The 117,264-nt window shown below is 48.9% G+C and overlaps 5 protein-coding genes across 21 annotated transcripts; 3 read left to right on the top strand and 2 right to left on the bottom strand.

Annotated features, from left to right (window-relative positions):
• Positions 1-24,722: 24,722 nt before the first annotated feature.
• MFSD11 (major facilitator superfamily domain containing 11) lies at positions 24,723-43,528 on the bottom strand. Of its 2 annotated transcripts, none has more exons than XM_041409606.1 (15): positions 43,409-43,528; positions 42,356-42,532; positions 41,976-42,147; positions 40,411-40,466; positions 39,317-39,424; positions 38,784-38,863; positions 38,589-38,685; positions 36,862-36,920; positions 34,925-35,066; positions 34,082-34,122; positions 33,253-33,318; positions 31,063-31,188; positions 30,027-30,201; positions 28,897-29,032; positions 24,723-28,391 (listed from the first exon to the last, which is right to left on the bottom strand). In XM_041409606.1, the coding sequence occupies exons 3-15, from the start codon at positions 42,069-42,071 to the stop codon at positions 28,224-28,226; spliced, it is 1,350 nt and encodes a 449-aa protein (XP_041265540.1). In that variant the 5' UTR covers positions 42,072-42,147; positions 42,356-42,532; positions 43,409-43,528; the 3' UTR covers positions 24,723-28,223. The 2 variants fall into 2 exon arrangements, with proteins under 2 accessions (XP_041265540.1, XP_041265539.1); XM_041409605.1 differs by having other exon boundaries at positions 42,338-42,532.
• A 207-nt stretch (positions 43,529-43,735) lies between these two features.
• SRSF2 (serine and arginine rich splicing factor 2) lies at positions 43,736-48,430 on the top strand. 7 transcript variants are annotated; one of them, XR_005953045.1, is made up of 6 exons: positions 43,736-43,886; positions 44,022-44,430; positions 44,967-45,277; positions 45,633-45,736; positions 46,393-46,502; positions 47,013-48,430. XR_005953045.1 is itself a non-coding variant. In XM_041409619.1 (4 exons), the coding sequence occupies exons 2-3, from the start codon at positions 44,069-44,071 to the stop codon at positions 45,268-45,270; spliced, it is 666 nt and encodes a 221-aa protein (XP_041265553.1). In that variant the 5' UTR covers positions 43,736-43,886; positions 44,022-44,068; the 3' UTR covers positions 45,271-45,277; positions 46,393-48,430. The 7 variants fall into 7 exon arrangements, 2 of the variants coding, with proteins under 2 accessions (XP_041265553.1, XP_041265554.1); XR_005953041.1 differs by having other exon boundaries at positions 46,393-48,430; XR_005953044.1 differs by lacking the exon at positions 45,633-45,736.
• Positions 48,255-50,308, bottom strand: METTL23 (methyltransferase like 23). 3 transcript variants are annotated; one of them, XM_041409618.1, is made up of 5 exons: positions 49,800-50,308; positions 49,698-49,720; positions 49,292-49,529; positions 48,875-48,959; positions 48,255-48,584 (listed from the first exon to the last, which is right to left on the bottom strand). In XM_041409618.1, the coding sequence occupies exons 3-5, from the start codon at positions 49,410-49,412 to the stop codon at positions 48,383-48,385; spliced, it is 408 nt and encodes a 135-aa protein (XP_041265552.1). In that variant the 5' UTR covers positions 49,413-49,529; positions 49,698-49,720; positions 49,800-50,308; the 3' UTR covers positions 48,255-48,382. The 3 variants fall into 3 exon arrangements, with proteins under 3 accessions (XP_041265552.1, XP_041265550.1, XP_041265551.1); XM_041409616.1 differs by having other exon boundaries at positions 49,616-49,720; positions 49,800-50,013; XM_041409617.1 differs by having other exon boundaries at positions 49,698-50,013.
• JMJD6 (jumonji domain containing 6, arginine demethylase and lysine hydroxylase) lies at positions 50,228-64,608 on the top strand. Of its 2 annotated transcripts, XM_041409607.1 has the most exons (8): positions 50,228-50,666; positions 51,376-51,764; positions 54,601-54,887; positions 56,148-56,283; positions 56,401-56,539; positions 57,171-57,298; positions 58,081-58,160; positions 58,901-64,608. In XM_041409607.1, exons 1-7 carry the CDS (start codon positions 50,538-50,540, stop codon positions 58,130-58,132), a joined length of 1,260 nt encoding a protein of 419 aa, XP_041265541.1. In that variant the 5' UTR covers positions 50,228-50,537; the 3' UTR covers positions 58,133-58,160; positions 58,901-64,608. The 2 variants fall into 2 exon arrangements, with proteins under 2 accessions (XP_041265541.1, XP_041265542.1); XM_041409608.1 differs by lacking the exon at positions 58,081-58,160 and having other exon boundaries at positions 50,231-50,666.
• A 6,528-nt stretch (positions 64,609-71,136) lies between these two features.
• MXRA7 (matrix remodeling associated 7) lies at positions 71,137-100,501 on the top strand. 7 transcript variants are annotated; one of them, XR_005953040.1, is made up of 7 exons: positions 71,137-71,747; positions 78,770-78,865; positions 81,007-81,067; positions 84,899-84,998; positions 86,912-86,949; positions 87,091-87,171; positions 93,899-95,592. XR_005953040.1 is itself a non-coding variant. In XM_041409610.1 (7 exons), the coding sequence occupies exons 1-6, from the start codon at positions 71,286-71,288 to the stop codon at positions 87,122-87,124; spliced, it is 807 nt and encodes a 268-aa protein (XP_041265544.1). In that variant the 5' UTR covers positions 71,137-71,285; the 3' UTR covers positions 87,125-87,171; positions 93,899-95,592. The 7 variants fall into 7 exon arrangements, 6 of the variants coding, with proteins under 6 accessions (XP_041265544.1, XP_041265545.1, XP_041265548.1 ...); XM_041409610.1 differs by having other exon boundaries at positions 86,896-86,949; XM_041409611.1 differs by having other exon boundaries at positions 86,899-86,949.
• Positions 100,502-117,264: the final 16,763 nt, after the last annotated feature.

Below are 117,264 nucleotides of genomic sequence, written 5' to 3' on the forward strand. Positions count from 1 at the left end.
AAAGGGGGGGTCGGGGCAGGGGGGAAGGGGATGTGGGGGTGGGCAGCCCCCCGAGGTGAGGGGATGGTGTTTTGAGGGGGGGGGAGTGGCCAGGTTTGGGCGGAGAGGGCGGCAGCATCCCCGCGCAGGTGACAGCCCCCGGCGGGGGGACCTCGGGAGGCTGCGATGGCCTTTGGCGGGGGCAGTCCGACCTGAAATGCCACCCAGCACCGTGCCCGGGTGCTGTTTGATTTGGGGGGGTTAGGAGCAGGGCAAACCTCCCCTGGGGGAAAGGCGGGTCTGGAGCCTGACAGCACCAGGCTGCAGCTCTGCGGCTCCATCACTCTGCTTTCTCTCTGGGGGGCACAGTCACAGCCGCGATGTGGCTCCCCAAAGTCCCCGGGTGTTGCAGGGTGCTGCCAAGAGGAGCAGGGCGGTGTCCTTGGGAAGACAAAGGAAGGGCCGTGAGAGCTGAGGCAGGAGAAGCAGCGCTGAGCTCAGCAGAGGTGTTTCCGGCTCTCCTCTGGAAGGTGACAAGCACAAAAAGCCTCCCAAAAGTTGGGACTTAAAGGAGCCAAGTGAGCACAGAGCCCAGAGATGTCCCATTTCCAATCTCAGCCAGGATGGGTGCACCCACTGGGGGTGAGAGAAGGGATGCAGCACCCCAGGGTGAGCACAGAATGGATGGAAGGACAACGCTGTCCCCCCTAGGCCAGGCTACAGGACAGAGTCCCCGTGGTCTGGGGGGCTGTGGTGCCAACAGGGCCCCCTCATGCCATGCTGGCCCCATGGCTGGCTGTCCCTCTTCGCTCTGAATATCACCACAGGTACCATAAAGCACAGGGTGACACTAGGGGACAGCTGTCCTTTGCCTTCCCCACGGTGGGATGCTCTCCTCCCATGGTGTTCCCCAGCCTTTCTCCATCCCATTTTCCCCAAGAGAGAGAAACCTCCCTCCAGCCCTGCCTGCCTGGCCTGGCTTAGTGATCTGCACCTCAAGTGTTGAATTCCAGCACCAGCCACCCACTCCTCTACAAACCAACCCTGATTGTGCACAATCCCAGGGTTTTCCCTTGGGGCCGAGGAGGAGGAAATGCTGCTGTGATACTGCATTTCCATAGGCACCCCAGATGCTCACACTGCTTCCTTCTCCCCAGTGGAAATCAGGGTCAGCAAAGCTCCAGGGAGAATAAAGCTGCAAGAGCACCAGACACGAGTGAGCTCAGGGACAGCAGCTGGAAATTTACCCCAAACCAGAATTTTTCCTCATAAAACAGCAATTTTTTCCAAGCAGAAGTGAGAGGTAAAACCATATTCTTCAGGACTTCTTAAATTCAGGAGGATTTTTGTGTTCATCCACACTTGTGGGTCATCTCTGGATGTTCCCTGTCCCCTGTCCCCTGGCATTGAGGGGAGAAGGGACCAGGGAGGACACGGTGTCCTCGACACTAGTGGTGGGCAGGTGACAGGGAAGGAGCCATTGCCACACCAGGCCTGGGTGGGATCACAGCAGGGTGCAGAGGGATGCACAGAGTGAGGATTTGCAGCAAGTGTGGCTCAGGAGCAGCAGCCAGCACTGCCAAGCCAAACCCTCAGGTCACCTTGGCAAGGACACCCTTCCCTGGAGCCCACCCTGTGGGGACCTTGTGGATACAACCAGGCAGCACCAGGGCATGGACAGACCCCAAACAGCAGCTGGGTGCTCAGTCCCTGCTCTTTTAGGTGCAGCTGAGAGCCCCTGGCCTCCTCTGGAAAAGCTACCTGGTGTTCTTCACCTGGCCATTGGGCAAGGAGGGAGCAGCAGCCTAGGGAAGGTGCTGTGGGGATCCTGCTGCCCTGGATTTCCTGCCTGCTCACTCCATTCCCAGCTCCTGGCAGGAGTTCTTGCTCCTCACCTGAGCTGTAAAACCACCTCAAAATCTGGTGCTGCCCTCCAGAGCTGGCTCCAGCCAGCAGCAGGAGCAGAGCCCTTCACTCCAAGAGCTTCTGTCCAAGACCAGCTCAGCTCCATGGGGCTGGAAACCTTCCTAGTGCACATCAACACTGCACGGAGTGGCTGATGGGGCAACCAGGCCACTGGCCATGTGTGCCAGGGTCCAGCTGTGCCTTCCCGAGAGCCTGGCAGGGACAGGAACATCCCAGCCAGGAGTGCAGAGCAGAGGGGCCAGAGCTCAGTGAGGGGTGAATTCTGTGGGGTGGGACCCTCTGACCTCCACAGGATAACCCCAAGATCCTTCTGTAGATCCCACAAGCTCTGGGTCGTGCCAATCCAGCTCTTCCCAGTGGCAGCAGCTTCCCAGCAGGAAAAGCCTGGGATGTAGCAAAGCACCACACATTAGTTATTTAAGAATTAGGGGTGAGTGACATTGAGGGGAGAAGGGACCAGGAGGAGATGGTGTCCTCCCATTCCTCCTTCCAGAGCTGATCCTGGGCTGGAAAACACTCCCAAAGCATTTGGATGTTTCTTGGGCAGGCAGAAGGCAGCTCAGCCACCTTGGCTTCCTCCAGGTGCCTCCTGCAGCACTGACAGAAAAGGAAAAGGAAAAGGAAAAGGAAAAGGAAAGGAAAGGAAAGGAAAAGAAAAGAAAAGAAAAGAAAAGAAAAGAAAAGAAAAGAAAAGAAAAGAAAAGAAAAGATTATTAAAAAATAAAAAATTAAAATAAAATAAAATAAAATAAAATAAAGAAAAGAAAAGAAAAGAAAAGAAAAGAAAAGAAAAGAAAAGAAAAGAAAAGAAAAGAAAAGAAAAGAAAAGAAAAGAAAAGAAAAGAAAAGATTATTAAAAAATAAAAAAATAAAATAAAATAAAATAAAATAAAATAAAATAAAATATAAAATAAAAATAGAAATCTGCTCTTGTCAATCTCCATGCACATCCTGGCAGGGTGCTGGGTTCAGAAGGGAGCACAGTCAGAGTTACTTCTGCAGCTCCCAATTCCCAGCTGAATCAGCCGTGCAGGATCCATCACCCCAGGGATGGGAATGTGGCATTCCCCACCCCCTAGGGCCCTCATCCCCAAGGAGAAGCGCTGCAGCAGCCAAGTCCTTTCCCTGTGCTGCTGCTTGAAACAAAAGCTTAATTAACTACCAGCTCTCTCTCTGTTTAGAGGGATAAATCTACAATCCAAGGATGGTAATAAAGCAGTGAATTATCTTCTTCGGCAGCTGAGAAGCAATAGCCACAAAAATCAATATGCTGAAGTTATACTGCACACACACACACATTTGTTTGTTATTCTGAATTCAGCAGCAGCAGGGAATGGAGAGAACCCACTCAGCAGCCAGCTGCCCCAAAAGAAACCAGTTTTGCACCAGTTAGAGCCCCTCTTACCCAGAGGCAGACATGGAGCATCCCCAGTGCAGGCTCCAGGCTGCCCCTCCCCAGCTCTGCCTGTAACTGGGGCAGGGCCAAAGTTCCAGATCCAACACCAGAGCATCCTCTGGGAGATGGGACTCACCCTGCATCACTGCCCCAGTGTCCTGGCTTAGGGCAAATTTGGGAGGAAACCTCCAAATGGGGTCCTTGTAGACAGCAAATTCAAGTGGCCCCTCCCAGGTTTGGGAGACATAAACCTCCTTTGAGAGAAGTGGAAAAAGCTGTTTGTTTAGCAATTAAAAACTGTTTATTTAACAAGCAAAGCACTCACAGACATGGAAAATTAATAATATTAAACAATGGAACCTCTCACTGCTCTGAAGAGATGGCAAACTCAGAAAGGCCTCGGGGTGGGGGGTGGCTCAGCTTGCTCAGTCTCTTATCCTCCTGTGCTGGAAACACTGAATTCCGGGTCTCGGGGTGGGGGGTGGCTCAGCTTGCTCAGTCTCTTATCCTCCTGTGCTGAAAACACTGAATTCCAGGTCCTTGTGGGCCACAGGTGTGAGCTCCTCATGGTTTTCTGGGTTTTCAATCCAGAGCAGGGCTGATCAGTTCCAAGAAAAAGAGGAAAACACAGTCCGGGGAACTCTCTGCCTCAGCCAGCTAAAAAATAGCTAAAAGCAAAGGAGAGCTCTGTCCTGCTGTCTGTCCATCTGCAGACAACACAGTCCAGGAGCAGGAATGCAGAGGAGCAAGTGCAGCTTCTGAAAACCACACTTTGTTATTAACTCTGTTATTAAAAATAATTGTGCTTAACAAAGAGTGTTAAACCACTCTTTGTTAATAACTTTGTTAACAAACTCCACACTTGTTCTCACCCCCTTCGTTCTCAGAACCAATCTTAAGGGTGCAGAACTTAATATCCAGCACAAACAGAACAGATAATTGGGGATATGAGCATCATAAAGTCACCCTAGGACACCCAGAGAAGACCTTGGGGATCTTCAGCTGATCCTTGGTGACTGTGCAGCCCCAAGTCCCAAAGCTCCCTAAGCACAGAACGCCAAGGTTTGGGTCACCACAGCTGCAGGAAAGGGGTAATGAATGCAGGGAGGCTCTAACCCACCACAAATAAAGCTTAAAATACATTCCTGCAAAGGTCACAGACACACACACATCAGTGCTCAGCTGGGGACACCTCCAGGGAAGCCACAGTGACAGATTTATCTGGGCTTTGGGTGAGCTGTGCCCATCTGCTGGGGGTCCAAAAGCAGCCCAGGACCATCCAAATCCTCCCCACTCCAGCCCAGGACCCTCCTTCAGTGCTCTCCAAAGCCTGGGGGCTGGATCTGCCCGTGTTTCATCCTGGAGCCTCCTCTCCAGCCTCAAGCTACTGGGTCTTCATGGAAAAACAGTGATCCCAGAGGGGGAGAGTGGCGGCAAGCAGTGCAGCTGTAATGTGCTGTGACAAGCCGCTTCCCTAAGTCCTGCCGGCACACAGCCTTGCCCTTGAGATAAGAGAGATAATTTGATTGCAGGAGCTGCCATGCCCAAATGCTTTGGGCATTTGGATCACTTAGTCACCGTAACTCCTCTGTCCCCCCAGGCGACATTGCTGGGGACAGGGAGCTCTTTTATTGACACAAACAACCCGGCTGGCCCCTGGCTCAGCCTCGATTGCTGCGCTCACGCCTCTGCCCAGCTCTGTGACAACAGGGCAGAAAGGCTCCGAGAGACCTCCTGTGCCACTGAGCATCACCACCCAGGGGCAGAAAAAAAAAAAAAAAAACCCTTAAATTTGCTCATCAGAACACCGGCAAAGAGCAGGGAGGGGATGGCAGTGTCCCAAAGCCACCTCTGCATCCCCACACACGGGATGCTCAGGAGCTCCCTTTCCTGCTGAAAGGGACCAAGAGGAGCCAGCAAAAACCCTGGGCATGGGTGGTCTTGCTGCTGTCAGAGCACTAAATGTGAGGGCAGAAGATCCATCCACCAGCCCAAAGTCCCTGTGACTGCAGCCTGCAGAAGATGCAACATTTTGCTTCAACGCCTGAAATGCAGGAACACTGCTCAGGTAGCAGGCAGCAGGGAGAGGGCACCTGACACTGCCCTGGGAGGATTCACCAATGGTGAGGGTCCCAGAATCTGTTCTCTGGTCCATGGGGCTGCTCTCTGTTCCCCAGGGCTGTTCTCTGGGGCAGTTCTCCAGTTCACAGGGCTGTTCTCTGACCCCTGGAGCTGCTCTTTGGTCCCTGGAGCTGTTCTCTGGTCTCTTGATCTGTTCTTTCATCCCTGGAGCTGTTCTCTGATCCCTGGAGCTGTTCTCCATGTTTTTTTATCCCTGGGGATGTTCTCTGGTCTCTGGCATTTGTTCTCTGCTCCCTGGAGCTGTTTTCTGGGGTTGTTCTCTGTCCCTTTGAGCTGTTTTCTGGAGCTGTTCTCTGCTCCCTGGAGCTGTTCTCTGATCCCTGGAGCTGTTCTCCATGTTTTTTTATCCCTGGGGATGTTCTCTGGTCCCTACAGCTGTTCTTTGGAGCTGTTCTCTGGTCTCTGCATCTGTTCTCTGCTCCCTGGAGCTGTTCTCTGGAGCTGTTCTCTGCTCCCTGGAGCTGTTTTCTGGGGTTGTTCTCTGCTCCCTGGAGCTGTTTTCTGGGGTTGTTCTCTGCTCCCTGGAGCTATCTGCATGGCTGAGGCCTCAGTGGGGTGCACCACCAGGCAGACCCCGATCTCTGTCCCCTCCTGCCCTGGGACAGCAGCCGGCAGCCCAGGGGTGATGTTCAGCACTTCTGCACTGCCTGAAGGCATCCCTGGGGCACATCCAGCAGGGCTGAGGCTGGCTGCAGCCCTCAGCAGTCAGGATGGGCTCTCAGCCCACGGGAGCATCCAGTGGGGAGCAGCAGGAGCATTCCAGCCCTTGGATGCCCAGGGGGCTGCAGCCCCCAGCGCGGGCAGCACAGCCCTGTGCTCAGCTACTGCTGGAGGAGCAGATCCAGGTGTAGAACACGGGATTCTCCAGCTCCCGACAGCACAGGGCTGTCAGCGCTGCCTTGCGGGGGAATTTGGGCAGCTCCTGCTCTTCCAGCCTGTCAGCACTGTGAATCCTTCACTTCCATTAGCTGCTAATTCGCTAATTCAGCAGAGGAGAATAATCGATGTAGGGATCACTCCTCAGCTCCCAATAGGTTTATGTGTTCTGAGAGCAGCGGGGAAGCTGAATTTCCCTTTCTCCTCCTGCTTAAGTAAACTCATGCATTTTTCTCACTATGTTAATTAAACCCAGCCACGACCCCGGCTTCAGCGAGAAGCAAACACAAAAGGTGAAAGGAAAACCTGAACCAGCTTTATCGGTCACAAAGGGCTCCTGGCTCCCCGGCTGCAAAGGGAGACGCTCAGAGGAAACACGAGAAGCAATTAAAAATTGAAGAGAGAGGAAGATGTGTGCAGCAGGGAAGGGAGGTGCACTGGGATCGCTGCAGTGCGTTAAGGGGCAGCTCCTGACCCCCCTGGGGAGCACAATTCCTTCACTGGGCAGCTCTGCCCAGCTCCATCCAGGCAGGGAAGAGGCAGCAAGGAAGGGACAGGGCCAGGGGAAAGGAGGGACAGAGCCCAGGAGAAAGGAGAGCAGCAGGGCAGGGTGGGAAACGCTGAACCACCTCTCCTGAAGAACAGAGAGCATCCTTCCGCCTTTCGGGTGGGGTTATTTCAGGCTAAACACCCCAGAGATCCTCACCGGGAAGGGGACAGGGGAAGAGTCAGCCCCGAGGGCTGGATCTGCCCCTTTGCCAGGCAGATTCTCAGAGCTGCCAGCTCAGGTTTGCCTCCCCCCGTGTCTCTCTGTCACACTCAGCTGAGCACATTTCCCAGCCCGGTGCGGTCCCAGGAGGACAATACATTGCTCGGCCATTGGATTAGCATCGAAAGGACAAGAAAAACCCGCTGGAGGAGCCTCCCAGCCTTGTTAGCACGTTATCCTGAGCTCCTGCAGCAAGTGCTGCCTGCCCGGAGAGTCCAGGAGATCCCCCAGCACCCCACAGGATGAGGATGGATTTTATCCCCTGGGGAACAGGTCGGGGAGAGTCCAGGAGCTCCCCCAGCCACCCCACAGGATGAGGATGGATTTTATTCCCTTCAGAAAAAGCCTGGGAGAGTCCAGGAACTCCCCCAGCATCCCACAGGATGAGGATGGATTTTATCCCCTGGGGAACAGGTCTGGGAGAGTCCAGGAGCTCCCCCAGCATCCCACAGGATGAGGATGGATTTTATCCCCTGCAGAACAAGCCTGGGAGAGTCCAGGAGCTCCCCCAGCATCCCACAGGATGAGGATGGATTTTATCCCCTGGGGAACAAGCCCACCGACCTGGGGGCACCACCCTGCACGTGGTGGAGCTCCAGGTGAAAAGAGCTTCACACGGGGCTGAAGAAGGGGAGAAAGGAGAGCTGAAACCCCCCAACAGGCTCCTGTATCCACAAGGATTTACCCAGTGAGCCAGGGCTCACTTCAGCACCCCAAAATGAGCCCAGCAGGGCACTCACAGCCCCTGCAAGGGGCTGGGGACAGACAGAGCTGCCAGTCACTGCAGTGAGCAGCAGGCGCTGGAGCACGAGGAAGGTTCAGCCAAATTAAGAGGGACAAGATACATCAAGCTTCTGCTGTAATTAAGGGATATCAAGTCAGGGGTGAGAAGAAGTCTCCAGCCTTTTAATTACTGCGGGAGAGTCAAGGCTGCTGCGCAGCACTCACAGCCCTGTTGCTGTGTCAGGAGGCTGAAAGTGGGAGAAGTCTCATTTCGCAGCCCCCTCTCTGCCAAAAGACTCCAAAATGAATCCAGGAAATCCTAAACTGTCCTGAGTTATTCAAATTCATGATGAAACAAATGGAAAGCCCCCAGCTATGGGCTGGGATCATGCAATTAGACTGTTAGAAAATAAACCTATGAAACCCTCAGACATTCAAACCTGAGAGACTTCATGAAGAAAAATGTTCACTTTTCACATACAATGAGTGGAAATAATTTTAGATTTTTATTATTATTATTATTATTATTTTAGAAATGAAATAAGCATATTTCAATCCAGTCAAGAGTGAAATTGAGTTGAACAACAAAGCAATTTCTATTAGTGGAGACCACGGGGAAAAAAAATGGATGAATAGGAAACTCACAAAGAAATGTGTCAGACAATGGTGGAATTAGGAATTAAGAGATTTTGCTTTACTGCTGCTAATATAAGCACATAATGATCTACCTCATCCCTTATGTGCTCCCTTCCTGTAAGAGCACTGTAAAATCACAGCAGTGGAAAAGATTGGGGTTTAATTCTGCCCTCCATCCAGCAGGGGAGGGAATGGGGTGCTGTGCTTTGCGACCCCCATTGGGGTTGATCCCCTCTTCCTACAGAGCACCTCCTCTTCCCATCCCACTCCTCTTCACCTTCTCCACTCACTGCTGGTGCTTTTGGGGACAGGCAGCACCCAGCTGTCCCTTCCTGAGGGTCCCCATCCCAGGACACACAGCAACACCACAGGTTCCCTCCCAGGGTGTCGCTGCTCCTCATCTCATCTCCACTGCCAAGGATTCAGGTCCTTTGGTTAAAAACTTAAAGTTTGAATAGTCTTAAGCATCAAATCTTAAAGCAATTACACTGCCCTAAATCTTTATTGGCTTTAAAGATTAACTTCTCATCTCCAGCAAGACAGCTCCACTTGTTTCTGCTCAGCAGGATCACAATTTGAATATGGAGACAAAGGAATATTGAGCACGCCCTATATTGCTAAATGGAATTTTTTGTGCCTCTTTCCTTCATTTTTCTTTCTTTTCCATAGTTCCTCTCCTACAGACAAGGCAGTGAAGGTGAACTGCTGCAGGAGCCGAGGCTGGAGCTGCCAGGTGCTCTGTCACAGAGGCAGGGAGGAATGCAAAACTCAATTTCCAGCAAGTCCTGCTCCCTTTGAAATCAATTAGGCGGCTCCCGAGCCCTGGGTTGAAAAGAGACGGACGGAGGCAATCAAGGGGAGCAGCACTTGAGTAAAAGAGCAGTAAAAGCACGGAGCAATTCCCTAAAATGCTGCTGATCCATCAGCTGAGAGGCTCTGTGAAGGAAGCCAGGGTTTGAACAGCTGGTTTTGTACCAGCCCTGCTTCCCAGGGCACGGCTGGGACACGCAGCCAAAGCCACCCCAGTGCTGTGGGACAGCTGGGACACAGCATGTGGTGGCTTTTCCCTGGGCTTGGATCTAGCCCAGATGTGTCCATTAGGGACAAGACCTCATTCCCAAAGGGCATCTGAACCCCATTATGGGGTTGCTCCACTCCTTCAGCATCCCCCTGGCACAACAGGCATCCAGAAAGTGGCACCACAAGGAGCACGCGGTGGCATTTGTGTGACCCAGAGGGGCCCTGGCAGGGGCAAAAGCCAACAGAGGACAGTCAGTCCCTCAGGGAAGGATGGTTTGAGGTTTTCCCTCTCCATTTCCTTGCTCAGGAGGGATGAGCACACTGCTGGCAGAGCTTGTTCCCACATTTACCCACATCCAAGCTGTCTCAGAGCCTCTGTTTTCTGAATTTCCAAAAGGAAGAGGAGGAAAACAGAATCAGCAAACTGAGGAGCAGTTAGAGCTGCACTTGGGCTTAAAGAGGATTGATAAGTCTCCTCCACACCAGTAAATAACCAGACTTTGCTCCTTGCCCAGAGGTGGGAACATCCCTTCTCCAAACACCTGCAATAAGACACTTGCAATTACTGCTTTGTCTCCTGGAAACTAGTAAATAATTCAAACAACCCTGCTTTTTTTTTTTTTTTTTTTTTTTTTTTTTTTTTTTCTTTCCCCTTTTGTTTTTCATTTTAATTAATCCACATAGAATTTTGTCCTCCAAACACAATCACAGCAGCCCAGGAACAGCCAGCAGAGGATCTCATTACACAGCTTCCCAGCCAGATCCTGCAGCCATTATTAATAGAGACTTCACCAAGTGAGGAATTAATAAACCCTGATGGCAAGGGGGAAGGGAAGCACTCCTGGTGCACATCAGCCTCTCCTCTCGTCCCTGGGATGGCTGGTTAGAGGTGCCAGGGAGCTGCCACGCTTTAGGGACAGCCAAATCCTGCCTCCTGCAGCCAAGTGCCACCACCCTCTGTCAGGGCTGCTGGCCCAGGAGGAGATGCCAGGTTCAAACCAAGTGAGGGAGTCAGGAAAGCTGGCTCAGCACACACAGGTCACTGCACAGCCACTGGCAGAGTCCAAGGGTGGGTTTGTGCTAATCCTTCCTCTCTCTGCTCGCAGCAGGAGCAGCCATGCCTGGAGCGCTGCCTCGGCACCGGGAATTGCTCTCACCTGGGGGTGGCTTTATGGAGTGCAGACACACAGGACCCCCAAGTCCCTGCCCTGGGAGGAGAGAGCAGGAATGTGCCCCCAGCACCCCAGTGTGGGGTAAAACCCTGTGTCCAGCTGGTTTTGGGGGTTTGGATCCTGCCTCAATGCTCAAACACACATGGAGCCTGTGCTCATGAGTGTCCTCTGGTGAGCATCCATCCATCATCCATCCATCCATCCATCCATCAACCCACCCATCCATCATCCATCCATCCATCCACCCACCCATGCTGGATCTGCTCTCCTTGACCCCTCAGGGAGAAGAAAACACCTCCTCCTTGGAGAACCCCCTGTCCCAATGGGGTTTTCCTGACACAAGGCAGTCTGGATGGAACAACACTGACTGCAGGCACAAACACAAGGGACACCCTTTTCCTGAAGGATGTTCCTGTAGGAAAATGCCAGCATTCCCTGGAGTCACTTGCAGAGGGACCAGGTCCAGCCAAGCAGGCTGGCACCACACCCTTTTTCCTTGTCTGGATTTTCCTCTCCTCGTTCCCCAGCCCCTGGAAGGCTGTGCAGGCTGCAGGAGGGTGTCATTCCCTTCGGCTCCACTGCTTCTCTGCCTTGATCAGCTGCACTTAGATAAACAGCAGTACATCAATAAGCAGTTCTAATTAGAGGTGTTAATAGCACTGGGAGCTGGGGGAAAGCACATGGAGGCAGCAGGGAGAGCAGTTGGCAATGTGAGGAGAGGGAGGGGAGGAGCAGGGAGACCTGGGAGGCTCAGGACTTTCCCTTTCTGCCTTAGGGGGGCTTGGCACACACCCCACGGGTGGGACAATCAAGCTCCAGGAGCTCCATTGAAATTGCCAGGGAAATATCTTCCATCCTGATTATCTTGAATAATTTATGCAGGTGCTGTCATGCATTCATATTTTATTGAAGTCTTGCAAAGCCACGGATGTTCACAACCATTTGCTCCCTTCCAGAAATCTCCGTCAGTGAGGGGTGCTGGAGTGGAAATTACAGCTCAGGGACCTCAGCTCCCCGTGGTGCTGGGGACAGGGCACGGAGCTGATCAGGGCAGCCACATTCCCAGCATCCATCCCCCAGTACCTCCTGGGGAAGCCATTCCAGGGCAGAGGGGACAGGGAACACTGGCACAGCAGCAGGGCTCCCACCATGACCCCACTCCTGCACCCACCACCACACAGCTCTCCCCAGCCCTGATTCCACAGAGCAAAGAGGCTCTGTGGTCCCATGGAGGGACTTGGGAAAGGGTCAGTGCCCACAGCACCATTCCCTGCGCCCAGGAAGATGCCACACAGTGATGGTGAGCAGGACAAATGGGCAGGAGATGCTCCCAGGGTCCCTCTGTCCCCTGATGGGTGGGACACAGCCTGGGAGAGAGGAGCCCCTGGGCTGCCACTGCCTGATGGTGGGCTGGGCATTCCTGCCAGCTCCAGCACTTCCAGTGCTTCCCCAGCAGCTGTCTCCCTGGAAACTGGAAGCAGGAAAGGGCATCACTTCCCTTTGGGAAAGGTGGGTGGACAAGCTGTGCAGCAATTCCTTCCAGGAAGGGGGATGGATGAGAGGCTGTGGCTCCCCTGCTGCCCAGCTCCAGCTGTGTCAGGCAGGATCTTTCCTTCCCAGGGATTCTCCAGCTGTGGAGGGGCAGGAGCCATCCCACACCTCCCCAGTGCTCCTCATCTCCATCTGCTCTGGGGTCAGGAGGGATCAGTGCCTGCATTCAAGGCCACATGGGGGGCTGACAGTCACTGCAGGAAAAGCAAAGGACTTCGTGGAGAGCCAACAGAGCAGGAGGAAGAAGGAGCAGGAGGTGGACAAAGAGGAGGAAAGCAGATGGGAGCAAGGGGAAAATTTGAGGAAACCAAGAAGAGGTGCTCAGAGAGTGCTGGAGGAGGGTGTGGCCTCAGGGAAGCCTGCCAGGACCCAACAGAGCAGAAAGTCAATGATATTAAAGCAAAGACACTGGATATTTTCATTCCCTGCAGCTCCTGCTCCTCAGAGGAGAGTGAGCATGTCTGAAACACAGGCAGAATTCAGCCAGAGGCACTCAGTCTGCTTGTTCAGCCTGTAAAACAAGGGGAGCAGAGCAGGGACACGGCTCAGAGGGGACAGAAAGGGCTGGCATGTGTCCCCAGGCAGCCCCTGTGTCACACACCCCACGCTGTGGTGCTGTTTGCTTTCCCTTTGGGGACACCCAGGAACCCTCTGCTCAATCCCAGCTGCCTGCAGCAGCTCCCATCCATCTCAATTAAAGAACCTTCCCCAAAAATGCACCAGAGGCCCCAGCTCCTGTGAGCAGAGAGGGGGGACACAGACAAACGTCCCCTGCCACACTGGGGTGGCTGCTCTGAGCCTGACCCATCTCACACTGACCACGGGCACGTCCAGCTGCCCACGCAGGGCAGGGCACCAGCAGCACCTCCCAGCCCAGGGGAGGAGCAGGATGTGGATCCAAAGGCAAGCAGGATCCTGGGAGCTCAAGCAGGAGCCTGGGGGCTCAGCCACAGCCCAATTTCCTCCAGGAGCTCGCATCAAGCTCAGTGAGAGCACTGGGATTTATCAGCAGAGCTACTCCTGGGAGCAGCTGTGAGGCTGCAGAACAGGCACCCGCTGCACCAGGGAGCAGCACTGAGAGATTTTTTGGGGGAAAGGTGCTGGTTTAGCTCTGGGTGCTCAGCACAGGGTCACCCTCAGGGCTGCAGAGGAGGCTACAAGCCCTGCTGGTAGCAAGTTGAAAAAACAGGATGTGGGGAGACCACAGCTCAGCTCCAAACACACAAATGAGCCTCTCTTTTTAATCTTTTCCAGGGAAATGGCTTCTCCAGTTTTTGTCTGGAACAGCCAATCAAACCCAAGGAGTTGCATCCAACTGCGAGGGGAAAAATGAAATCCAGGTCTATTAAAAATTATGAAAGACACCTTGACAGTGTCCCTTTAATGTAATTAAAAACCTATTTAAAGGCATGCCAAATGTTTACTAATTAAACAAGCACTTGATTCTGTAGCCATAATGAAAAAAGTAATTGGGATACTTTGAGCAAATCCCAGGTTTTTAAAGAAATAATTACTCTATAGAAAATTAGTTACTAAATTAAACCATTCTTTACCTGCTGTTACTTTGGCTCTTTTTTTCATTTTTGTGCAGTTGAATTCTGAAATTACCTGGGACAGATTTTTATCCTGCATAATGAATATTTCAAAGGACACAGGAAAAAAAGAGGAAAAGTAGGAAATGCTAGCAGGTGCCCAAATGTTGATATGGGGGTGGTGGACAAAGCATGGCTTGGTTGGCACACACTGAAACGTGCCCTCGTGGGGGAGCTGCTCTGCTGGCAGGTGTCCATCCCACCACCCCTCTGCTGCCCCAGCACTGCCACCGAGGCAAACCAGGGCCACCAGCTCGGGTACAAAGGTGGCCCAGCCCCCTGAGCCCCACTGCTGCGCTGTGCATGGAGTGAACCCAGCCCCTGAAGGGAGACAGGTGGTGTTTGCCATCCTTGGAGGTGTCTAAAATCCAACTGGAATAGTCCAGGGACACCTGCTGGTGGTGGCCTTGCTGGAGGAGCGGGCTGGACCAGGCAACAGAATCTGAGAAATATAAAAGCCAAAACCTGAGGCATCAACCTCAGTCCCTCTGTGACGTGCAGCCAGAGGAGCAGGAGGGATGGTGCTGTAGGATCCCACCAGCCCTGCCTCCAAATCCGGGCCCCACGCTCAGCTGCCATCAAGCAGTCAGGCCACACCTTTGTGCCCTCCCTGCAAAGCAGGGTCCCCAGCTGAGATCACGGGTTCCCCCGAGGTGGGACTGTCCCCTGGTGACCACCTAGAGACCTGACACACATCCTGAGGTCTCCCAGATGTGAACAGGCCTGAGGTCAGGGGCCCTGCATGGCCTGGTCTGCTGGACGTGGCCCTGCCCAGGGCAGGAATCAGATGAGCTTTAAAGTCCCTCCAACCCAAATCATTCTGTGATTCAGAGACAGGGGGAGGAAAACCAAGCACTCCCACCTGTGTCCTTCATACCCATCCGTCACAGGAGGTTCTTTCTGTCTCCTCCTCCTCCTGCAGACTCTCTGTGACACAGCCCTGGCCAAGACAAGGCCCTCGTTCCCACACTGGAGCACACAGCACTGAATTTAACGTGGCTCCATGAGCCACCCAGTGTGGGGAATAGTGAGGGGAAGAAGACTTTCAGAAAGCTGTGACAGCAGGCCTCAGAAAGAGGAAGAGCACAGAACTTAGAGTTAGCTGTAGCTGCAAAGTCTGAAAGTAGAAAAGTTACAAGAGTACAGCAAGTAAGGACGTGAAATAATAGTTTGATTTTTAGACTTGGCTAAGATAGACTTTAAGAAAAATATGTTTAGCAAGATAGTAGAAGGGTTTAAGCTTTATAATGAAGTGTTGTATATTGTTAATAGAAAGTATACAAGCAAGCACTGTGTGAAGCAGGTGTACATGTGTTTTTAGGGATTGGCTAGAACAATTATTGTTAGTGCAACAGGCCAGGACCGGGTGATAAATAACATAATATCTATGCATTTACAGAAGGCTAATAATAATCTTTATTAAGAAACCCATGTTTTTATACCCTACTTTACTTGACTGGTCCTTTCATTAAAACAGTATCACCACTGGTTAGTTAAGAAACCACCCTCTGGTAAAAAAATCTCCACAACACATTCCACATGTTCACAATACTAGGTGTAGCAAGACAAGAATTGTCTCTCATTTTCTTTCTCTGATCTTCTCACAGCCTTTCCTAGAACAATGCCTGGGAAAGTTGTCTGCTGCTCTCTGTGACCAGAGAGCTACTACAACAAATTATCTGTAAGCTTTAGCAATGTTATTGGCTAGAAAGCTTTTTAAATGCTCTGTAACAAAGAAATCTTTAGCTGCTGGTAGCATGTGAAGTGTTATCATCTTTCAGTTGTCTCAGCCATGCAGTGAGGCTGATGCTGCAGTGCAGCTCAAGGAATGCACCCCAGCAGTCCTGTCTCATTTGTGCAATCCTCTGACACATACACTTGTTTTCCAGCCAAGGTGTGCTTGCCTCAGCCTGTCAGCTTTACCTGGCTCCTCCTGAGGGCAGGACAGGCTCTGAGCAGGAGCCCACTAATCTGAGGTGACACCAGGCTGAATGCAGAGAGAGGCAGCCAAGGAAGCGGTGACCAAACATCTGTGCAGCAGGCAGCAGGGGCTGGCTCCCGAGGGAGCTGCAGGGGCCTGGGATAGCAGATGGAGAGTCTGATTGCATTTGCTGATAATGGATTAGGAGGCTTTTCTCGGATCTCCACTTTCTCCTGGTTAGCCAGTTCCTTGAGGGGCTCTGCAGGGAGGCGTTACAAGAGATTTATTAACAAGATGAAGTGCAAAGCCAGGAACAGCTACTCCTGCAAAATGCACTTCCCCTCTCGCGTGCACAGGCTGAAAGCCACCCCATGTGAGAGCACTCAGCATCCTTCTCCTCCAGCAGATCTGCTCCTTCCCTCCCAGCTGCTCTTTCAGCACAGCAATGGGAAAATGCTGCTGTCCTTCCTCAGACACCCAGCAGCCTCCAAAAAGCCCTTATGTGCCAACAACAGCAAATATAAGTGATTTAAAAGCAAGGAAAAAGAACCTGTGGGGGAGTGTAGCTTGTCCCCAGCATCCCCTGCACTGTCACAGTCTTTCCCCAGGGCCAAACTTCTCCTGGCTGCTCTTGGCTACAGGGCACAGGCTCCCAGCTCTTCCTTGGGCTCAGGAGGAAACAGGAGCTCCAAAGGTGTCTGTGTGAGGAGAAAGACTGGGTTTAACACCCCCAGGGAGGTGTTGGAGCTGGGTCTGACTGTCAGGCCAGACTCTTGCACAGCTTCTGGAGAGGAACTGGATGCTCCCCACTGTGGTTGTGTTCGAGTGTCCCAGGATGAGGGAAGAGAGGAGAATCTTGACTCCATGTTTCAGAAGACTGATTTATTATATTATGATATTATACTATATTAAAATGCTATACTAAAACTATACTAAAAAGAATAGAGAGAAAGGATCCATCAGAAAGCTAGAAAGAAATGGAATGAATAACAAAAACCCGTGGCAGCCAGAGAGTCCCACACAGCTGGACCCTGACTGACCATCAAGCAAAAACAACTCACATGGACCAATCAAAGGTGCACCTGTTGGTAAACAATGTCCAGACCACATTCTACAGCCATCAGATAGTTAATTGTTTACATTTCTTTTCTGAGGCTTCTCAGCTAGAATAAGAGAAAAATCCTAGCAAAGGATTTTCATAAAATATCACAGTGACACCCCACTTACCTACAGCCTCCAGAAATAGCTGAGAGCTTCCAGCAGCATCGCCTGCTCCCAGCTGTGCTTCAGGGCACGGACACACAGTCCCCTCCTGGGTGCAAGGCAGATTATTTGGGCTGCCTGGAGCCAGGGGTCACACCTGGAAGTCCTACCTGGCCCCAGTGTGTCCATCTGCAGCCTGGGGCTGGGCTGTTCCTGCAGGAATTGCTCCCAGCCCAGGGAAGGTACTGAAACTGAAGGACATGCTGCTGGCCAGCAAGTCTGAGTAACCCATTTTTACCTGTTTTCCCCTGGATCTGATCCTCCAAGCACTGATCCACCTCACACTGCCCCAGACATGGCTGTTCTAGCAACAATCCCACCCTGCAGGTGAGGAAGCCAAAACCTGTCCTAAGGCACCTAAGGCCAGGAAAGGAGCCAGGATTAGAAATGCAAAGCTCAGCTCCCCAGACTGACTCACCTGGACCACACAGGGACAGGGCCCGAGGTGACACTGCTGAACCTTTGGGACAGAGGTGACCACAGCTCCCTGCCAAGCAGGAGCTACAGGGGAAGGAAGGGTGAGGGAAGGAGAGATAAACTGAAGGAGGAGGCAGACAAGAAGCAAGGAAAATACAGGAGAGAGAGAAAAACAGGTGAGCACAGGGGTACAGGAACAGGAGCCTCCTGCTGTGTGGTTATGTTTCACTACAAGTGAAATAAATTAGCTTTTTCTGAGAAGAAGGATACAGAGCACACCATGTGTGGGAGCCTGACAGCACCTCAGAACCTCTCTATTCTGAGAGATTCAAGTGCTAGGTCTGATCAGAGCAGTTGTGCTGCCTTTTAGCAGCTCCCTGAGAATCAACCCCTCGTCCTGGAACCTGATCTCCCTGAGGAGTGGTGTTGGACTGTCTGGTCCCTGAATGCCACTGCAAAACCCCAGCACAGGCAATCCCCAGGGACAGAGCCCAACAAGCCCTGGATCTCCACCTGCTCATGGGATATCTGCAACAAACGAGGCTGCAGATGGAGGAGTTACACCAGGCTGCACAGGAGCTCTTCCTGTGTCTGTCAGACCCAAGGATGAAAAATGAATTCAGCAACTCAGCCACAATTCATCTCAGCTGGCTGAGGGCTGCCTTTGCAGCCTGGATCCAGGCACCACTTAGCCCAGCCAATTTCCTGTGCTGATGCCTCACCCCAGACCCCAGCAGGACAGAGCCATTAATTACAGAGGCTGGAATTGTCTTTCCTGGAGATAAGGGGGAACCAAATGCGGCTTCAGGAGCTCTACGTGCCCAACAGGGGAATGAACTCTGCCAGCAATGCTGCTAAAGCCAGTCTTGCTGGGATGACACCAGTGCTGTGTGCTCAGCCAGCCCAGCCATGGGTCTGGCTTGGATGGAATACAATTCCTTGGGGAACAGAGATGCTGCCATGCTCAGGGTTTAATTGCCAGGAGAGGGCTAAAATACACACCCCCAGCACATCTTGCATTTCCAACCTAACACATCCTCAAATGCCCAATCAGAGCATTATTGTGTCCGCTGATCCCCTTCCAGCCAGCCATTAACTCCTTCCCAAAGCCACAACATCTCCCCATCCTTTCTCTGCTCTTCTTATACTTTCCCTCTCCAAACATGTCCTCCCACAGCTGGGAGGATTTGCTCCAGAATCCAGCAGAGAGCAGGTCAGCCCCACAGCTCTTCCAGCTCCCCCTTGGTGTCCCCCCCGAGCTGACCCCAAATCCAGGACCTGCAGTCTCCACAACCCTTCAGACAGGGACAGCAGCTCCTGCTGGCTCTCAGCTGGAGCAAGGAGCTACCTTCACACACCTGGATGCTGCTGCAGCTGCATTTGCTCCTCACAGGGCTCCAGCTCCTCTCCCAGCCCAGCAGCAATTCCTGCTCTGTGTCCTGCCACAGCAGAACAGGACTGTTCACACTCAGAGCCTCAAAGCAAACAACATCACTTCATTCCTTTCCTTTTGCTCTGCACAAAACACACTACAGAGAGCTCAATTACAAACTAAACCCATCTTCCACTTCTGCTGTGCCACACCAAACAACGTATTAATGAAAAACAATTATAATTATTGACACAGAGGTAACTTTAGAAACTCCACCAGAGCAGCTCATGTTTGGGAGCAGCTGTGTCCACAAACCATCCCGTTCTGGGCACTTGAGGAGGATGCAGGACACCCTTTGCACACACCCAGGACAACCACAACCTGTCTTCACTCAGCCTCTTCCTGTTTTCCAGTACTGAGGAATTGGCTCACATCCCTCAGCACAAGGTCTAAGAGCCCTTCTGCTATTTCTGTGGTCATTAATTATGACAACTGGGTCTCTATCAGGGTTTTACAAGCTGGAAGGTACAACAGCTAATTAACAGTGTGCTCTTGGTCCCCACAACCTCCCAGCTGAGCCACAGCTCTGCCAAAAGACTTGCTGGGGAGAAGGAAGGGGGAGACAGGAAAAAAATATAAAGAAAGACAGAAAATAATCTTGGCTCCCAGCCCAAACCTTTCTCTTTTTAAGATGCATTTCAAGAATGTGCTGGCTGGTAACCTCCCTGAGTTACAAGGGAGGCTGCTTGTCAAGAGCTGACCCGAGCTGGATTTAACTGGGAGCCAGCTGGAACGAGATCCAAAGGGCACCTTGGGGAGGCTCCGTGGAGGGTGGCAGAGGGTGGGATCAGCCACCACCCGAGCAGAGAGCACCCTCTGCAGCCACAGGCACAGCCTGGACCTGCAGTGGGCTCTGGGTTTGGGTTGGAGAGCCCCGGGCTCTTCACAGCTCCAGGCAGCTCCCAGGACAGCGCTGCTGAGAGGGGATTTACAACCTGGATTAGCTGGGAGCAACCAGCTGCTAATCCCAGCTCCTCCTCTGAGGCTGCTGTTTGCCTTAGGCACAACCACTGCCTTTCTGCTTCAAAATTCTCCTTTCTGCAATATTTATTTCCTGCATGAAGTTGTTTTTTTGGGGGGAAAGGAATGTATTAATAGAGGAAAAACAAATCAAATATTCTCCAGCAATACTTTCCAGTAGAAAATATTGACCAGTTTCCACATCTAAGTATTATCGATATCTTAAGCCTTTAATTCCACCAGAAACAAAACAAGTCCATTTGAGAGTTTCAGTCAATGACTTGGGAACATTATCATTCTTGCAAAATGTAGCCCTTCAGGAAAATATTGACCATCAAACTACACTTTCAGCTGTTTAAAACTACCCAGGGCATTCCCACTCCTTTATTCCACAGCCTGAGCGCCTGTCACGGCTTCACACCAGCTGAAAAGAACTTTAATTTTTAATGCAGCAACATGACCTTTCTTTCCCCTGCAAATGAAGTGACACATGTTCACACAGGGGAAAACCACACCACACCACGACACGCTGTGAGTTCAAGAGGCAGTGAAGACACAGAGAGCTCTTTCTGTGCTCTGCACAGGGCTAGCTCACAGGTTCATCCTCACAGACAAGCAGAACCTGAGCTTTGCTGATCCCTCAGTGTTGCTACCTATCAACACTTCATCATTTCAGAACTCCTGGTTACCTGAAAATGAAAAATAATCCTCTTGTTTTCTCTCCTACATATTTTAGCACTCCCCTCTGCTTCTCACCTGCCTTGTTACCAACCTCTCCTGACCACAGGTTGCTGCAGCCTTGGGCTTCCTCACGAACTGAAATCTTTGGCTTTGATCCTGCAGTGAATCCAGACCCACAGTGAGGGTAAGGGTGTTGGAAAGCCAAGAAAGACCATCTATATTTTTTTTTCCCCCACAGTTCAGACTGGGGTGTTTAAAACTGCCCAGTTTATGCCCTCAGAACCCTTTCACCAGTCCAGTCACCAATGCCCAGCAAAACATCCCCTGCCTGGTGAAAGGAAAAGCTCATTGTGGGTAAAAACATGTCTGGTGGTCCATGCCTTGTGCCAGCCCAGGAATGCATCCCTGAGCCTGGAGTTCCATCCACAGCAGACCCACTGGGCTCCCCAAGCACACCTGAGGCAGTGCCACCCTCCCAGGGCACAGGGTACCCCAACAAGCACCTTGACTACCAGCATTACTAACACACCAGCATGTCCCTCAGCACAAAGGTGTTTCATCCAGGAAAGAAGAAGTCTTGAACATTAACTTTTCAGCCGTGAAGCATTTCAAGCCATCCTCCTCTTGCAATCCCCACCACTACTGGTTTGTTTGCTGCACAACATCATAAACATTCTACCAGCTAGCAAACCTAAAATCCAATTGCTTTCTGCATGAAGTAAAGCCCAGTGTGCACAATGCCCTCTCCTTCCCTTGGAGTCATTTTCCTTCGTGTTGTTCTGATGTGCCACCACCCTGACCCACAGGGCTCAGCTCCTGCTCTGACTCTGGCAGTGGTTTGTTTGTTGTACTATTGCATTTGTATTTTTAATTTTCCTAGTACAGAACTGTTATTCCTACTCCCATATCTTTGCCTGAGAACCCTTTAATTTCAAAATTGTAATAATTCAGAGGGAGGGGGTTTACATTTTCCATGTCAAGGGAGGCTCCTGCCTTCCTTGGCAGACACCTGTCTGTTCAAACCAGGACACCTGAGTCTGTGGAGCTGGGAGCATGGGCAGGGACAGTCCCACACTGATCCCAGTGAGCGCCCGTGGGTCTCAGCCCTGTCCCTGTCCCTGCCTCTCCCTGCCAAGGGCAGCGCTTCGTGTCTCACTGACACGTCTGACAATCAGCAGAATTAGGCTCTTGTGAAGTATAATTATTATAATTATTCATAAATGTCATCAAGATGTGCCTGTGACCGCCGCTCTCTTTCACTTGCAGCGGGGTAAGGGTGGCAGATGAACACAAGCTCTGGAACACTCATTTTTCAGGCTCACTCGTTTCCTATTTTCTCCAAAATTTCCAATTGCAGCAGAGGTGCCTGTTAAATCCCTGCCCTGCAGGGAGGAAGAGCAGCCTCTTCCATGGCTGGGTCCCTACACACAGAGAAAACACTGAGATGGGAGCAGCAGCTGAACCTGTTGGGTGTGCCTGTGCCACAAAATACAGTTGTGTATTTTTTACAGATATTTTATAGGAATAAGTATAATGGGAAGAAAGGCAGTTTAAGAAGTTTGGCAAATTTTAAATGAGCATTTGGGTGCGGGAAAAGGCTGAGCACTCCCTGCTGTGCTTTCCTCCATCAGTCACACACTGGGAACAGAGCAGGGACACTCCAGCAGCTTCTGATTTTTTCCACTCCTCTGCTTTCAGCCCACAAAACTCAGCTCAGAGGAGTTTCCAGCTGAGGAATCACCTCCTCAGCACCATCACCAGCTCTAGAACTGTGAAACAAATGCTCTGTCAGTCACAATTTTGTGAGCACAAAACAAATAGTGATGTATGGTGGCAGAGCTCCTTTCAACAGCTGATTACACAGATAATAACTGTTTGGTTTTAGGTGCTTTAGGGTTTTTTTTTTTTTAACACAGATTAATAATCATAAACTCAGCAGGTCAGGCATTACCACAAGATGAGTGGCTCTGACAACAAGCACTGCATTTAGAAAGGATGCTTAATTGAAGCTAATTTCACTAAGTGACCTTAAATAGCAATTTCCTTTTCATATGACAGAATGACTATTTTTTTTTTTTCATTTAAGGCACGAACCTTCTATTTTTTCCTCCCTTCATGATCAACTTTGAAGTGCAAATTCCTGAATGTCCTTTTATCCAAGACTCAAAGGGCTGTGCACAGCAGAAGTTAACCTGCAAGGTTCTTTTCTATTTGTTCACATAAAAGAGTCAGGTATTGAATACAGATTCTTTCCCTCAGAAATCAGAATGCCAAGGCCATCCAAAGATAACACTGGTGAAACCACAGTGGATTTTGGCCCATCTGCAAATTACTAAATCTCGAGGGAATACTGCAGCAGGCAGCATTCATCTCTACTGGCCTCCTCGTTACCCTGAGCATCTTCACCTGTGCAATTGAATTATTTCATGTATTACCCAGGCAAATGTGAGGCAGCAGAGCAGCTCCCTCCATTTCCCTCAGTTGCAGGATGGAGGCTGCACTAAATCCTGACTTTGAGCCTGGACAAAGCCTCCACAGCCATATTTAAATTCAGATAAACAGGACACAAGCACTCCACGACTCTGATAGATTTTCTGAAGTCTTTCAGACCGGACCACTTGAGTTAAAAGGAAAGTAACTGAAACCGTGGGAAAGGATACTGGGAAAGGGAACAAACAAACAACAAAAAAAAAGCCTCAAACCAATATTTAGACACTTCTCAACAGCAGTATGGGTTTCCTTAGGATGGGCTCTCAAACAGGACAAGGGAACAGGCTAAGGCTGAAGCAGCCACTGGTTTCCCTGAGACTCTTCACTGGTGTGTCTAAACCAGAGCGAAGCCTTTCCAAAGGACTACTTAAACCAACCACTTCATTTCCCTAAGCTGGCTCCTACAAAGCACTTCCCAAGCCATCGGTTCAGAATGCGTCTCTAAAACAGTGACAAGAGCAACTTAACGAGCCTATTAACAAAAACAATGTCTGTAATTCGCTTTTATTTGCGTGCCTGTGACCATGAAAGGAAGAGTCAGTACAGTCACTGGAAATCAGAGTTCCATTAGGGATAATCATTGTGTGAGCCTGATCCCAATTACCGCCAATTCCAACCCAAGGACACCTTTTAAAGGTAAAATAGTTGCCATCATTTAGACTTCTGCACAGTTTCAAAATGTAAATAAAAGAGAGAGGAGAGCTTGGAGGAAGACTCAGCAGCTGAGATAACCAACTTAACAGAGGCAGTATGAACTAAATAGAAATCTCAATTTCTAATGCACGAACTCAACTGAACAAAGCAGCCCCTTCATGTGCCCACTAATTCTCACTTCCAGATTTGCTCTTTACTGCATTTTAAGGATGTTTTCCTCACTCTTATTGGTGCTTCTCTGTGGTACTAACTCAACCTCTGAAAATAAATTTATCAAGGCACCATTCTGATTTTATCCATGAAAATCATGAGTCTCAATCTTGCTTTTGAACCAGCACGGTCATATCAGAAGGGCAAGGTCCTTGTAAAGCAGCAAACTTCCCAGTTCAGCTCCATCTCTACATCATCCCATCTTTTATTATTTCTGCCTGCATGTTAGACAGGGATCAAGGAAAACATGGTATTAACTGCTGCTGCCATTTAATTAACATTTGTGGGTCTCCAAGGAAAACAGAGGTGTGGATAAAGCCTTCAAACACACATTTCACCAGGAAAATTAATGGTTGTGATGGTAAGGTCGTGCCTTGACTAACACACTTGCACAGTTTGGGTCCAAGGTGGGAATTGTGGCTCCTGGCATGATGCTGAACATTGCATTTCCTATTTATACCAACAGCAAACAATTCATGTTTGCCCTAAAACACAGAATTTAGTGCTCTGTTCACACACCCCTCTGTGCATTAATTGCTGACACTTAGGCTGGGTCCAAGGAACCACATTCATGAGCTGAAGTAAACTTGTGGAATTCCAAGAAAGTCCAGAGAAATTTTGATTAACTCAGTGGTCCTGAACTTAGGGCCTTGTACAGTTAAATTGTTTTTCCATAAATCACAGCAAATCCCACCAGGAAGTTCTCTCTCCATTTTAAAATGTCACAAACATTCAAAGAACTCACCAGCACAAGATTTCTTGTTTTTCATAACTGTACCACAGGAGGGTTTCTGCTAAGATAGGGACCTTGGTTAAGGATTTTTGGGGATTCTGGTTATTTGGGATGGGTTTTTTATACCCCTTTAAGAGTTTGGCAGTACCTGCAGAAAATTATAAATTTGAATTATTTTAAGAAATTATTTTATAAATGGTTCTCTTCCTTATCTCAACTTGCTAACATAGATTGTACCTAATTAAATTAACACAAAAGTAATTAAATTACACAAAAGTAGAATCACATAATTAATTAGGAAGGAAGTCCAGTTCTGGAAATTCTCAGTCCTTGCATCCATGTATCAAAATGAAAACCAACTGGCAAGAGAAAATATAGGTATGTTTATATGAGATTCATTGAAGACTAATTTGTAGCAGTTTATTTGGCACTCAGTTGTCAAGAAAAGCAGTTTTCATTTCCTGTTTAGCATTTGTTTGAAAAACATGAGGATGTGATATTAAATCAAGACATTAAACCTTAGTAACACCCTAAAAGAACAAGGGGAAAAAAATGAACGAGGACTTTTTAATAAACCAAAGCAACTTCATGTATAATTTTGCTTATAAAGATGAAATCTGTAATATAAAACAAACCCACAGATAAAGCAAAATCCTTCTTTTCAAATCCCTCTTTATTTAACAGTGAGCTCCCAATTCAGATTAACATGAAATTGTTCAAAGGCCACTGAGGTGAAATGAAGGGGCTGCAGCCTCCTGGTAAATGCTGATTAACAGATTAAGAGATGGAATCATAAATGGATGTCAGTGTTACTGTTCTTTATATTGCTACACCAAAAATTTCAACCAAATGAACAGCTGTGTACATTGGAGAGGATTTTTCACCTCTTGGCATATTAAAGAAATATGAGTAAGTGAAAAGCAATCATATGTCATCAGCTGCCTGAATAACTGAGGCCTCTCTCTTCAGATCAAATGTCAAAAGCAATACTTATATAGTTAATTGTAAAAAAGAATAGCTATCCATGATGCAGCTTGGAGAGTGCCATGATTTCTTGAAAATCTTGTCACAGAGCAATAATACTTCCCTTTAATGACCCTATAAATAGTTCTGAGCAGCCTTCTAAGATTATCTGATACTGAGTCAGACCAGAAAAGAGCAAAAGAAAAAAAGTAAAGCATCAGATTCACAGGAGTACTGAAAACCCACAAGTCCTTGTTCATTAGTACCCCTCTGAGTTGGTTTCAAAACGCTTTTTGAAACTACATAAATTTAGCATTTTAAATTTCCAATAAAATAGTTCATATAATTCTTATATGGCAAATGAACGTCACAGAAGTTCATCATTAAAAGGGGTCAATTTAAAAAGCAACCTCATGAGAGCCATAACCTACTTACAATTAAATTACATTGTTTAAAAAGCACTTACAAGTTACTCATCACCACAAGACCCAAGAATAATTTTTTTCCCCAAATACACCGTAAGAAAAAACTTCTCCTTGTGAACTTTCAAGTCTTTCTGCTCTCATTAAGGTGATGGGAAGAACAGAGCCCCAAAAGAGTTTGGAGGAAAAAAATTTCAGTAATTCCCTATCTGGAAAAAAAAAAAAAAAGAAAGCTCTTTATCCCTTTTGGTACTCTGGAGAAAATGCAAATGTGTAGCAACAAGAGAATTTTAATCAGCGGCAGCACCCTTTAATCCACACATTTGTAGTGCTCAGTATATAAAAATCATATGCTTCAAATTGCAGGATAACAGGAGTGGGAGAGAGAGAGGCTTTGCAGTGCTGCTGGTCCCATTAATCACATATTGATTGAACACTGAATGCTTTTTCAGGCTGCCTGACAGATTGGAATGGCTCTGGTAACCCCTCACTCAAATCCATGTTCTGCCTCATTCTCTTTTACATCATTCATTAAATCTCCTGGGAATTCACACACACCTCTCTCTCCTGCTTGTCCTCACAGATTTCTCAGCTTGCTGGATGTTCAGGTGCCCTTTAATCCCCCCATTAACACCTTGCTGATCTCATAGCAAAAACCTGCAGTGAATTTAAAAATCCCTTTCTCTATCCCTGGGAATTTAAAAATCCCTTTCTCTATCCCTGTGAAAAGATGCCCCTCGGCTGTTTGGCTGTGCTCCGGTTGTGACACTGCTCCTGGAGAGCAGAAGTGACAGCAAATGTCACAGGAGATGCCACCCTCCCTCCCCAGGGTTAACCTTGGGAGCTCCTACACGGTTACAGCACGTGGGAGCTACTGACATGTAAAACAGTCTTTTTAATTTGTCTTTAAAGACAAGGCATTAACATTCTGACTGGGCATAAAAGAAGGTTGGTGAACTGTACTTTTCTAAAATTAGCTCCATGGAGTGTCTAAAAACACCTTCTGAGTGTTCCATGCCTGCTCTCTGCCCACCAGACAAACTGCAAGTACTGCAGAGTTTTATGTAAGCAGATGGAGTCAGGGTGAGCTGCAGTCACTGCCTGTCACATCACCTACAACAGTTCTGGATTAAAATTCAGTTACTATGCCTGTAACCTTGCTTTCCCATTTGGTGGAGTAAGATTACACTTCCATATTCCCAAAACAGACTGAAAAAACAACTTAGGACAAGTGTTTCAGGTCATGCAGTAGAATAAACACTGCAATATTCTTCTGACAGTTCACATTCTGAGACTATTTATATTTAAGTTGTCTTAGTGCTCCCATCACAGATTTCCATAATTGATGAAAATGCTATGGAACTCAAAAGAATTATTTGGCATTCTGGGAGGGAAGCTGTGGATTATGATCCCACATGGATTATGGTCCTTCATAAAGCACTACCCTGAGGAAGGTTCAGCATCTTTCCCAACACAGCTCAATTCTGAGATGCTGAGCTCCAGAAGCTGTTTTCCACCATCAATATTTCACAGGCCTTGGGATCCCATCCTTAAGATGGCCAAGGATGATTTCCTCAAATTTTTGTAAAATCTATCATGTCACACTATAACCTGATTGACTTCCTTACAAAGAAAAAAATAAAAAATTAAAAACATCAAACCCAAAAAAGCCCACAACAGAAAAAAACCCAACCAAACAAAAAACCCCCATGGATCTGACAACTTAAGCACATGAAACAGATTAATAAACAAATGGTTGGGAAACAAGGAGCTGAGGGATACAGAATAAGGCAGTATTTCCCATAGAAATACTTCCTCACATCTAATTGTTGAAAAATTCAATGCCAAATTGATTTCTCAGCTGTGCAGACACGATCTGCAATATAATCTACCTTATAAAAATATCACTCATTCAATACAGGAATTCAAATGTCTGCAGAACTAGAATATAGGAAAAATAATTTAAGGGACAAAACCCCAAACTAATTCTGTAGTGCATGGTAGAGTGAAATTAGGCAATTACATTCTGTGAGGGACATCTCAGAAGAGAATAGTTCAATACATGGGTCCCTACGTTTCCTTCCATTCCCAATACCAGATTTTTAACAATACAACACCACGCTCACATGACCAAAGCAAGGAATAAAAGCCTTTCAAATGTGGCATTTTTTCCCCTCCTGTTTCACATTCAGTTGGACAGAAGCATCGGCTTCCTCCACCTCAACCTCTGCAGCAACTTTCACCTTCTGACACTTCCCAAAAGCCATGCCTGTGCTGTTCCTGCTGGCACAGGGATCAGATGCTGCTGTAGTCTGAGCCACGGGCAGCAAGGGCTGCTGCTGCTCCCCACTCCACGGTGAAGAAGGTGATTGTTCCAAAGAAGCCCACCAGCACCATGATCAGGAGCTGCCACTGCAGCAGGAAATAGTTGCTGTAGAAATAGGCAACTGCAGCACAGATGGACTGAGAGGAAAAACAAAGTGAAAAGATTATCAGTGGAGATTTCCAGGCTGGTGCTGCTACAGAAGGATTATCAAAGTGACATAGAGACAGCTTAATATGAAGCTCTCAGAATGCTTTTGTAGTAGACAGAGAATCTTAAGGCTTCATTATACCTCAACATATGTCTCAGCATGTCCCACAACAGATTTAGTTTTTACTTGTTATTTAAACAGCATTCAACTGTAGAAAATTAACACCAAACTCCAAAGTGTTTGTAGCATTGCAAGCTGGTATTTCAAATGGTAAAACCACTACCAATATCTCTGGTATTTCTAACTACTTTGTCTAGAAGCAACACAGACAAATCTTTAAGATCATAGCCCAGGATAGTGTTTCCAGCTTCACAAAACTATTTTACCAAAATTCAGCATGAAATAATTTGCAGCAACATTTTTCTCAGCTCATTAAAAAGCCCAACCCAGTATTTCAGTAACATCCCAACAATCCTACTTCCAAAAGGCAATACCTGAACAAACTTAAAGATGGCAAAGGCAGGAGCACTGTCCTCTGAGTACAGGAATCCCAAAATGCTGAGGAGCTGGGTGTTGAAGCAGCTGTCCCCCAGCCCCAGCAGGAAGCTGCAGAGCATGGCCACCTCTTTGCTGAAGGAGAAAGCAATTCCCATTTAAAAGCCATTCATTTAAACAGCTCACACATCTATAAACTTTGTCTGGCAGACTTATTTGGAAGCTGCAAATGGAAGAAAGTTATCACACTTTTAATTTCCCCAGAAAAGAACTGGAAATGCCTGACTTGGCAAAAGGAGTCATTTCATCAGCTTTAATTTCTTGAATGCCAAGACTTCTGTTACTGTTACCTACAGTCAATTCTGCACTGAATTAGAATCACTAAAATAAGGTTTTAGTGCTTGGAGCCACAAAACCCACACAGCAGTGATTAAAAGCTGAGGCACAGGGTGAGTTCAAAAATCTGCAGGAATGTTAGAGAAAAACCAATTCATTTGGCAGAAAAATACTCCAGCTAAAACCAGTCACCTGCACAGGCACAAATGCTTAGAATTGCAAGTTAGCAGCTGGGTCTGCAAAACTGACAGTAAAGGATTTTCACACAAATTGGTAAAAATACAGCCCAAAAGAAAGTTGTAGTGGTGAGATAAGAAAGCTTTCTGTATTATTTCCCCAAACACTGAGTGCTGTAAGGGACAGGCTGCAGTCATACCAAGTGGAATTTGACAATAAGCACTGGAAGACTTTAAAAACCAGAGCAACAGGGCAAAGCTGGTGCTCCCTGATGTAAAACTGAGCCCAAGACTGTTTTAAAATAAACTGAATTCTTAACACCCACTACAATAGATGCTGGTCTTGCTATTGTGCTACATGTCAGAAACATCAGTTTTCAAGTGACACAACTGCTATTATTCATCCTCAGGCTTTTTATTCTTATGCCACTCAAGTTCCCAAATTGGGTGCACACTGGTGGAATACCTACCTTTAATAAAAACAGAATTCCTGAAAGCTTTTCCAAGGGACTTAGTCACTACACAGAAAAAAACTTCAAGACATTTTCTGTAGAGAAACAAGCTGTTTTATGCACATCCTGACTTACAGCAGCCAAAGGCAAAAAAATCCCACATACCTTGGAATCATATAAGCAACTTGATCTGTTCCTTCCATAGGAGCAATGGGGGCATCATTTGGCATGTTGAAAAAAATTAAATAAAAAGCTATGAAGTGGACAAGGATGCCCAGCATCACCACTGGGTTCCTGCCAGAGCGACTCCTCTTGCTCAGCAAACCAAAGATTCCTCCCCCTGCAGGAGCAGAAAAGAGAAGAGAATTGAATCAGAGTGGAGATTTAAATACTGACAATTTAAATTATAAACATTCCCACAATGAATAACAAAGATTGACTGACATGCAAACAGCCCCAAGGAGTTTGCCAGGGAAATGGGGCAGGAGATTGATCAGATGGGTGCTGATGAACATATTTCACCTTTTGGCAAGTATTTAACCAGCAGCCAGTTTCCTTCAGTATTGCAACATCACTAAGTGAAAATGGACAGCCTTGTGCTCAGCTCTTAATTGAAAAACATGCAGCTCAATGGATTTGAGTGCTAATGAACTGTGGGTTTTTGCTAAACACCTCAGTACTTGAGTCTACAGAAAAAAAAGAAATATTTACTTAATGAATATTACCTGTAGCCAAATTTATTCAAATATCACATCTCATTTAACACAAGCAAACTTTTTAAAGAAAGAAATCCTTAGTGTAAGCATTTATTAAAAAAAATTAAAATTGTATCACTCAAGAAGTAATAAAAATGCAAACATAATACTATTTCAAAATAGCACTTAAAACAGCAAAATGGTTTCAGTTCCCTAATAGCACTGCAGCCCAGTGTTTCTCACATTTGAAGTCTGTGTATTCCTCCACAAAGGAATGCAGAATATTAGAATTGGTCTACATCCACTTTACAGAGTGGGAGGTATAATTCACAGTGCAGTAAGGAAACACAGTGCCAATTATATTGCTACTATTTCATTTTGTGTTCACATAATTATTGCTGGAAGCTTCAAGCACACTACTGAGTTAAACACACACAAAAAAAAAAATTAGTAACTGCATCAGCCTAATCCTTTTTGTTGTCAAAAGGCAGCAAGTTTAGACTCACCCAAGATTTCTCCAACACCAATAAAAATACCAGAGAGACCAATCAGGCTTTTCTCTTCACTGCCAAACCTATTCACAGCACCAATGCACGTTCCATAGACTCCAGAAAAGAATGTTAACACCAACCCTTGGAAGGAAACCAAACAGAACTGATAGATGCACTCTCATAAAAGTCATGAAAAAATCGTTATGTCTAAAAGCTGTTTTGCCCTCAGGTATCTTTCAAATCATATATTTAAATTAGATGTGGGTAATAAAAACAAAGAGGGAATTTTAAACTATGTAATTACTACATTCTTCTATACCAGTTCCTAAAAACCACATTAGGAAAGTGACACTAATTGGTGTCACAGGCACCCAGGTTCAGTGCTGCTAACCCAACACCTAAAGTGTTTATATTCAACAAAATATAAAACATACGTTTATATTTGTTTATAATAAACCTATATATATATTTGTTTATATTTGGTTATATTAAACAAATATAAACCTACAGTTTATATTTCTACTTCTACAAAAACTCTGGAATTTTATCAAATAAAAATGCCATGTGAAACAACACAAAGTAACTGAAGAAATAAGGCACAATTTCATTTAAGGATTTCTCCCCCTTCAAGTTTTGGCATTCCTAAAAGTCCCTGCAGCCCCAAATACCAATAAGGAGCTAAGAATCCTAAAATGAACTTTTTTAGACATATGTAATGAATTTAAGCTGAGAAAGAACAACTGCTATTTGTTTTAAATCCTCTTTCTTTCTATTGCCATTAGTGTGAGGAAAGGTGACACCACTGACCCAGCTAACATGACCATGAGCAACCATTGGTATAAAAATACCAACTCAATTAAAAAGTGCATTTAAAACAACACAAAATGTTATTCCTAAACAGAGAAAAAACAGCTTAACATAAAACTTTCTCATTTATACCCTTTGCTTTTTGGCTACAGGTAAATGCTGTACAGGTACAGCTCACCCTGCCCTGCCTGGATGAACTGCATGGCTCCAATAACAGGGGTGCACTTGGAGCATCTCAATTCCAGTAATATTGGAATAAAAGCCCTTGTTTGCCTTAGGGAATTTTCTGTTTTCCTACAGAAAGCAGCAACACCAACCCAGATCCAGAAGATGGCAGCAGATATTTTTTCCCCAGTCTGGACTGATTTATTTTTATGCCACGTGTAAACCCAAATTTCAGGATATTCAGGCAAAACCTGACTGACTCCCTTCTCTTGTTATCTTGCTCCACATTCCCATCCCCAGAGGAATTCATGTGAATTAATCTGGGTTAACACAACACTGGAGATGATGTGAAGTAATTTGTAACTCAGATTAGTGGCTGGAGCAACCCAGCTCCAGAGCTACTCCTGCTGTTTCTCTGCCAGGAGCTGCTGTAAACTGCAATGTTGATATTTTGTTCACATCTACATTCTTCTTTTCACATAACAATAATTGTTCCTAACAGTGACTCAGAGCATAGGCTCTGGAAGTGCATATATTTTATAAAAAAACCTAATTTGATCATGAACAAAACTACATCTGAAGCCAAATAAGGAGCAAGAAACCCCCCAAAAAACAACTCAAGGATTTTATAGGGTTTTTTTTTGGTGGAAGAATCATTTATATGGCAAAAATACTTTTTTTATTTTACAAGTCTACATTGGTCCAAGGATGCCAGACCAAGTTTAACTAAAAGTTGCTAAAAAGAATGAGAACTCTTGCCACAGCAAATCTTATTGAGAAAAACAGCTGGAAATTACAAAGCTGTTTCCCAATAGAACAAAGACTAAAATGAAGAGCATTGGCAATCTCCCATGTCTTAATGAAGCTATGCTGTACAAACAATCCTTTAATTCAAATGCAATACAACTGCATTAAATGTATGCAATACAGCTGCATTAAAAATCTCCAATCTATTGATAGTGCAAAATCAAATCCCATAAAAGCCAGCTCTGTAAATTTTGCCTCTCACTTTGGGACCCAGAACTTTACTGAACCAGCACCTGCAGGTTTGGATGCACCCCTCCTCCTGTACAGAAACATTCACCAGGACACAGAAACGTCAGGAGTAACCCAAAATTAATTAAAACATCCAAATAATGTTTGCAGAGATATGGATTAAAATTCCAGTCTGGGGTTAAAATTGCAAACAATGCCCTGCCAGTGCTCCATGGTGAAACTCTGCTGGCTTCATACCTGTGTAGGCTGTGGTAACACTGAGAAGCAGCATCTCTTTGGTGAAGCTCAGTGTAATAGATCTCTCTGTAAGAAAATAATAAAGAAAATTAATAAAACTTCTGAGGATACCACTAAGATAATCTACAGTTACTTTTGCTATTTGCTTAAAGCAAAAATTGGTTATTATACAAACTGAGGATTAAAGTTTTATTTACTGTTTATTACAGCAAAGTGCCAAATAAACCAACCCCAATCTGCCATCTAGAAGAAATGTGCCATCCAAAAATTGTATTTTGTAAGAAATGCAGTAGGGGAAATATTAAAGAGGAGATACACAGTTTTCAATTATCAGACAATTTTCTGCTGTCTGTATTTTTGTACTCTCAGTTCATGGCAACTGTCTCCTGAAAGGATAAACAGATTTTCAGTGAAGATCCCCACATCCTCACAACAAACTTAACAGTCTCAGGCAGAACACATCAAGCTTCAAAGGGAACTGCAGATGCTTCAGTTCTAAATTGTTCACTGATATCAACTGGTGACAAAATCAAACAACCTATTTGACTTCTTTTTATCTTCGTATGTTTGTTAATTTTTATGTTTCAGTCTCATTGCCTTTCCCAATGAATAAGCTGCTCCTTTTGTGCTCATCTGTACAAGGACACTGTTGTAAAGCAGTTTGGATCTGAAATCACATCAAAGGAGGAACACTCCAAGTCTCTCCTGGACCACTCAGGTATGTGATTGAAGTGGTTTGTACATGATCACATCATCAGCACAAACACAGAGAGCTGGCAAGGAGATGCCAGGCTCTGCTGAAGCAACTCTTATGTGAAATTGTACTTACTGAAGGCAGCCACTGCTCTCATCATTTTGTTTCGTGCAGACCTGGGTAAACAAATTACTTGGTCAAAATGGAAGAGAATAACCAGACTTTATTGCTGTGCTGCAAGGCACCTTCATTTTTCACACCTTCTGTACATTTTCTAGCCCTGCAATATATACTGGAATATGCCAATATATTTTTTAAAGTTTCTGAGATCTAAAGTAACCACAAAATCTCTTTGCTGCCTGCACTAGTGAATGCTTGCTTAATAGAATCTTTCTTTTGAACATTTTTAGCTTTCAACATTTTTTCCACAGGCCTGCTGACTGATGTTTTTCTAACATTTTCATTGTTCTTTAAATAAAGCAAAAATATTTAAGCTGATGCCTCAGGCAAAATTGCACTCAATCTGTGTAACTGTGCATTTCTAATGTATTTATCAGGGTGGAATATATATTTAGAGAAGATAGGAAAAAAACATGTTCTAATTTTTAAAACAACCTGTAAAAAGGAACATTTTCTGTTTATTCCAGCCTTTCAAATGGGCTGATGAGGGCAAGATAAATAATAACCAGTGCAGAAGAGGTGAAGGGTATCTTTTGCAAGGCACGTGCTTATCAAAGGAAAAACTTCATGTGCAGTACTGAACTTCACCCCTGAGAACATGCCATATCAAGAACATTATTTCTCATATATTCTCCTTGTTAAAATACAGACACTTTTCTGTTAAATCTGTGAATCCACCAGATTGCTGATAACATTCATGTTTCCAGCACAGAGGGGAAGTGAATGCACAATGTTCCTCTGCGGAGCAGGAGCACAAACAAGGAGATGTGACAACATGTTATTGCCATCAACACTTACGAGCTCTCCCCCAGGATTTCATTAGTGGAATCATCATCCCCTGGAGCTTTTGTGTCCTCTTGTTTCCTAATCAGAAAGAACAGAACTGTGCCCACAAGACTGATAACAGTCAGAGCAATGAAGACAGTTCTGCGATCGCTCTCTGTGGAAAAACAAACAAGAGCCATAACCAGATGTGCAGAAGGGATTCAAACCAATCCAGCTACCTTCCAACAACTAACACACACATGCTACAGTGTTTAACACACACTAATTTTCTAGCTTACCTTCCACATGGAGCTGCTGGCAAACTCCTGTCTCAGTTTTATGGCGCTAATAAAATATCAGCAAATTAAAGAGGTCCCTCGCATTCTCTGCCATGCAAAGGCTATGACCAAGGAGCAGCCAATTAAAGGAAGTGCATAAATTATTAGCAGAAGAAAACACATCTTTGAAGACTTATATAATTTAAGATGCCCCAAACCCCTTCAGATTTCTAAGACCCTGAAGATATTACCTATGGTTGTATTTACTTCCCCCTTAGCTCAACAGCAAATGTAAACTTGTCCTAAAAATAACTTGGGTAGGATCACAGATCCAAAAAGAGAAAGTGTGCTTCACAACTTGAAATGACCCTGCTATTTTTATACAGGTAGTAAAATAAGATTTGATTTTTAAATGCTATTTGATTTTTAAATGCTGTTAGGGTTTGATATAAAATTTTCTAATAAAGAGGAATCTCAAGACATTTGAGATGGAAGGATGTGTAACAGCAGAACTGCCTCACAGTTAATTGCTCTATTCTGTGGTTAGCAGAGCAGTGAAGTTTGGAATGCACAGAATTTGAGCCCCCCTCCAGGTTCAAAGTGTCTCCAGTATTTCTAATAACACTTAAATCTTTGTATTACAGGTGAGAGAATGCAGAAAATGACCTTTAAATTTAGCCAGTGTGTCATTACCAAACCTGTTTCTGTGGATAACCTGAAGAGATGGAGCTAACAGAAACAAGAAGTGACTGTTCTCTCTGTTCAGTTATTTCTGAAACCTGATAATTATTGTTTAAAAGTCAACATCTTATTCCTGATTGACCAGAGCAGAATTAAATAATCTGTTAAAAGTTAAAAGAATTGACCATTCTAGTAGATATTCAACATTAGGACTAAATAAGGAAAATTATCAGTAATTATGAAACAGAAAAATCAAACTTATCTGTTTACAGAGCACTGCCTTCCCAGCAGCACTCATTTTTGGTAATTAAAATCTATTTTCACCACTTTTCTTAGTGAATTCCCACCCCCTACTTTGCCTGGCCTAAACAGTTGACAAAAATCTTGGGCTTAAAAACAGAATCTCAACACTGTCTGACTCAAGAACATGAATAAAGTCTACTGTTATCCAGTTCCTGCTCTTTGCCAGTCAAGCACAACATCAAATGGAAAAAAAATACAGCATTAATTACAATCCCATCAGGAAGTTCATCTCATAAACTGTGCCAAGAAAGGAAGAGAGCTCGTTCTCCACTGTCCCAGCAGTGCTGCCTCATCTCAGCCTCTGACTCCAACAATGCTTTGTGCAAGCTTAATTAATGCAGACACAAAGTAAAAACTGAGATGGTTTTTCTTTATTTTCCTTTATTTCACAGCTTTATCAATCTCCAAGATGATTTAAAGAACACTCCACACCAGGAGCTTGCTTTGGAATGGGATAGTGTGTACAGTGTTACACATACACTGAACACTTTCCCCAGGTGTATTTTGGCACAAATGTGTCTGTACAGGGAAAATCCCAGAGTAGCTATTGTGGAAAATCTCCAAGAATCTACAATAAACTGGAAGGGGAAAAAAAAAAAAAAAAGTCTGCTTTTGTATAAGCTTCCTGCCACTTTGGAGTTCATTATTTCATCTGATAATTCATGCTACTGTGTTTAAAGGTTGGACATATAAACAAGCAGTACCTACCTGATATGTGAGTTTTTCCTTGCCAAGCCAAGTATATATACAGATTTCCAAAAATCATGCTGAAAACAAAAAGAGCAAAGGTCAACAATACATTCTATGAAAAAAATAGGGTTATAGCACCACATTAGTACTATTTTATACAACAACAACAAAAAAAAAATCCCAAGGCAGTACAATTGTCAAAGAAATAAAGAAATTAGTCACTCCCCATGTCAACTGCTTCTATGTAAAATTCAAACAAATTTGAAGATTCTGCCCCAAAATGCTGGCTATTCATTTTTATCAATCAAGACAAAGTGGTGGCAAAAATGATGAAATCTGCATCTAAGCTGCTTCTAATTTTGGAAGGGTATAGGTTAGACAGCTGACATATTTCTCAAGGTGATTTTGTAACACTTCCTTTGCAGGGTCATGTGTCTTGTCTGAAGGATTGCTCAGCTCAAGGAAATTCTCTGTCCCTAACTACCATTTCCCAAAATACAGTCATTCTGAATAAATTATTTAAAACAGTTTTAGAGCCAATTTTCCTCTTATTAAGCCACGTATTTTGTACAGTAACCCACTGAAAAACCCAGAATCTGCTTGGTTTGTGGAATTTGCTACTCTGGTAACATACTGAGGGGTTAATTCTGGAACTGAAAACTTTAGGAACACAAAGTTTGACAAATGCATGCTGGTTTAGCCCGATGGATCCCATCCCCACAGCAGCACTAGCAATGCAGGCTCAGCACCCTAAGCATTTCTGCAATTCATTCCCCTGGTTATCCCCCAGATATATATTCTGGGAGAATATTCAGAACTGCTGCATTAGAGGTGGCAAAAGGATCTCTCTTCAGGAACCATCTGTGCACCTCTCCCCCATGAATTTGTTTGATTCTTTTTCAACCCTGCTCAAACCATCCAACTCTACACACTCCCAGGACTGCAAGCTCCAAAAGTTTAATCAGCCACTGCAAAAAGTACTTTATTATCTCAAACCAGTCCCTCCAACTCTCACCCAGTGACCCCAGTTCAGCACAGCAGCATTTGGTGAGCAACAGTTCCACACTCAGCCCCCTGCTGCCCATACTTTGGTATAATCCTCCACAGAAAAGAGTCCCAGCCTTTTCAGTCTCTCCTCAAGCCATTAGCTCTGTCTTCTTGTATAATTTCTTTTTTTTTTTTCTCTGTATCTTAATTGTATTACACTCCCACGAGAGGCATTAACGATCTCTGCACAAAACACTTAATGGCCACAACACAGCACTCCCTGCCTTGCTTTCACTGCCCTTCTTGATGCTGAGCTTTTTGGTGATTTGTTTAGTTGAGCAGCACTCAAAGTTTAACATCAGAAAGACATCAAAAACAAGATTTCTTTTCTGGCTTCTGACTGCCAGGTCCAACTTCAGTATCTTCATCTTGGCAGTGAAAACCAGCTTTTCCCTCAGTAAAGGACACAAACTGGAACAGCCCTCCACAACCAACAAGATTGCTGTTCCATCCCTCAAATGCTCCCCTAAAAGAAATATATCTTTTTAGCAGCTCAAGAGCTGAGATTGCAATACTCAGCTTTCTTTCATTCCCTGTTCTATAATGCACAGCACCAATAAAAACATTGCTCCCATCTCTCCTTCCCACTGATTGCAAGGTCCCAGGGGAGTAATTTTCAATGCAGTCTCCCACTTATAAAAAGATGTAAAAAGCAGAATGTGTACACAACCAAAAAAAAATGAACAAATAAAGCTTACCTGAACTGCAGGAGTGCCCAAAATATTCCACTGTTCCTTCCAATGGTGTTTTCATCAGAATTTTCAGTCAAGCAATTTCCCTGGGCTGTCCAGAGGACTGAAACAGACAGAAGATATTGCTCAGGAAATTAAAATATTTTAAAGGTATACTCAAATCTCATAAAAAACAGTCACCAGAGTAAGAACAATGCTTACCAGCAGCTGCAATGCCAATAAGCACAGAGGCAGTGTAGAAAGCCCACGTAGCTGGCTGGATAAAGACTGCAATGTACAGGCTGGAACAGAAGAATCAGTTCATTGAACACTGACCTAAAGTGGACAATGCTCTTTAACAATCAGATACCTCACTTAGGTGCTCCTAAATCAGCTTCTCTCTCCTAAGGGATGTTGAAAAACAGGTAGTATGTGAAAAATATTTTTATCCTTCTAAGCACAGAGAATTTTTTTTATATTGTTATTAATCTGAGACTATAACCTCAATTCCACAGTCAACCAATTGTGGAAATGCTATAACCTCAATTCCACAGTCAACCAATTCTGGAAATGCTGTGGGAAAAAAGTGCTGTTTCCAGTAGGTTGAAGTACTCTGCAGTTAAACACCTGGAATATCTCTGTGAGAGGCTTTTTTTAGCCAGTACAATTTCATGTATGGCACAGGAGCCTTAGATGTGAAAAAATTAAAGAAATATTTCCAAGAAAGCAGGCAAAACCTCAAAATTATTACTTACCTATAAAACACACCACTGACAACCATGGAGAATTGAGGTCCCACTATTGCAACCAGTGAAGGTGATATAAGATTTGATGCAGACAATACTCCATAAATAATGGACATGCTACAAAAATTAAAAACAAAGAGTATTAAATACTTAAAATAAAATATAGGCTAAAATTTGATTTAAGTGTGATCAGTGGATTTCAAAATATCCACTGAAGTACATACATAATTTAACAGCAAAACTTCATTCTCCTTTCAACATTTCTACTTTCTTCTGTTCCCTTCACCCATGGCACTCCACACGGGAATACAGGACTGAACAGAACTCCCTGGATTGCTGAGTAGAGTCCCAAGCTGCTGCAGGCAATGACATCCTGGAGTTTACAGCATGCATTTGTCAAACTGCCTGAACAGCAGTTGTTGTATTTTGTACCCTGTATGTCTAGAGGAGAATGTTCCAGAACCTCATTTATCTGTCAGTGAGGTTTTCATCTTCTGCCAAATACACCACAGAAATTTTACAGACATATTTTGTGCCATTGGCATTTTTAGTTTAAATTAATACAGTAAACCCTTCAAAGGAGCAATGAGGTTTTCCTACAGGACAGATCAATTTGGAATGCAAAAGGTCCCTGATCATGCCTGGCAAGTTTGACTCTGCCAGTGCAACCAAGAATGGCTTTTTGTGGCTTTGCTTGTCTTTCTGACTGCTCCTTTCACATTTGTGTTGTATTTCCTGAGAGCTGATCCACACCACCTGTCCTATACAAACACAGTGTACAAAAGCAAACAACCAAGGTCTGAGTTAGCAGTTTTATTTATTTTTAAACTTCCACCTTCTTTGCCTCCTAAGGTAAAATGTTGAGAATGTGATGACAGTGGTTTTTCACCCTGCAAAGAAAACATGCAAACCAGATATGTAGTTCAACTGGAAATAATTCAGAGCAGAACTGTGAGAAGCCTGTTTTAAATTGCTTTAAGTGTGTCAATAAATTATGAAGTCAGCAGAACTCTACAATCTCTTGAGACTTCTCTCTGCTGGATGAAACTGTAACTAAGCTCACCCTGCAAGGAGCAAAGTAAGAAGAAAATCTGTGTAATTACCTCGTGTAGCCACTGCCATGAAAGTCTGTGTTGTTTAAATTCGTGATAACAGTTTGCTGTGAGGAGAAGATCATACATTGTAACATGTTAGAATCTATCTTGTATTTTGAGAACACCTGCATCTGTTTGAAGTCAGTTATCAAACATTAGAATTATTCATTAACAGACACTACAAAGCACTTGAAAGAATTTAAAATGTTAATTACAACTCACACCACCTCCACAAGAAAGATGCAGGAGATATTTGGCAAGGAAACATCTATGTTGGAAGAAGAAATCAGTACTTTATTATTACATCATAATTTCATAAGAGAGCTAAAATACTTCACAAAACTTCTGTTTCATTTAAGACCTTTCTTATGCAGATAGGTATGACTATCTTAATTTTAAAAGTGGGGAGAAAAGGAGAAGTTTCAGAATAATCTTAACTTGACCTAACTATGAATCTCTGTTAAGAGTTTCCATTGTTTTCAGCTTCCCATTATTTCCCTGTTCCTTCTTTTTCCCCCTTGAATCAGCTTTAGTGATCATGAGACCACACAGTTAGTTGGACTGGCAGGCAGATCTGATTGAAAGCCACTTGAAAAGACTTTTATGACAATGAATTACATGATTGCATGATCACAAAGTCCAATTCGGTGAGGTGCTGAATTCATTGCAGAATTTCTGAGATCACTGGGCTGCACTTGAGAGCTCACAGAAAGTATCACACTGCACTAGGGCTTATAAAAACTACCCCAAGTAGTTATTTCTGTAATATTTCTGTATTATTCTGTAATATTCTGTCTAAACAATTCTGTAATTTTCTGTAATGCAGTGAAGGACATTTTTCTGTCTGAACCCAGCAAGGATCCTTCTTGCAAGCAAGAAAAGAACCTGTGGGCTCAAAGGGGATGTTGAAATCTATCTGCCCTGCAGGAGCAGAACTAACAATACTGAAAGCAGCTCAGGAAGTTAAAGGGCTAAACCTGGCAGTAACAGCAGCCTAAACATTTAAATAGTAACAGTAAATTTGGATTATGCTGTGCTCAATTTCTGCTCTGCAAAGAGATACTAAATAGCAGCAAATAACTCCTTCAGCTGGAAGGTGACTTGGCAGTTTAGCAATTGTGGAAATCTATTTGTCAGGTGTTATCCTCATACTTCCCCTCAATACCTAGTTCATTAGATTATGAAAATCTAGTTAATAATAGCATGGTTCATAATAACTTAGGCAAATATTTTGAAGGGGACAATATAGAATATGCAAGGCTCAGTGACATTCAATTGTCTAACATCACAAGTGTTAAAGCAGGCACTATTTTAAAGCTCAAACATTTCATAAGATTATTTTTCTACTTTCTAAGTAATCAGGATCAATTTTATATGTAGCTATGCTATCTTAAAGAGATAACCTGCTGAATTATTTGGTTAAACACATTAATCTACTTCAAACGAAACCAAAAGAAGATAAATGTCAAAGTATCTTGCACATTAGGAAACCCCAAATAAAGCAACATTAGAGCACACAAAAGACAAGCTAAGATAAATAACTGAGATAGAAACAATTGGAAAGTCACACCTACCGCGATATTTCCACAGGACTGGAAAGCAGTGAATATAAACATAAATGAGACTCCCAAAATAATGATGTTGAAAAGCTTTTTTCCCTCTGGAGACATTTTGTGTATTTTTTCCCAAGTCCTCAGCTTCAGTCTGGAAAAACTCTTTTTTCTTTTAAAAGTTTCCTTTTAACCTCTGTTTAAAAAAAAAAAAAAAAGCATAAAAGAAAGCAAGCTTCAAAACTAATAATTACTTAGAGCTACTTACTAGCTGCAAGAAAATATCAATTAATTAAAAGTCCTGGTAACCCTTTTAAATAATGTGCAACAAAACTCGAAAAATAAGAAGGTGTGGTACAAAAGGTAAAGCCCAGGATTTCCTCTACCTGTTCCCATGAAGTTACCAGGGCTGACTGCAGTGTGTTACTCCATGGCATCCCTCTCTCCCAGAGGAGCAGCTTTCCCAATATCGAGCAGGTGAATCAGCTCAGCTTCTTGGCATTGTTGAAATCAGAATTGCTGTCCCCGGCCTCTCAATCACCTGACGAAGGAAGGATGAGACGCTCGCACATTTCCATGCCCTGCACAGGAAATAAAGAACATTTCAGTGTCTCGATCAGCTGACCCAGCGCTGAAAGCCCTTGTGCACTATGGGAAATGCAGTTTTAGCAAAGCAACCTTTTCTTATTTAAAGCGGGGAAAATCTCCCAGTCCTTTGGACCAGTTTTTGAGAACTGTAATTTCTCGACACTAAATAACCTGGGGAAAAAAAATTATTATTATTATTATTATTATTATTATTATTATTATTCCCTCTGCTCAGCCCTGGCCAGGCCTCCCCTGGAGCAGTGTCCAGCTCTGGGCTCCTCGGGATGAGACACGGGTCCTGGAGCGGGTCCTGTGGAGGGCCTCAAAGATGGTCTGGGGACTGGGGCATCTCTGTCCTGGGGAAAGGCTGAGGGTGCTGAGCAACAACTTTTGGGATGGGGGGGGAAGCAGCTTTCACGGAATCCTTGGACTGAGAAGTTGCTTGTCACCCTTACACAAGGGCTGTGCAAATCTCCTCCCACAGCACGAACTTGCAGAGCGGGCCGGTGTGAGGATGATTTTAGTATTTCCCTGCTCGGCTCTCACAGGCACCGAGGAGCTGGCGGGGACCGCCTGGGCCGCGGCGCGGATCCACCGCGACACATCCAGAGCTGGCGGGGCCGCGGATGCTTCCCCGGGCACCGCTGCATGCAAGGATGAAGGAGAGCCCGCTCGGGCTGCCCGGTCCCTCACGGCCGCCACAGGCACGCAGCGGAGCGCGGGCAGGCAAGGCACCGAGCTCCCACAGCAGCTGCTCCGGAAGAAGCGCTCGGGCAAAGCCCCGGCCCCATTCCCCTCACGGCTCTCCCCTCCACGTCCGCCATTTTAAACCGTCCCCGCCCGCCCGCGCCACAAACGATTCACTTCACCATCGCTTTTTTCCCCGCGGTCGGAGTTTGTCGCTCATCTTCCTCCCCCACACACACTCCTCTGCCCTAATTTCTTTTCTTTTTATTGCTATTGCTATTTTTGGGATTTTTTTTTTTTTTTACGGTTTTCAACACACATTGTTCAAAAATTTCCCCGCCTCCACCGAGCCCTTCCGGGTCACGGCGGCGGCGTTTTAACAGCCACTTTCCAACCACAGAGCGAATTATTAATTTACAGGGGGACTTCCCGCGCTCCCTCCGGGACCACCTCGGGAAAAAGTAGGAAAAAGGGATCGGGGGTCGCTCCCGCGGCGCCGCGGGCGGGGCGGTGCCGCGTTTCCTTCCGGGGCGCCGCCGGCCATTTTGTGGCGTTAAGCCGCGCGCGCGGGCGGTTCCCTCTCATTTCCTCGTCGCGGCGGGACGGGGCGGCCGCTCCTGGCGCTTCGCTCCGGCCTCGGGCCGCCCCTCGGACCCTGAGGTGGGTGCTGCTCCCTGCGGACCCCGCGGCTTTCCCCTATGCGCTGTAGCTCTCCTCCTTTTCGGACTCGCCCTGCGGCGTGAGGCGCGTCGCCCTCAGGGCCGCGCCGGCTGCTGACCCCCTTGAACCCCTCAGGTTTATTCTCTTCGTCCGCCGCCGCCCCTCAGGGGCTCCTGCTCACCATGAGCTACGGCCGCCCGCCGCCCGATGTGGAGGGCATGACGTCCCTCAAGGTGGACAACCTGACGTACCGCACCTCCCCGGACACCCTCCGGAGGGTCTTTGAGAAATACGGCCGCGTGGGCGACGTCTACATCCCGCGGGACCGCTACACCAAGGAGAGCCGCGGCTTCGCCTTCGTGCGCTTCCACGACAAGCGGGACGCGGAGGACGCGATGGACGCGATGGACGGGGCGGTGCTGGACGGCCGGGAGCTGCGCGTGCAGATGGCCCGCTACGGCCGCCCGCCCGACTCGCACCACAGCCGCCGCGGGCCGCCGCCCCGCCGGTACAGCAGCAGCGGCTACGGCCGCCGCAGCCGCAGGTGAGCGCCGCGGAACGGGCAGCGCAGTTTGGGCAGTAAATGAGATGAACGGTGCGCCTGTGCAATGGGAGCCGTTTGTTTTCATGTTGGTTGCCTAGAGAGGTAGTGAGGTCTGTTGCTGAGTGGTGGGGACACAGAGTTGAGCCATGCGCTCTAGGCCGATCTTCCTTAAGCAGAGGGGTTGGACCGGATGACCCGCTGTTGCCCCTTCCGACCGGACCGATTGTGGGATTCTGTGTCCTTTCCCCAGTGAGTTTCGTGGCGGGGCTGGGAAGAGGAAGTGGGGGTTTGCTAGAGGTTTGCTAGCAGAGGCACGTGGAGTTCCCTCGGAGTGGAAGGGTTTCGCCCTGTAGTAGGTTTAGCCCCCGGCCACTCGCTCTGAACAATGGCGCTCTCGTAACACTCACTTTCTTGCCCACGTGCGTCCTGTTCCGCCTTCCGTGTCCCGCAGCACTCGCGCCAGTCCGTGTGTCACCCGTGAGCAACTTCTAAGCGTCTTTTCTTTTTTTTTTTTTTATCCTCCTGGTGTGTTTTAGCCCTAGAAGACGCCGTCGCAGCCGATCTAGAAGCAGGAGCCGCTCTAGGTCCCGCAGTCGGTCCCGCTACAGTCGATCCAAATCCCGGTCTCGCACACGCTCTCGGTCTCGCTCCACCTCCAAGTCCAGGTCTGCCAGGAGATCCAAGTCAAAGTCCTCATCTGTCTCCAGATCCCGCTCCAGGTCAAGATCCCGGTCCAGATCTAGAAGCCCTCCCCCTGCCTCAAAGAGGGAATCCAACTCTAGATCCAGGTCTAAGAGCCCTCCTAAGTCTCCGGAAGAAGAAGGAGCTGTATCCTCCTAGGAACATGGTAATGTACCTCGGGATCAGCACAGGATGCATGTTACTTTATTAGAGCACTTAGGCGGGGTGTTGGGTAGTGCTTGGAGCATTAATAGCCTGAACCAAGTGAATCCTAGTGGGGCACATTGTTAGTTGTTGGTTTTGGTTTTTTTTTTCTTGAGCAGTGATTTTTTGGTTATTGATTTAGGGAAATAATTACTGAAGGGTTTTCTACGGAGGAATTTTTTTTTTTAAACAGAGAAAATGTTTTATTGCAAGATTAATGCCTTGGTTTTAATAAAATATTGTATGAGACGCAACCTATGATGAAAATGACTATTTCTTACTGTATTTATCCAACATCTGCATTTTCCCCTTTAAAGCTGCGGTCTCCTGTTTGCTAAAAGAATATTGGCCAGTATTGCAGATTTTAACTGATTTGGCTGATCCTCCAGGGACCAGTTTCTGTGGGCGTGTGTTGGAGCAGGTTTGTCTTACACTGTTAAAGATACACTATCCTTTTAGAACGAAGATCGGTTCAGTGGCCGTTGTACTGACTGGAGGTAATAACTGTCCTAGAAAAGTGGTAAATTCCTTGCAACGAGAAAACCACGGAAACTAGTTTTTCCTCAAGTCGACATCTTGAAGAGGCATCTAAGGATACACCGGGTGGGGAAAGGATAGTGTGTCTTTAACCCTTCAAACTGTTTGGTCCTGTTTTTTAAAAGGAAAGGGCCTGAGCTAGCTCTGGATTTAGATAATTGTAGCAAAATTAGTCACATTTTCAGTTCTGATTGCTAATTAGAGCTTAGTTAAGTCTTTATGAAGAATTACTAGTTTTGTAACTTTTATAGAACTCTGAATAATTGAGTGGTGAACAGGCTGAATTGAAGTTAATGGTGGCTTGATCTACAGCCTGGTGCTTATTCTCCTTTGTAACTAAATATTTTGACCAAACATTACATTTGGCCTCTGAAGTAAAGCAACACACACGGGGGGGTGGTGGAACACTGTGGAAATTCCTAAAACTTAATTAAATTAGTCAAAGCCAGTTGAAACACAACTAGAAGTATCCCTGAAGTCATCCACACCCAAAATGGACAAGGTAGAAACCTGGCTGAACTTTTCTCTCTTCAAACCTAGATGCTTCAGCTAAATGAGAACCCAGATAAAGGACGCCTTTGGGGGGAAAAGATCGCTTGAGTCTTCAGCCCGTTGGAGAGACCCTGGCCGAGCAACCAGCTGTTGAAAAGGTTATTTTGTAACATTTTGTCTAACTTTTTACTTGTTTAAGTTGCGCCTCAAGTGGCAGATTTTACATTTTATGTGCCATTTTGTTGCTGTTATTCAAATTTCTTGTAATTTAGTGAAGTGAACGACTACCGATTTCAATATTGGCTTGGATATTTGAGGTAAAACTTCATTTTTGTTTATGTAGTGCTGACTTCTATTGGAAATTAAAATCGATGGTAACTTGCTGCCTCCAGTTTCATACTGAGGAATCATGCAGCCATTATATGCTGATAGCTAACTGTCAAAAAGTACTCTCAATTTTATTTTGATTCCTTAAATAAGTCCACAAAACTTCAACTTGGAACTTACTGTAAATGCTTTTTTTTTTAAAGAAAGAAAAACTTTGACTTAAAATAAGATTCCTCAAATTCAAATTGGTAGAAATCTTTTCAGGTGACAGTTGATATTTGCAAGGATTGTTTTATCAGACTCAATTCTAATCTCTTCTCTTATGTATTTTTGTGCACTAGGCGCAGTTGTGTAGCAGTTGAGTAATGCTGGTTAGCTGTTAAGGTGGCGTGTTGCAGTGCAGAGTGCTTGGCTGTTTCCTGTTGTCTCCTGATTGCTCCTGTGTAACGATGCCTTGTCGTGCAGAAACAAATGGCTGTCCAGTTAATTAAAATGCCTGACAACTGCACTTCCAGTCACCCGGGCCTTGCGTAAAAAAAATGGAGCATACAGTGAGCACATCTAGCTGATGATATACACACCTTATTTTTTCCAGAATGGTAAAACTTACCAACCTACATATATGAACTTACATATGAGAATTGTAATGTTAAGCAAAGAATGGTTCATTCCTTTGTAAGTACTGATTGGTGTATCTTTTGCTTAAGACATTCTGTACTATACCCACTGTCTCTGTAGTTAATATTAAACATTTTTTTCCGTGTTAACTTTTCTCAACTTAATGTCTTGGGTCAGCTTATTTTTAGCTTGAAAAGATTTCTGCAATTATACTGTCAATGTTTAACTTCTATATAGTAACTAAATGCATTCTACTGCTTATAAATTTTATCCACTGGGGTTGCTTTGAAATTACTGTGGGCAAACTTTAATTAGCATTGTTACTAACCCAGTGTTGCGTGGCAGGTGGTAACACAGCAGGCCACGAACACACACCCATCCTGGGCTGGTGTTGTGGGAGGTCCACACTGAGCAGTACTAATAATTGCATTGCTGTGTGCTTGCCCTGGCTCACCAGGCTGCTGCTTGACAGGGGCTGATCTTTACAGTGATGATTTCTCTTGATTTGGTACCAAACGACTTGTAATTCAAACATCCTGTGTCAAGGGTTATTGTAATGCCTTGTGTTATCTTATGCATGTATGTTAAATGGGAATGGAAACATCTGAACACTGGCAGTATGGCTTTGTTGAGGATTAAAAGTACTTTTCTACAAACTGAGGAGTTGGTATGTTCTAGGTTAGCGCAGTCTCCACACACTCATTTACCAACAGAGGGGCTGGCTTTTGTATGTGGAACTTTGGGAAGGATTCTCAGTCCTGGGAAAGGAATCCTATGGGAATGTTTTGGTTTTTTTATTTTAAAAGAGTGCCGTTACCTTTTCATAGCTGAAGCTGTGGATTTAGGTTGGATCTGGTGGATTTCCAGGTTAAACTATGTTGTGTAGTGGCTCACATGATGGAATTGAGGCTCTGAACTATTTCATGGACTTGGGGGAGGAACACAAATTTCTCAAAAGCCATAGCTGGAAAACCAAACAGCTTTATTTTTACACTGCATGTTTTAGGAATTGCTGCTTCCCCAAAATATCCATGAGGTTTGCTGTAACCAGGACTGTTCTCTGCAGCTCTGTGCTACAGTGAACAGCTGAGTATCACGTTGTACTGAAATCTGAAGTGGAATAAAGTGACGTGCCCTCTGACCGTGCTGGTGAGATGATCATCATTTCAACTGTGTGTCTTCCTGGCATAGAGGAGCTGGCCAAGTGCTCTTTGTCTGCACCAAAGGAGTGCAGGGGAACGTGGATGCTCTTCAGCTTCCATTTGTGGAGCAGAGCCTCGATAGACCAGTCAGCACTGAGGGGAGGAAAAGGAGTGCAAACCTAACCAGGGTTATCACTGCTACAGTAACTCAAGCAGGCTGTCACCAAACTAGTACAACACAGCCAGGTTTCTGTCAGTTTTTTACCTAACTGCAAATTGGTGGTCTTCGGATAATTTTCAGATTTTGTTACCGGCCAAATAGCAGCCTGACTCACAATAAAGAGCTTTTCTGAGTCAGAGTGCTGCTGCCACAGAGGAGTTGATGCTCGCCTGCAGCTGAGACAGGAGTTAAAGTTTGACTTTGAAATATGTAAAGATTTTACCTGCGGACTTGGTATGTTGTCCAGAATTGAGCATGTGGGTTCTTCTCCAACAAGAAGTAAATTGTAGTTAAAATGTCTTCAAAGTCTGTAGTTCAGGGAGATAAAGCAGTCTAGGATAGTTTATCCACACCTGGATTCCAGGTGTGGATAAATCTCCTGGTTGTTTGAAATGGTAATTACAAATGAATGCAAGCACGGTGTATCTGTATGAGAGACCCGAGCATGGCATGAAGGCACTCAGTTACTCACTTAATCCACTCCCACTCCCTCAGCCGCATTTATGACAGCTCTAGAGGAGAGTTACCCCAGAGCAACAAGGTCAGTAGCACAGCGTCACCTGATCTGCTGTTCCCAGCAGTACTTGGACACCAACGCCTTGCAGTCACAAACCAAAGCTACCTAAGAGCATTAACGTACCTTTGGGGTCAAAAAAAACATCTGAGCCTAGAATAATGTCTATGGGCGCAAGAGAGAGCAGCTCTGGCGACACGCGGCCCCAGGTGAGGCCGAGGACGGGCACGTGGGGCTGGCGGTTCATGAGGCAGCTGCTGCGGCAGCTCCGCAGGCACTGCGGCAGCTCCTCGCTGTCCGACAGGATCACCCGGGCACCGCACCTGGCGGCCACCACGCCGGGGAGACTCACACCGGCACCGATCTGAAACCACAGCGTGATCGCGGAGACCGCGGGCGGAGCCTGACCCGCGGGTCACGAGAGGGGAACGGGCGGGGAGCGGGCGGTACCTCCAGCACTCGCTTGCCGGGCAGGCTCCGCCTGTGCGCCCACAGGTATTGGGCCAGGACCACGGCGCAGGGCCACACGTACATGCCGTACTGCGAGTCCAGCACCTGCAAGACACGGGGCGAGGCGCTGTGCCGGGGTCCCGGGAGCTCCCGCTGTTCCCCGTGTCCCGGCTGCCCCCGGTACCTCGGGCACGCGCACGGCCAGCGCCGCCGGACCGTCCTCGAAGCGGTACCGCCGCGCCCGCCGCCGCCGCGGCTCCGCCATGGGCCAATCGCGGCCGGACACGTATTGGCGCTAGGCCGCGCCGGCCAATCGGCGCCTCCTCCCGGCGCGACGTCACGCGGAGCGCCGCCGCGGGCGCTGATGGCGATGAGGCGCTCGCCCAGCCGCGGCCTTCCCCCGGGGCCGCGGTTAAGCAGGGCCGCTCCCGCCCGCGCCGCTGCCCCGGCGGGGCGGGGCTGGCGCCTCCGCGGGCTGCTGCCCGGAGAAGGGAGGAAACCGGCCGACACGCGGTCGACCCGCCACTGTCCGGGGAGCAGCAAGCGCGGAGCGCGGGTCCGCCGCGGCAAGGGCAGCGGCGGCGGTGGGCTCCCGGGGCGGCCGCGGAACTCCGCGGCCAAGGGCGCCCGGTGCCCGCGCTGCCTCCGTGCCGCCCGCGCTGCCCTTCCTCAACATGGCGGCGCGGGGGCGCCGCTTCCCCAGCCTCCGCCAATCAGCGCCGAGGCGTGGCGGAAGCCGGGGCACAGCCGGCCAATGGGAGTGCGGCGGGGGCGGGGCCGCGGCGACAGCGGCGGCACGGGGTGAAATTTCTGGAAGGTGCGGCCGGAGCGGGGCCGGGATCGGGATCAGTGGTCGGGATCGCAATCAGAATCCGGGTCGGGCCGGGGGCCGCGGGCGGTGACGGCCCCCAGCGCCGCCGCCATGAACCACAAGAGCAAGAAACGGATCCGTGAGGCGAAGCGCAGCGCCCGGCCCGAGCTGAAGGACTCGCTGGACTGGACCCGTCACAACTACTGCGAGACGTTCCCCCTCAGCCCCACCGCCTGCAAGGTGCGTGGGCGGAGGGGAGAGAGGGGGATGAGGAATGAAAGGGTGGGAATGGGGAATGGAGAGGGGGAAATGGGGAATGGAGCGGGGCGCGACTGAGCGAGTCCTGCGGGGAACGAGGAAGAGACCTGAGGGGGCTGGGGGAGGTGGGGCGGGGGCACGACTGGGGAGCCCTGAGGGGACGGGGGTGCAGGGGGCGACTGACGGGATTGGGAAGGCCTGAGGTGAAGGGGGAGCTGCGGGATGTCTGATGGGAAGCGCGAATGGGCCCTTTCCCGAGGCTGGGGTTGCCTCGGAGCTGGCGGCAGGAGCGCTTTGGTGAGGGACGGGACTTTCTTCCCTCCACGTGGCGAGGCGTGTGGGAAGGTCGGGGCCCGCCGGGATGGAACGGGCGCCCGCATAACTCCCAGGAGCGCTTCCCGGTGTCCCGAGGGAGTGAAAGGCAGCAAGGGACGTGTCAGCAGAAAGGGCAGGGTGGCCTCTCCGCCCGGGGAGCTGCCTCGGTGCGGAGCTGTGCCAAAGGCTGGTGTGTGCAGGGAGCGGGCCAGCAGAAATGGGGCTGCAGCCTCGGGGAGCTTAAAATAACGCAGAGGCAGCTCCACAGGCGCGTGGTGTGTGGAGAAAGGGATACGTGTGAAGCACCCCCTCGAGCAAGCGCAGCCCTGTCAGTCTGTCCTAATGCCTGCCCTGCTTTCCTCCCTTGGTTTCCCAGGATAACGTGGAGAGGGCAGATGCACTCCAGTTAACAGTGGAGGAGTTTGTCGAGCGTTATGAAAAGCCTTACAAGCCCGTGGTGCTGCTGAACGCTCAGGTGGGCTGGTCTGCCCAGGAGAAGTGGACGCTGGAGCGGCTGAAACGCAAGTACAGGAACCAGAAGTTCAAATGTGGGGAGGACAATGATGGATACTCTGTGAAGATGAAGATGAAATATTACATCGAGTACATGGAAACCACGCGTGATGACAGCCCCCTGTACATCTTTGACAGCAGCTATGGAGAGCATCCCAAGCGAAGGAAACTCCTGGAGGACTACAAGGTCCCCAAATTCTTCACTGATGATCTCTTTCAGTATGCAGGGGAGAAACGAAGGCCGCCCTACAGGTAGAGTGACAGCAAGACAAAACTGGGTATTTTGCAGCTCATTGTTCCTAAATACCTGGGGTTGTCTCATAAAAAAGGGGGATATTTTAACGTCATCTCTGAAATGAGTGTACATCTGTAATCCTGTGGGAGAGAAGAGAGATTTATATCATAATTTTTCCTCCTGCCACCAGTGTTGCTACAGGTTTATGGTTTAGGGTTTTTTTTCATTCTGTTAAGTCAGTTTACATCACTTCTTAGTTACATAGTTACTGAGAGCTATAAAGATCAGTTTCTTGCTGTGTGAGCCTTCTTGTGTTCAAATTTTAAATACCTCAGGAGCAGCTCCTGGGTTTTGCACCAGTGGCTTATGTACAGTGTGGAATTTTGTTTAATTATGAGTCACTCCTTTTAAGGTAAAGATCTTAAGCTAGATTAGGATCTAATATGGGCACCAGTTCTTAGCTCCCCTTCAGATGGTTTTGAGAGAGAGCAATATTTCACATCTGTGTAGTCTTTTCAACTCTTTATTTTTGCTTCAGCTTGGAAGAGGGTGAAATGACATTTCATTCATATATTCAAATGGAACAACCTTGTATTTGGACTTCTAGATAAAAAGCCATTTTTATCTATGTTACTCTGACACTTCATAGCACTGTGAGCTCAAATTGAACCCTCCCAAGTAATTAAAGTTGTTACATTATAATTGTCAGACAATGCCTGTTGCTCTTTGAGTGACATGAGGCTGTGATGTGGTTTATTTAAATAAAATTAAGCAATAGCTCATCAGTAATGGCACTTCCCTCTGCATTCTCATGTGTCTGTAGTCCAGTTGTGCTTTTGCAGGAGTGAGGCAAGAACCTGATTCCATTTGAGATCAGTGAAGGAGGTGTTTTTACAGTGCTTTCCATAATTCTCTTCTAAGAACATACAGCACTGTGGTCAAACACAAAACCACACGGGATGTAGTAGAAACTGAATGCATTTAATGACCTGGAGATCATTTACCCGAGTTAGAGGTGAATGAGAGAGTCTGGTTGTGACTCATTTATTTTGCTGTCTGTGTCCCCCACACCCTCCCCACCTACAGGCACATGCTGAGCTCCTTGCCCTTTATCTTGGTATCCAACTCCTTGTGTTTTGTTCTGGAAAATGTGGGTATTTTTCAGGTTGGTGAGGTTTTTTGAGAGCTGAATGATGCACGAGAGCACAGTAATGTCTCCTGGAGTCAGAGGGTTCATCTAGGTACAGAAATGAGTGTGCAGTGCATTTAGAGCATAATTGAAAATCTGACATGAAGTGGTACTAATTGTATGAGGAGGATACGACCTCTGCAGTTTGATCTCTGGATTGAGAGGTGTGTGACAGTGTGTAGACCTTAAAAGAATAATTGGTGCTGTTTAGCACATTTTTATTGTCGTTGTTCCTCTTTAAAATAAAGGCAGTAATTTCTGGAAGCCATTTACTGAAGCAGCTATTTTAATTTGAGGAAGGTGGCTGGGGTTTGTTTTCAGATTGGATTTAGGAGTTGTGAAGTTTTTAATGGTAAATTTGATGTCTTGGGGCAAACTGTGTTTTGTTCATTGTAAATTAAGTACTTGGAGGAAGGTGCTGCTAAATGACAGTGTTGCTAAATAAGGGTTTTAAAACCTGTGTGTGTAGATTCAGGTTATTGTCAGAAAAAGGGTATTGAGCAGTGCATCTGTCTGTATCAGACAAACCTTTGTGTATAATTTCTGATTTCTTAACAAAAGCCTTGACTGTTCTACCTGTAGTGTAATCAGCTTTCTAAGCATAATATGAATCTAAAGAGTGAATTGGCAATAGAAATGACAAACACCTGCTTATTTACAGCTCCTTTGTGAAGCAGGAAGAAATCAGCTTGATGATCAAACTTTACTATCCTACAATTGATGCTGGCCAATGATCCTTCAAAACCAGTTTGATTTACACCTGTACTGGAAAGGGGAGGTGGAGAACTTGCTGTATATCTGAAGCTTTGCATTCCTCTTGCTGGGCATCACCCTCCTGTCACTACACCATGAAGGGATTGTGTTGGTGCTTTAGTGTCTGCACTCTCTTGCTGCTAGTTAAACAATTTTTGTCATTTTTTTCCTCTTGGTGCCTGGTATGAAGTCACCTCACACTGCTTTTTCTGGTGTGGTTGGTCTTACTGCTCTGTTCCAGGGAAAATAAGCAGTTGAAGATGCTGCTGCAGTTAAACATGTACAGCAGATAAAGTTCTCCACTGGGAGAAATAAACCTTGTAAATGGGCAGTGGGAATATAAACCTCAAATCCTGAATGGTCACTGGAGAATAAGCTCCATGTAGTTAAGTGTTGGAATGAAAAGCCTCTTGTGAGTGAACAGAAGGCGAAGAGAGAAGCCAGGGTTGTGTAACTTGCTCTGTTCCTTGTTGTTGCCTTTTGTTCCTCATTGTTCTGCAGTTCTGATGTGTTTGAGCAGCAAATTCTAAAAAACCATAGGAGAATCCCCCTGCCTAGGAACAATCCCAACACAGGCAGTTGGAACTTAATCATGCTCATAAACTTTGAAATAGTGATTTTATTTGAGAACTGTTTTAAACAAAATACAGCTATGACACGTGAAAAGTCATCTTCACTTACTTATCCCACAGTCATTCCTGTCCCAATTCATATAGGATTTTAGGTTAAACTCCTGTTAAATCCTTTTGCTGCAGTGTGAACTTAACAAAATCAAGACTGTAAATGAAGGAACTGTAGTTAATTTAATTTCTAACTGAATGTGCAATGAGCTGCTATAATTGTCTGCCTAACATGAAGAAAGGGAGCTACCTGCCTGCTCTGTGACAAAGCACTTCTCCCCCCCCATGCAGGTGGTTTGTGATGGGCCCACCTCGTTCTGGAACAGGAATTCACATCGATCCCTTGGGAACCAGTGCATGGAATGCCTTAGTGCAGGGACATAAGCGTTGGTGCCTGTTCCCAACCAGCACTCCCAGAGAGCTGATCAAAGTGACACGGGAAGAGGGGGGCAACCAGCAGGACGAGGCCATCACCTGGTTCAATGTCATCTATCCTCGGACACAGCTTCCCACCTGGCCCCCTGAGTTCAAACCCCTGGAAGTCTTACAGAAACCAGGAGAGACAGTCTTTGTGCCAGGTATGTGCAGATTTCTGCAGGAAGGAAATCTGGGAGGAAAAAAAAGCATATTTGTAACATTCCTATTCAGTTTGTAACATTTCAGCTTTCTTATGTGGCCCATTTCTTACAAAACAAATTGAACTCATTTTGAGATTATTCAGTTACTTCCTGAATGTCACAAAATGTGTATGACCTGTGGCATAGGATTGCATGTGATACAGATGGCAAAACAAGTGGGATTTAAATTGCAGCATCACAGGAATGTAATCTGAACTAAATTGCAGTAGTAGAAAGCTGTCAGGGCATAAAATAATGGCATAAAATAATAGAGGTGTTTGAGCCCCAGTAACTCTTAGACAAAAATGTTTCAATTTGTACATGCTGGAGCAAATTCATGGCTGAATTTTGCATGTGAATGTTTCTTAGCTGTGGGAAATGAACTACTTAAAGGCACTGACACCTTCCACCCACCTCTCTGTGCTTATGCTTCATCTTGCATTTGAAATCAAAAGCTAAATAAAGCTTTGCTGAAGATGCCCTTCCCTCTGAGTGGCTGCACACTGTGTGCCCATTGTAAGTGGGGGTGAAGTGGGTTCACTACCAGACCCTGACCCCTGAATCTTGCATCATTTATGTGCAGCACAGCCCATAGTTTCTGTCTGACATTGCTTGTCTCTAACATCCAGCTGACTTGGTGTCTGAAGGGTGCCTTGTGATTGTCTTGGCACTTATTAGTGACTCCTGAGTGTACCTTCTGTTGAGAGTTTGTAGCTGTCGGGTTCCATTAAACTGTTCCCTCAGTCTTTTCTGAGCCTCTAAGTGGGTTGTAAGAACTCCACTATTTTTATCCCCTGTGGAAAAACAATTTTGTGTCTATGTTTAAATGAAAGGTTAGTCTGTAGTCATAAGAACCTTGCAAAATCAGCGTGGAAAGTGCTCTCCAGCTGAACAGAAAGGGCTCTGTGCAGTCTGGGTTACAATGGCTGCTGCTGTTAAATAAACTGTCAGCAGCCAGCCTGGTGCTGTCAGGTCACATCTTCAGTCCTGGGTGTGAGCTGGGTAATTTGGTCAGAGCATGGAGCTGCCTTCTGTAACAAGAACCTGTCAGGCACTGGGGTGAAAGCTGGAATAAGACAGGAAAGATGATGAGTTGGAAAACACTTCTGGGTTTGGGAGATAAGTCCAGTTCCACCTGCACTGTGGGAAAGGTGTTCTTGGCTGTTCTTGAACTTGCTCTCTGCCATGCAGCCACCAATGGTCACTGCTGTTGTGTTTTAGGTGGCTGGTGGCACGTAGTCCTCAATCTTGACACGACTATTGCCATCACACAAAACTTTGCCAGCTGTACCAACTTCCCAGTGGTGTGGCACAAGACAGTGAGAGGGAGACCTAAACTGTCACGGAAATGGTACAGGTAAGAGATTCAGTAGCTTCCTTTGTGTATTCTCCATTGAAAACAAGACCTAAAAATATTCATTAATGTGCAGTGTTACAATTCAAAGGCTAACCCTGAAATTTCATCTGTATTTAGGATCCTAAAGCAGGAGCATCCTGAATTGGCAGCCTTGGCTGATTCAGTTGACCTGCAGGAATCTACTGGTATTGCTTCTGACAGTTCTAGTGATTCTTCCAGTTCATCAAGTTCCAGCTCCTCCGACTCTGATTCAGAGGTAATGCTTTTTACTGCAATAGGTGATCCATATTCTGCATTTACAGTGTTTTTCCATACCTGATCATGTGCTTTCATCCTGAGATTCATGCCATATGGAATAAATTAATGGAAAGCAGTTAAACCAATCTACATGGTGGAGGAGCCTGTGATCTTGGCAGGTTCTGTTTGCTGAAGCTTCCCTTTGCATTGCTAAATGGATTCAATCTGTTTGATCCATGTCTATATTATATATGAATCTGTCACTCATTTAGCTTGTGGAAAATAGCTGCAAAGTGAATGTTCTAAAAATTGGGAGAGGGGGAAAAATATCCAAAACAGGTCAGTTATGGCACAAGACTCTTGCAACGCCTAAATCCTTCAGAAGCCAAAGTCTTCTCTTGGAAGATGGGGTCCTTCTAGGGACCAAAAGAAGCACATTCACTGTCATTCCTCAAGTCACCTTTAGCCAGTGATGAAATCCAAAAACACTTCTGTTACTGACTTTCAAATGCTTAATTTAAAATTTCCTTGATGTGTCTAGCCTAAAACAGCACTCAGGTTGCTGAGCTCAAAGACCTCACGGTGAATTGCCCAGCACAGACAGTTGCTGAGGTTCCTCTGAATTGTGCTTTCATCTTTCCATGCTGCAGTGTGACTCTGGCTCTGAGACAGAGGGGATGATGCACCGCAGGAAAAAGCGGAGGACGTGCGGAATGATGGGGAACGGGGACACAACTTCCCAGGACGACTGCGTGAGCAAAGAGCGCAGCTCCTCCAGGTGACCCCGGGCAGCTGCTGGTTTTAAACAAGCACAGCACAACACAGGGGAAAGCTGGCACACTTCAGATAGGGGATTCCTCAGGAGAGAGGGATGGAGAGCAAGGGACATAAAGCAGTATCTTCCCTCCGTGAATTATTTTAATTGTTCCAAACAGAAAACTAAGATTATTGATGTTTTTTTTTTTTTAATCAGGGGTTTTATTTAATAAACGGTCTTATTACTTTTCCTAGTTGTCTCTTTTAATAGATGAAAGGATTTGATTTTATCTTTGTTTAATGAGAGAGGTGGGATGTTTAAACTGCTCTTCAGAGAGCACAAATGAATAGTGAACAGTTAAAGATGAAAAATGATCAGGCAGCACTCAGATTTCAGTGTCTTGTTCAAACAAAAAACCTTCAAGTAGTTGTATGGTTTCTCTTACTGCTGCCTGGACCATTTCAATTTGTTCCACTGCTTTATCTGTTAAAGGCAAGATTCATCTTAAATTCCAAATGTCTGTGTTTACATTTTAAATAAATAAATAAATACATACATAAATATTGAGCAAGTTTCAGTCAGTGTGGAAGGAGACAACATTAATATTGCAAAATCAAGGATAGATATGCTTAGGATAAAATTGCTGAGGAAAGCAGTTCCCTGGACAGGCCAGCTTAAAAAGAGTGGAACACTGGGAATCTGGGAGTATACTACAGGGAAGAACTTAAACATTCTTTGCTAAATGAAGCATTTTTCTCATATAGCAGAGGCTTGCCAAAAATTCTTAAGCAAATTCCTTGCAGCTTGGTTAACCAGTGCTGCTGGATTGGCTGCCTGCCTGCATTAGAGTGCTGACCAGCTCTTGAGCTCTTGGATGCTCCAGGTTTGCCATGGATGCAAGTGCTGTGGTGGCTTAGTGTGTGGCTTGCTAAAGAAGGTGTGCAGCAGTAATTTACCTGAGGAAGTCCATATTCCAGCATGATTCCTGCCTGACTCCCTAGTGTGAGGACTGCCTGAAGGCCTGTGTGCTCCTGTAGATTGCTCTCTTGTTTCCAGCAGTTGCTCATAACTGAATACAATTGAATTACAAGTACAGAGCATCATTAAAGGTTGGGGAGAACTTTACTGACTGCTTATTTTGCCCTGGGGGTTTCCACAGTTTGCTTGTTATGACATTGTCAAATCTCATTTTGGCAGCCAGTGTGACTTCAGGCAGGGAATGAGCAGCAGGAAGGAACAAACATTTAATGCAGTCCCTGGTTTAAAAAGAAAGCTGCAAAAATGCAGATCACGATGCAGATCTGTTCTTCTGAAAAACCCATGCACTTTTAAATTATTTGCCATTCAAATTTTGAAATGAATACCCTAAATATTGAAAATTAGCACCTTGCTTTCTGGGTTTCACTGTTCTGCCACCCATATGTTGATTGTTTCACTCTGTGAGGGTGGGTGGGCGTTCTATTCCAGTTGTGTGATGGCTTAATTGCTAGAAATGCTTCCAGACATGAAATCTTAACCCTGCTTGTACAATACTGGAGGAAGAATAAGACTGAGATTAATCTGCATGCTGGGATCTTGTGCCCTGATTCAAGGGGAATGCTTAAAGGTACCTTTTTTTGACAGGATTAGGGAATCTTGTGGAGGCCGCAGCTACCCCTGAGGGATAACGCCACCTACCCAGAGGCAGCTGCTGATGGAAGCTCTGTTAGCAGCCAGCCAGCTCTGTTCTACTCCCTTCTGCTTCTATTTCTCACACTCCTTAAGTTTTTGTTACTCTTCCTCGATGCAGACATCTTCGTTACGTGCTGTCCAAGGTTGGTTCCCTGTAGGGGAACGCCCCGGCTGCGTCCTTTGTGCAATGCTTTGTCCCCTCTGCGCCCCGGGTGAGTGCGCTGTACCCCAGCTGTGGGGAAGGACATTTCATGGGTCACAGAACTGGCAAGGAAGGCAACGGTCAGTTTTTAAAGAACTCTTTTTAAAACCAGCAGGTAAATGTAAAAACCTGCCTTGCTTTGACACTGTCATATGTTTACATGTTGTCCTGTACACTTGAGGAAAGGAACACCAGCCCTTTTGGCCTATCGGAGCGACTGGTGGATCTCAAACCAGAATTTTGGGAAGGACAAGGAGGAAGTGAGCTTCTGCAAGAACTGAGCTGTGAAAAAGCGAGTCCTTGGATCTTACCCTGCTGCAGGAGAACATTGCTGTCAGGGCTGGCACTCCCAAGTGTGTGTCTCATAAAATCCTGGAATACAGGCACCTGGAAAGAACCCATCAGGATCACTGAGTTCAACTCCTGGCCCTGCACAGAAACCAAGAACCCCACCCTGTGCCCAAGAGCACTGTTCAAACACTTCATGAACTCAGACAGGCTCAGTGCTGTGACCATTGCCCTGGGGAGCCTGTTCCAGTGCCCAGCCACCCTCAGGGTGAAAAACATTTTTGTGATATCCAACCTAAACCTTTCCTCACTCAGCTCCAGGTGTTTCCTTGAGTCCTGTCACTGGTCACAAGAGTGAAGAGATCAGTACCTGCCCCTCTGCTGTCCTTCATGAAGATGCTGAAGACCCAGATGAGGTCTGACCTCAGTTTCCTCCAGGCTGAACAGACCAGGTGACCTCAGCCACTCCTCGTGCAGCTTCCCCTCCAGACTCTTCACCATCTTCATGCCTCCTTTGGACACTCTCCAATGGCTTAATGTCTGTTAGATGTTGTGGTTCCCAAAACTGCTCCCAGCACTGAAGGTGAGGCCGCCCCAGTGCAGAGCAGAGCAGGACAATCCCGTCCCTTTCTTGGCTGGTGGTGCTGGGACTGGTGCCCCCAGGACATGGTTTGCCCTCTGGGCTCCAGGGCACTGCTGACTCAGATCTGGTTTGCCACCAACCCCCAGGTCCTTTTCCACAGCTCTGCTCTCCAGCCTCTCATTCCCCAGTCTGTCCACACAACCAGGAGTGCCCAGACCCCAGTGCAGAATCCAGCCCTTGCCCTTGATAAACTCCACATGGTTGATGATTGCCCATCTCTAATTTGTTGAGGCCTCTCTACCCTTGAGGGAGTTGACAATTCCTCCCAATTTAGTGTTTTTGGCAAACTTAATATTCCTTCTGGTCCTGTGTCCGAGTCATTAATGAGGATGTTGAAGAGCACAGGGATGAGGATGAAACCCTGCAGAACCCCACTAGTGACCAGTGCCAGCCTCGTGTCACTGCAGTCACTGTCACCCTCTGTGTCCAACCTGAGAGCCAGTTGCTCACCCATCGTGTGACATGGTTAACCAGCTGTGGGCTGGACAGTTTGTCCAGAAGGTCACTGGGAGAGACAATATCCAAAGTTTTGCTGAAGTCCAAAAGGTAACATGTGCTGCCTTTCCTAGATCAATGAGGTGGGTCTCCCTGTCACAGAAGGAGAGCAGATCCAACAAGCAGGACTTTCCCTTTGTGAAGGTGGCTGGTTGGGTGTGACTGGTGCCTGCATTGTCCTCCAGGTGTTTTTCAGTACTTCCCAGAATAATCTCTTCCATGATTTGGGTGGGCACTGGAGTGAGACTGACAGGCCTGTGGTTTCCAGGGTCCTCCTTGCTGATGTTGAAAACTGGGACATTTGCCAGCTTCCAGTCAGCTGGAACCCCTCCGGATTCCCAAAACTGCTCAAAAATCATTGAGAGGTTTTGCAATGACATCAGCAGCATCTTGAGGATCCTCAGATGAATGCCATGAGGCCCCATGGATTTGTAGGCATCCATGTGGAGCAGCAGATCCTCCTGCTTTGGGGTCAGCTGGGAGTTGGACATTCCCACAGTCACAGTCCTCCAGCTCAAGGCACTGAGACACCCTTGGTCCATCAGATGTGCTGAAGACAGGCAAAGAAACATTCAACACCTCTGCCATGTCCATGTCTGTGTTTGTGAGGAGACCATCCTCATCCTGGAATGGGCCAGTGTTATTCCTAATTTGCTTTTTGCCATTAATATATTTGAAAAAACTATTTTTTATTTCCCTTACAGTTCTGGTCAGTTTTGTCTGCAGTTGAGCTTTGGCCACATGAATTTTCTCCTTACAGTGGCAGCAGCATTTCTGTGATCTTCCCATGTCGCCTGGCCTTGCTTCCACTGGGCAAACACCTTCCTTTTTCATCTTATTTCCAAGAGAAGATCCCTGTTCAGCCAAGGAAGGGAAGGTGGTGTGAATGCCCCAAGCACTGAAGCAACTTCAGCAGAGGTGACCACCAACCTGAAGGATCTTTTGTGGTCTGAGTCTGCGTGCTCCATGCACACACCTGAGGTGCAACACCTGAACCAGCAACAGCCCATCTACTTCCACTCTGTGTCTGTCAGGGTGACAGGTAACAAAGCTGCACTAGCACCTTGTGATGGGAAGCTCAGTGGAGCAGGAGAATCCTGGAATTTCTTGCACAGCAAAAAACTGTGGCAGGAAAAAGCATTTGCCAGTACTTCCAATCCTTCAGGTGTGATGTTTGGCACAAGGCAACTGCTGACAAAGTCTGACTCTGGCAGGATCACATTTGCTGGGCTTGGAACACCAAACAGTTCTGGGGCTGTGGGCTCACTCAGGCCAGTGCAGTTCACATCCCCAAATGGCTTTTCTTTGAGGTTATGTGTTCAGAGCTTTCTGAAAGTTGCAGTGCCAATTTTAAAGGACTGAGGAGGAGGACATGTTGTTGTTTTATGCTTTTTAAAAATGCAGTGTGTTGTTTAAGTCTGTGTAGATGCATTTGTTTTATGCCAGGTAAAGCTCTTGTCCCCAAGGGATCTTTTGGAGCTGCTGGTTTGTTGTATTAGCAGGGGCTTGTGCTGGTGGTGTCTCTGTGTGGCTGAAGGTGCTGCCAGGAAATCTGAATTTCCCATGGGCTGCTTCAGTGGGTGCTCTTCTGAGCCCTAGGAGGTGGGTACAGAACTCACTTCAGCCATTTTTTGGGAGAGGAAACTTGACAGCAGAAGTGCTGTGCATGTAGTAAACACAGCAATGCCCAGGCACTGATGAAAGAGCAAATTAAAGAGAGATTAAAGCCTCAACTGTGATTTTCTTAAATGTGTTTGGTTTGGTGGAACCTGGAGTGTTGCTTTTCTGTGCTCTCTGATCCATTTTTAACCTTGTCTGTTCCTTATTTAAACACTCCTGGGCCATACCCTTTTGTACAAAGGAATCCTAAATATGTTTGTGGGGATCTCTGTTTTTGAGTCTTTTGTGCCAGTAAGAGCAGTGTGGTGGTGGGGAAATGGAGAGGGGGAAGGTTTATTGACACATTCTTTAGCTGTCCAGACTCCCAAATTTCCTGTGATAGGTAGCCAGGCATAAACAAGAACACTTATTCTGTAGCCACTGCAGATTCTTCAGCAAGATCACTTTAAAAAATCCTCCAGCTTCTCCAACTCTTGGCATTTCTGGCCAAGGCTGAACAGCTTGGGAGCCTGCACAGTCTGTGTGTGTCCTCTCAGAGATGCCTGCAGCTGCTGCCTTTTGGAATCATGTGGGGCCTGGAGAGGTGAAGGCTCTCAATACTCAGCTCTGTCATGGTGAGAGGAGTCTTTGGAGAGCTGTCCCTTCCTCTCTGGTGGCTGGGCAGCACCTCAGTGAGGTGCAGCTGCCTTTGGCACGTGTGGTTCAGTTTGCACAGTCTAAAATCTAATGTGAAAGCCTGATTGCTGTGCTGGGAAGGCCACAGCTCTGCCTCTAGAAGCACAGTGGGAAGATGCAGTGTGCAGAGCATTCCTCCATGCCTGTGAGCTCTTCCATAGTGTGAAATAAAGCAATTCCAGGGGAAGCCTGTGCTGGTGTGACACCCCTCACAGAAAAGCAGCGTGTTTACAACAGACAGCAGACATCATGGTACCAGCAACCCTCTCCTGACTGCTCCACAGGGCACTTCCTGCTGTGAAACAGTGTCTGTGCAGGCTTACCTGGGAATCAGGACCCTGGCATCTCCAGTTCTTCCACTTCTGGCTTTTGCCTGAGCCACTTTGGTGAGTCTTTGAGCAGTGATAAAATCCCTACCTCGCAGGGCTGCTGTGAGGCTGGGCTGCAATTGCTGTGTAAGATGCTTTGAAGCCATCCACCCACAAAACATGTTCCATTCATCCTGAGCAGCCTGAGACTTCTGAGCCTGGTGGGAGCTTTTTGTAGCAGAAAACATTGGGGATGTTGTTCAACACTCTTGGCCACATGGTGTTCTGTGCTGGCCCTTCCAGAATTGCTGTGTGGTACTTAAATTGTAGCAGAACAAAACTTGCTGTTTTCACCAGGGTTCAGCTGTTGCTGTTCCATGGCCTGCTCTAAACAGGAGGTCTTGCTAGAGCAGGATCTGGTTTTAAATAGGACTAGATTCAATTTTCTCATCAGGGAGTCAGCTTCTCTGGCCTTAGAGGAATGGGGGGAGCTGGTGTTTCCCAGGCCCTCACTTGAGGCTGGGTGAGGGAGGAACAGTTAAAAACTGTGCTCCCTTTGTGCCTCACTCCATGCTTGTGGGGAGCTGGCTGGGCAGAGTGGGCTCTGTGCTCTCATTTCTCCAGGCTTGTGCTTCTTGGGACGTCCTTGCCTCTTGTTCCAGCCCTGCTGCCTTTGTACTCCAGAGGCCCTGGATGCAGCTGGTCCAGCACCCTGTGGACCCCTCGTTTCCTTGAGCCCCAGAGCAGCAGCACAGCTCTGCCTCGCTTCTCTGGGGGCTGCCCTGTTCCCCAGGGATGGGCAGAGAGCCTCAGGCTGGGTGTCACTGTCACAGTCCTGCCTGCTATGGGATTTGGGAGCTCTGCCTGTGCTTTAGAGCCTGGTGACAGACACAGGCTGGGAGAGTTCAGGAGGAAATGATCCAACACTCCATCAGAACCACAAATGTGGACACGAGGCACCAGTGCCAGCACCTGCTCCTGCACAAGTGCTGTGGGGGAGCAGGTGACACCGAGGAGCCTCTGGCAGAGCTTCCTCCCCTTTCAAGCTGCTGTGTGCTGGCTCCAGCTTGTCTTCTCAGTTACATCAAACCTCTCCAAATGCTTCAAGGAAAGACAGCAGCCTCTTTCATAGTTAACCTCCACTCTCCTCCCTGAGTCCCCAGCCACTGTGGGCTGGGAAGTGAGACTGTTGGCTGGATCCAGTCTGGAATGCCTCTGTGGGCACATTGTAACTGGGAGGTTTTTGGCATCCCCCTTGCATAGGGGGGAAGGAAAGTGTTACCCATTGGTGTGACAGTCCCACTGTCAGCTCCAAGCCCTGCCACTGCCCTTAGCTGCTTTTATCACCCATCCAGCAGAGCTGGGATGTCTTGTTCGGATGATTGTGGTTTTGCTTTTTATTTTAAATAAAATCAATTATTTTGCATTAGCCTGTCATTTTCTTTCATACTGTGATCTGAAAAAACCTTACAGGTGTGCACCTCTGTCTCCCAAAGTGCTAAATGTGGCTCTGGGGATGCTTGAGGGTTTGCCCATCTGTGCTGGGGTGTGGTTTGGAAGCTGCTGGGGTTGCACTGGCTCTGGGAGGTGAGTTTTGTTGGTAGCTTTGTTAGCAGACTGTCCCACCTGCTCTTTGGCCCTGCCCTGGCCTCTCCAGGCTGTGTCACAGGAGGTTTCTGTGTTGTGTTTCTGGTGCTGCCTCGCACTGCCAAGAGGGAGTTTCATCTTCCAGATGTCCTGTGCTGCTTTGGGATGGCCACCATGGTGATCAGAGGGATGGAGCACATCTCCCATGAGGAAAGGCTGAGAGAAATGGGATTGTTCAGCCTGGAGAAGAGAAGCCTCCAGGGTGATCTAATTGTAGCCTTCTGCTCCCTGGAGGGAACCTACAATAAAGATAGAGAGAGACATTTGACAAGGGGCAGTGGCTTCAAGCTGACAGGGAGTAGGTTTGGCTTGGATATTAGGATGAAATTCTTCCCTGTGAGGGTGGTGGGGCCTTGGCACAGGTTGCCCAGAGAAGCTGTGGCTGCCTCATTGCTGGAAATGTCCCAGGCCAGGGAGGATGGGGCTGGGAGCAGCCTGGAATCATAGAAGGTGTCCTGCCCATGGCAGGGGTGGTACAAAATGAGCTTTAAGGTCCCATCCAACCCAGCCCATTCTGGGATTCCATGGTTCTAAATAAGCCCCACAGTGCAGAGAGATTCTGTGGAAGGGCTGCACTCCAAGCAGAGGGGTTTGGGGCAGAGCTGCCTCAAGGAGCCTGGCTGTGAGGGAGAACAAGGACTGGGAAGATGGGAGAACTTGAATATTTTGTCAGTGAGTGTTGTTGAAACCAGTAACTGTAGGTAAATAAGCTGGAACAGAGTGGGACAGCAGCCCTGAGGCTTTTGAAATATTTATAGCAATATATTGTAAAATGAAACACCTCAAAGAGTAAATGGCTTTGTGGCAGCAGACAGGCAATTCACTCATTTCCACATAAACCTCTGTCCTCCCCTTCCCAGACACTGCTGGAAATATTCTTCTTCTTTAGTGTCACCTATAAAGCATTTTTTTTCTTCTTTCCAGTTGCCCTTCAGCAGCTCTCCCCATGCCCAGCTCACCTCCCCTGCTCGATTCACAATTAGCAAATGAGCCCCTCCTCTCCTTGTGGATGATCTGGGTGTGTCCATGCCTGGCATTTAACAAGCCCCAATTCCAGAAAGTGCTGTGAGTTAATGGTGGCTAAAAACTGTGTACAGCCACTGTAGAAATGCTTTTATAATTGATCTCTCTTGTTTTTCAGTCTGGAGAGGCAATTTAGAGACAGCCTCACCATTCTTCCTCATTTGCAGGTATTGCTGGTACCTCCTGCAGTCCCTCTGTGGCATTGCAATCAGGACTTGATTTATTTTTATTCCTCTTGATTTATCTACACCTCTTTCTTTTTGTGACAGCTGCAATTTCATTTCAACTAGGAGGATGACACACTGATACCTTAATTCCTGCTGGGGAGCCTGTGCTGCACCTTTGCCAACGTTTCTGCTCCTTTCCTCCAGCCTGATGCAGAAGCAAATAACTCCTGCTTTTTCTTTTGTGGCAGTTGGAAAGCAAGTCATGGAGCAGGGCTGTGTCCCTCCTGCAGTGCCAGGCACTGAGCAGCTGCATGTTTTAAGACTGGTTTGGAGTTGAATGAACAGGCTTGCAGCACATTTTTTTCCTTCAAGGCACATAAAAACTCCTCTGTGGGGCTTCACCTCCTCTGGTTCTGGAGAAGTGTGGATCAAGGCAGGTAGAGCTGGTCAGGAATGTGTTCAGAGGAAAAAATCATTCCATGTCCCTTCTGGTCTGACACCTGGTGGCTCCCACCTGTGTGTGATGCCTGTGACTGTGTCCTATCCTTCAGCAGAGGGGCCTGGAACTGGGGCTGCCCCTGGAACAAATCCTGCAGGCTGCCCAGAGCAGGAGGGCAGGGCAGCTGGAGCAGCAGCCGTGTCCTGCCTGTCCCAGCTGTGCTGGCAGGGAGAGGTGGACCTGGGCTTTTCTGCTGCAGCACTGCCTTGTTTAGACCCAAGGCTGAGTCATTTCTCAGCTGCTCCACTGCAGCTGGGGCTGGAATGGCTGCCAGTTTCCAGGAGCTTTTGGAATATCAGCTTGTGTCAGTGTGCTGTCAAGGGCAAGGCCAGTTGTACTGGTTGAAGACTTTGAAGACCCTCAACAACAACTCAGAGCCTGCCTTGGGTCAGGGATTAGATTGTAAAATGAATTAAGTGGTTGGAAAAGCTGTGTGGGTGAGAGCAGAGGCCTCACAAGCAGAGGGGGTAGTGACAGGAGCTTAGGGAGAAGGTCCAGAACAAATACCTCCAGGAGAGCTCTTGGGTTGGATCATTTCTTTTGGTGGAAGCAAGGTACAGCCATCCCCACCCCTGGGCTGAGCTCTGCTATTTGTGGATTGAACCCAAATATCCCTGAGCCAGCACACAGCCAGATGTACAAAAGGCAAACGAGAAGCCAGCCAGGTAGGGGAATGACCTGCAGGCCTGAAGAACAGTGAGTACAGGGCATTTCTTTGGATAGTTTCTGATTTCTGGCATGAAAATGGAGAGGGCTGTGTTCTTGGTAAGGAAAAAGTGGCATCCATGACTGGGAGCTTGACTGGGGCTTGCAGAAGTAATCTGAGTTTGGAATTTTAAGACTGGTCTGTGCTCAAACTTTATGTGAGTGAAAATGGGTTCTGGGAGGATCTGGGAACATAAAATGCTGCCTTTTCCCCTTGGAAACCAGCATGTATTTGCACACCTCGCTGCACAGGGCTTGTGGAGCCACGCTTGGGTTGTGGCTGGGATGCAGAGGTGGCTATTGGAGCTCAGTGACCTCCTTGCTTTGGGTGGGTGGGACACAGAGGACCTCGGAGCAGCACCTGCCTGTACAGCTCACAGGCTGCCGGCCACTGACAATGCGTGCTGTGTTAGATCACATCTTTTTTGTGCCTGTAGAAGGCTCTCCCGACGGTCCCACAGCCCATTCCTGCGCCCCGGGGGCGGATGCGATCCCGCAGTGGCCGGGGCAGCGGGAGCCAGCCCGGCTCAGTCCCTCCCGCAGGCAGATCTGCAGCGCAGCATTTTGCTGGTTCCCGGAGCAGTTGTCACCGCCGCTCCCCTGAATCCCCCTTTGTTGGCAAAGCTCCTCAGCTGCTGCCGCCCTTGGCTCCCCCGCTCGGCCCGGAGCTGGCAGCCGTGTGAAAGCGGCTTCTGTGCGGGGCCGGGGCTCTGGGGACCGGCCCCTGCCTGCCCGGGGCTCTGGGGACCGTACCCAGACAGCCCGGGGCTCTGGGGACCGTCCCCTGCCCGCCAGGGGCTCTGGGCACCGTCCCCTGCCTGCCCGGGGCTCTGGGGACTGACCCCTGCTCTGCAGGGACTCTGGGGACGGTCCCCTGTCCGCCGGGGCTCTCGGGGAGCAGTTTCCAGCCATCCCCTGCCCAGGCTGGGCTCTGATGAAGCCATTCCCATCCGTCCCTCCCCTGCCCACCCGGGACTCCTGGGGACCATTCCCTGCCCGTCCCTCCCTCCCCTGCCCACCCGGGACTCCTGGGGACCATTCCCTGCCCGCCCGAAGCTCTCGGGGACCGTTCCCGGCCGTCCCCTGCCCGTCCCGGGCTCTCGGGGACTGTCCCTTGCTCTGCCAGGGCTCTCGGGGTCTGTCCCCTGCTCTGCCGGAGCTCTCGGGGTCTGTCCCCTGCTCTGCCGGAGCTCTCGGGGACTGTCCCCTGCTCTGCCGGAGCTCTCGGGGACTGTCCCCAGCCATCCCCGGCTCTCCGGTTGCTGCAGGGCGGTTCTCCTCCCGAGAGAGGGCAGCGCGCTCCAGCTGCTGCCGCTGCCCAAGCCTGGCCCGGGGCTGGGCCGGGGGTGCCGTGCCCAGGGGACCCCCTCCCCGAGCCCCCCCTGCCAGCAGACTCCGAGCTCGTCTCTCCTGGGGCTGCGGGCAGGCCCAGGGCGGAGGTCCCTGGCTGGGAGCCGGCCTGGCTGAGCCGGAGTGTGAATCCATCCCCTCCCACAGCGGGAATGATAAAGCTGGAGGCATCGATCGTGCTTTGTAGGTTGATAGAGGAACCCCAGGGATACCTCTGTGCCTCCCAGCAGGAGCTCTGGCCAGGGACAAGGCTGAGTTTGCTCCATCAGTTCGCTCTGGAGAGCCATGGAGGGGACAGGTCAGCACCACACGGGACCTGCTGCGCCCAAATTCTGCTCGGGGGATCCTCCCCATCAGATCACGTTCTGCAGGAGGTCTTACCCAAGTGTGGGCATGGGGAGCTGAGTTCTGTTATTGATCCTCTCTCCTCATTACTGCATGAGTTTGGCTCAGTTAGAGCAGCTCTTCTGGCAGACATGTCCTTGCTGCTCCTGCCTGTTGCTCTCAAGACCAGGAGTGTTGTTTTTCAGACATCCAAACCCAGCAGCTCTCACAGCTCCTGTGAGTGCTGCAGGTTCCAGCAACTGACAGGGAATTGCTGCAGGTCCAGAGTCGGGAGCTGCTGCTACTGAGCACCTCTGATGCTCCTGTTGATTCCCTTATCAGGGATTCCAACCCCCGGAGAAGCTGTCAGGACCAGCTTCTCTTATTTTAAGGCAGTGATAAATGCTGCTCCGGAGGGTGCTGGCTGAAGTGCTCTGTCTCCGTGCTGGTTAATGCAAGCCACATGCTGCTGCATTCCTGAGCGGGCAAACACCCTCCAACACACTTCCAACCAAGAGCTGTGGAAAATTTAAACTGCCAGGAGAAAGAGCAGGAGGTGTCCTGGGTGTTGGCAGCAATCAAGGGCACTGTGACAGCTGGAAATGTAACACCTAAACACCCCATGTCACCCTATTAGCAGCTCCCAGTGGCCAATTTCCCTCAGTCTCACCCAGAATTCCTCTTTGTGCCCCAAACTGACAGTGAGCACAGGAGCAAGGACCCAGACGCTGGAACTTCCCCACCCTGATTCTGGCTCTGGCCATGAGCAATTTCCAGGGCTCAGAGGGAGCCTCTGAAAACAAGTGATGCACTGGACTCGGGATGATGCCTTCGTGGCTACCGGGATTAGGGCAAGAAGGGGGCAGAAGGGACCAAATACACATGGAAAAGCTGCTGAAGCAAAGAGCGCTGTGACGCTGCCAATCTCCGGGTGATTTGGCTGAGCTCTAGAGCAGCTCTGACGAGATCGAGACCCAGGAAATGCAAAGCTCTGCGGGAGAAGGGGAGATAAAGACCGTGGTTGGTTGTTGCTAAGAATACAATTATCCATACGCTAACGATTGCCTGCCTGATAGGATTACCAATAAAGACAAACGCAGTGAGGATCATGGCTTCACTTCCTTCCTCCCACCCGGGGATTTAATCCCGTCTTTGTTTGAGTTTTGTCTTCGGGCAGTCAACAAAAAAACTCTGCTCCGGGTGGTATCCCCAGAGCCTTTTCCCTGGAGGAAACTTTCCGGGGTGAATTCCATGTCTGCTCCCCTCAAGTGTATCCCACTCCGTGCTGGTTTCACCCTGGCAGGAATAGTTTAGGCCTTCTAATTTCAGCCTGCTTTGTAAAAGGTTGGCTAATCCTCCCAGCAGCCTCGAGAGGCAGGAAATCCTCAGTGGCAGAGGCTGAAGGAACCTGGCAACTCCTTGGCCACTCTGTTTGCCAGTTTGTGATGGCTTTTGGAGACATCCTGGTTTTTCAGTCTCCTGTTTTTCAGACCTCACAGCAGCAAAATGCTCGGGGGGAGGCTCTGGCAGCCCAGCTGCTCTCGGCACCAGCTTTACCTGGTGGATATCACAGCAGTTTATGGCACTGATATCCCCTGCAGCTCCTGGGGAAGGCGGAGTGATGCTCTGGAGCTTGGCATGGATGTGCTGCCAGATGCTGCTCACCCAGGGCAGTCAGGACAGCCTTCCTGGCCCTGCCAGCCCCTCCGCTACCCAGCCAAGGGCTAACAAGGTGCAAATGCTCATTAAACACTGCCCGGAGGCCAGCCGACACCCCAGCGTGTCAGAGCTCCCCAAGCCCTGGGTGCCTGCGCAGGGAGCATCCCGGGAGACTGGCACCTTCCCATTGTTCCAACGGGATCCTCAACGAGAGACAGGGCAAGAGGAAATGTCCTCAGGTTGCGCCAGGGGAGGTTTAGATTTGGTATTAGGAACAATTTCTTCACTGACAGGGATTATCATCCTAGAAGTCTTTTCCGATGTAAATTATTCTAGGATTCGGCGATGCAAGGCACTGCCGAGCAGTTCGGGAATGACTTTGTGGATACAAGGCAGTGTCTAATGAAAGATCCCCTTGTCCCAAGCAGAGCCGGGTTGCTCGCAGCCCAAGCCTTCCTCTCCCGGTCTCCCCTTCCCAAATCCCACCCCTGGGTGCGGGTGGGTGCGGGCGCGCATCCCCGGCGGGCGGGGCGCGGGGCCGGGCTGCGGCTGCCGGCTCGGAGGGGGAGGTGGGTGCCGGGCCCGGGGGGGCCGGGGCGGTGGGCAGGGCCGGCGGATGACGCCGGGTAAAGCCGGCCGAGAGCCGGCCCAGCCCCGCCGCCGGCCGAGCGCTGCCCGCGCACCCCCCGCGGCCGCGCAGTCGGGTCGGGCGGGCTCCGGCGGCAGGGCAGGATGGACCTGGCCGTGGACTCGTACCTGGCCGTCCCGCTGCTCTTCACCGTCCTGGCTCTCGTCCTCGCCTCCGTCTTCCTGAGGCTGCGGGGAGGCGGCGGCGGGCGGGCGGCGGAGCGGCCCCGGGAGCCCGCGGCGGAGCCGGCTCGGGAGGGCGGCCCCGGGGGCGAAGCGGCGGCAGCGGCCGCGGCCAAGGGGCCGGAGGACGAGGGGAGCCGGGTGCCGGTGGAGGAGGTCGGAGTGGGCGACGAGGGGAAGGAAGCGGTCGCCGAGCAGCGGGAGGCGGCGGCGGAGCCGGGCCCCGCGGCCGAGCCCAGCCCCGCGGCGGCCGAGAGCATCCCCAGGCAGCCGCCCGAGGAGCCCCGGCAGCCCCACGAGGAGCCCCGGCAGCCCCCCGAGGAGCCCCGGCAATCCCCCGAGGAGCCCCGGCAGCCCGGACACCGAGAGGATGCGGAGAGCAAGGTGAGGCCAGCTCCCCTAGGTCCCCACAGCCGAGGTCCCCCCGTGGTGTCCCTTCTCCATCCCTCTGTCCCCGCGGGTGGCGGGGAGGGAGCAGCGCTTCGTGTGTTCCCCTAAACTAAGAGAGGTCCCGGCAAGCCCCGTGTTTTGTCTTCGGGTGGGAAGAAGCCCGTTGTCCCCGGAGGAGGCAGCGGTTTGGGGGGGTGTTTCTGGCTCCTTCCCTCCCCCGTGCTCCAGGGAGTGCTCCTAAAAATCTTCAAAGAAGTGAAGATTTAAGGGAAGAGAAGCGTGTGTCAGTGTGAGCCTCTCCTGTGTGCACATCTAACCCCTGGGAGTCTTTCCTTTCCCCACGAGCTTATCCAGGTGCTGGGGTATGTGCTTGTGTTTATTCTTCCCGTCCGCATCCCTTTTCGGTGGGTCACAGGAACTGCCCCCGTGCCAGCGCGGGTTCCTTGCGCTGTCCCTGCCTGCCCCAGGGAAGGGACCGCCCCACTCCTTCCCAGCCCCAGCAGGATGCTGGCCCCAAGCTCTGACCCCTGGCTGAACTGGGGGCTGGGGGCGGCAGTGATCCCTACAAACGCCCGGCAAATCTTCTCCTCCACCGGATCTTGTTTAAAAATAAAAGAGCGACCCAGTGTCCACGGGAAGATCTTGTTCTGCTCTTGCCCAGCCTCGATGGGACTCGGTGACAACCTGAGGTGCCTCAACTCCCTGCCTTGGTGGCTTTCTGCCATGTGGCTCCTTGTCCAAAGGGCGGGAAGGGAGCGCTGGGGTGGCTCGGGAATGCGGGAGCGTCGCCGTGTGCCGGCAGCATGCTTGGGCCGGGGCACAGGGCTGGGGCCCACTCGCCTCCTGGCTATTATTAGCAGCATTTGTAATCCTCAGCAACTGTTTCCAGGCTGCCGGGCAGTGCATACTCAGCCCTCGCCTTGGAAAGCATCTCCAGTGACTCACCGGATAGCCTTGGGCAGGTCCCGGGGCTCGCACACCCTGCTCTGTGCTGTGATGCTCTGCAGCACCCACGGGTGAGCTGCTCGGGGCCGGGATGTGGCTCTGCCTCCCTGCGCTCCTCGCACCTCCCTCGGTGGTTTTTGAGCCTCGGAGCTCTCCCTCTCCCCTTCCCGGTGCCCCTTGCCCTTGGATACAGCCCTTGACACAGCATCCTGAAAACACATCTGTTTCTCTCCCGTGTGATTTATCGGTACCTGTGAGTGCCAGGATCTCTGGAGAGCTCCTGGGCCACCGTTAGCCAGCTGGGTCCTGGCTGGGCCAGCTCAGCACCAAAGCTGGCCACTTGGCTGGAGCTGCTCTCTGGTGAGGTGCAGCACTCCTTGGGACAGATGGCTGGATCCAGGGCTGCCAGAGCCCACGGGTTCCTCTGCTGCTAGCTCACATCTTGGGAATGTTTTCCTCCCCTCTGACTGCTCTTCAGCCCTGATTTCTTTGAACAGGCACTGCTGCAATGCTTGTTGCCTTCAGAGGAGGGCTCAGCTCCTTTGTCCCCACTCGGCACAGGTGCAGTACCAGGGTTTTGTGAGCCTGGAATGAGTTCTTACTCAAGAAACAGGGAGTTCTGTGTCCTCCAGAAGCCTGGCTGGGCTCTGTGGGATGGGGGCTGCCCTCAGCCCCTCTTACAGCAAAGGAGCAGCACAGGGTCCTGCCCAGCTTTTCCTCCTGGGAAATTGTTCCCTCACTGTGTGAGCAAGGCAGAACAAGTCACCCTGGGCCTGAGCAGCATCCCTTTGGGCAGGTCAGGGGCCAGGCCCGTGTGATGTGGGGAGCAGTGAGTGTTTGGGAGCCGTGGCCCCGCACGATCCCGCAGCTGCCTGGCCAGGCTGATGGCACAGCTGGCCGAGGGACTACGTGCACTTCCAGCAGGCACCACACACGTGTGGCAGTGCCCAGTCTGCTGATCCAAGGGTTGCTGCTGTGGGCACAGTGGCAGAGACCATCCACAGCTCTGCAGCGTCTCCCTGGATTCCCTGGTTTTGCTCCCTATGAACATCCTCAAAGCTGCTTCATCCTTCCCCTCCTCCAGCACCACCCAGACCCAAGCCCAGCAGACGTTACAGGCAGGGATGGGACGGGCCCTGGGCAGAGCAGGGAGTGCTTTGCTGCTGATGGAATCGTTCCCTTTCCAGCCTGCCTTGGCTGGGCGAGGGCTGCAGTCCCCTGATGTGACTCAGCAGATGAGACTCCGTGACCCTGTCCGGCTGCAGCTCCTGGAGGCTCAGGGCTTCTCAGTACATCAGCAGGCAGAGGGCTGAGCCTGCCACTCAGCTTTCTAACCCCTGGGAGTCTCTTTCCTTATTTATTTTCTTTCCTTATTTTCTTTCCCTCCTGTTTGCTTAGCACGCACTGTGCCAGGCTGGCTCGCATTGCCCGCAGCCATTAACCACTCAACCAAAATGCTGATGGATGAACCCGCCCAGGGAGAGCAGCCTCGGTGTGTTAATGACGGGCTGAGCCGTGCATCCTCCTCCCCTGCTCCCTGCCTGTGCAAACTGGGATCTGCTGGGGCAGCTGCATGTCTTGGCCTCCCTCCTGCTTCCATCTCCTGCAAGGCTGGTAAAATCGCTAAAATTGAATGCTCCCCTCTCTGCAGTGACCAGTTCATTGCAGCACCATGCTCAGGGCTACAAAATGACTCAGTGGCAGAGCAGGGAAAGGAGCCCAGCAGTCCTTGTTTCCCTTAACTGCTGGTAGTGTTTCCCCTTGTCTCTGCTGGCTCCCATCACTGAAAAAAAAAACTTAATTAGTCTGTCATTGTCTGTTCTCATCCCCATCCCCAGCTCGTTAATGGATGAGGCAGTGCTGTCAAAGCAATCCCGTAATGAAAAGCTGCTGGGTGGGAACTGGGTGGGAACAGCAGCGAGCTGGGGCTGTGGAGCGTGGTTCTTGTGAGAAACGGTCAGAAACTTCAACTCCCTAATGAGCCATTCTGTCCTGAAGTGGCAGGTGGCAGGGACCGGGCGGGGTTTTCAGTGTTGGACCAGAGCCACCTCCGGGACGCCATCCTGGCCAAAATGTTCTGGAGAAGGGGAGGGTGAGTGGGCAGTGCCAGGGCACGGCAGCCTGGCTGGTTTGCCAAGGGTTAATTGCAGCTGAGGGCTTCAAACAGAGCAGGGGCGAGTGGGTGACAGTGGGGAGAGGGGACACAAAAACCCTGTCTGAGCAGGGCAGCCTGGGGGCTGTCACCTGGACAGCAGAGGCACAAAGCTTCATCTGTCTCTTCTGCCAAGCTCCTGGTGCATTTTCTGCATTTTCCCCGTGCCTCCCAGCCCAGGCTGTGCCTCCCTGGGGGTTCCCGGTGCCTCTGGACATATCGGGCAGCACAAACCACCCAGCTCCCACCAGGAGCCCTCTTCACATTTAAAAAGTCATCATTTCCCTCTCTAATGCCTCCTGCCTGCCCTCCCTGTGCTGCAGGGGAGAGGGTGTCTAATTAAGTCAGGCTGTAATTGGCAGCTGTTCAGGCTGTGTCTGCACTGCCAGAGGGCTGGGACAGGAGCTCCAGTGTCCCACCGGGCACTGGGGAGGGATGTGGTGATGTGCTACCCCCGTCACAGCCCTGGCAGCAGCACTGCCAGGGAATGCAGGGCTCCCCACCCAGACCCTGACTGCTCAGACGTGCCCAGCTCTCACCCAGAGCAGCCCGTGCCAGGGACAAATGCATCATCTCTTGCAGTGAATGGAAACTGGGAAGTGAGACAGGACGTGTGTCACCCCCAGGGAGCCTGGGCACGTGTGGTGCCCGCCCTGAATCCCACCACGGGGCTGCTGCTGGGGCAGGGTGGCACTGGGCTCTGTTGTGTTCCCTACACGGGTCAGGGAGGCTGGGCTGCTGCCCTGGGGCTGGGTGAAGCCCTGGAGCTGTGCCAGAGCCAGGGCACTGCTGGAGCAGAGGCCACGAGGGCTCTTTGCCTCCTGAGTGCCCACTTGTGTGAAGGGCTGCCAGGTGAGGGCCAGCTTTGCCTCCTGCCAAGGATGCCATGCAGCTCACCTGGGCAGCAAGGGACGTCCTGGTGTGTGGTGTTTGCTGTAGCAGAAAGGGAGTGAGCTGGCTGGATGTGATGGTGCCTGCAGGGATGGGTGCTGCTGAGCTGGGCTCCTCACCCTGCTCTGGGACTCACCAGAGTTTTCCTCACCAGCCCTGGCACTGCCTGATCCTCATTAAGGGCTGGATGGTCCCAGAGCTTCAGAAACACTCTGCCCACTCTGTGTCCTTGCCCCTAGCAGTGACAGGAGAAGTGGCAGGAGCAGATGCTCCCACGCTTTGGGGGGCTCAGAACCTGCAAAACTCCATCCCCACATGAGGGACATCCTGTCCAGGCACCCCAGAGCTGGCAGGACCATCAGCAGGGCTGGAAATCTGCTCTTGGTCTGCAGCTGCTCCTCTGGCCAGAGGGAGGATGGAGCCCCAGTGGTGGGTGAAGGGGAGCTGCTGACACAGCAGCTGCTTTGCTCTGCTAAACTCTGCCCAACATTATTATTATTTAGTCTTTTTTTAAAGGTTTCTTCCTTCCCCTTTTCTCCTGGCTTTTCTCTTTCTGGCTGGCTCTCTCCTGTCTGCTTTCTTTCCCTCTTGCAATGTCTTGCATCAGGCTTGGAGCAGAAAGTGCAGCCATAAATGGCAACACACAGGGCCCAGGAGTTTAATCCAAGATAATTTTCTCCCCTTGCTTTGCAGCCTGGGATCTTCCCCTTTCCTGAAGCTAGAGCAGGGCACTTATTTGTCCCCAACCTGCCCATAAGGGCCAGGGCTGTCTCTGAAGAAAGGGTGAGGGACACACCGCCCTCAAATTCTCCTCTTGTCCTTTCTGAGAAAGAAACCCTTTGCTCAGAGGGGTTTGCAGTGGGGATGGAGGACGTGGGGAGGAAATGGCCAGAAATGAGCTGAAACCCAGATGATGCTGCAGTGGGAAGCCTGGCTCCCATCTCCCACAGGCTGGGAGAGGGTTCAGTGGCGGCAGAGCCTTGAGGGGGCATTTTGGGGTCACCATGCCAAGCTCCTCTATCTGAGCCATCCTCCCCAGGGAGACCCAGGGCTGTCCACGGTCAGTGCTGGCTGTGTCCAAGATGTCCCTGAAGCCTTGTCCTGGCTCTGCTTTGCTCCAAACCCCGCTGCCAGAGTCAGCTTCTCGCTCACTCGAGGCCATGGAGCTAAAGGGCAGCAGCACGTTCGTGACGATCCAACAAACGCCGGGCTCCGCAGCCAGGAGCCGCCGAGGCAGATGCATCGCCGCCTTATTATTTAAGGTGGATGACTTGCTGGATTTTAACCCTGGGCTTTCCGGAGCCCCGGAGGGCTGTGCCCAGGTGTGATTAGAGCTGCGGGCAGGGGCTGCGCTGTGCCGGGGCCGGGCAGCTGCAGCCCGGCGCGTCCCTGCCGCGGCAATGAGATCTTTGTTCGCCGCGGCAGCTGCTCGGGGCGGCCCGTGTCAAGTCTCCTCCAGATGCTCCCGGATAATGACGTGCACGGCTCCCTGCAGTGCTGCTTCTCGCCTTTTTTTTTTTTTTTTTTTTTTTTTTTTTTTCCTTCCTGCGGGGAGGTTTTCGTGCACCGGAGAGATGCTGATCTGTGGGCTCTTGGACAGAGCACTCAGGTCCTTTCTTCTCCAGTTGTTCCTTCCTCACTCCCAGCTGCTCAAAACTCTCCCTGCATTCTCCCTGGGCTGTGCTTCCTACAGAAGAGCAGCACCTGAGGTGCCCTGGTGTCCTCTGTGGTGTCCAAGTCTCCCAGTGTTGTCCCAACGCCTTCCCCCTCCCTGCTTTGGCCGCGGGATGCCGGGACAGCAGCACCCGCTGGCCACGGCAGGGCTGAGAGCCCTGAAATTCGGGGCTGCTGCGGGCAGAGAGGGCTCTCCCCTCCCTTCTCCCTGGCTCCCAGGGGCTGTGGGCACAGCCGGGATCGAGGTGGGGCTTTGTCCCTGCTGGCACTTCCAGCCAGCCCGGAGCTGCTCCCAGCCCCATGCTGGTATCTCACTGCAAGGCCAAGGGACACGCTGTCCCTGCTCCCTGCCCACGCAAATCCTCCTCCACAGCCCTCCAGGCACAGCAGGGAAACCTTCAGCTGAAGGTTTCGGACAGGGAAAGCCGGCTGTGCACGGGGGTCCGGCCACCCACAGCTGCTGTGGGGCTGAGATCTGGGAAAGGCCAGGATGGCAGGGTGGGATGGGGAGGTTTCCAGGGCTGTTTGCCTGTGATGGAGAAGGCAGCTGGCGGAGCATTAACAAACCGAGCATGTCCTCTCCCTTCTGCTGCATCAGCACCCCGGGAGCTGCCTGAGCCCTGCCAGGACACACGGGCAGCCCAGCCTGCAGCTGGCACAGCCAGCCCCCATAGCTGAGGGCTGCTGGCTCTGCTCCCACCCCGCGGGCTGGGGCTTCCACAGGGAGCAGCTCCTGAGCTCCACGGGGAGCAGCTCATGGGCTCCACAGGGAACAGCTCCTGAGCTCCACAGGGAACAGCTCCTGAGCTCCACAAGGAGCAGTTCTTGAGCTCCACAAGGAGCAGTTCTTGAGCTCCACAAGGAACAGATCCTGAGCTCCACAGGGAGCAGCTCCTGAGCTCCACAAGGAGCAGTTCTTGAGCTCCACAAGGAGCAGTTCTTGAGCTCCACAAGGAACAGATCCTTAGCGCCACAGGGAGCAGCTCCTGAGCTCCACAAGGAACAGATCCTGAGCGCCGCAGGGAGCAGCTCCTGAGCTCCACAGGGAGCAGCTCCTGAGCTCCACAAGGAGCAGCTCCTGAGTTCCACAAGGAACAGATCCTGAGCGCCACAGGGAGCAGCTCCTGAGCTCCACAAGGAGCAGCTCCTGAGCTCCAAACCCTGGCTGCAGGGCCAGGCTCTGGAGGTCTCTGGGGTTTCCCACTCCAGCAGCCATCCGTGGCTTGGCACACAGCACAGGGCAGGACGGGCTATTGGCCACCTTCAGGATTTGTCCTGGAGCTGCCAGGGCTGGTTGGTTGAGCACAGGGAGGGCTCGGGGGTGTTTGTGCTCAAAGCTTTTGTCCTTTTCCAGATCCCACCCTTGGATGCCTCGCCTGGATCCGGCCTCGGGCACACAGGACAAGCAGAGGACACAAGTGGCCACGAAGCACTTTCCAGCCATGCAGAGGTGTGTGGCAGGGAGAGCCAGCCTGGGGAGGGTGGCACGGCCCACAGTGTGCCAGTGTCCCTGCACGGGTGGGACATTGTCCCAGGGTGGCAGTGGCTGTGGGGAGGGGGCAAAGCTTGCCTGCTGTTCTCCCCTGGTGAGGTTGGGTGGCCTCTTAATGACTCAGCCCATTTAAAGCAGAGAGAAATGGTGTTCCAGGTGCAGGTTTGCCATGCCCTGGGCATGGGGTCAGGGAGGTGGGTCCCCCTGGGGCAGCTGGACCATCATGGCTGGGAGGGAGCAGCCCCAGGAGGGCAGAGGGATGGGATGTGGAGTCTGGGGCCACAGCGTGGGGGGAAGGGAGGTGCTGGCATCTGCCTCCAAGCCATCCAAGCAGAAAAGTGCTGTGCTGTGCTGCAGGGAGCTCCTGGCTGCCACGAGCAGGGGCTCCCAGACAGCCCTGGCACGCTGCTGTCGCCTGCCAGCCTGGCATCCCTGCCTGCTCCCTCGCTGCTCCTGTCAAGTGTCTCTTCCCCTGTGTTGGAGCAGATCTATTTTCCTTCCTTGGAGGTTTGCCACCCAAATTTCCTGCTTGCTCTCATTGTTAAATGCTCAGTTTCTGATGACCAGGCAAGGAAGAGGCTGAAATCTCCCTCCTTGTGGCTGCTCCTGGAGGGCTGCCTCTCCCAGGGGATGTCCCAGCTCACAGGGGGAGATAGGTGTGAGGGGGAACTGCTGCCCTGGGCTTGTGGCAGAGTCTCCAGAGCTGTGTCCCCTCCCTGTGCCCTCCCCAGCCATCCTCAGGGGAAGCCCGGGTGTCCAGTGGGAAGTGCCCATGTTTGGAAGTGTGGCCCAAAATAGCCATGGCTGCAGCGGGCAGGGGTCCCAATGGCACCTCCTTCTGGGGAACAGGGTGCCCAGAGGAAGCCAAGTGCCTGTGAATAATGCACATTCCTCCCCCATGACAAAGCAACCCAGTTCTGGCCTGGGGCTGTGCTCCAGCAGCTCCTCCAAAGCTCTGCACTGCCCAGACTCTGCACGGTCCTTCTCGGGTCAGTGTCATTCCCCTTGGGTCTCCTTCCCCCAGCTTTTGTGTCCCTTGATAATGAGGGGCTTGGCAGCCTCCCCCCATGCTGCCCCCCTCTCTGCAGGTGCTTTGCCCTTTTGCCAGCCCAGGGGGTGCACAGGGGTTAGGGTTAGTTAAGGTTAGTTAGGGTTAGGGTTAGTTAGGGTTAGGGTGAGGGTTAGGGTTAGGATCAGAGTTGGTTAGGGTTAGGGTTAGGAGGCTGCAGGAGACACCCTGGGGTGCTGGTGACCCCTGGGCTCAGCTCACAGGGGTTTGCAGCTGGAGCACAGGGCTGTGCAGGAGGAAATCTCTCATGCAGGGGCTCTGCCATGTGTCCCTGTCTTACCTCCAGAGTTGGGTCGCTCTCCTCTCTCCCTGCTTGGAGTTTCTGCACAGGACAAGAAATCTGGGCTTTCTGAAGTTTGTTGTGTTTTGTAGAAGGGAGCCCCAAAACTTCTAAAATTGCTTTGCCTTTTAAAAAAACCCCAAAATGTGCTGTTGCTGCTCTCACCTGTGCTCCAGACACCAGCTGTGGATGGCTCCTGGAGGGGTCCCAGCAAACCCCAGTGCTGCCTTTGACCCCTGGGCTGCTGAATGTCCCTGTGCTTCAGAGCAGCTCCTTGGCCATGCCTGCAAGGTGGCTTTGGCTGGGGATCCACCTTTTTCTCCTGCCAGCAAGCCTGGCCTGGGGGCACACAGATGTCCCCGTGGCTCTTGGCTCAGTCCCCTGCCTGTCCCTGGGCAGGAGGGGTGGCAGGGGTGCAGCTGGAGGAAGGAAGGTGCTCAGGCACAAGGCTCTTCTTAAAAACTTTAATATCTCTTTGATTACAAACCTTAATATCTCTTTGATTACTCACATTTCACAGCCTTTGGGTGGGCCAGATCACCGTGTCTGACTAGTGAGAGGGAAGCAGACTAATGAACCTTGCTCGTTAGCGAGCATCCCTTTGTCCTGTTCCTTGGAGGAAGCAGGGAAGGGGTGCCCAGCCCTGCCACTGCAGCTCCAGGCTCTGCATCCCAGCCCTGCCCCAACCACGCGTGGGTTGTTCAGCACAGCACCTTCTCCTCATGGCTGCTCTGTTTCTCACTCCTCCAGGAGGAAGAGGTGGACTCAGAAAACGAGAAGCTGGTGGTGAGAGAGCCGGAGGATGAGGATGGTGAGTGCCAAGCAAGCCAGAACTCTGCGGGGAGATTATGGACAGGACTGGAGCCCTGAGTGCTTGGGCATGGTCCCTTCCTCCAGGAAATTCCTACCCCTTCTCCAGATGCCCTTGGGCTGTTTGCCATGGGGGAGCTTTGTGATGCAGCTGCTCCAAAAGCTCCTTGCTCATCCAGGACAATCTCCAGGGGCTTTAGTCAGGGCCACGTTTAACTGATTAGCCAATTAGTTGATTGGAAAATGATTAATTGACTAATTGGGGTGACAACTGCTGCAGTCCTAAGAAAATGAAACAGATGGTGCCTGAATGTGTGTCTGAAGGGGACTCTGCTCTTTGAGCAGCCCTGGAGATGCTGGGATGTCCCCAGGAGTCCTGGCTTGGGGTGGCTGGGGACAGCTGGGGCAGCAGGAGGCCTTGGGGTGTTCCCCCTTCCCTGCCCCACTTTCTGCCTGGCTCTTTGAAGGTGCTGTGTGGCAATCCCCCAGCTCGGGAGGATTATGCCTAATGCCACAGAGAATCAAATTTTAATCCTGATGCCATTCCTGCAAGGCGGGGGAAGCTCCTTTGGAGACAGGGTTCCCAAAATACACTCGTTCCACCCTGCTGGGCTTCCTTGCAGCACTGGTGGCTGGGGATGTCACCGTGGGGGGCTGTGGGAGGTCTGGTTTGAGGATTGATGGATGCCCCTGGTACCACGGGGCATCCTTACAGATGGGATGGGGGAAGGTGATATTCCCTGGCTGTGAGACCTGGCTAGCACTCCGTCCTTCCTAAGCACCTCCTGCAGGCAGCCCCTGGCTCCTCTCCTGAATTATTCCCACAGTTTCTAAGTGTTTGCTAACGGGGCTGAGGGAGCAGCTGGGAACACCAGCAGTGCCCTGGGACCAGCCCTGCTCCTCCTTCACTGTCTCCTGCGTGTCCTGGCTCCACTCAGCCCACGAGCAGAGATTCCCCTGGGACATGTGGAGATCCCACAGCCTGGGATGCTGCCCTGTGCCCAAAACCACCAGAGCAGCCTCCCCTCCTCTTCGGGCAGGGAGCTGGCAGGGATGACGTGTGGATCACGCCAGAGCAAGCCAGTTCAGGGGAGAGGGGCTCTCTTGGGGCTGCTCTCACCCTGCCAGCTCAGGGTCACAGCACTGCCAATGCGAGGGCAGAGAGATGAAAGACAAATGTTTTCTTTAATATGAACTCATGGAGGCTCTCAGTAAGTAGGTCGCCTCCTATTCCTGTAGTGTTTTCCCTGTCTACATGAAAACCCAGCCTCCCCTTTTCTGTGTGTTTCCTGAAGTTTGTTTTTGAGCTGCAGGGAAAGTTCCTGAGCTCAAAAAACAGCCAGAGGTTTCCAAAGCCACACACTGTCTCCTTTTTTTAATCTCACCGTGTGGGCAGGGAAATGGGGACCCTCCTTGCCTGCCTTCTCCCTTATTATTTTCTGGGGAGGTGGAAACTAAATGCTCTTTTTGGGCCAGTCTAAATCCCAAATCTCACTTGATTTGGCAGAAAACCATGTGAGGGAAACAACCTTAATTGTCCTTGAAATCATTCAAGCTTTACAAAGGTAATGAGCAGCTCCTGCTCTGCACCAGCATAAGGAACAGGATGTTACACCCTCTTTTTTTTTTTTTTTTTTTTTCCTTTCTCCTAATATCACCCAGAGCAGCAGCCAGCTGAATTTTCTTTCCATGCACTTTTATGGTCACCCAAAGTGCTGATAAGCTGCAGCATTACTGCTTGTTTCCAGCTAGCCAGGTTTGTTTGTTTGTTTGCCCATGGGGAGGGTTTCCCAGAGAGGGAAGTGGAATATGGCCAAGCTGAATGTTTGGGGCTGCACACCAGAGCTTTGGGCTGCTTTGTGCTTTGTGACCAAGCTGGATAAAGGGTTTGCATCCCCTGGGAGCCCCAATGGCATTTAGGGATTAGAGAAACACTCCAGATCAGTAATTGAGTAGTAATCCACCAGGACTTCCCAGGGAAGCTCCCCAAGATCAGGAACCTGGAGATGTAAAGAAGTGAGGAAATGTGGGCATTAGCAGGGGAGAGGACTCTGGGAAATTGCCATCCCACTCCTGTTGCTTCAGGCATGGTGTCCTGGTTTAGGGCAAATTTGGGAGAGAATATCTGAAGGGGTTCTTCTAGAAAGTAGATTTAAGTGGGGCTTTTTCCGTGTGGTGTTTGTTTGTTTGTTTGTTTTACAATAACTCACCAAATTTTATTAGTAAATTACCCTTTTGGCATGGAAATGCATAAAAGTTGTTGTGCTTCACTCCAGTGAAGCCTTGCCCTGCTTGTTTCTGAGATCTCTGGTTTCCCCACCTACAAAATCAGGCTGTGACTTACCTTTTCCAAGGAGGTCCCCAAGGTCTGGCAGCAGCTGAATGTGGGCACAAGCTTGGGGTTGGAGAAATCAAAAAATCAAGGTATTGGACACAAAGAGAAAAATCCTTAAGGGCAGTATTGATCAGAAAATAGAGGGAAGCTGGTGCTGAATCCTGTGTGTGAGGAAGGGAGGGGAGGGGCTGTGAGGGGTTTTTCATTTGGGCAGACAGAGGAGGAGAGAATCATGAATATGGCCACAATTGCAGTGGAGAGTGCGGGAAGGGGCTCCCTGTGCTCCTGGGAGCAGAGGATGCATCCATGTGCTATGTACAAGTTGGGCTTTCTCTCCTGCCCAGGGAGTTTCACCCCTTTAGGGGTCCTGCTGGTGTCATCCTGGATCCTGCTTTGTGGATAATGTGCAATTTTTCAGGGCCACGCAGATAACAAAGTACCATCTTCCTTTTGTGCACCCCTTGGAAGCATCCCCAGGGCTCTGAGGGTCCGGGGAAGCAGCAGATATTCCTGGGAATGTGCAAACCCCAGTGCTGGATGGCTGGATGTGAAGCAGCCAAGTCCTGCAGTCCTTGGGAGATAAAGGCTCTGAGATAAGCAGACCTTGGATAACACATATCCACAGAGCAGCTCCTCCTGGGCCCCTCTTGGGCTGACCTCCCCTGCTGTTGTTTTCCCCTATCCGTAGGCAGATAAAGCACGGGAGAGGTTTTTAAGAGCAAATAGTGCTCGAACAAAATCCGATTGGAAAAGGATCGGCTTTGGCTCAGAGTCTGAGCTTTGGTGCTCTAATTAGCACAGGGCTGAGGCTGCAGAGCTGGGTGGAGAGCACCCAGGAGAAGGAGACCTTGGCTTGCTCCTCAGGGCTGTGACAGAGGGGCTGTGCTGTGCTCCTGGGGCTGCCCTGGCTCGGTGCTGTTTGCACCCTGGCGTTTGCCATGTGGCATCTTCTTTCCACAAGCTCTGTCACGGGCTGCAGGAGAGCTGGGACAGCTCTGCTTGTGGCACCATCCGTGAGCCCCAAGCTGAGGAAAGGGCCCCTGGATGAGGAGAGGGAGAGAGGAGGAGGAATGCAAGTCTGGAGAAGAGAAGCGGAAAATGCTGCGAGTTAATCAGGGCAGGATTAGCATGTCTTGATAAGCCAAGATGGGCCTGCAAGGCTTTGAATGCAGGGAGAACAATGGCATACGGTTCCTGTGCTCTAGGATTTCCTCGGATCTGCTGCTCACTCACAGCAGTCCTACTGTTTGCAGTGCTGGTGTGGCCAGGCTCCTGCCATCCTCTGGCCAGCAGCACCTTGGCTGTGCTCTGGGATCCACACTGCCTCCCTGACAGTGCCCAGCCTTTCTGCAGATTGGAGTCACTCAGGAAATGAGCTGGGGTGGCCAGAGCATTTGGGGTGCAGGAGCAGGGCAGAGAGCACCCAAAGAAAGTTGTGGCTCTCAGGAGGTCTCTGGTTCACAGATTTCTTGCTCTTTTTTTGTCTCCCCTCTCCAGCTGCAGATGAGAAGTTTTCTTTTAAATACAGTCCTGGAAAGCTAAGGGGAAACCAGTACAAGTCAATGATGTCCAAAGAAGAACTAGAGGAAGAACAAAGGTAAGTTGAGCTTCCTTTTTCTTCTTGCCCAAGCCCACCTGGCTGACATGCCCATGGAGCAAGCTGGGTGTGCTCAGACTCTCTCTGCCCACACTGCCCTCAGCCTCTCACTGCTCTGGAGCTGCAGACCTCTCCCACACAGGAAGATATGAGAACAAACAAAGTCACACTGATTTAGGAGATGGAGGCACTGTGGCCCTAAATACCTTTGGAGCTCCTCTGGATGCTTAGACCAAAATTTCCAGCTGCTGCAGCTGGTGTATTTGCCCTGATCCCATTAGTTCTGTGCTGATAGGTATCTCCTGAGGACCTGATCTTTGGTTACTTCCCCTCCCTTGGCCCTGTGGATGGCACACCAGCCAAGGACAATGGCACAGCTCAGAAACACTGGGGCAAAGCGAGGGAGCACAAGGTTCTAGAGCTCACTGAGATGGGGCTGACACTGCAAGTGTCCATCCCCAGGGCTGTCTCCTCAGCTGGATGTGTTGGGGATTTACCAAATAGTAGGGCTGGTAGATATGGAGAATTGTCCATCTTGCACTTTTTGCTGAAGTATCCCCCTGAGCCCTGCGTGAAGAAAGGTCAACCCTGTCCTGTCACTTAAAACAAGCTTTCTGTTTGGAGATTCCCCAGCCTATAGAAGGAATAACCCCACAGCTGAGGGCTCTGTGCAGGCTGCTCCCTAGAGGTGTCTGCAGCTCACAGCCCTTCCCTGAGGGTGAGCTCCAAGGAACTGATTTCCCCATGGTGGCTGGGAGATGGTGTTCTCCTCACTGCTGTCCCAAGGGCTGTGGGACCCAATTCTCCACCCAGAGGTTTGCAGAGAGTGATTTAGGGGCATTTGTCACCCCTTGCCTGTCAAATTTTGGTCTAAATACCACCACAGTTGGCCTGGTGTAAAGAACCAAGCAGAGACTGGAGCACAGCAAGGAAGGCTGGGATGGGGGATCACAGCTGACCCCCAGCTCAGGCATCTCCTGCTGAAAACCTTGCCTTGAGGCTCTTGGGCAGCATCTTTGTGATGCCACCAGCTGGGCTGGCTGAGGTTTATCTGTGTGAGGTGAGCAGGGCACTGTGGTAGGCAGAGTAAATCCAGAGACCTGCCCTGCTCTGGGGTCAAGCAGCAGAAATGAGCTCTGGTTTCCTCTGGCACGGGGTTGATTCTGCATTGGTGGCATCAGGAAAAAAATGTTTGCTTTCTTCTTTTCCATGTGTCTGTTGTGCCTGACGCCCCCACCCTGTAAACTGCTGAGCAGGGCTGTGAGTGTCACTGTATTTTTCACTTGGGGAGGGTGGTGGGGGAATAAGCCAGGTGAATGTCAGGGACACCCATGGGGCTAGATGGGATTTGCTTTTCAGGATCCTGCTAAAAACCAATGCAAAAATCTCCCTGCAGCTGGCAAATTCAAACCCTCTGCACCAGCAGCTCCATGCAAACCAGCTGAGCAATCACTGCTCAGGTTTTCAGGGCCAGGAGCCCTGCAGGGCTTAGGGCTGGTTCTTGAGTGGCAAAAAATGCCCTTGTTGTCACCTGAGGACACTGAGGGGACGTTGCCTAAGGACAGCAGTGGGATGGGGGTTTTGTACTCAGGGCTCAGAACAGGCTCCAGGGGGTGATGGAGCTGTGCTGGGCACATGGCACTGCTCAGGCAGCGCTGGAGCAGCCCCAGGGCAGGACAGTGCACCCAGAACTGATGGGCTTCGTGTCCCTTGCAGGCTCTGAGCAGCCTTCCCCACTGAGAGCCACTGGCAGACGTGTTTTTCCTACTGCTCCTTTATTTTCTTCTCTTCCGTATTTGTGTTGTTCATTTCTTTAAGGCAGCTTGGTGAATTTTTTTTTGTCTTGCTTTGTTGCTGGCTTACTTTTCCCCCCCTCAAATCTTCACTGCGGCATCAGCAGCTTTTCATTGCAGGCCTCGCAGGTGGTGCAAGGGGGCAGGGCTGCTGCCAGGTAAGCTGGGCGAGCTGAGCACAGCGCCTCAGCCTTGTCCTGCATCCTTCTCCTTGCCCTTCCACCCCTCTCCCCCTCTCCATGAGCCCTGACAGTGCTGCTGACCTGCTGTGACCCGGGTTTGCCACCTTTATGTTGCAGGATTGAGCTGACCTCTGATCTCACATCTCTGTAGCAAGTACCTTAGGTCCTCGGCCACAAACATTCTTGCAAATCTTTTTGGTAAGGACACTGCTGCTGCTTAGAGGTAGTGGTACCACTGATAACACCTGCTCGTGTCTTGGGTTATTTTGCTTTTGGGTTATTTTCCAGGGGAGGGGTTGTTTTGAGCTGCAGTTGGTTGCCTGTCCCACCTCCCTCTTCACCTCCTTCCCCTTCCCTCCTCATAACAGATTAATGAGTTCACTCCCCTCTGCCTCCATCTCACTTTCCATGAGCACTCCAGGGCAAATGGGGGCTCTCACATTTGGATGCTCACCTTTTCCATCTTGGATGCCTGAAGCTGGACATCCCACAGCCACTTCTTTGTGCTGATTTGGGAAACTGGGGCTGCTGCAGAGTGGGGGAGTTAGTCCTAGGGTGTGTTACCAAAACTCAGACAGGTTTAGTGTGCATTTTTAGCCCTGTCACTCCTCCAGCTTTCCTGTGGATCAACAGGTTCCCATGTGAAGCAGCAAATGTAAGAAACATCCCAAAAATGCAAGTGGGTCCTCAGAGGCTGCTTGCTGTGTAGTTCACAACTTTGAATTTTGGGACTCCTTGATTTTGGAGATGCCACTGAAAATATTCCTTGCCTGTTCCAGGAGGAGCTGTAAGACTTCAGACAGGAGTGTACAGGCATGCAATAGATTTGGTTATTTAAGAAAAAAACCCACTCCTGTTCTAACCTGCATCCCTGCAGAAGCTGTGGTTGTCCTGCCTACAATTCACTTGAGTCTTGTGGCTTCCAACTGGTGCTAAATCTGGACTAAAAGGGGAAGGAATGTGACCTTCACTGAGTGATGCAACTTCCTGCTTTTGGTGACTTCAGCCTCAAAAATTAGAGTGCTCACTGAGGGAGGAGGACAGTAAATCCTTTTGGCAAATACTTCTGCTGGGGTGGTGGCTGTGCTTGATCACACCTGGTGGGTCACCAGTCCTTCTGGAACAGAAGCACGTAGCCTTTGCCCCCCTGGGGGAGAAAAACAGTCTGGGCAGGAAGGGGAAGAGTGCAGGGGAAGGATGCAGCCCTTGGTCCAGCCAGCACAGCTCATTCCCAAATGCTTGTCTTCTGCACCTGAGGCTTTTGGCCATCTGTTGCCAGCTGCAGCTGCCACGGTGCAGAGCTGGAGCTCAGGAAATGTGAGTGCTGGTGGTGCAGCTGCCCCTGCTCAGACAGAGCTGAGCTGTGTAGGTGTGAGACACAGCCAGGCTGCATGAGAGGCGCTGCTGACCTGGCTGGGCAGCTCCTGTGGAGGAGGGAGGAAGAGCTGCCCAGTGTGTCTGCAGGGCCTGGCTCTCATGGGTGGCTTGGAGTGGTCTCTGCCAGATGTTCTTCAAACCTCCCTTAAGGTTGAAAGAGGTTAGTGGGGATTTTTTTCTGTTAGAAATGAGTATGGTCAGGACTCTGCTGGGCGTTGACAGCTGCAGCAAGGCTCCACTCCTTATAAAAGAGAAAACAATGGGAGAAATTACCCCCTTGGGTCTCTGCTTTCAGTTCTCTCTTTCCATGAGGCAAAGCAGGTCCCAGCCAAGCCTTGGTTGGCCTCAGTGCTGTCAAGGGGCTGAGCTCTCTGTGCTCTCTCCTTGTCACTCTTGGCCTGGAGTGTTGGGGGGACAAAGGAGAGCACATCCCATCGGACAGGCTCTCTGTGGTGGTCTCTCTGTCCTCTGGTGAGGTGGGGGTGAAGAGCCAGAAGCAACCCCATGGCAGACCCATTGAACAGGGTCTGGTGCATGGCACCAAACTGCTCCTCGCAGGGGCACTCCTGGATGGAGCAGGAGATCCCCAGAGCACTGCAGGGAGCATGGGGATAGCTGCCCAGTTTCCCTGGCTAGTGGGCTCAGTTCCCACATCCAGGTGACCCATTCAAGGAACAAACTCTCTCCTGCCTCTCAATCCTCTCCTCTCACCTCCTGGCCAGCCACAGATCGGTTGAGGTGACACTGTTTGAATGCAGACTGGGTTTAAGCCTAGGGCTCAAATGCAAATTGAAATTCATGCAAGGGGAATTGGATGGCTGTAAATATCAAGCTCAGCCCTTTTCTTAGTGGCAATTGAGCACTGGAAACCTGCCTCCTCCCAGCTGGGTTCAGAGTGCCTCTTGGTTATGGGGTACTGAAAAAAACTGGGCTTGGACTCTGGAATTTCAGCAAGGCAGCGTAGACCCTGGTTCTAGAATGTCAGAGAGGAGAGACCTTTCCCTGCTCTACAAGGCATCCTGAATGAAAGTGGGATGCAGCTGTGGCTTGAGGGCCAACTGTGCTGAAGTTTGAATTTTGAATGAGACAATGCTGGTGATGACAACCCGGGAGCACACAAGGGCAGGAAGCAGCTGCAGAGGTTTAATGACTGTGTTGACAGACCTTGACCTATTTCAAACATCTCCACTAGTAGCCCTCCAAAAATAGGTGGGTGGACAGGGCTAGGGGAGGTTGCATTTTGGAGAGCTGTCCATTGGCATCTGTCCCTGTCCACCCCCTGCATTGCCATCACATAACCCTGGCCTGCCTGCTCGCTCCCCTCTCCATACAGCATGGGAACTGGGCTTCTTTCTCCTCCCTCTCTTTTGCTAACCTTCCCCCCACCCAGTGGCTTTGCAGTCCTGTCCTGTCTTGTCCTGTCCTGTCCTGTCCAGCATGGTGCTTCTTTTGGATGAGGGAAGCTGGTAAGTTTGGGCTTTTTGGGGGTGAGGGATATTATTTGTTTGCTTCTCATCTTCTGCAGCACGATAGTCGTCCTGGGCTGAGGGAGGAGGAGCAGCAGCAAGGAGTGCAGAGCCCAGGGCCATGGCACTCTGCAGGGCAGGGTGGCCACTGCTTTACTGCAGCCACCAGCCACAGGGATGGCACCAGCCATGGGCAAGGCTGCTTTCAGCTGCCAGACACCCAGGGCATGAGGTGTGTTTGCTTCCCAGCTGCCTCTTGTAGTAAAGGCACTGTATGTTTGGGGATCCCTGCTGAGCTCCCCCTCATGCTCTGTAGGTGCCCAAGCCCACTTGGAAGAGGAGGAAATCTGCTTGTGGCCTGGTGCTGTTCCCTGCCTCCATATCCTCAGGGAAAACGTCCTCTGACCTATGAGATGTCAGTGGACTGGGGCCCTGGCCCTATTTATAGTAATGATTGAGTCATGAATCCCCAAAAGCTTTAAAAACAGAGTAACTCAGGATGCCTCCCTCAGAAAGCCAAGGAAGGGGAGGCCAGGAAGCCCCTTCCCATCTCCTCCTCTCCCATCCCAGGGAGGAAACCCTTGCAAACTCCCCCGTAGCCTTTGCAGGGTGTGAGTCTCTGACCCTGCCTTGGCATGAGATTTTAGTTCAGAGAGCAACTCTGCTTGAGCTCCTGGGGTTTTTTTGGCTCAGGTCCTGAATTGTCCTGGCTTGTGGCTGCTTCTCTGTGTCTCCCTCACCCAGCGCTCATGACTTGTCTTCATCTGCTTCTGCTTAACCTTGTACAGCATGGGCAGCTGGCTGTTCTCTGCCTGCTACCTCCCTGGGAGTCCTGCTCTGCCTGTCCTGGGCTCCCCTGCAGCTGGGACAGACCCAGGGATGCAGGGAATTGGGGCATCTTGCCAGGCTGGGAGCAAACTGGTGTTCAGTGAGCTGGAGAACAAACACTGAGTGATGGAAGAAAGCACAGCCCAGCCTGTCCATTGCTTTTCCAAACACTGCTGTGGTGTTGGCTGGGGTGGTCAAGAGTGTTGCAAAGGAATGGGCACACGAGTGATAGATGAGCTGGTCAGGAGCCCAAGCCACCTCCCTGGCTGTGCTCTGGCCTTTTCAGCTGTTGCTGCTCTGGCTGGGCAATGTGGGAAGCTTCTGCCTCAGAACAGCTGTGGGCAAGGTGTTCTGGGGGTGATACAGCCCCTGATCCCACTGGCTCCTCACCAGGCCCCATCCTAAAGCCAAAGAGATTTGTGCTCCCAGGTCACACTGGTCCTGGCAGCCTCGAGGCACAGGAGGTATTTCCCAAAGCCCAGAGCACCTTTCAACTTCACTGTCCCAGAGGAGGAATTTCAGATCTGTGTTGATGAAGCTCCTTTTGGTACCTCTCACTCAATCCCTTCTCTCTTTTCTAAGCACTGTCTCTCTGTTCTGCATCTAAGTCCTCTCTGTGTTTTGCTGATTGGCTGAAGCAACTGGCTCACACTTTTGGGAGCACCAGGAAAGCTTAATTTAGTGTGTCATTCCTCATATTCTCCCTGCAATACCTCAAGACTGGGTTATAGTCATCACCAGAGATGGTATCTGCCCCCATGGTAAAGAACTGGGGACAGTGGTGGTGGGATCATCCCCAGCAGTGAGATGGGAGGGAACTCCTTGGGGAGATCTCAACCACCCATTGCCAGGTCTGCCCAGCACTACGGGCTTTTATTCCCTGCTCTTCATCCTCAAGGGTCAATCCTGGTTTGGAGTGAGAAGAGTCTGGAGCCAGGTTGCTGTCCTTGCTTGGAAGGAAATCCTTCTGGATTTCAGAGCAGAGGACTGCTGTCCTGACAAGGTCCTGAGTCAGGGAAAGGAGCTGGGAATGCTCCGTGCTTCTGAAAATAATATTTTTGAGTGAAACTATTCCTTAAAAGGGCACAAGCAATTACCAGACATGGTTACAGTAGGATGCTCTGGGCTCTCCTTAGAGTGAGTCAGGACTCCTTTGGAAAGCTGAAGTCTATGAACGGGCTACAGATCTCCTGACCTGCTGTGGATTTTTGCACACAGGAGAGATAGATGCACATGGAAATGCTGTCAGTAACCCCTGTTTTTCAGAGCTGAGGTGCTGTCTTCTCTCAAAAGCAAGAAGCCTTGTGTTAGTGCTGTGGGTGAGCTGGAGTGAAGGGAATGCTCCTGAGGCCACCAGGACATGCAGTTTCCATGCTTCTTTGAGACATTCAGTCCCTGAGCTGTCCTCATATTCCAGAACCTGCTTTTGTCTGCGCTCCTTGTCTCCAGCTTTTCCTTGCACAAAACCATGTCCAGCTGACAAATCACACGATTCAGTGACTTGGCCGTTGGCTTGAGCAAGAACAGAGATATCTGGATAATCTTTATCTGAAGAAAGGATACAGCTTCTGGCAAAAGATGACCCTAACCTGGTTTGATTGATGAGCTGCTGGGGGCAAGCATGCTGATCCAAGGAGAATGGAAAGGAGGGAAGAGCCAAGGATAAGCCGTGGCTCAAATCTCTGGGCGTCCATCCCAAACTAATTAATACTTTCAGGTTCCATGGCTGAAATGCCAGAGCTTCTCAGCCTGGAGGGTTATATGGCCCCAATGTCCCAGAGAGGGACTGCCTCATCCTCTTTAGTCCAATTCCCCTCACAGCTTGCTCCAGGACCAGGAAGGGGTATCCCTGTTGTGCAGATGGGAATTTCTGGCTCTGATGTTCATCCCCTCCATTAGGGTCATGCTGGTTTTGAGATCTTCTCACCCCAGCTGTCAGCCTGGCCTTGTGGAGATGAGGATCCCTGTGAGGGACTCATCCACCCTCTCTGATGCCCCCCATCCCTTCCTGCTCCACCTGTGGCACTCTGGAGGGGACCTCCCCTCCTGGGCCCCCGTGGCAACGAGCTTATGCCCTGACACGTGAAATCTGATTATGCTTGCGTGACTTGAGCGGGATGATCCGCTCCTCAGCGCCGCGAATCCCGCAGAGCGATTATCCACTCCGGAAAATTTCCTTTCTTTGTCCTAACGGGACGGCCGCTGAGCCTCGGCAGCGGCGCCCCGGTAACCCCGGTGCCACGTGATGATCTCCATCCGGGATCCGGGTCACCGCTCAGAAGGCTGCTGGACAAGGCAAGAATTTGCAGAAGAGTGAGGAAGAAATGAGGCTGTTCCTCACCCTCACTGTGGCCATGGCTGGCAGGAGTAAGGGACTTCCAAACGTGGCTCAGGACCGTGAACACAATTGAATCGAGGAGGAATGAGGCTGGGGTGTGTCTGAATGTGTTTGTAGGGTAGGTGATGCGTGTTGTAGCTTCCCTCTACCCCAGTGCAGGTCTCTGTGTCCAGCCTTGAGCCAGCTGTTTCCTGATGTGCATGGTTCACCCACGAGAGATGCTGGGGCAGTAAGGGCAGAGTGTCTGGAAGATTTTGGCTGAGAACAAGGGACCACATTTTTTAGATCCTGGCTCTGCTGCATGGAGGGAGTGCCTGGATGTCCCCACACATTAAACACATCTCACCCTCCTTCCCTGGGACTATGGGAGAACTTCCCATCAAAAGGAAGTGACCTGCAGGGACTCTGGGGGTTTTGCCTCCTTGCCTTGAGCAGACTCATCTGTAGAAAGATTGAGAAAGGTCGAGCAGTTCAGGCACACCACCCTGTGAAATCAGCACTCGCTCCTGGCTCACCTGGCTACAGGTGGGAAGAGGAATCTGGGCTGTCAAGGGTGCCAGCAGCCCCAGGAGGCTCTGCACAGGACAGCGAGGCAGTAACCCCTGGAGTTAATTCGTTTGGCTTCTCCAGTTCTTATTAGTAGCTCAGAAGGGTTGTAACTTAGCTTGGTGCCAGACAAGAGGATTTGCACTTCCGATTGGGTTTCGACTATCCTGCTGCAGTTGATGAAGCAAAGTCCTTCTTAGAGGCATGAGGTTTGCAAACAGCAGCTTGTCCTGCCCTGAGGGGGAAGCTGCCTTGCCTTCCCCCCAGCACACACACCGAGAGCTCTCCCTGCTCGTTTATGTGAATAATAATGAACCAACCTGAGGAGTGAAATGACTGAAATGATTTCTCTCCCTGTTTCTCTTTGCAGACCTGAAGACTATATGAAGTTGTCCCTAGCCTCCTCCTAAAGGCATCCCTTGGCATCATTAAAGGCTTGAGAGAAATACCAAAACCAACCAAACACACCCATAAGAGAAATCCATAAACCCTCAAAACTTGGGATCCCCTCTTGGTCTGAAGTTGAGTTCTTCAAAAACTCCTGTCAAGTTTGAGGATATCCTATTTTTTTGGCTCCACGGACTGGGGCTGGGCCCAAGCAATGACCTGAGTTGTGTTTGGGGGACTGGGAAGAACCTTCTTCCCTCTCCCCCAAGCAAAACCCAAAGTGAACACTAAATATGCAACAAGTCTATTAGTTGTGTTGGCTTCATGTATGAGGCCATGAAATCCATGTTGTTACTTTCCTGGGGTGGACAATCCATAGCTCTGCTCTCAGACCAGCTGGGACCTTGTACCAGAATCTCAAGTTGTTTTGTCCTGGGGTCAAAGTCCTCTTTGTTGCTGGGTGGGTGGTAACTGCCTGTGATTTCCAGTGTTGTGCAAAGCTGCTTTACTCTGAGGGCTGGAGGAACAAAGTGGGGTCCATGTGAGGGATAGCAGACGATGGCTGGGCTGACTCAAATTTGCTTCTGTAGTTATTTTAGCAGAGAGTTGGTTCTGTAGGTACACAGGATACTCAAGAAGTGATGAAGTTTGATCGTTTAGCTGTTCTGCTTGGGGTGGAGAGGCCACACTTTGGCTGCTGTTATTATCTGCATCCTCACTTTTCCCTACCCCAGCTCCCAAGAGGAGAGACCCAAGGAGGCAGCTATGGCATCAGGGGTTCCCTCTGGCTCAGGATGGGATAGTGGAGGTCCTGGGAGAGGCACACTGCCCATTCCTCTGCCTGCTGACTGTTCCAGTGCCCTCTTCTCTTGCTGGTCCGTGGGAGCCAGAGCTCAGCGTTGCCCCTCAGCTCTGTCACACAGAGCAGATGAATTTGGCTGGGCACATGCTCGGTTTTAAATCAAACCCAGCTGGTTTTTGAGAGAGAGCAGAGGGTCCAAGTCCTTCAGTGATGTTGTAGAAACACCAGGCTGGGTGGGGATGTGTCCTCCAAAGCTTCTTTGTCACTGCCTCTTGGCTAACACTGCAAACATATCAGGAACCCAACAGGCTGCTTTTTTTTTTCCCTTTTTAATTCCTATGCAGACAATACTTGAAACCTTGTACACAGTTGTCCTTTCCAGCGCCTGGGGTTGGCAAACTCTTAATAAATGGGCTCGTTTAAAGAACAGCAGGAGGCTTCAGCTTTAGAAGAGGCTGGGCTGCCCTCTCCCAGCCGACAACTGCAAGCGTTGTTCAGTGGTTTGCATATGAATTTAGGCACATCTGGACCCTCTGCTTCAACATCCTGCTGGTACAGCCGCTGTCTCTCCTCGGTACTGGCTGGCTGACTGTGTCCCAAGCACCCAACTATGCAAAGAATGCCTTATATCCGTTGTGTTTAAGTTACATGGCAATATGTACATCCAGCAAAGTTGGTAGCTAAGTCCAGATTTTTGCTAGCGGCAGCAAGTCAAACTCTTTCTTCAACTCAAATGGCTGTCTGGGTATTTTTTACTTTTGTTTGGTTTTGTTTGTTTTGTATCTGATGGTGGCTCTTATACAAAGGACTGTAATTCTAGTGGCTTGAATCTGTAAAAATTGCCTTTGTTTGGTCCAATAAACCTTTGAATAGTTTATTTGGTTTGTGCTTGTTGTCCCTACCTCCAGCAGCTTGTAACTTCTTCCTCAAGAGATTTGTGTTGAAAATCTGGATTTTAGGTTACTATGACTTTTATGCCATAAATGATTACATTCCCATAAATGATCAGAGGGAAAATCAGGGATATTCCCCTTTTTCTGCTGAAGCAATGCAGTGTTGCATTTCTGCTCTTGTTTGGCTGCAGAGCAATTGACAACATTCCCAATGCAGAGCTCTGCCCAGGATTTCAGCTGCTGTGGTCACAGGTGCTTAGGAGTTCCTAAACCCCAGATCTCTAACATACCTATGGCTCTCTGCCCCAAATCTCCAGCTAACCATAAAAGTCTTGGACTGAAATGACTAAAAAGAGCCTAAGGGAGATAAGTAGGGAAATATAATTACCTATGAAGAAGAATTAGGCTGCTTCAAAAATCCTTAATTAATCTATTTTGTTAGCAATAAGTAAAATCCTGTTTGACCTCCTGAATCCAAGTAGTTTTGAGGACAGCATTTATGAGAAGAGAGAATGATTTTATTTGTGAATGGAGTATGTTTGATCTGAACTCATCCAAAAAAATATCCAAAACCAAACCAAGCTGGATCACTACAAGGTTGTTTTGCAAGGTCGCCTCTGATAGGAGAAGCTCCTCTTCAAAGACAGTTTCATGTTTGTGGTGCCTTACTCTTCCTTCCCAGGCTCTTTTCTCTCTTTATCTTTGTTTTGCTGTCCCTTTGTAGTAGATTGTGTAGTGCAGAGAAGCAACAGCAGTAACAGCTCTTTATTCTATTTTCTAAATGCACAGTCATGATATTTAAAGTTGAGGGGAGAGCCAAAATGCATTGATGTTGTGCTTCAAAAAAAGAGAGTGAATATTGTCTGTGATCCTGATTTTGGAGACAAGGAAACTGGCCTTTGGAGAGGTTTCAGCAGTGCTCATGTCTGTGAAATGAGGAGTGAGGGATGCAGACCTGTGTGAGCACTCGCAGCTGGGATGCACTGCAGACACAGGAGGCCAAGCTGTGTATTGAATTTCTCCACACCAGACTGGCAACGTGCCCTCTGGTGCCCAGTGGTGATCTAAAATAAAATATTGATCACTCATGACCCTGCTTCCCCTCCTCTCATCTGGAAAGGGCAGCTGGATGCTCTTCCTGTGAGCACAAAACATTACAGAAGAGGCAAACAAATCCAGGCTTCCATAAACAAAAGATCCCACATCATTATCAGGATTTGTTTGGCTGCAGGACCGTTGCATTTTAATTGCAATGGAAAATAACTGGCAAATGAGCCTGCTTTAGCCAGGATCTGCTTTTTTCCTGCCCTGTTTGCTTCAGCAGTGCTGAGAGGACAGACTGCTGTTCCTGCTGCTCCTGGGGAGCTTAGCCCAGGAGAAGGGAAAATGCAGAGCAGGAGCTCGGGAGCATGGGTAGAAGGTTCCTCTGCTCGTTCCTGACTGTCTTCCTCTCATCTTATTCCTGGTGTGGTGGCTGCTGGTGCGTTGATGCTGTCCTTTCAAGCAAAGATTGTGCCCTGGTTTTGCCTGTCAATAGTTATTACTGCTCCTCCAGCTACTGGAACAGATGACAGCTTGTCCACACAGGCCCTGCAGGAAGAGTACCCCAGGTTATCCAGCGGCGTGCATTTAAATGGATTAATTAAACGGTTTAAAGTCCTGTGTGGGAAGCTGGTTGTGGCAGGAAAGAGGACTCTTGACAGGGTGACCATGTGGGAGTAAAAGGCAAATTCTGTGTTTTTAGCCCACGGGAGGTCTAAGGGTGCTGAGCAAGCGGGAGGAGCTGGGATTGTGGCAGGTGTGTGCTCTGAGCTGTCACTGAGTTCTGGCTCATGCAGGGACAAAATGAGCCCTGAAGTAACAGGAACTTAATCTGCCTTGTCACAGCCATAAAGCACCACATCCCCATTAGTTCTTTCTGTCTCCCACAGGAGAGTCAGGAATGAGATGTGCTAGCAATAGAGCAGCCTGATCCCCATCAGGTGGGAGTCTGGCAGTGGGAACATTCCATCCCTCAGCCAGCCCTGCCTGGAGCCACGTGCACATTCATCTTGCCCCAAAAGGGAATTTTGTGCAGTTACATCAGTTCATGAGCCACCTGCCAAGAAATGGCACTCCTGTGCTGCCCACCCCCTGTATCCCCCAGAGATGAGCAGTATAAATCCTCCTACAAATAAAGCCCAGTCACAGATACCAATCTTCTTGGGATGTACAATGGTTAACTGGTTCAGGGTAGGGAAAATTCAAGATATCTTCTGTCACAGGGAAAAGGGGGTTAATCATCTACTATGGGACTGCCTGGGGATTAAAAATCTGAGCTAGGTGGTCCACTGGTCAGCCTCTGCCTACACAGGGACCACGTCACTGCTGGACTGGCTACCTGGGTCCATCTCACCATTGGACATTGGGAGAAAAACTCAAATCAAAGCAAATTCCTATCTGTGATCTTATCTCCCAGTGGCTGATTCAAATCATGTCCACACTGGGAGGTAGTCTGCTCTCTAGTTTTAAGTTAGGATATGCATCTAAAATTTAATAGCTATTCCTGAATTATTCTGTATCTACATCCTCTCATTACAGAAGGAAAGCACACTGGGCTGTTCAATCTTAACCCAGGTTTGCTATGGAGTCTGCTAAATTGGCACATGTTGGCCTTACAAAATTCCATATGTCAAGTTATCTTGAAAGTTTGAGCATAGATAAGCCCTAAGGAGCTCCAAAGCCAGTGCTAAAGCAGGCTGGTTTATCTCCACGCTTAGGGAGCTGCAGGGTGATGGGATAGATGGGAAGGGGGAGGAAGGAGAGCCAGAGGCTATCTCTGCCTTATCTCACACGGACAGATTTCCTGCAGCCAGTAAGGTTTGCACAGTGACCTGCCTTTGGCTCTGTGTTTCATCTCACAGTGGTGTTCTTGCTCCTGGACTGGCTATTCCTACTTCTCCTTTTCTTCTCAACAGGGTTCAGAGAGAGCAGCTGGCTGCCATCTTCAGACTGATGAAGGAAAAAAGTGACACGTTTGGAGAGATGTCTGAAGGGGACATGAAGGAGCAGCTCAGACTGTACGATATATAACCCTGCAGCCAGGGGAGCTTGTGCCCAAAAGCCATCTTGGCCCTTGTTCTGCAGGACGCTGGAGGCTGTAGTGCTTTAAAAGTGTCTCAGTAGTTATTTTGCAGTTCCAGATTGTTTTGCAAACACATATAGGCCTGTAATATGTATTTCAAAAGACTTGTAATTCCTCAGCCTTTTAATAATTTTTCTTTGCAAAGCTATCATCTCGTACAGCAATTTTTTACCTCTTTCTGGCTGGGTCAGATGTCTCAGTCCTACAAAGCAGTTAAACTCACTTTTTTTTCTGGCCATGCTTTATGCAAATGAACTCTCAAGCCTAGTCTTTCTCAGTTTGACATCTGAAGAAAGCCAAAGAAGATAGGTGTAAAATGAATGAAAATAATAGAATAACTCAGGTTGAAGGGTCCTGCAGTCCAACCTCCTGCTAAAAGTTGTGAGACCAAGGTGGGTTACTCAGGGCTTTATCCTGTTGGGTCTTAAAAAGCTCCAAAGATGGAAACTGCCTCCCTCTCTTGGCAGGGAGGCTTCCAACCCTACGGTTAGAAAACAAACACCAAAAGCAAGGCATCAGCGCTCTGATCAGGGCATGTTGCCCCTCATCTCCCTGGAAAGAACACTTCATCCTCCTTCAGGCTGGCTTTTGAAACCAACCCAAGCTGGTTCTGGCTGACCTCGCTGAGATCATCCTCACGCCTGAGGAAGCAGCAGCAAACTCCAGCCTGGGAACACAAACATCTCCTGACACTGGGGAAGGCACCATAGAAAAGCTGCTGGGTTTATCACAAGGATGGTTGTGTCCACCCCAGATCCTGCTCTTCTCATACAAAATTATGTGGGAAACTACATACTTAGGAAATCTCTGTGATTTTATCAAGCATTTTGAACAGTTTGAGCTTGAGCAGCTCTTGTTGGTTTGAATAGAGTAAATCAATGAGCATTCCTAATTACAACTAAATGTCTTCTGGTGTGCTTATCTTTCCTCTGAAATCCTGTTAAATACTTTCTTATCAGGAACAATTTTCTTGCTTTTAGTAACTGCTCACAAAGGGAGGCAACATTTTCTGCCCCAGTTTTAGGGAATGATCACTTAAATAAATTAGTTTTGCTTTATTTTGTGTAATCCTCTTCAGCCCAAGAAACCTAATATCTCGTTATCTGGTGGCTGTCTCCCAGTACAGTGTGTTCTATAACATCAGACATTTAGATTTTAAGAATCATTTTATCTTCTAATTCTTTTCACTTAGGCCAAGGCATATTTATAATGAGTTCAAGCTGGTTTTACTACCAATCATGACTTAATATAAATGTAATGTCTGAAAATTACCTCTTCTTATTCAACATGAACGAATTAAGTGGGAAAAGTAGTGCCATGAAGTGAAATATCACTCTAGCTTGCTGTGTCCCTAGGACACAGTTTCCTTTGCCAAGATGTGCAAAGGGAGAAATGTAGAAAAATTGTATATGGGACTTGTCCCTAGCTCAAAACTGAAATCAGATCTTTTCCAAAAGTTTTCATGAAAGCAAGCAAAGGAGAGATAAAGTGTAGTTGATTTTCAGTCTTTGTCTTGCAGACTTCACAGTTTATTTCCAAAATATTTTTATATTTCCTATGTTATGGTTCTTCTCTGAATAGGAACATTTCTGGGGCAGAAAAAAAAAATCCTCAAACCCTTTAGCTTCGGAGAATGCCAGCAATGACAACTCTGTACAAGGGACAGCAGCTGGGATTAACCCTGTCCTGTCCACACCAGCTCCCAGCACATCACCAAAATGTTCCGATGCTGCTGATAACAGGACAGTGGTGAAAAACATACTATTTACTAGGGAAAGAAATTAAGATAAATAGAAAAAGATAAATAAAGAGCCTCTCTTTCCCCAAGACGTGAAAGGAAGGGGTGTCAAGGTGTGAAACCCACGGATTTTGAGCAGTGCATTCCTCCATGCGCATTGGCAAGGCTGAAATGAGGAGCATCCTGCTGGACACATCCTTGCAGGTCCATGGAGGTGGTGGGGAGGGACCTGCAGCCATGGGGTACGTCCTGATTTGTCTGGGCATCTCCTGAGGCGCTTCCCCCACTGGACTCGTCAATGTTTATACAGGAAATGTCATCAGGGCTGTGGCAGGGTTTCCCTTCATCTCCCCTTCCGGGATCCTCCTCTGAATAACTGCAGGAGAACCCATTGCAGATTTATTTGTGTTGAAGTGACCTCAGAGGTCACCAAGTTCCACCCCTAACCCCAAAAGGGGATGGTGGCACTGGGGGATCCTGGTCTGGGGCAAAGGCATTGGGGGTCCCTATGACAGGATAATGGCAAGGAGGGGTCCCTCATGAGGGGATGGTATCACTGGGGGTCCCCATGACAGGATAATGGCAGGAGCAGTCCCTCATGAAGGGACAGTGACACTGCGGGTCCCTCACGAGGGGATGGCAGTACTGGAGGGGTCCGCATGACAGGATAATGGCACTGAGGGGTCCCTCAAGAGGGGATGGGGGTACTGGGGGGTCCCTGGGACAGGATAATGGCAGTGAGGGGCCCCTCATGAAGGGAGAGTGACACTGGGGGTCCCCATGACAGAATAATGGCAGGGAGGGGGCCCTCATGAGGGGATAGTGACACTGGGGGGTCCCCGGGACAGGATAATGGCACTGAGGGGTCCCTCATGAAGGGACAGTGACACTGGGGGTCCTCATGACAGGATAATGGCAAGAGCAGTCCCTCATGAGGAGATGGCGGTACTGGGGGGTCCCCATGACAGGATAATGGCACTGAGGGGTCCCCGTGAGGGGACAGCGACACTGGGAGCGCCCCACGGCCGCGGGCCTTGCTACCATGGCAAGAAGCGACGATCGCCATTGGACTGACATGTCCCTAATGGGCTCCCGTACGGCAAAGCGGAACGGGCTGGGACTGTCCCTGTGCGCCCTCCGTACCGCGCCGCGGCGGGGCGGAGCTGGCTGGAGACGCGCCGGGATGGCCGTTACCGACAGCGCGCGTGCGCAATGAGTGACGTAATGCGCTGAGTGTGACGTCAGGCAGTGCGGATTACGTAAATCTCTGCGGATGACGTAATGCACTAAGGGTGACGTCAGGCGCTGCATATGACGTCACGCAGGTGGCGCTGAGGCGGGGTCGGTGCCGGGCGGCGGAGTGAGGAGAGCCCTCGGAACCTTGGGCCTGTGAGGCCCAGCTCGGAACTGAGAGCAGGGACGGGTTTGGCTTCACGAGGCAGCTGTGGGTCTGCCGGCGGGTGAAACCAGCGCTGGGAGGAAAATAAACAGCGGCAAGGATCCCACTGAGTGGTGAATGGAAATGATATCTGCCTTTACAAATAAACTGTAGGTTTGCTCGTAAATGGAATTGGATATTGAAAGATGAAAGAAACTATGGGGAAAAACCATAAATTCCGTAAGAATTAAAAATTAAAATGGCGGGTTGTACATTAGAGGGGAATCTCTGGTATCAGGAATTTCAGGAAGTCTGTACCTCTCAAGTACCTCAGAAATGGGGAAAGAGAGAGGGAAATGTGGGAAATTGGGATAAAAAGGAGGCTGCATCCTCTAAAAACTTGAGGAAGAAGAAACAGGGGAATGCCTCATGGCCTCTCCCTTTATTTGAATAAAGTAAAAGGACTCCTCTGTCTCCTTTTTGGACATAAACCTCTGGTGTTTGTGGGTGAATTTTCCTGACAGAATTAAACAGGATTCACTTTGAGAGCTTGGAAAAGGCTTCCAAACTCAGGTGCTAGAAGCGAGAATGTGGATTTGTAGTTTAAAGCAGAGACACGTTAAGTGGGAGAAAGTTTAGAGTTTAAGATGTAAAAGTAGTTACAGAGGTAAACAAGGAGTTTAGAATGCAGCACTGTAGGTTTGTGTGCCATAACATGATTGGCCAGGAAAGCTTACACTTTAGCATGGGTCCATAAGACAAAATATTTAAGAATTGGGTAAAAAACATAAATATCCTTGTTGGCCGTGTTTTGTTGGATGATAAATCCTTAAAAGGTCTTGTAACTGAGAGTCTTGTGATCTTCTGAACCATGCTGTAATGATGTGGACTGAATTCACCCTTCCTGCCTATGTAGAAGATAGAAAATAAAGCACATCATCAAAAACAACTCAGAGGTCCCGTGTCGAACTCTTTCAAAACTCCTTCAAAAACCCCCGGAACTGTGGGTCCTGTGAGGGCTCCCATATTCAGAGCTCTCCTGATGCCTCAGCTTTTGGCTTTTCTATTTTTCAGATTCTGAGCTGCTTTAGGGTGTGGGTCTGGGTTCACATCAGGGCATGGTGAGCTCTGTGCACAGAGCAGGGAGACAAAACAATTCCTGCTCCAGCTGGGGACCAAGGACAAATCATCCAAATCCCAGCCCAAGAGCACAAGCCTCGTGGGCTGGAGAGAGAAAAACAAGCAGGATGGGAGTGCAGGGGCTAAAGCTGGAATTGGACACTGAACTGCAATGTGCACATGGAGCAGAGCTGATCCCAGGGAGAGACCCCGGGACTGGTTGTGCATTTTGGGACCATTTTGGTTCATCTTGGGGGCAGCCCTGGCTGGGCTCTTGTGCTGCCCAAGGTGCATCCATGGAGGAGATCCTTTGAATAAATCCCTGCTTTATTCTTTAGCTCAGTCCAGCCTCTGCTCTAGCTCAGCCTGCACAAGGCATCACCCTGATCACAGAGTCTGCCTGAGCAGGGACAAACTGTTTATTCTGCATTGCTTATTCTGTGCACAGGGGAGGTTTCCACAAATCGAACAGGTGAAAGGTCACCTCTTTTATACAGTAAAATTCACGTGAATTTGCCTATCTAATACATATTTAACAGCAAGTTGGACAAGCCCAACTCCCTGAACTGACACCAGCTCCAGAGGGGGAAACACCTGCAGTCACATCATGGAGCACAAGATTCACCACTTCCAGCAGCAACTCCTGCAAAAAGCTCATTTTAGCAATCTGTAGAGAAATCTCAGATCCCTATCAAAGCTGCCTGCACAGCCAGAAGGGAATTCTGCTCATTTTTATCTTCCCCTGCCTTGAGTTGGGCTTGTCCCAGCACATCCTTGCTGTTAAAGTCTCTGTAGGAGAAGAGGTGGGTTGGCACTGTCCTTTTCTTGAAAAAAAATTAGAATACTTATAGATGGGAAAGAGTCTGGCCCCCCACACACCATGAACCCTGTGCTTTTTGCATCTATAAGGTTATTTTCTACCTTGTGTTGCCTCCTGTGCTCTTCAGGGGCATTCTGGGATTTTTGTGAGCAATGTCAAATATTTCAAATAAATTCCTCAGGGATATTTCTCAGAATGAACCAAAGGCAAAATTCTTCACTAATACCTGCCAGAGGAGAGCAAGCAGGAGTTTCCAGAGCAGCTTTGGAGTTGGAACACTAACAAACACCCCACTACTTCCTTCCTGCCTCACCCTTCCAGTCCCTCGTGTCTCTTAACCACTGTTGCCGGGCAGGGAATTAATTTAAAATAGTTGGGATTTATCCCCATAAGAACAAAGGAACAAAGTTCAAAAATCATGTGGGTAACAATCTGTTTTAGATATAATTTCCCCTGGAAGGTGAAATAACTTGCTCTGAAAGTTTTTTTACCTGGTGCCTGTGGGGAATTTGGGCAGTAATTCAGTGAGTGTGGGGAACAAGCAGCTCCTATTTTAAAAAAGCAGCTTCACCTTTACTGCCTTTGCTTTTGTTGGTGAATCACATTTTGATATAAGGACTGTATAAAAAGTAACCCCCTCAGCACTGAAGCCTTTTCTGCCTGCATTGCTCTGGAAGTTTTCTGACCAACACAACCTCAGAGGTTGTGTAAAATATACAGTGGTGTCTTCTACCTTCTGGTTGTGGTAGCTGAGTGGCATTTTGGTTTTTTAATTATTTCTCCATAATATGACTAACATTTTTCTCACAAAAGTGAGTGTCCATAGGGATTTTGACATGTCCTAGGAATCAATTTTTTTATGTGAGTCCTCTCTAAATATCAAATGAAGCAGCAGAGGTTGCAAGCTGTGGAAGCAGCAGATGATAAGAATTCCTAAAGATAGGATCAGGAGATGGGGATGGAGTGCCAGTGCCATGGATTTGAATCTGGCTTTGGACAGGCACAGAGCAAAACGTGGAGAGCCCTATGGTTTGTTTTGTTGTTTCTTTTATTAAAATTTAGAATAGATCTTATTCAGCTCATCCAGTCACTGGATCCCAGCCAACACTTCTGGAATAGCTGTAAGACACTTTTTCCTTTTTTTTTTTTTTTTTTTTTTTTTTAACTTAAAGGGGAAATTCTCCTGTCTGAAATTCTTTCTTAATTCCCAAAGTAGGTCAGGAATGCAGCCATTGAGGTTTGTGCTGTCCTGAGTCACGGTGTGCTCAGCTGTTGGGAATGCTAAATTGCACTGGGAACAATAAACACAAAGTGGAAGTATTTCATAGTTTGTTTCATCTTAATTTGTCTCAAAGGAAGGGGATAATTGATTTCGTTTTCCATGAAAAGCTGCTGCCAAACCTGCTGTGGGGATTGTGACTTCCCAGGCGTTGAAGCAAGTCGTTAGGGATGCTGCTGCAGGGAGGATGAGCCAGCTGACATCACCCTGGGGAAGCACAAACAGCCTCAGCACATGTCCAAAATCGGCAGTGGGACTGGGCCAGGCAGGGCAGGGAGGCTGTCAGCACCCTGGGGACACATAAATGTGCACCCTGCACACATTTATGGGACCATCCCCAAATAATCCTTGGAGCAGTGGGTTCCTCACCTTCCCAAGGCACCTTCTGAACCTCAAGAATTAGACATCCTTGGCTCCATGTACGTGACCTATTGTGTCTAATTTAATTATTCAGGGAAACTCACTGCACCACCACGGGCTGTGCCTGTGAGAAATCAAGGTGAGGGATGATGAATCCTCACAGGGCAGTCAGTTTTTCCTCCTCTGCACTGGGGAAGAGATTGCAGCCCTGCAGGAAGGAGCACTTGGAGAGAGGTGGTGCTGCCTGGCAGTGGAAAGTGGTTTTTTTTCTGGAGCTCTTCATAACTGCCCTCCTGCAATGGCTCATGTTTGCTAACCCAAGGGTAACTTGAACGCAGCCCTGCAGTGCTCCCAGCTGGAATAAAGCTCATATCCTGCAAATGTGGGCAAAAGGAACGTGGAGCCAGCAGTGTTTATCCTCTGGATGGTGCTGTTGTGTTGTACAAACAGCAGAGAGCTCCGGCTGAACATTTCAGGTGCTGTTTGCTCCGGGGAGGGGTAAGGATGTGCTCGGTCCTTGTCTATTCACAAATCTCTCACAAATCCTCTATGCTGAGATCCACCTGTTCTCCAGCATTCCTGAGACTGGCTAAACTTAGCTAATGAGTACTGATGAGAAAACTCATATTTTCTGAGCAATTCCTCCTGGTCAGGGCCAGGAGGTTTTTTAGCATCTTATTTAAAACTTCCCTCGTTCCCCCAGCCACCAAGAGCTCAGCTCTGTTTCACCTATGGGATGAGCATTTGTTGGCTCAAGGGAGTGCACTGAGCTGGCCTGGAGTCACAGGAAAAAAAAAATCTTTGTCTTGATTAAACTTCACTGTGGAGGAAGAGAAGGCACATGCCTCTGAGGAAGCCGAAGTTCCAGAGGTCAGACTCTGATGTTTAAATGTTGTTTGCCTTCATAGCTCCAGATAAGATCTGAAATAGGTATTTCCTACTGTAATGTGTGTGACCTTTTTCTAATGGTCTTGGAACTTTATTGTTTTGTTTTATAACTCTGTCATAAAGATATAACTGCAATCCTTATGGAGGAGAGGACGTTGTGGATCATTGCCTCTGTCATTTGTCTTCCTTGTCAACACTGCTATAACCCTTTTATCAGAGAGAAAACCAGCAGCCTGTGTGATGTTAGATATTGTTTTGTGACTGCCTGTGACTCAGTTCTACTCCTGATAATTGATGGAGGTAGAAATTAACTCAAAATGCTTTTTTTGGAAATGGGAGGGTGGTAAAGGAGTGGTGGAAGTGTTTGGTTTGTAGTCAGTAAGGAAGGTCTCACTGGCTCAGTAACTCCCCTGAAAGGTGGTGCTTTGACTTTGTAGTGCCTTCCAGCATCAGAGAACTGGCTGTCATCTTTCTTTGCAGATACCCCAAACTGTGGTAGCAGAGCAGAGCATTGCAGAGAAAGGTGCAGTCTGCTCTTTCTGATGACCACTGCAAGTCCAGGGGTACAGGGAGAACCCCCTGTGTGACAGCTCAGAGCTGTGTCTGGTGTCCCTGGCCAGGCTTGTGTCCGTGCTGGGTCCCTGCAGCAGCTGTGGTGAGCTGAGCAAGAGCTGGTGTCCAGGATGTGGGCAGGGTGTGCCCAGCCAGAGACTGGCTGCTCCCAGCTGGGCAAAGCAGAGGGCAGCAAAGGGAGTGTCTGCCTCTGAGGTGCCAGTGGTTCACACATGAAGCAAATCCTGATTTCAGATGAAAAACAGCATCAGATTCATGCTTTAAATTCTCATCTTACTGTAACCTGTTTGACCACAGTAGTGGTTCCCCACTGGAGCACAGGATCTTTTAAATCCCTCCTGTCACCCTGAATTCCCTTTAGCTGCCACTCTGTTTATGTGGAACGTGTCCTTCCATGTCAGCAAGGACCACTGAAAAATCCAGCTGTTTAACCTTGGAGGAGAAACAGCCCAGCAGCTAATGGATGTGACTGACCTGTGGTGGGAAGAGGCATGTAGTGAAAATGGGACTGGAGGGATAAACCAAACTGCCTGGGAAAACAGATTTGCAAGGAGATGGAATGACTGACTGCTCAGGCTCGTCCCAGCATCTGACTCTTTACCAAAAGTTAGAGCTAAAATGGAAGATTTATCATTTCTGGAGACTTCCAAGATGTGGTCAGAGTGTCTGGGAGGGAGATCACACCTGCTGATTTCTGAACTTTCTGTTTGTTTTGGCTTTTTGTCAGAAGCTCTCCTCTCTGTGTGCTTACATACTTCAGTTTTGAAGGGTCTGACCAGATACTGTCCATTCCTCTTCCATGCTCTTTGTTCTGTTTGCTTTTCCACTGTGATGTGAAGCCTGTGGATGAGTTACTGCATGGCAGCAGTAGGAACACCAGAAGAAACCAAATGGAGAAAATAGAAACCCCAGCTTTCCTCTGTACAGACTACGCTGAAATTTTCACACCCACACACTTAAATCAACTTTGTAGTGCTGAAGTTTGACTTTTGGCATGAGCAAGAAAACTTCTATTTCAGGCAGCACAACATGAAAATTTTAGGTTGGGTTTGCCAATTCTTTCTCCCCTGTGGGCTGTATTTTTGTCCTGTAGTAAAGGATTCCTGCGCCACATCTGCTGTCCTTGTGCTGTATGACCTTAGTGAAGAAGGCAAGTGCCACTGTGTCTGAACCCAGTGACCTTGAGATAGGAGCAGAGGCATTCTGAAAACTTGTTTTTAGGGGGAAGGTTATCTTCTCCCTGTTTTCAAGCTGCCCATGAACAGCCAAGAGTGTTGGGCCTCGTTTTGTGTGTAGACCATGACAGTTTCAATAGCCCTACAGTGGCACTCTTAAATTGGCAGTGCTTTGAGTGGGTTGATGGGATGGTTCCCTAAATTTCCTGAGGAAATGGCACTCTATCCTACACACCTCCTTTGCTTTTTATAAACTGCTGGCAGCACAGCTGAGGTGGGAAGTGGCTCCTCAGGGAAGTGGTCACAGCCCCAAGGCTGCCAGAGCTCAAGCAGTGTTTGGACAATGATTTTAGGCACAGGGTGGGACTTCTGGAGCTGTCCTGTCCAGTTTCACTTGATGATCCTTTTTGATTTGCATGGCCAGGTTTGGGTGGCTACAGGGATGGCTTCTGTGAGAAGCTGCCAGAAGTTTCTTCCATGTCCAGCAGAGCCAATGCCAGCTGGCTCCAGGGTGGACCTGCCACTGTCCAGTGCCAACTAATCAGCGATGGCACTAACACCCCTGTGATGAAATATATAAGAAGGAATAAAAATTATTTCACAGAGAGTCAGAGAAGAGAGGAGTCAGAATATGTGAGCAAAACAAGCCTGCAGACAGCAAGGTCAGTGGAGAAGGAGGGCGAGGACACACTCCAGGCACCAGGGTGAGGTTCCCCTGCAGCCTGTGGTGCAGAGCAAGGTGAAGCAGCTGTGCCCCTGCAGCCCATGGAGGTTCATGTGGCTGCACATCCACCTGCAGCTCCTGCAGGAGCCCACGCTGGAGCAGGGGGATGCCTGAGAGAAGGCTGTGAACTCCTGGGAAGGCTGAGCTGGAGCAAGGTCCTGGCAGAGACTTGTAGTGAGAGGAACCCATGCAGAAATGTGTGACCCTGTGGGGGATCCACACCAGAGCAGCCTGTTCATAAAACGTTTGAGTGTCCAGGCAGAGATGTTGGGCCTGCATCCAGTACCTGTATTCTTTATGTAGGTGTACAGCAGCAGTGCTGTCTTGCATGGCCCCTCCATTCTCAGGCTGTTTCATAACAAAAATCTGTCTTTACCAGCCAGCCAGCTCCTCCTGTGGCCTTTTGAGGCAAATGGTTTCTTCCTAAAGGGTGGATTATCCTTGTTTGTACATGGATATACTGCACCCGGGAGTGATCTCCATCGTGCTGACAGTTTGGTGATATTTGTACTGACAAAAGTGATGTCCCCACTCACTTTTCTGCAAGAAGAAATGAGGCAGAGAGCCTCAAAATGGTGTGAGCTTTATCCTGCTCTCTGCACTCACAGCGGCTGACTCTGCTGAGGAAAAGTGTTTTTTGCAATGTTTTTGGGGGCACAGACATGCAGACCCTTGGGGTTGGGGTCTGGGGGCCCAGGACTCAGCCACCATGCTGCTGTGAGGTAGCATGAGAAATGGATTTGTGAAGAATTCTCAAAATCTGACAGAAAGCTCACACAGTCCTGTACACCTGTATGCAACTCTGAGATAAGGTGTGCTGGCTTAGGAAGGCCATGGAATAGAGATGACATTGTGGAGAGAGAGATTGAGCTCAACCAGTTTCAAAACATGGCTTTGCAAAAAGACCAGATATTTTGGAGAATTAGAACTGTGAAAGATGCACTGTAGCAGGACCATGTGGGAAAAAATATGGGTGATTTGTGTTAGAAAAATATAGGTGATTGGTGTTAGAAGTAACAGCAGCACTGTGGGGCAAAAGCTAATGGGCTGAAAAACATTTATAATGTAACCAGGAAATAGGTTGGCTTCTGATAGAATGGCACTGAGCTTTACATCTCTTGTGTCTCACCCTTCATTGAGACTGATAACAGAATAAAATCTTTTAAAACACCTCTCAGTTGCCCCATTTCTGTAAAAGCCGGGAAAACCAACAAGGTAGGAGAGCATGTGGTGTTGGGAATGGCTGGGCTCTGTCCCAGCAACCTTGGGGTCATCAGCAGGTGGAGTTATCTAAGACCCCTTGTACAAACCTTCTTTCTTTAAACAAACTTACCAGAGGACAGGAGATCTTTTTCTTTCTTTGTGAGTGCAAAACAGGAAAAATTATCCATATGTACCTACTTGTGGAGAAAAAGTTGGCTGGGGTACTGAGTGTCCACAGTCACTTGCCATGGTTATTTACAGTCATGTTTAGGTGCATGTAGGAAGGGATGGTGTAAGGGTGCTCATCTCTTCTCCAGGTGTGAATTCCACCTGCCATTTGCAGTGTTAAAACAAAATTTGGTCACCTTGGCTCTGCTCCGAGTCAAACCAGGTTAATAAAACTGGTGACCAGTGTCTGCAGGCATGAATGTGTCTCAGTTTGGATTGAAGGAAACCCTGGCAGTGTTGGTGATCACCAAGTCCTTTTTCATGAAGCATGGATAAATGGATCCATGGATCCATTTATAATAAATGGATGAATGGAACTGCAGGCTCCTGGTTTACTTGAAGTTGTAAGGCCAGACCTTATCAAATTCTGGTATTAACAGAAGCACAAAGCTGGCTTGAGTACAGTATTGTACAAGGAACAGTAAACAACTCAGGAAAGTGGCCTTCTAGGAAAACTGACCTTCAATTCAGCTGCAATCCCTAGACAAGGAATTGTTTCACAGGACAACACAAAACCCAAAGACTAACCACGTGACAAGACAGGAAGTTTTTATTCCTGGTTAGATGAGATAGCAAACCATGTGAAATTCCACAAGTAAGATGCCACCTATTTATCCTCAAAGAGGAAGAGACAAATGTGCATTTTGTAGATGTCAGGTAAAGCTGATTCTCAAATCAAATTGTGTATGAACTTCCATCCATAAAACAGTGCAGTTATTTTAATGTGTTTGTGGGGTACTTGACATATCAACTTGTTTTTAATAGATTAGTCTCCTGAACAATGGTGAGATGTTTTGACTGTGGCAAAATAAATAATCCACCTTTGACTTTTGGGCTGCTGGAGCCTGGTGGCTTCAGCCATCAGGGCTCCAAGGATGTTGTGGTGGAGCCACGAGAGATAAAAGCTGACAGATAAAGCTGAAAGCAAAAAGATACCCATGTAGTTTTGGGCAAAAGCAGCACTGTTGGCACCATCCTGGTTAAATTCTGATGTGATTAACTGCCTTTACTGCTCTGCCTCATTTCTATTTATTTCAGAGATCTTCTGTCTGGAAAAGTGTGGGGTGCTGTAGGATGGCTCCTCATCCTCCTGGCAGCCAGGAGTGCCTTTCAACAGCAGCTGAAGGACCCACAGTAAGGTAGTTTGGAAGTGCTTTAGGGTAAATTACACAAAGTTTGTCTACCCAAGGGCTTGTTATTTCTCAGTGATTCTCAGAGCACTTTACCATATGGTTTCACAGATAGCACACACAGTTAAACAACCAGCAGAGTAACTTTTCATAGTTCTCATTTTAATACAGAACAATGTGTCTTCTTGCTCTCGATTGTTTTATGCATTTAAGATGTTATTTTAATTAACTGAGCTTGTTTTTACTTATGGTTACAATATCAGGGGGTGAATATGAACTTAGATACTGAGCAAGCTTCCGTGTGGGGTGGAGCAAAGGGGATCAGCAGTGTGATGCAGTGGTGGAGATGGCTTGGAGAGAGGGAGGGAAAGCTCAGGCACTGAAGGATGGACAGCTGACACCTGCTTGGAATCATGGGGTTGGTAATGGCAGGGAACAGAGATAACACAAGGGCTGGACAGCACCCACATTTGACTTGGTGTGTGAACAGCCCTGTGTCTGTTGTAGGCCTGATCATTCTCAGTTGATAACTGCAAACGGAGACCCAAGGCTTGAGGTGCAAGCTGCAGAGCTGGGACAAACCCCACTTGCTGTGTGTCCTGCCTGACTTCTCCGTGGCACCTTTTGGAAGTACAGCTCACGGAGGAGATGATGAATGTCACTGCACATCATTAGCAGAAACAGGCTGGCTCATCCTCTTGGCTCTGGCTGAGACTGCAACAGAAGTGTCCTTCCTGGAATCTTTAAGGCAAACCTGGATTGAACAGATACTAAAGACCTCCCAGGGATCAGGAGAGAATGTGTGGCCCTTCCTAAGCACCAGGATCTCACATTTCCCCTACAACAGCGTAGTGCTGCTCTCCTGCCCAGCAATTACTTTGCCTGGGGATTTCCAAGTAGGAAGTTGAAAGGTGGTGTGTATCTGCTATGGCAAAGGCTTCCTTTTTCTCCATAGCTAACAAAAGGCTCTGTCAAGTTAACAGGAGAAGGATGCAGATAAGTAGCCCCAGGTATGTATCTAAATAAAGCAGGAGAAGAACTGTTACAGAGAAGGCAACACACAAAAGGGAGAGAAGGGAAGACAAGCATCTGATTTTCAGCAGCTCCTTACAGGACCTTGTGGCTGTCCCAGTCTTGCAGCTAAAAATGTGACTGCACTTCTCTGAAGCTCCTGTCAGTCAGGAACAGAGAGGAAAGCACTATGAGGCCACATTTTCCCAAGTGTAAGGCAGGAACAGGATGGTTTATACCAGTCAAGAAGCAGGCTTATGTCTTGCATTCCCTGCAGCACTTTTCACCCCAAAGGATGCCAAATGGCACATTTGTCCTGCCAGAGATGTCAAGAGCAGTGGTTTCTGATGTTAAGGCAGTGGAAAGAGTATGGGAAAGACCTTTACCAAGAAATATTTCACTTCTGGCTCTAAAATTAGTGGATCCCCATGGAGATGTGTTCTGTAATTCATATCTCTGCAGGGTCTGAGTTTTGCTGCCAGATGTGACGTGCTGAGATAATATGCCTGCAAATTTTTTTTTGCCAGGGGTATGGAGAGGAATTTGGGCTTTGTGATTCTTATATTTCTTTCTCTGGAGCCATGGAGAGTCCTTGAATGATCCTATTCCTGGGAGCTGTCAGGGACAGGAGCTGGAGAAGCCTGCTTTTCTGATGGGAGGCCAACTAGCCATGAGTTTAATAAATTACCTCTTCACCTGTCTGCAGTGCTGCCCTGCTCCTTGGAGGACAGTCTCTCTCTCTGAGAGATTCCCAGTCAAGGAATAGAATTTTTTCTTCCTTTCCATAAGACAGATTTTAAAAGGGGGGAGAAAATTCCACAATCCATCTTAACCCAGAAGTGGTGTCAGTTTGTCTCTCTGTCTGTCATCTCTGGGGTGATGTGCTAGGCTTCCTGCTGGGATGGCACAGAAAAAAGGCTGCTGAGGGAGGCATTTGGATAAAGGATCCCTGGCTCTTTCCAGCCTGTGTAACTCCAGATGATGTTTCCAGCCATTGTTGCTGGGAGTGTATTTTTCTGTGGTTTTTTAAATTCTCACAAATGAAGAGGCTCATCAGTCTTCTCAGCATTGTGTGTCTGAGGAAGGAATGCTGGGAGCAGAGCATTCAGTGGGATGGGGTGAATGTGAAGAGCTCGAGGAGCAGAAAAGGCTGTTGATGGCAGATTTGGTCTGCTCCACTCTCTTCAGGGAGGTTAATTATCACCCAGAGCTGTGGCCATAGGGAACAGCTCAAAAGCCAAGTCCTTACTATGCTTACTGAAAGAACTAAAACAATTTCCAGCAACCAGAGCCTGTAACAGGGCCAGATTCAGAGCACTTACCCCCCACCTCCCAGTGATTGCTCCAGGCAAGGACATTCCATGGTGTGTGGGCACTGGCTGGAGGAACCTGCCCGTGGTCCCACCAGGTGGGAGAGGGGGAAATGATCTAGGTTGGAGCCACGTCTTCTGCTGGCCCTACACAGATCCAAGGCAGTTTCTTTACAGGGGCATGAGCTGGCTGGGGCTGGACACTGAGCACACAAATCAGCACTAATGAGAAGCTGACAGGGTTTGCAATCTCTGCAGCTGCTCTGTGGACCCTGAGCAGCCACTTGCTCATTCCACCATCAAAACCACAGTGTCTTTCCCTCCTGGAGCATTTTCCCCCATGGAGAGAACAGACCAGTTGGCTCACAGAGATGTTCCCTCACTCCTGGCAGTTTACTGGGGCTCTGCTCTGTGACAGAACTCTGGGCATTCTTGAAGGTGCCTCTGTATAAGATGTAGGGGCTTTGCTTCAACAAATGCTGCTGTCTCTGGCTGCTTCTTTAGTTTTTGAGAGAATGTTTGGTGCAGAAGGGAAGAAACTAGCTGGAAAATGGCCAGTGAGTGTGGAATTATGGCAAGCTTGGGAGTTTCTGGGCTATCAGTTTAATTTGGTGAAAGCAAGACAAACAGCTGTGCAGAGTTTGCTCTTGTAATTTCTTCCCCTCCAGATTCCCAGCCTGAAAGCATTTTCTTCTGAAAGTGTTTGCTGAACAGGGAGGGAGAAACAAGAACCTAAGGTTGCTAAGCCAAGCCTTTGCTAGCCCCAAGGCATGGCCACTGAGCTGCTGCATGCTGCAGACAATGTCATTCTTTTTCTCCCCCACTTAAAACTCAGCTCTTGCATCATCAAATAATACTGTGGACATATCCAAACACCCCCAGCTTTAGCAGCTTTATTCCACTGGCTTCCAATCAAACATTGGTTTTGGTAGGTTGTAGACATCACTGAAAGACAAGTTTATCCTGCAGCTAAGATTCATTGATCTGTAGAACAGTTCTGTTCTTGAGCACATCTTGTGATGTTCTGTTCTGTAGACCAGAGACATGGGAGAGTGGAAAACACACAAGGCACAGGCAAGTAAACAAGGTTTGGTACACAGCCCGGTGAAGAACGTGCACACAGAAAAGTTTATGGCACAGTTTAAATGCCAGCTTGCCAGCTGACACCCTCAACACACACAGTGTAGGATTTAATGACAATTAAGTTTGTTTACAAATTAAAAAAAAAAACCCAAAAAACAAATGAAACCCCAAGCACCACTCCAGGCAAATCTGCCTTTTATATGTCCAGGATGTAATTAAGGATTAGTGAAGTGGATGTGGAATTAAATGGATATTGGAGATCAAATAGGGCTGACAGAAAACCATCTTCACTCGATGATCCCAGGTGCAGTTTGCTTAAATGAAAAAGTCATCTTGTTTTTACAGTACTGAAGAATGGAAAAACTTCTGCTGTGGGCACTGATGCTGAGACTGGACACACCAGCAGTGCTGGGCTTGGAGTGTGTACACCATAAATGAAGCAGCATCTCCTGAGATTGCAGGTGGGGTTGCAGGTAGGACTGCAGAGAAGCATGCATTTGGACAAGGATGCTGTGGCCTTGAGAGGCCAGGCCCTGTGCACTGTGCAGTCTTTGCTTTGTACCTTCCTGCCCAGGGCTGGGAGCCCTGTGTATCCCAAGAATCTCACTTCTAATAGAGCTGTTTAAGAGATAGCTCTGATCTTGACCTCAGTTTTCACCAGGTCATCCCTGGAGAGTTCCAGTACATCCCCATTGCCCAATCTGACCTCATGTTTGAGCACACCAGCCTGGTGCCTCAGCTCTGACAGACTGATCTCAGCAGTGGGGGTGGATGGTGAGGAAATGATGCTCCAGGGAAGTGAAAGTCTCTACTCTGACTAGTGGGGGTTAGGTTTTCTTTTCTTACACCAAGAAGGTGAAAAGCCCTGTTTTGCATATACCAAGCCTGCTTTTGGCTAATGTGCTTGCCAGAGATTTGGATATTCCCCCAAGCACAATCCCTCCTGAACAGACAGTGCTACAGACTCCACAATTACCAGCGCAGATCCTTAAAAGCAAAGAAATCCATGTTTTTCTGCTTGTAGGAATTTTTCTGTCCCTTGTGGCTCTTGGTTTTGCAGTAATGTTACATGGAGGAGATTGAAGGAATATGTTTCCTGCCTCCAGAATTTCCCTTTGGGACCCCTATTAACAAAAAAATTCTTGTAGTTGTGAAACCTGTTGACTGGCTTTGCTGTGATATAAAACAGGCACCTTCAGCTCTCTGGGTATTCAGTAACAGTGTGAGTGCTTCTGAGATCTGAGATACTGTCAGCAAAAGCTTTTTTTTATATCTGAGCTTCATTTTTTTATAAGAGCTGTGCAAAATCAGCCAATGCCTAAGAAGCAATATGGCCATCACCCATTGAAATTTCAAGGTTAATGTTTAACAACATAAAGAGTTAGAATAGCCCTTTGCTGTAAAACTACATCCCTGGTAGAAGTAAACATTTCTCTGGCTGTGGTGTCCATCTTTGCAAATATTTTCCTCTGCTGGTGGGGTGATGTACTCTTGTCTGCCAAAGATTGACTTCACACTGACTGGGGATTTTCATAACACAAACTCCTCTTTTCTGTGGTGGATTTGCACCAAGTCTTACTTTGATTTGTTGGGTTGCCTCCCAACCACAAAGTAGAATGGATGTGTATCTAGCAGTAAGAGCCTGAAGGAGAGATGCAGGACTCCAGGCAGCTCTTCAAAATGCAGTTTATTCTATCCAAGATGTTAGAGCAGTCCAGGCTCGTGGGTGACAGAGCCTGTGCCTACAGCTGTCAGCTCCAGCTGCAGGCAGGCCTGGAGACCCTTTAGTCTTGGTTACAATGCGTTATATACTTTTCTTTGCTGAGCATCTTAATACAGAAGAACCAATCTATACCTTAGCTTTTACCTATAGCCCATCATAACGACTGTAATTACCATATTCACGTTCCTATTATCCAATCACTAAAAGTTAGTATGTTACAGTTTAAGCTAGAAGTTGGGTTTCAGTTTTCTTGCAGTTGGAAATTCTGAGACCTTTTTTCTACTTGCAACATCAGCAGCCTTGTTTGCCTGTGCTATCTTTCTGCTTGGTGAAAACATCTCGTTTGAGGTGGGTTTATCCTTTGCTCTAAGTCATACAACCTCTTTCCATATCAACATAACCTTTGCCTTCTTAATTGGCCAGTAAAACTGGCTCAGCAATCGTCAATTTACACATCTATGATTCTCCTACATCAAAACTTGCTTTCATTTTTAGTCCTTCTTCAGATTCTACATTCAAAATCTTTCTGCCAAGCATACATATCTGTTAAACTTTCTTGTCAAACTTTCATCCTTCCCAATATCTAGCCATCAGCATTTAGGGGGCAGGGAGTGCTTCTGGATTGGAGCTGCAAGCAATTACTCCATGAAGAATATATGTTTATGGTTATATCTAAAACCTTGGGCAGGTGGTGATCTGAAAGCTTCCTGAACTGTAACTATGGTCACTTCCACCCATGCATTCCCAGTGATGCTTCTTCCAGGTTAGAGATAAAAGGTTTTCATTTT

This window comes from Onychostruthus taczanowskii, unplaced genomic scaffold (genome assembly GCF_017590055.1).
Source record: "Onychostruthus taczanowskii isolate IOZ18803 unplaced genomic scaffold, ASM1759005v1 scaffold30, whole genome shotgun sequence".
In the NCBI taxonomy this organism is placed as follows: domain Eukaryota; kingdom Metazoa; phylum Chordata; class Aves; order Passeriformes; family Passeridae; genus Onychostruthus; species Onychostruthus taczanowskii.

Coding starts and splice junctions, on each gene's coding strand:
- METTL23 (XM_041409616.1), bottom strand. CDS start 49,880: ATGGCGGAGCCGCGGCGGCGGCGGGCGCGGCGGTACCGCTTCGAGGAC. Junction 49,530..49,615: donor CCGGCAAGCGAGTGCTGGAG/GTACCGCCCGCT, acceptor CTGTGGTTTCAG/ATCGGTGCCGGTGTGAGTCT. Junction 48,585..48,874: donor ACAACATACCAAGTCCGCAG/GTAAAATCTTTA, acceptor TCCTCCCCTCAG/TGCTGACTGGTCTATCGAGG.
- SRSF2 (XM_041409619.1), top strand. CDS start 44,069: ATGAGCTACGGCCGCCCGCCGCCCGATGTGGAGGGCATGACGTCCCTC. Junction 44,431..44,966: donor TACGGCCGCCGCAGCCGCAG/GTGAGCGCCGCG, acceptor GGTGTGTTTTAG/CCCTAGAAGACGCCGTCGCA.
- JMJD6 (XM_041409607.1), top strand. CDS start 50,538: ATGAACCACAAGAGCAAGAAACGGATCCGTGAGGCGAAGCGCAGCGCC. Junction 50,667..51,375: donor TCAGCCCCACCGCCTGCAAG/GTGCGTGGGCGG, acceptor TTGGTTTCCCAG/GATAACGTGGAGAGGGCAGA. Junction 57,299..58,080: donor AAAGAGCGCAGCTCCTCCAG/GTGACCCCGGGC, acceptor AATTCCTTGCAG/CTTGGTTAACCAGTGCTGCT.
- MFSD11 (XM_041409606.1), bottom strand. CDS start 42,071: ATGTCTCCAGAGGGAAAAAAGCTTTTCAACATCATTATTTTGGGAGTC. Junction 36,921..38,588: donor TGGGCACTCCTGCAGTTCAG/GTAAGCTTTATT, acceptor TTTTGTTTTCAG/CATGATTTTTGGAAATCTGT. Junction 33,319..34,081: donor GAGAGCAGTGGCTGCCTTCA/GTAAGTACAATT, acceptor ATTTTCTTACAG/AGAGATCTATTACACTGAGC.
- MXRA7 (XM_041409609.1), top strand. CDS start 71,286: ATGGACCTGGCCGTGGACTCGTACCTGGCCGTCCCGCTGCTCTTCACC. Junction 81,068..84,898: donor AGAGCCGGAGGATGAGGATG/GTGAGTGCCAAG, acceptor TCCCCTCTCCAG/CTGCAGATGAGAAGTTTTCT. Junction 84,999..98,567: donor GAACTAGAGGAAGAACAAAG/GTAAGTTGAGCT, acceptor TCTTCTCAACAG/GGTTCAGAGAGAGCAGCTGG.